The 144,179-nt window shown below is 38.9% G+C and overlaps 1 long non-coding RNA gene across 2 annotated transcripts; it reads left to right on the top strand.

The window, feature by feature from the left end:
- Positions 1 to 28,260: 28,260 nt before the first annotated feature.
- LOC143651222 (uncharacterized) lies at positions 28,261 to 102,586 on the top strand. Of its 2 annotated transcripts, none has more exons than XR_013159919.1 (3): positions 28,261 to 28,438; positions 96,216 to 96,455; positions 102,434 to 102,586. It is a non-coding gene; the product is annotated as an uncharacterized LOC143651222 (long non-coding RNA). The 2 variants fall into 2 exon arrangements; XR_013159920.1 differs by lacking the exon at positions 28,261 to 28,438 and adding an exon at positions 87,035 to 87,169.
- The last annotated feature ends 41,593 nt before the right edge of the window (positions 102,587 to 144,179 follow it).

The raw sequence follows: 144,179 nt of genomic DNA, 5'->3' as shown, positions 1-144,179 counted from the left end.
CTGGTCTTTTCACTTGGGCAATCAATAAATCCTTTTCATTGTTTGTCAGTTTGACTTGATTTATCTGATACTTCCACCTAAGCTGATACTTGAATGAATGGAGATAATGAACAAGTGATTACACAGAAGCTTGAGGTCACATTGAAATCAGGGGACCCAAACCTGACATGAGGTCCAGTGTATGGAAGTGATCAGAGTGCACCTCGAATAAGAAGTCCTACTTCAAACAGGAGTCTCTTATGTAACAGAATAAAAATTAGTTAATCGAAACATAGTCTTTCCAGGACAGAGTCAACAGAGGTGGCTGTAAGGCTAAAAGTGTGGCTGTGTTATAAATGAGGAGGCGTGCAATGAGCAGCAGAGGTATCCAATGGGAGAACTCGGCAACTCGGTTTATTCCTGTTCTAGGGATTCCTGGCTATTCTTCTAAAACCTTCATGGAAGGTGCTAAAAGAGTAAAGAGATGTTAAAAAAAGGAGGGGTGTTCTAGTTTGCTAGCTGCCAGAATGCAATATGCCAGAAATGGAATGGCTTTTAAAAGGGAGAATTTAATGAGTTGCTAGATTATAGTTCTAAGGCTGAGAAAATGTCACAGTTTAAACAAGTCTATAGAAATGTCCAATCTAAGGTATCCAGGGAAAGATACCTTGGTTCAAGAAAGCCAATGAGGTTCAGGGTTTCTCTCTCAAGTGAGAAGCCACATGGGGAACAGGGTCAGGGTTTCTCTCTCATCTGGAACGTGGCATCATCTGCTAGCTTCTTCTCTTGGCTTCCTTTTTTGTGAAGCTCCCTGGGAGGCATTTTTCTTCTTCATCTCCAAAGGTCACTGGCTGGTGGATTGTGCTTCTCATGGCTATGTCATTCTGCTCTGCTCTCTATGAATCTCCTCTTCTCCAAAATGTTTCCTCTTTTACAGGACTCCAGTAAACTAATCAAGACCCACCCGAATGGGTGGAGACACTTCTCCACATAATCCATTTTAACAACCACTCTTGAGCACTCAAGATCACATCAAGATCACATCAAGATGTGACTCCCTAAGTCACATCTCCAGGGAGATGATCTAATTACAGTTTCAAGCATACAGTACTGAATAGGGATTAGAAGAAATGGCTGCCTTTACAAAATGGGATTAGGATTAGAACATGGGTTTTCTAGGGGACATACATCCTTTCAAACCAGTACAAGGGAGTAACCAAGACCTGTCCCCCAATTCTCCTCAGAAAAACTGTGGTAAAATATTATGGTTAAGAGTATGGATTTTGTAGTTAAACTTTCAGACCTGATTTCAAATGTTGGCTCTACCACTTACTAGCAATTTATGTAATACCCTGAACCTTATTTCCTCATTTGTAAGATGGGGAGAATACCAATGACTTCTCTGAGAGCTGCTGTAGATATTAAATGTGATAATTTGTGTAAAGCCTGGAAGATAGAAAAAAATCATTTAATGAAGAATAATAATTATTGCCATTATTTATTATTGTTAATAGAACTAGGATTGTGCCTACTGGTAGAAGTATTGAGAGGCTATTTAAAAGTTGGGTGAACTGTAAGATTTCATGCTTTACTAGGTAGACCTTCTTGGTGTATAATGAGAGTGTAATTGTTCACTTTTGGGATTCTCTTGGTTATTTTTATACTCCTCTTGCCAATCTTTGGGCAGGAATTAAGAGTAGTTTCTAGCTTTCACTTGACTCAAGAGTGGAGACACACTGGAGGTTTCTGGAAAGGTGATGGGAGCCAGCACTGAAATCCAATTGTCTGGCACATAGTAGGCATTCAGTTAATGCTATCTGATGTCTGGGTGCAACGAGTTGATTCTTTCCCAACAGAGATGATGAATCAAGGTTACTATGTAAAAGACCTTGAAAGATATAACTACTCAGGATTCTCTTATTGCTTCCACATTAAGACCTTGGGATTCGCAGTTCACTTGTGTTCTGGAATCATATCCCCCAAACTCATAGTGAAAAAGATAAATAAATTGATTATAACCTACCTATCCCATTGCTGAAACGGTCCACAAAATTTCTCAGCGCTCAAGAGAAAGCTCTCTACAGAGAGCTGAAGGTTGGTGGCAGGTTTTGCTGTTCTTAGCTCATCCTGTGGCCTAAGGCAAACCTTTTAATCTCTTGGTGTCTGGATCTCCTCATCTGTGAGCCAGGGATAATAATACTTCCCTTCCTCACAGGTGTGTTGGGAGCATTAATTAATGTTTGTCTTGTGCTTGGGGATCTGTGATGAAAGACAAGTATCATCATTGTCGGTTTGCTGCGGGCAAGACTAGATTATAGCCTTCCAGAGGGGCTGCATATGGTAAGTGGGTTTAGCAAAAGATTTTCCCAAATGAAATGCTAGCTTAAGGTTTGGGGCCTCTTCCAAAGAAAAGGTGCCAGTACAATGTCATTTTCTCCCTCTTGCATTGGGTGGCTTAGGCTGTGGCTATCTTACGAAGTGAGAAATCCCCATCTCAGTACTTTCTATTAGTTTATGTATCAAGCAACATTTAGCTAGGTTGTTTTGGTGGTCTCTGCTTTTTTAAGTGGACTCTGCATTTTCAAAAATCCGGATTATCTAGGTGAGGTTATTGCTGCAGAAAACCCTTAATTCCTTGCAAAGAGTATTTCCAGTATAGGGACCGTTTACTGGGTCTATCCCATGATACATGGGTTGGACAAAACCATTGTGCTTTTTTTCCAATAAGTGAATGTTATTTCCGATTTTTAATTTTCAAAATGCACCCCGGTCTCAGTAATCTCATCAACCACCACTTTAAAAACAGTCTTCTTCATGAAAAAGCACGAGTATGTTCTCGAAGCTTTTAAAGAAGAACAAAAATTGGAAAAATTAAGACAACTAAGTACAGTTAAAGGGCAATGATAACATTTCTTTCCCCAGGAGCAGAAGTATATTTTTCTCTTAATCATGAGGAAAGAACCAAAATAAAATATTTTCTTAATATTATCAACCCTGATTATATGATAAGAAATCAAGAATCTTGTTGCCAACTAAACCCATGCTGCTGAAAATGTGCTGGAACAAAAATTCCGAGGCAGAAATACAAGTGATGATAACACTGCTACTGCTTTCAATCCAGTTACAAAGCAAGCAGTACATACATTAATTTATTCATTCAGTTAGCAAATATTTATCTAAGTGTAGTGCACTGTTCTGGGCACTGGGGAATGAGTGAAAAACAACACAGAGAGAGTCCCGACATTCCTGTAGCTGACGTGTTGGTGAAGGAAGGCAGAAAACACCCAAAGAAACACTTGCAAACACAGAGAACTAAAATGAGGTGCCATCACAAAGAGTTTTATGGTGATTTAGTTTAAATGACCAACAAAGAACTCTCCAGGGGGTGACTTTAAGCTCTCCAAGGTGGGAATAAGGTTTAAGACAATGTTCTTATAAAATTGTTTTCAGTAAGTATGGGAAAGCTTGGAACCCCAGCATATCCCTCCAAGATGGTGTCCAATTGTTTTTCCCCTTAATTTAGATTCCTTGATTATCTACTAAATATAAAGGAAAGCAGGTTGTGTTTGGAACCATCAGGTTAGGGTAGCTGACCAGTCCTCTGAAGAGAACCAAGAACCGGGTGTCTCGAGACTGGCTTGTCCTGCCTCTTCCAATACCTTCCTGGCTAAATCATCTGGCCTCTTTATGCCTCAGTTTTCTTACCTGAAGATAAAAAGAGGGGATGTTGGGAGATCTTTTTCATCTCTCCATCTAGGAAGACTATACAAAAATTATTCAATCATCCTAAACCTTTAGTTTTCAGAAATCTGCGACAATAACCAAAGGGAGCAGCAAAAATGTGAAAAGTGGTTCTATAAATAGCTAAAAAATTTAGGACAATTAGGCACAGGTTTGGGTGCAAAAGTCAGATATCCTGAGTATTTTCATAACGAGTCTGTTTCATTCATTTGGTTTTTTTTTGAGAATAGGAGTTTTTATTTTAACTGGCAGTAGAATTGTTAAAACATTAGAAAAATAAATGATCAGTACTACCATACTGTTTATAGTTTCTCTACTTTCAGGTTTTTCCTGCTTTCACAGATTGCTCAAAACGAATAGATATGAAATGTCTTAAAGTTTTGCAGCTAAGAATTCCATTTGCAACAAAATAAGACTATTAAAAGTCAATTCGATTAGTAAATTTATAAGAATAATTTGTATCCTAAAGTCCAAAACATGACAATTTTATAAGCAAATTAACTTATGCATCATATTTTTATCTGTAAACTAATAAAATGAAAAAATATAACTTTCCATACTACTCAACAGTTTTCAAAACACTTTTTTATTTCTTGTCTCTTTAGATTCTCGCAATCTGCTTCTGATGTAAATTGGACAGAATTTATTACTCCCACTTCATATATGAGCAAAAAGAGGCTTCGGAGTTGGGATTTTCATGGAGGTCCAGAGCTGGTAACTGATGCCGGAACCCAGGATCCTGACATCTGTCCAGTATTCCTACTTCAAGAAACAAGTGCACACATAGAATGCATTTCCCCAGGCCATATCAGCCTGTGACTCCAGATGGGTCTCATTCATTTCACGCTCCTGTGTTTCACCAGTTTTTGCTAATTCAAGACCCTAAGGTTAACACCAAGAATTTCTAGAAGGCTTTGAGACTGTTCTGTGGCACATAAACTCATGAACAAATTTGGCCAGCTACCGTGCATCTTCCAGTCTCACCCCTTTTCCTCTGCTGTGACTCTCCCCTATTGTTTCCCACATGACTACTAGGCACAGCTGTCACGTATGCTGGGTTATTGTCTTCTATTCCTACTCTGAGACCTTGGATGATGATGAGACATTTTCCTTATTTGAGACAAAGTCTGGGCAGGAATGGTGCATCTCTGAATTCATTTTAGATAGTCTGGTGATGCAAAACAGAGACAGAGAACATTTTAAACACTATTTCATGCAGGATAAAATTTTAAAATCTGATTTTATGTGTCTGATTATCTTTCTGCCTAACATCAGTCAGTAAACACGATGTTCAATGATAAGGAACACAAAGAATATAAGGCTTTTTCAATTAGAGTATGGCCAAATGAATATAGGAGATATTTTTTTCTGTGTGAGTTTGAGCTGTGCTATAAAATCTGCTAAATACATCTACAGGTCAAAGGATTGAAGGAGGAGGGAGTAATGGACCTGAAGGCTGTTGAAAAAAGATGGAAGAAACATGAGGGAATAAAATAGTTGGGTTTAGAGAGAAGAATCAGGCATAATTTTGCTCAAAACTTCACTCTTTATTAGCAATAAATTAAAGTAAGGGTATTTGTTGGGGGATGACTCATAAGATAGATGTTGCATGAAAGGGCACTGGAATCAAGAGGCACAATATGAGGCAGCCAAACATGGAAAAATGATCATAGGTGGAGCATTTGTTCCACTTGCCTTTTATCTTTTACACCTGTGTTTGAATTCATCCAAACTTGCATAAATCCTTTACACAGCTGTCCAAATTGCACCTGAAAAAAGGCTGGAGTAGTCTCAGATGGGCTAACATTTCATCATTCTGAATACTTAAACCCAAACAGGTTTAAACACTTTGCCAAACCCAAGGATAACGGGCTTCGCATTGATCTCTGCTCCGTTTAAATGCTCAACTTTGTGTGCCAAAATGTACACTTCAGTCCACACTGTATAGACTCCAGCCAGTCTTAGCTATTTCAAACTACAGAGAAGCTCAAAGATAAAGTTTTAAGGATGACAGTTCTTTAAAATTCACATAGAAACACAGACTTTGATATATGTAATTAGGTAAAGAATGGATAGTGGCTCCTCTCAACAGATCTACTGAATTTCATTTTTCCTTTCTTGTAAGCAAGTAGTTAAATATAGCATATTTTTGAAAATAACTAAACAAATTTCTGATATTTTAACTAGATTACTCTGAAGTCTGTTCTGACCTCCACAGTTTTATTGCTTTTAAGTTGGGGTCTATAATTTTTTTTTCTTCTAAAAAGTTAATAAAATATATATCATCATTATAAAAAAACATATAGTAATAAAAATATATAGAATGAAAAATGCAAGTCCACCTACACTCTGCACCATAAAACTCCTCTTTCCAGAAGTAAACCCTTTCTAATAGCTTGGTGTGTATCCTTCTAGTTCTTCCATATCTTTTATACGATGCATTAATTTGTGTGTGTATGTGTGTTATTTATTAAATAAGCACTATGGTGACACAAGCATCGTTCTGCCACTATCTTTTCTTAAAAGATCATGATGTATTATCAATCTTTAAAAATGCTGCCAGTCTATTGAGTGAAAGTTAGTATTTCTGCGTATGAGATTTACCCAGAAACCCCATACCAAAGGGACAGGTGAGGTATACCTTGGGTAGGGGTGATAACTAGAAGCACAGCTATTATTCAGACTTAATTCTATACTTTCTGTCTCCTTGTTCACACTACCAAAAGTTGGGAGGCTTGTTTTCTTGGTAAACATGGTAGCATGAAGAAGTCATTCCGAAAGGACCCTGCAACAAATGGAAGATTGTTCTCCTGGATACAAGTGTTAGGTCGGGGGAACGGGGAAGGGCACTGCAACTTGAGCTGCAGAGGCTGTGTTGACCCTCCCAACATGTTTTCCGGAACTAATGAACCGCCCCTTCCGGACATCACCTGACCTCCATCGTTAAAAGCTTCCGAGCCAAAGCCAGCTCCTGGACTCACCTCCCTCCACCTTGGGTTCAGCGAACTCTCCCCAGGAGCGCAGAAATAAACCCGCCCACTTTAAATTTCCTGGTCTACCTTCCTTCTTTCTCACCCTTTCGCCTCCTAAACCTGTCAACAAGGAAAGAAGGAATTCTGGGTTTTGGAACTTCTGTGAGCAAAGAAAGCCACAGAAAACACAAAAAGGGGTTTTGTCTGAATGGTTTGCTTGTTTTCTTAGTCCAGCCTATCTTGACTATGATAGGGAAAGCTTGGGCTGTCTTTAAGATTAGCTTGATGTATCTCTGCCGGGCACTCACTCAGAGCCCTATTCGGTTCTCCCGTTTAGAGTCCTTTCCCACCCTTGCTTGCGTATGTGTCGCTCTTCCTCAAAAACAGCTCCTTTCCAAGGGAAAAGATGGATTTCCCTGAGTTTGGCAGAGGAACTCCTAGAGTGGGCCTTCGTCTGAACTTTGTGAATTGGTTTGAAAACAGCAACAGAGAAAGAATTTTGGCTGGATGAACTTGACAGGAATGTAGTTGGCGAGATCACACGGAGGCAGTTGAGAGTGGCATTGGCAGACAGTCGAGGGTTAGTGGGTATGATCGATTTGAGAGACAAATTGACTCAAGCAGAATATCTGTCGTGTTGAGTAATGAGGTTGGAAACATGAGGAAGGAACAGAAGACATAGTTAGTTCAAGGGTTTGGCATTTGGACCAGAGTCAGAAGAACTTAAGAAAATAGTAGTCGTGATGAAATGAAGTGGCCATCACTCATCACGCACCATTTCATAGACTACTGTCTTTCTACTTCAGACCTACGCGTTTGTATTCATTTAGTGATCCTGGGACTGGGAGTCTGCAAATGATTCAGCTTTGCCAGCTGGCTCCCTGTGAGGCTCTGCCATTAGGGAATGCTAGATAGAGAATGGAAGACTTGCTCTGCACTGCCGGTTTTCGGTAGGCTTCCTGCTCCTGTGCACATCTCCCGCTGAGTCCAGGAACAGCAGTCAAATCCATTCAGCAGTTTTCACAGAACCCACTCCCATGCACATCTTACCTCCATCAGAGAGAAGCACCCACTGCTCAGAGGTCTGAAGTCTTTCACCCCCAAAGTTCCCTCCTGTAGCTCAGAGAAATAAACTCCAGCTGGGCAATGCCCCCTCCTCAGAGGTCCAAGTGTCTCAGCTCTGTGCAGCCCCTCCTCCAAACTTCTAGGTTTTCATAATTCCAGCCTCTTCACAGTGTTCCCGAAGCCTTCGGAGGCAGTAGCTGCTTCCTGTTAATTTTACCTCTGTGAAACCTTAGTGTTTCCTTCTGAATTTTCTGCTCTTCAATATCTAGTTAACAGTTCTTTTGCATTACACTCTCTCTGGTAAAATAAGTGGCGTGATTTCTGTCTCTTTTCTGGCCCCAGCTGACCCAGGCTCTCCCAGTGTGGAGTATAAACAGGGGAACCCCTGGGTCCCAGCATCATTCAGGACAGGTTCTGAGGCTCGCATTCCTGCGGCGAAGGTGAGAACAGCAAAGGAGAGGTACACTCGACGAGCTATGGGTGAGAGGAAACCAACCGGGCTTGATGATTAGAAACAGGTTTTTGTCCTTGCAGTTGGGGGTGGCTTGATGCTCTAGAAAACTGGGAAAGTTGGGAAGAGAAATGCATCCAGGGAAGGGGATATTCAAGTGGAAGTTTTGTAAAGGCATCTGGAAAAGTAGAACTGAAATTCATGAAAGGTCTCTGGTGTAGAGCAGTGACCTCAGCAGAGAGGAAGGAGGCTTGAACCTGGGTTCCCTGAGGATACCAGGTACTTTGTAAAAAAGAGCTTTAAGGCAATGTCCAGTGTGGGGACTCCTGCCCATAATGAACGGGGTGGGGGGGGCTGCTTTTTAATACCTTGTACCAGTTAAGTTGAATAAGAACTATAGATCCCTTTGTTCTAACTAGAAGAAGGTATTAGCGATCGCTGCGATTCTGGTACTGTTGACATGAGCAAATTTGCCTCAGGAGCTCCTGGTTGAGTCAATCAAATGGTGCTTCAGTGACCAATATTATCTCTATGTTTTGAAGATTAAAGTAGAAGAGCAAGCTGCATAAACAGCCACTTTACATGAGCATCAGACTATAAAGCCTGCTGTCATCAAATAAAACACAGCAAAGTCCATCTAGCACACATGCAATACCATTCACAGTCATTATAGGGCTACAGGCGCAGGTGGTAAGCAATTCTTGTAAAAGATCGTCATGCAGACTGGCAAAAGCCCAACAAACTTTTTTTATTTTCTCAGTTTTTGCTTTCTGAGTTCTTTATCTAACATGGCTGTCAGTGCTTTTCACTGATATCATGCCCCATCAGTTAAAACCCATTTGTCAAATACTGAAGGAGCTTTTCTTATTTTCCAAGTATTGTGATGGGCTCCGGGTATATGAATAAGAGCACAACTTCGCCCTGAAGTTGAGAAGCCTACGTGTCCACTGTAGCCTGAATCGCAGATATGGGGTGACTCAGACATGCCATGTGCGATAGGCCTGGATCCTGGACTCTGCTCTCCTTCACGGAAAACATGGCCTTCTCCTCCTTTCTGTCTTCAACCTGCAGTGTCTCTCCTCCTACATCTGCTTTCTTCCTGCCCTCGGCTGAGCACTGAGGGCTTCTCCATCGGCATCTCCCACTCTGCATTGCCTACACAGTAAAGGTCTCGATACTAGGGCAACTCTGGCTCATGTTCCTGGATATCTTGCTCCAGGAGGCTCCAGACATATAATGGATGGCATCAAGAGTAGAGAAAAACAGGGGAAGTGACTTCCCTCTTCAGAACTGGCACCCTTAGGGAAGGGGGAAGGAAAGGTTAGGGTGAAGGACTGTTGCTCAAGGCAGGAAAAGAGTTGGAGGGGCCTGGCTTGGGAAGGGGACTCAGGCTTGACCAGGATGGTCTCCAGCTAAAGGAAAATCCTCATCCAGCAGCTCTGGGGACGGTGGCTCTGGGGCAGAATTCTCGCCTGCCATGCCGGAGACCCGGGTTCAATTCCCAGTGCCTGCCCAGGCAAAAATAAACGGTAATAATAATAAGTGCATGGGGGGGGGGGCGTGCAAGGGTAGTTCAGTCGTAGAATTCTCACCTGGCCATGTGGGAAACCTGGTTCGATTCCAGGTCCATGCACTCTCCCCCAAAATAAACAGACAAGTAAAACAAACAAAGAAACAAAAATTCAATAAATGGTGCTGCAAGAAGGGAATACTCACATGGAAAAATAATGAAGTGTGACCCCGCCATACAGCACACACACACACAAAAATGAATGGGAGCAAATGGTGATATTCCCATGACAGGTTGTACAGAGACCAGAATGCATATCCTGATTTCTTGCCTTCTTATTTTGAAGTGCCCAGCTGTTTATAAGGAGGAAATATTGCCTATTGGTTAAAAGCAAACTCTGATGTCAGGAAGATCCACATTAGAGTCAAAGTTTTGGTACTTACTGCCGAGGTGATGGTCTGTTTTCTCAAGTAATTATGGCACTATAGTTGCCTTCCAGGAGCCACCCACCCTCATCTGCCCATGCTTTGGATGAACATGACCCTGCTCCCAGCTTCAGAAGTGAGCCCTGACAGTCTCAGCCAATCACTGTACCCTTCCTCCCCTGTCCCCATCCCATTGACAGCGTCAGGGATGTCTCCTGAAGTTCAGTGTAAAGGTCCACTTTAACTCAGTGGTTCTGGGATAATGTCAGAACCTGATGACAGAGTCATCACACCAAGGGTGACAGCACCGAGGGAACTGCATAGAAGTGGATCCAGAGCAGTGATCGAGCCGTGCCTGAATGCCACACTGCCAGTGGACCTTTCAGTTATATGCACAATGAATCTCCATTATTGTTAAGCTAGTTTTAGTTGTTTGTCACGTAACACATACTGATTTGTAGTATTATTTCCAGAGTGGCTGCAAGGATTAAACTAGATTGAATGGGTCAATTTCTTAGCAGAGTGCCTAACGAGTTCTCAGATGGTTATTGCTGCATGGTGGGGGTGAGTTGGGAGAGGTAATGGCACATAACCAAGTCTCAGGGACAGGCTGGTGGTGATTTTTGATACAGAGAATGAGAATTAAGAATAGAAACAATCACTTAAAATTTCCATTCCATCAAGCTCTCAGGCCAATTATTAATTAATTTACTTTCTTTAATTGGCAACTACACCTGTTAATTATGGGAAGGAATAAAAAGTTTTACAGATCTGCAATCTCATATATTCTATCATTCAAAGCCATGAATCAGAAGGAGGTATGAGATTTGCTTGTCAACTCAGGCGACTCCAAGACCACAAGTTATCTTGAGGAATTGAATCCAACAGAGATCTTAATCTTAAATAAGTCAATAGTTGGATGAATAAGAAAGTTGAGTTAAAAAAAGAAGAAGAAAAGAAACAAGTAAAATCTATGGACAGCACAATGTTTGCCTTTCAATACCTCTTTCTGAATTGCTCCAAGAAATTGGCAAGCACAGACTTCAGCTATGCTGGAATGTGGGGGCAGAAACCTGCCTTTCTGAAGCCTGGGGGTGACAAACTACTTTGGTCCCATCTGGGAGCTCCAGGGATCAGAGCCTCAGAAGAGGGTGCTATTGACAGCCCCAGAGAAACGGGAAGAATGGAGGGGGGTGTGGCGAGATAATGAGCTCCGTTTCTGACATGTTTAGTTTTAGGAGGTGGTGGGACACCCAAGTAGAGATATTTTGCAGACAGAAAGAAATATGGGATTGGTGAGAGGGTGAGAGGTCAAGGCTGGGACTGGAGATTTGGGAGTCATCTGCATTCAGGTGGTGATTAAAGCCATCTGACCCGGAGCTTCCAAGAAAATTGTGCCGTGAGGGAGAAAAAGCCCAGGGCTTTCTCAAACTGAGTCTTGCTGCAGGAAAGAGCAAGCGGGAAAAAGGCCTTGAAAGAGGTTCAGGAAAGAAAATGATGAGGGAGGAAAGAAGAAATCAAGAGAATATTGTCCTTAAGCCAAGGTAGATGGAGATCAATAAAAAGGCTCATAGAAGTAGAGGACGCTCTAAAGAATGTTTAGGCAATTGAATGCGTCTATCATTTTACAAATCTCATTCAGAAGGAAGCAAAAGTCATTTATCTTTCAAGAATCTTAGTATAAGAGGAGCGACTTGGGGAAGCTGGATTCTCTCTCTGTGTCTTCCTAGTTCTAGAAAGGAAATAATGCATATTAATTTTGGAGGGTTTATGAGCTTAATCAGTACCCCCAGTGGAAAACATAATGCAGAATTTCTCACTTAAGTGTAATGCCATGGAGATAATCATCATAATATTATGAAGATGAGCTTTTTTTTCCTTTTAATAAAGATAAAGGAAAGAGGATATAAAGAGGGATAAACAATGCCCTAGCAACCCTGGCATTAAGAAAAATAAAAACTGAGAAATACTCTCATATAAATGTAAATGCACAGGGACGTCATCACGGCAATGGTGTTGCTGAACAAACTGAAATACGGGAAAGGCTGTGGGGTTATAGCTGGAAAACAGATACTTTCTTTCTTTTTTTTTTTCTTTAGTTCTTTCCCTAACAGAAGTCAGTTGGGATTCACATTTTTATATGCCAGCGTATTTTAACTCTATAATACCAGGTGTGATAATCTGCTGATTCACTCTGTTCATAGTCCTGGAGGAATTTCACAATGACAAAGGGTTGAAAATTATGTCCCTCTAATGGCTTGGCAAGTTCCTTTAAGCAAGATGTGCATTAAAATGGAGTGATGATAAGATTAATTCCTTCAGAGCTAGTGTCTTGACCAGAGAGGTGCAGGTGGCTAAGATGCTGCAATTACACCTTCTGTCTAGCCATGAAAGCAGAATAGAACATGCTGGAGCTCAGAACTCTGCTCAGTCAGGTTTAGCAATGGCTGCTCTTGGAAGGAAGGTGACCATATTACCATAAGTTGTCTGCATGTTTGATTAAGGCTGCATATGGCTGCTTTGAGGGAGGTCTGAGTTAAAGCCAAGGACAAATGCCTTCCTTGCACATTGAAAGTGTAAACTTTGCTCTGAGGCATGAGGTTGGTTTTATTCTAGTTTGTGCATTTATAATTGAATATAGCATTGATTTCCAGGGCGCTTTAAAATGTCATCAATTTGAATTTGATGCAATTGTTATAAAATTTAGACTGTCACAGAGGCAGGAGGAACAACCCAGCACAATGAGACTAGTGGGGCAGAGAAGGGGTGAGGTAGGGGAGTGGAGTGGAATGGGGTGGGCTGGTTGGAAAGAAATGCTCTCTGTCTATGCTGGAAGGTCACAGTCATCTTTGTTATATATTCTAGGAAGAAAAGGGAAAGGAAGCAGAGAGAGATAGCGCTAATACTGGGCACTTTTGATGACCCACATATATGCTAATTCATGGAATTTTCACAATAACTCTTAATGGTATGCATTATTGTTCTATTTGTGGATGAATGAAGGCTCAGATTAGTTTAGTTGGTTGTCCAAGGTAATTGAAGAGTGAGGATATAAAACAAATTTCCCTCCCTCCCTCCCACCATCAGTTCCTTCCTTCCTTCCCCCTCCCTCCCGTCCTTCCTTCTTTCCAAAGAATACCTCAATACTTTGTTCTCTTTTCTTACTTATTTATTTTTGATCCTTTTATATTTGACTCATGGGAAACAGCTTGTATTTCCCTGTCTGCCTTATCTGTAGCAGACACTCACATGCTACAGGCATGCTGACTCTTAAAGCTACACCTTGCTGAAACAGAGATAGAGCAGAACACGGTGGCAGGACATACAAGCAGTAGTGAAGTTCCCTGGAGGTGCAGAGACGTCTTTCATGATTTCTAGTGATTTGCATGTACCAGGCTGCTCCTGTGTCAGTAGGCACAGGGAAATCCCATGCTCCTGTACCTGACAATCACCAGGACTCTCAGTTTGGAAGTTGTGGCCCAGCTTCAGGCCTAGGGAGAGGACTAGAATACCAGACAGAAAATGGTCAGATTCAAGATTCCAGTTTCACAGCCAGGCCCCCATAGAAGTGGGTTGGAGAAGGAGACCTGAGCCCAGGGCTGACCCCTGGCCTATTGAATCCCAGTCTTGGTTAGAACAAAGGGGATCAGGGAAATGGACCTAACACAAGGACCCAGGGACCAAGCTGTTCTAACTGATCCCAGGAAGTGACGAAGACACTGGAGAACACAAAGACATGGAAGTCAAGGGAAGCATGAGTCTAAAACGTTCCAGTAAATAAATTTTAAAATCTGAAAAGTAAGGCACTGTGGAAGGTTGGAATGTCAGGAACCAGGAAGCCCACACTTACTAGTGCCAAGAAGAAGGGCCAAGGGGTCTTCAAGTCCCTGAAAGAAGGTTTTCAGAAGCTTGGGGCAGAAGCTGAGAAATATCTGAACTTGCCTGAATAGGAATGTGTGTGGTGGCAGAGGGGAGGCCAGAGGGGTTGATTCTGATACTTCACCAATTGGCTGCCAGATGAGTTCTTTCCTTCCCTCTCTGGCTTCCTGGATGGAGCAGTGTGTAGGGAATTCAACACAGAGAAGGATGAGAAACTTTGACTTCACTGGGGCCCCACTGGTGGTTTTCAACCAGGGGCTGATTTTATCCTCTGGTTATGCTTGCCAGGTAAAATGCCTGGTGCCCCACAACATAGCATTTCAGATAAACAACAAATAACGTTTGGTATCAGTATGTCCTAAACATTGCTTATGACACGCTTGTACTACAAAATTATTCATTACTTATCTGAAATTCAAATTCAACTGGGTGCCCTATATTTTTATTTACTGAATCTGACAACCTTATCTGCAGCGGGCATTTGGCAATGTCTGGGGACATTTTTGATTGTCATGACTGGAGGAGGTGCTACAAATATTTTTTTTGGTAGAGGTCAAGGATGTTGCTAAACATCTTAAAATGCATAGGACATTTCCCACAACAAGAAGTATCCAGCCCCAAAGGTCAACAGTGCCAAGATTAAGAAACCTTGAGCTAAGACAAGCTGATAGACCAGAATCTTTGTGTTCTATAAGCAGAAAGTCTTGATTTTATAAACAGAAAAGCAAACAGCCACTGGGGACCTCTTGCTGACCATAGCAATATGGTCTGAGGCGGCCCAAATAATGCTGGCATATCCTTAGCTGTATTTTGGCTTTCCTTGCTTGAGTCCAGAATCACATTGCAGATCTGATCTTTATGGAGAGATGGTTAATTTCATGTGTCCACTTGACGAGGTTATGGTATCTAGTTGTTTGGTTAAGCAGTCACTGGCCTGGTTATTACTGTGAGGGTATTTTGTAGAGGGATGAGCATCTATAGTCAGTTCATTGCATCTACAGCTGATTGCATCTACAATCAACAAGGGAGATGGCCCTCAATAATGCCCTCCTCATTCAATCAGTTAGAGGTCTTAAAGCAGCACTGAAGATTTCAGCAGTCAGGAAAAAGAATTTCTGCCTCTTCTTCAGCCAGCTTACTTCTCCTGGGAAATACAACTTCACCTTCATCAGAGTTCCAGCTTGTGTCCTTGATGCACCAAGTTTACCTTTTTCAGAGTTTCCAGCTTGTGGTCTGCCCTATAGAATTCGATCTGGTTAATCCTCAGGTTGTGTGAGCCAAATCCTAAAATAAGTCTCTCAATCGATAGAGAGGTAGATAGATTCATGGAATTTTAAAGTCGATGTGTTCTTGGAGTTTTTTTTAGCCTAATTTCTCTTCAAGTGAAGCAAAGGACTTCAATATCTATGTTTCGACTGAAGAAATATTCAAGTATTTCATAGATCATTGAGTGATCTAGTTGCACAATACTTTTATATAATGATGTCACAATCTCCTGGAGGTACTGGAGGCCATTAGTGTGTCTTTAGGGTGATTCTTCTCCCTGGGCCTGTCCTCTAAGTAAAGCCTTCTTCATTTATCCTGTTTTTTCTTTAATGGAGAGGTTTTTAACCTTCAACCTCTGAATGCTTTGAGTAAGGGTGTGTGTGCATGTGCAGACGTATCTGGTACATGTGTGTGTGTGGTGAGGTGGGGGGTTGTTGGCAGGGCGAGAGCATAAAATAACCCCATGGATCTTTGTGCACTTTCATTTGTTACTGGAAACAAATTCTAAAGGAAACATTAGTGTCAGTAGATGTTCCACTTGGTAAGCAAAGTTTCATGGAATTGGGAGACTTAGCTTAAAAAGTTTTAATATAATGCGATTAAGAACTTTAGACCAGGACATAAAAGCAGTATGATTCTGGAATGGTTTATTTATATATAAGAGAACTCAAACTTTTTTGGTTGTTGTTAACTTATTAATCTTTTTTTTTTCTTTCCTTATTTTGTCTTCCTCATCCACATTCCTGGCTGCTTATGAGAAATAAGATAGCTTGTAAGTGACAATTTATATACTCCACAAGATAGAAAGAAGGTTCTGGAGAACTTAGCGTATTTTAATGTATCCACTTTGGTTTCAGGTAAGTAGATCTGCAGATATGCAGTGTAATAATTTTCTTCAAGTCCATCACAAACTCTGAAGGAAAAGTGAAAGTTTAAATGAAATTACTTTGTGTTTAATAAGCTCACCCCCACTAGTGTCATGCAAGTAGTAGTTAAAATAAATATATGCTGATTTGATTTTCAAGGAAGAGGTCAGGCAATATAGATGCAGAGTGGCTACTTGTCACCTCAGCCTAGAGTGTTTGTTCAGATAAGATTGAACTATGGGGTTAGGACAGCAGGAAGTGATTAATTTTCTTAGGCATTTAACCTAAGGGGATGAGCTTTTGAATCTTGAAAGTTATATATATTGCAATGGTGCTTCCCTTCTATGTTTAGACATGAAAGTGAATGTCATTGTTGAACAGTAAACACAGGGGAAAGACTTTGTGACAGAAGTATGTAAAGTATCTTGTAATTCAGTAGGAGAATCAAAGTCTGCTTCAGTTCTTGCATTCTCAGGGGTTCAGAAAGGATTACCGTAACAATAGCTAGAACCGATGCAAGAGAGTAACTGAAGGATAGCATTCCTTGAACCTCAGAATCCTAGGTGAAAGGAATTGGGCAATTAAGGTCTTTAGGAAATCTAATGGGGTCATTTGTGAATACCTGCTTCATGGAACTTGGCAAACTGTCATCTCAGAGATCAAGGAAGGTCACTGGCTTGGGAGGCCTGGGGGAATGAAAGTGGAGTGACTGTTTCCTGCAAAGGATGTTTAAAGACTCTTAAATCTTGTCTGAAAGTAGCTACAGGTTGTTTTTCTTCTTTTTCTTTTTTTTTTTGGTGTGGTTTTTTCTCTTTGGACAATATCAAGGAGCTAAAGATACAATGCCTCTGTAAAGCGATCTCTTTTTGTTTTCTGCCTGAGTTATGTTATATCCAAAAAGCCTGGATCTTTTTTTTTCTCCCCATACAGCTAACAATCGAAATTATTCATAACTAATGAAATTGACCAAACATTTATTAAATGAAAGTGCTTTTCCAGGCTGAACACCTAAAGTGTAATGTAAAAAAGAAAATTTCTGCCATTAGCTTAAAGTTTCAAATATATTAATATGATTAGCAATTTATTAAAAATATGTATGGGTGGATTTCCCCATAGTTCTGGGTAGGGATGGAGGAATTAAAAAAAGAAGGAAACGTATAATTATAATATTCGATTCAAGAATGTTGTACATTTTAAGTGGTACTATGACTGGGTAGGTCTAGAGGAGGATGATGGGATCTGAAAAAAAATAAAAGAAATCATCCAAAGAGAATGGCAGGAATTAGGGTGAAAGAAAGAATGTTAGGCAGATTCATGATAGCTGCTTTCAAATATCTGAAAGCTGGCTTGCAGAAGAAAGACTTGCGTTTTCCTCTTTGAGGTGGAACAAATGGTTAGGAGTTATAGGGAGGCAATTAACTTTAATTAAGAAACAGTTTGATTTGACCTGGAAGGGTCTTCACACTTCTGGGGAGGGTGAAAGGACACTAGACCTGATGAGGTATGTGACCCGCAGGCACTGAAGGCTTATGCTCAAGTAGCAATGTGTTGATACTATATTTTCTTAGAATGTGTTTTGCCAAATTGTAGGAAAATTTGGAGCAAGGGAGAGCTTGCGGAAGGCAGCTGGCACCTACTGCTGTAACTCGATGTGGAGAGATGGATGCTCTCCTAGATGGCGGTGGTGGGAATGAAGAGGAAGCCTGGATTTGAAAGGGGCTTTCATGACACATTAACAGCACTTGGGAAAATGACAGATGCAGAGAAAGAAGAAGGAGGCAAACTCTGAGAGCCCAAGACCATAATCTGGGGAATTGGGACACTGTCAATATCACCGAAAGAATCAGGAAGGCCAGAAGAGGATAACACATGATGGGTATTGTTGAGGGAGCTGTAACCATGGAATAAGTTTGCTTCCACATATGCGAATTTGATTTTCAGCAATTACCCAAATGGAAAGATAGGATAGTCAGTTGGAGATTTGGAATTGGCTGAGGTCAGAAGGTAAGGAGCAGATGCTGTGTGGAAGACATTAGCAGAGCCTTTCCTGGTGGAAGGAGCATAGGGCTGAGAGGTGAGCCTGTATAAACCTCATAGATATAATGAGTACGTAGGGCCTGTTGGTAGTTTGGGGAAATCTCCAAATCTGGGGGTGGGGTGGGGGGGAGGTGAGAGTTGGGGTACAGTTTCTGATAGAGTCCTCTTTTCTTCAGCAGATATTAAAATAACAACACCACCAAAGCCCCAATAACCTCCCAAATAATAATATTCCAATGAGCTGTTTTATTTCAGCTTAGGCATATCTAAAAACATCATCACCATTATGAATACTTTTCCAGTAATTCTTGATTTTCCCTTTCAAAAGTGCTTAAGGAGAAAGCATAAATTCAAGAAGACCTTACCCTAAAAGGCATATAGGCAACATGTACTTCTGCCAGTCACTAGCTTCATGCAAGATGGTCACCTGCATCTATGTGCTAGCCTGGAGTGACGGGTAAGCAAGGGATGGGCTTTATCATCGCTGTTTCCATCCATGGAAATTCATGGACATTATTTTTCAAGTGACTGACAAAATGGTGTAAATGGAAACACAGTAAGTATAGGGAGATTAGAATATCAGATATTTGTTTATCCCTGTTCTTAATGCGTGGGAATGTAGCTCTATTTGAAGGTTGCAACAACTTTATCTGTCAAATAACAGCTGCTCTTTTATTATGACTACTTTGGGGTATGTCCACACTGGTTCCTTCCATCGTCATGGAAGTCACACAATACAGAAAGCCTTGACTGTGTGTTGAGCAATTGAATGCCATTGTTTATAGCATAGTTTTACCTTGGGGACCGAATAGTTCTCTTTTTGTGATTCTGAATAATCATCAGGTGATTAGTAAAATTAAACACATTGGCATGAGTTGATTTACATATCAGCTGAGCAGATAGAGGCTATGCTCTTGAGTGATGTTGGAAAAGTCACATCCTGCCATTTTAGTACAAGTTCTGATTTTAAAGAACTTGTGTTCTGTCTTCAGAAAATCTAAACATTGAATTCTGTGATGGGAAGATTTCTCAAAAGTCTACTTCAGTTACTTAAAATATTTATGAATGTGTACAGCCAGCCTTAAGCTTGTTTTGAAATATAATTCTTACAAATTATTGTAAACAGAAAGTTTTGGTTCAAGCAGCATGCACTTTCAGATTATCGTAAACCAAGCTGGAGCTATTTAAAAATAAGAATTTTATGTTTGCAGCACAGGTATTTTTGTTTTCAGCACAAAACCGTTCCCGGTTCTTCAGGAAGATGAGAAGTAAGAACTATAAACCTCTGGAGCCCAGGTGGTTGAACTATATAGAGGATAATGATGCTTTTTTTTTTGTCCTGGCCAGTGCCAAAAATAGTTGCACATGGACATTTTAGAGGTCAAAGAAAAACCCTTTGGATGGTAACTTCATCTACATAACTGGAAATTTTATGTTTCATATCCATTAACATATGTAAGTATGAATTCAGAGGTGTCCCCAAATGGTGTTTGTGATCTAAGTGTGAACCAGCTGCACCATGCTCTAATATTAGCAAAGAGGAGGATGATTTAAGGCTCTATTTTTTGTTATTTAGCAAATGCTGTTCAGAGCAGCAGAAGGTTACCCTTTTCCCATCACCTTAATTCCAGAGATACTCACAGACCCGACATGAGGCTGTTGGCTACTCATCATAAGACTTCTCTGTCAAAATGAATTCAGCTGATGAGCTATAAACATGCTTACAGCCAGATAATAGATGAAAGAGTCTCAAGATAAACGAGGTGCCTATAGAAAACCTGGCCAAAGTTGTTTAAAAGAGGATGGCAAAGGCCGTTAATTCTCATCAGGCAGTTTCAAAATGCAGTGGGCACTTGACTTCTTACTAAAAGAGCACATTATCTTACCTTTTTGCAAGAGTGAGATCTCAGATGAATGTTGAAAAGGGGAGCGTGTCCTTTTAAATCAACACTAAACACCATGTTCTCCTGAAAGGACCATGGCAAAGTTTTTTCCCCACGTGTGATAAAGGGCTTTGTAGTCACCCTTCCAGCCTAACATTTTGACCAGTTTACAAAATGCCCTTGTTTTTCCACACTCTGTTCCTCTTCCTTTCCCACTTAGAAAGCTCAAATTCTATCTGTGGAAGATAGCAGCGTGAACACTGATAATCTTTTCAGGTGTTGAACCCATCTGGGCTCAAACTAAGCAATGCTCTCGGTGATTTCTTATTTCTATCTTCACACTTTAGAATATGATTTCAAAATGTGGGTTAACATACAGATGGCCATGCTTTTCCCCCCACCAAAATAGCTAGGATTTACAGGTAATTTTGCAATGTAGGGTATCATCTATTAGTACGATAAGTATGTTAATATGATTTATTACTAGCACCAGAGATTTTTAAATATTTAAAAATTGAAAAAAATTGACCATTGGATTAAGATAACTCCCTAAATCTGACAAGCATAAAAGCCTAAGTTTGCCAAAGGAAAAGCTTCATGGCTTTTCTTTTTCATTTTGATGAACTTAAAAACTCAGAAGAATGTAGTCAGGAGTCAAATTGGGAAGATAATAAAGGAAATATGTTAAAACACAATCCTCCAAAAGGAGACCCAAAACCCATATATAGGCAGCCTAAGTAATTCAAAATGCCTCATACAAGAGATATTCTCCTGCACACCCATCTACTACATCTTGCCTTACCATGATTCGTCCCTTTGTTCAGCAAAATTTACCAAGTGTTTTTTGCATGTAGGTGTGCTATGTACATGCTGAAAAATATGACTTGGGCACTACAGTCAAAGGCCGAAAAATATGACTTAGGCACTACAGTCAAAGAAAACACAGTGTAGAGATGGGAATAGATGATTATCACAGTTCAATGGTGTGGAAGAGACACTCAGCATAGTAACAAAGTCTAGCCAAACCAGCCTGGGGGAGTTAGGGAAGGCATCCTTGAGCAGGGCACCACTGCACCCCAGTAGTCTTAGCAAGCAAGTATGAGTAGCTGTAGAGGAGCTGAGTCAGAGGGGACCCCAGAAGAGGCTCCAAAGCAGTTCAGCAGGGCAGTCAAGGTGTGAGAAAGAGCAATCATGGAAAGACAGCCCCAGTGTAAGGCAACGGGTGGCAATGAAAGGTTGGACCACAGGACAGGGCCAACCTTGGGTACCCTTCTGAGGTGTGTATTCAGACCATCATATACTTCTGTATAAACCCCCCTCAGTAGCTTCTCAGGTCCCTCAGACAAAGAGGAGAGACTTAAAAGATCTTATTCAGCTGGTTAAATAAAGTCTCTCATTCCACTCTAGTTATTAGGCTCCTTGCCATTCATTCCTTATCCTCTCCAGGGTTTAAGCACTCATCGTTCCTTCTTGCTGGGACTCACCTCCTGTACAGTCTACACAACTCACTCCTTTTCCTCCTTCAAGGCTTTGCTCAAATGCCACCTTCTCTTCATCGGTTAGGCTTTCTCTTACGTACCTCGGTTATACAGTCTATCTATACACCACCAAACTAGGAAAGCAGTCCTGAAACATCCTTTGCAAAATTTAACTTATCTATAAATAATTTATGCTTAACATAAGATTAAAACTAAAGAGTTCTGGATAGGGAGCAAGTTGGAGAGAGCAAGATGGAGTGCAAGATAGATGGAGGGCAAGAAAATGGAGTTAGGATTAAGATAATGTCATGACTCTAATCAGAACACAAATGTTAAGGAAAATAAAGGAGTTTCAATCAACATAAGCCTATTGTAAATCATTGATTCAAAATAAGGTTGTGCTTCCAAGTTTCATTTTGGGTTTGTTGTTTGGAATTTGGAAATATATTTCCTAAAGATAAGAAACTCTAAGGTGTCATTGTGTTTATATTAATGTATTTATGTCAAAATGTAGCTCACAAGTTGTGCATTGGCATAAACAAACAGCTGAAAGTCTACTGTTGTAAAAACACTAATTAAACAACACAGAAAATATGAAATGCCAATAATATATTTAATGATAAGATATCTAATGATATTAATTTTTTAATGCTAGTGTTGGAAGACTAGTTGATTGATTTGATGAAGACAAGAACACAAACAGAAACTTGGAGATTATGAAGTAAATTTGTTGGTTCTTTCAAAGGCTATAGCACCAGCTCTTTAGCAGATATCATTTAGAAGAGGATTAGGAGTTTTAGTAATACAATGCACGTCAATTGAGCAGCATGGCTGCCAACAAAGTTAATATCTTAGACTGCATTAGTAGATGTACCTGTCTGGGGAAAGTGATAATCTTACTATGGTTTGCTCTGGTCAAAATATACATAGAATATTATATTTGATATTAGAAACCACATTTTCAGAGAGACATGGACAAACTAAAGTGTGTTCAAAGTTGATAAATCAAGATGCTGAGATTACTGGATAGCCAAGAAATGTATAGTTTGGAAAAGAAAGCTTTTCTTTTAGCTTTGGAAAAGCTAAAAGAGCTGAAAGCCAGTCTGTGCAAGAGGAAATAAAAAGGTTTCACAAGTCCCCAAGAGAAAGTCCTCAAGGAAAGAATACTGGATGGACAGCAAGGAAACAGAGTTAAGGCTGAGATAATATCATGACTTTAATCAGAATCATTATGTATTATGTATGACTTGAATATATGTATGATGCTAATATACGTAATAAAATTGATATGAATGTAAATTATAGGGAAAATGGGGTGGGGAAAGGGACAATAGTTATGCAACATCCCAAGAAGAAATAAAGCAAGTGATGGAGAAACCATGTTGAATTGTATGGATTTTCCTGCTAGCCACTTGTTCAGACTATTAGCCAGGGTAGTGTGGTTCTCTTCAGGGTAAGGTAATTGGCCTCAGGGTGGGAAGTGAGCTGCAACTTTACATTAATAATATGGGATACTAATTGTTTCAGTTTGCCAAAGATGCTGGGAAGGCACTATATCAGAAATGGATTGGTTTTTTTACAAGGGCAGATACCAACAATTAAACCCAGGTCTCTGACATGGCAGGCAAGAACTCTGCCACTGATCCACCATCATGCCACCCATAGATTGGCTTTTATAAAGGGGATTTATTAAGTTATAACTTAACATTTCTTAGGCCACAAATATGTCCAAATTAAGACATCAAGAAGAGAGTATCTTCACTCAAGAAAGGCTGATTATGTCCAGGATTTCTCTGTCACATGGGAAGACACATGACAATGTCTGCTGTCCTTTTCTCCTCGCCTTTGGGTTCACACAACTCTCTCAGCATCTCCAAGCATCTGTGTCTGAGCTTTCTCCAAAGAAAGCTCCTTTTAAAGAACTCCAGTAAGCTAACTAAGACCCACCTTGAATGGATGGGGTCACATCTCCATGGAAACAACCTAATCAAAACGTTACACTCAACAATAAATCTCCACCCACAAGATTGTATTAGAAGAACATGGCTTTTCTAGGATACAGAACAGTTTCAAACCAGAATACTCCACTCCTTGGGCTCCCAAAAGACATGTTCTTCCCATATACAAAATACATTCATTCCATCACAGTGTCACAAAAGCCTTAAACCATTTCAGTAACAATCAAATACAATAAAAAGTAAAAAATATTACAAAATCTCATCAAAATCAGTCACAGGCAAAATTTTTCTCTGGCTGTGGACTGTGAAACTCAGAAAAAATTATCTACTGTCAATATACAAAGGAGGCACTGTCATAGGGTAAATATTTCCATTTACATAGGGAAAACTGAAAGGAAAACAGGGATCACCAGCCCCAAACTGTTCTGAAAACCATCAGGGCAAACTCCATTAGAGTTCAAGGTCTGAGAATCATTTATCCTTGGGGCTTGAAACAATGGCAGCCCCACCCTTTCCAAGGGCTTATGCAGCAGCCCCCCTCTCTTCGAACACTGGAATGAGCATTCCAACATATCCAAGCATTGAGACCACCTTGTTCTTTGCTCCACCCTCTCCAAACCTATGGGTGGCACCTGGACTCTTTGCCTTCTCTGGGGCACACGCTCAACATCTTCAGAACAGTGTGGTGGTGACCAGGTTTTCCGCAATCCCTGGGGAATGTGCTCCACCCCCTCAAGCCTATGGTAAAACTCTTCCTGAACATTGAGGAAGAGGGCCTGCCCTCTGCCTTCAGGCAAACTCAACCTTTTCACATGCATGGATCTGCTTTCCTGGCCTGAAATTTCTAGGCTCCAAACCTTAACTTCTATAATTTTGCCTTTGAAGTAATTTTTCCTTTAATCTGTCCCTTTTCTGTCCATTTTAGTTCAGATTGGCAGTGAGTGGTTCTGATCATACAGATCTCACAAAAAATTGTTTGTTGACTTGGCATGCAGCATACAAGGGTCAAAACCATCAGCCAATAAGACTTTCCATAAATCCTTTCTGGATGATTCCATCTCCAATCCTGGCTTTTCCTGAAATGGGTGGCTGGTTCCATGTTTTGTTAAATCCTCATGTGCAGCAATAGTCTCTGAATTCTCATTTTCCAAAAGCTCAGAATTTTCCAAACTATCAGTTTCTGATTTTTTGTACCCAGGAGTTCAGTTCTCAGCTTATCACTTGTGGCATTTAACTATAAGCTGCAAGAAGAAGTCAAGCTGCATTTTCCACATTTAGTTTGGAAATTTCTTACCCAAGCTTGTTGCCTTCAAATACTACCTTCCATTCAACACCAGCACTCAATTTTGCCAAGTTCTCTGCCACTTTAAAACAAGGGTCACCTTTCTTCCAATTTGCAATGACAATTTCACCACTTCTGTATAAGGTCTTGTTGGAAGAACCTTTAGTGTCCATATTTCTACCAACAGTCTCTTTAAAGCAATCCAGGTCTTTCTTATTCACCTTCTCACAGTTCTTTCAGACTATTCCCCTTATGCATGTAAAAAAGCTGTTCCAACACGTTTGGTGTTTGCAGAATGCAGCACCCCACTTCTCTAGTCCCCAAATCTACTGCAGTTTGCCACTGCTGCCAGAATGTTATGCACCAGAAATGGATTGGCTTTTACAAAGGGGATTTATTAAGTTACAACTTCACAGTTCTTAGGCCACAGATCTGTCCAAATTATGGTATCAGCAAGAGGATACCTTTACTCAAGAAAGGCTGATTGTATCTGGAGTTTCTCTGTCACATAGGAAGGTGCATGGTGACCTCTGCCACCCTTCTTTTCTGGCTTCTGGGTTCAAGCAGCTCTCTCAGGATCTCCAAGCACCTCCGTGGCTAAGCTTTCTGCAAAATGTTCTCCTTTAAAAGAATTCCAGTAGGCTAATTAAGACCCACCTTGAATGGGTGAGGTCGCTTCTCCATGGAAACAACTTAAGCAAAAGGTCCCAGCCAACAATACACCTTCCCACAAGATTGGATTAAAAGAATATGGCTTTTCTGGGGGTACATGACAGTTTCAAACTAGCACACTAATGAACTACCTGCTTACCAGTCAAACCATGCATTCTTCATCCCATGACAGGGTTGCAGCTCAACCATTTTAAAAGTTAGGCATGTCACATCTTGAGTTACCTTTTGGGAACAAATCTCATGTTTTAAGCACCTACACTAGCATCAGACAACTATTATAGTTGGGAATTTTCCCTTATACCCAGCTTGATTATTTCTTTTTACCCCCTTTAAGATATTTAGGATATCCAATACAACCATCCTTGAATATAACTTTCTCACAGCTTGGTGTTCAATGTGGAAGAAAAATAATTGATCAATCTCAATCAAATGGGATGAAGGTCTTTGGGAAGTATTAAGTGCTATAAAAGTACAACTTAAATTTGGGGTTGAATCAGATGATTAAAATTATAAATTTGTTCTTTAGAATATTCTCTTTTGTCCTTTAGTCCTTTTTATCTTTTTGTATAGAATCTGTATATTTTTTGCATCAGAATTCATTCCAATCTCTCAGGCCAAAGATAATAATTTGAACTAAGTGTTTGTGAAACACTATATGACCTCCTCACCATCTAGCCCTGGTCTTTTGGGGGCTATTTCGTAGAAGGTAAATCTAACAACTCTAACTTGACATTTTAGTAACTGTTGATTATGTTCTCAGGTATGTGGTGGTGGCACGTGATATGAAAATACCCTCATAGCTTATTGAGTTTTAAATACACAAGGGAACAAGACACACATTGTGAAATTTAGGGTGGTGGTTTGAAACTGTATGTACCTCAGGAAGAAAAAAACATATTCTTAAACTTACTCTATTCCAGTGGGTGTGAACCCATTGTAAGTAGGACCTTTTGATGAGGTTACTCCAATTAAGGTGTGGCCTACCTCAGTCAGGATGGGTCTTAATACTATTACTGCCATACTTTATAAGTGGAATGAAATTCAGACCAAGAAAGCCACAGGAAGCAAGAAGTTGACCACCAAGGGAACCCGGAGAAGGGAGAGACCAGGATACCACACCATGTGCCTTGCATGTCACAGAGGAAGCAAGGATCAGTGCAGTCAGCTCCAGAATGCCAACGTCTTCAGGAAGAGACCATTGCCTTGGTGATGCCTTGATGAGGTGTCTATCCAGCTTCAAACTATGAGCAAATAAATTCCCATTGTTTAACCCAACCCATTTCATGATTTTTGCATGAGCTGTCCTAGAAACAAAAACATGCAGTAAATTTTTAAAAATATAAACATTTGTTAAATCTTATTTTGTTTTTTATTAGGCTAATTATGTGTTGGGTGAAGAGATGAGAGTCAGAGTTGAGGGACATTATTAGGAGTGCCTGTGAATTGGGACATGAAGTTCACTAAGAGAGGTTAATAGGGTTAGAGAGATGTGAGCGAATGCATAAGTAATACTAGAATTTTTCCAGGCCTAATCACCTTAAAGAGCAACACTGTTCTCTGTGTTCCTTTTTCATTTCTTATTACTGAGCCTTTTAAATATTCAGTTTCCAGTGATCAAAGATATAAAGTAAATAAAAACGTTTTCAATTACGTGGTATAATATATGGGTCTTCAGTAAAAAAAAAACCCAGCAGAATATTCTGCTGTTTGGTTTCTTTTCTATATTAGTTGTATTTTAAAAATAGTTTAAGAACAAATTCATTTTTTTAAAAGAGATAGCACCCAATCTTCATTATTAATTTTCTTAATCTTGATTCATCTGATGCATGGTTTACTCTCCCACCACACAATAAAATTTTATTTGCCCAGACAGTGTATGTCTAGGCCCTAGGAAAAGGACTTCACTTTGACTCCTAGTCTTGGAAAGGATTTCTTATTCTCTGAAATGTCTTAGCATTTGGGCTGATTCAGCAGTCTTAGATGCCAGAATGGAAGAAAAACAATCCATTGCCTTCCTTAAGTCAAGAAATACATTGTTCTGGTTGATCTCAGGTGTTTTGGATTTGAAAAAGAATTCCTGATGTTCTAAGTTGGGTCTAGCTGCTATCTACCACAACTTCTTTAGATACAGTTCTTAGAAACATCTCTCTTATCTCACTCAAGAGACTTGGTTTTTTTTTTTTTTTCTTTGCACGGAATAGCAAGGTAAGTAAAAAAGCAAAAGCTTCAGGGAAATCCTAGCCATACAAAATTCACCTTCATTTGCTTCAGCTTCCTTGACAGAAGTGTTTTGAGACTGTATTAAGTAAGGCCTTTCTTTCATTCCATTGAGTCCTGCCACCACTTTGAAGCAGGTCATCACCTCTGAATATGTCACTGGAGAGTCCGGAAAGACAACGCTTGCATGCCAAACTTTGTTTTTTTTAATCTGTATTATGTGCTACTGGGCCTTAGGAGCATGAAAGAAAGAAAAGGAAAATACTGTACATGCAAAATTCTGCAAAGAAGACTGGATTTCAGGTTAGAGTGTGTCTGTTCACGGTTGCTGAGGATTAAATCATGTTTCCTACAAGGCATGCTCAAGTCTTAACCCCTGGTCCTGTGATTGTGAACCCATTTGTAAAAAGGATATTTAAATATGTTATTAGTTAAGGTGTTTTGGTTTGCTAAAGCTGCTGGAATGCATTATACAAGAAATGGGTTGGCCTTTTCAAAGGGGATTTATTAGGTCACAATGTATAGCTTTAAGGCCATAATGATGTTCAAGCTAGAGCCTCAATAAGAGGATACCTTTGAAAAAAATTGGAGGGAGCCAAGATGATGGCTTATTGAGGTATGGGATTTAGTTTGTCCTCCATAGCAGTTCGTAAATATCCAGGAACAGTACAGAACAACTGCTGGGGCCACGTCAGTGACCAGACACAGAGTACCCCAGTCTGGACCAGCTGGAGCAGCTGTGACCCCACCCAGAACCGTGAGTTCCCCAAGCTCAGGTGGCCAGCGCCCTCTCCCCCACAGGCTGCTTCCCAGAGAGGAAAGGAAAGGGACTTTACTAGCAGCAGGGGCTGAGCACAACCAAGTACCAATTGTGGAATTAATTAACAAATTCTGATTACTAAAAATAGGCCCCCAGCTCAGCTGAATCTCGAGTAAAAGTGGAGGCTGCTGATTTTTGCCCCAGAGCTGAGGGGGCAGGGTGGATGGAAAAAGAAAAGAAAAAAAAAAAACAGAGGTTTTTTTGATTGGACAGCACAAAATACTTGCAAGGGTCTGGGCCCTGAAGGAAAGAAGGGGGTACATAGGACCTATAGATACACAGAGCAACATACTAACTTGAGCTCTTGATTGGCAAACCTGAGGAATGGGGCTCCTGCTCTGAAAAGGATTTTTTTCCTTTCTTTTTTGTGGCTGTGTTTTTACAGCTTGACTACTCTTTGGATACAACAGCAAGGCTTCTCAAGCTCCATCTACCCCAGGCAGGGGCAGAATTAAGCTTGTCTGGAGCCTGTGCCTTCCCTGGGGTTGGGGGTGGCAGCTCAAGTGGAATCCCTCCCTCAAGGAATTCAGACCCCAGGATCTGGAAAAGGAAAGTGATTAGAGCAAACCTATAACCTCTCCTCTGTCTCAACCACGCTCTGGTAGGGAGAGTCTGCTGAAGTTAAAGGTACCACATCACCTTATGGTGATGGGACCCACAGGCAGGTGACCACCACATGCTGGGCAGGATAGGAAAAATGCAGAGATAGAGGCTTCACAGGAAAGTCTTTCAACCTACTGGGTCTCACCCTCAGAGAAAACTGATGCAAGTGACTCTTTCTTCCTGAGAGGAAGCCAGTTTGGTCTGGCAAAATCTGACTGGGGTCTATAATACCTAAATAGACTCTCTAAAGGGGGAAAAAAGACACCATACAGACAGAGAAGAAACAAAAAAACAAGAACTGAAAAATTCTGATCTGTTAAACAAACCTAAGCTGGAGGTCTCGAATAAATTGAACTGAATGTCAAAGAACAGATAGACAACAAATTCATCCAGCAAGAAAGTCCTAGGTAAAAAAGTGAAAACAATCTTCTGAATAAACTAATTAAGGAAATTAAATGCCTAGATGCCAGCGAAAAATAACAAATCATACTAGGAAAATTGAAGATATGGCCCAGTCAAAGAAACAAACCAACAATTCAAATGAGATTCAGGAGTTGAAACAATTAATTCAGAATATTCAAAAAGACATGAAAAACCTCATCAAAAATAAAATCAATGAATTGAGGGAGGATATAAAGAAGGTAAAGGACAAGCAAAAAAGAAAAAATCTAAAGTCTGAAAAAACAAGTCACAGAATTTATGGAAATGAAAGGCACAATAGAAGAGATGAGAAAAACAATGGAAACCTACAATATTAGATTTGAGGCAGAAGGTAGTATTAGTGAACTGGAGGACAGGACATCTGAAATCTGACAAGCAAAAGAAAATACAGGGAAAAGAATGGAAAAATATGAGCAGGGACTCAGGGAATTGAATGACAACATGAAGCATGCAAATATGCGTGTTGTGGGTGCCCCTGAAGGAGGCGAGAAGGTAAAAGGAGGAGAAAAACTAATGGAGGAAATTATCACTGAAAATTTCCCAAATCTTATGAAAGACTTAAAATTACAGATCCAAGAAGTTCAGTTTATCCCAAACTGAATAGATCCAAATAGATGTACTCCAAGAAACTTACTAAACAGAATGTCAAATGTCAAAGAGAAAGAGAGAATTTTGAAAGCAGCAAGAGAAAACATTCCATCACATACAAGGGAAGCCCAATAAGACTATGCATAGATTTCTCAGCAGAAATCATGGAGGCGAGAAGACAGGGCTATGTTATATTTAAGATACTGAAAGAGAAGAACTGCCAACCAAGAATTCTATATCTGGCAAAACTGTCCTTCAAAAATGAAGGGGAAATTAAGACATTTTCAGACAAAAAAATCACTGGGAGAATTTGTGACCAAGAGACTGGCTCTGCAAGAAATATTAAAAGGAGCACTAGAGACAGATATGAAAAGACAGGAGAGAGAGGTGTGGAGAAGAGTGTAGAAATGAAGACTATCAGTAAAGGTAAAAAGAAGGAAAATTAGATATGACATAAAAAATCCAAAAAGCAAAATGGTAGAAGAAAGTACTGCCCTTAGAGTAATACCACTAAATGTTAATGGATTAAACTCTCCAATCAAAAAACATAGACTAGCAGAATGGATTAAAAACAGGACCCATCTATATGCTGTCTACAGGAGGTGCATCTTAGACCCAAGAATAAACATAGGTTGGGTGAAAGGTTGGGAAAAGATATTTCATGCAAACAACAATCAGAAAAGAGCAGGAGTAGCTATATTAATATCCAACAAATTAGACATCAAATGTAAAACAATTAAAAGAGTCAAAAAGGATACTTTGTATTAATAAAAGGAACAATTCAACAAGAAGACATAACAGTCATAAATATTTATGCACTGAGCCAGAGTGCTCCAAAATACATGAAGTAAATACTGAAAAGAGAAATAAACACATCTACCATAATAGTTGTAGACTTCAATTCCCCGCTCTCATCAATGGACAGAACATCTAGACAAAGGGTTTATAAATAAACAGACAATTTGAATAACAGAATAAATGAGTTAGACTTAAGAGACATTTATAGAGCATTACATTACACCCTACAATAGCAGAATACACCTTTTTCTCAAGTGCTCACAGATCATTCTCAAGGATTGACCATATACTGGGTCACAAACCAAGTCTCAGAAAATTTAAAAAGATTGAAATCATGCAAAACACTTTCTCAAATCATAAAGGAATGAAGTTGGAAATCAATAATAGGCAGAGGGCCAGAAAATTCACAAATATATGGAGGCTCAACAACACACTTAACCCCAATAAATCCCAGAGTGATTTGAACAGTGAATAAAAATTATTTGCAAAGTCCCCTTGGGGAAATGGTGAGAAAGAGGGAAATTCAACTCTCCCATTTGGAGAAGGCCTGATATTTGCATGCAATGAGGACAACAAAATCAATAGACTGAACCTTCCAACTTTGGGTTTTTTCATATGAAAGTTATCTGCACAAAGGATAGACTAAGCCTACTTAAAATTAGGACTAAGAGTCACCCCTAGAGAACCTATTTTGTTGCTCAGATGTGGCCTATCTCTCAGCCAACATGACAAGCAAACTCACTACCCTCCCTGTCTTTTCGTGGGACATGAATCCCAGGGGTGTGAACCTCCCTGGTAACGTGGGACAGGAATCCTAGAATGAGTAATCAAGGAATTGAGAAAACTTTCTCGACTGGAAGGGGGAAGAGGGCAATGAGACAAAATAAAGTGTCAGTGGCTGAGAGATTTCAAATAGAGTCGAGAGGTTATCCTGGAGATTATTCTTATGTATTATATAGATAACCCCTTTTTAGTTTAAGGTGTATTAGAAAGGCTAGAGGGAAGTGCCTGAAACTGGAGAGCTGTGTTTCAGTAGCCATGTTTTTTTAAAGCATAATGATGTAGCTTTTGAAAATGACTGTGTGATTGTGAAAACCTTGTTCTGATGGTCCTTTTATCTATGGTATGTACAGATGAGTAAAAAATACAGATTAAAAATAAATAAATAATGGGGGAACAAATGTTAAAATAAATTGAGTAGAGGGACATACTAGTGGTCAATGAGAGGGAGGGGAAAGGGTATGGTATATATGAGTTTTCTCTTTTTTCTTTTTATTTCTTTTTCTGGAGTGATGTAAATGTTCTGAGAAATGATCGTGGTGATGAATATACAATTCTGTGATGATATATTGGGCCATCGATTGCATGCCAAGTATGGGATGTCCATACATTAAGAATGTTCGTGTTGTATGTTGATCGAGTTTATTAATAAAAATTAAAAAAAAAAAAGGATACCTTCTCTGAAGAAAGGCCAATGGCATCCTGGGTTTGTCTGCCACATGGGAAGCTCATGGTGACATCTGCTGGCCTTTACACCTGGGTCTGTTTCAAAATGGCTTGTTCAGGGGGTACAAGGATAGTTCAGTGGCAGAATTCTCACCTGCCAAGTGAGAGATGAGGTTGGATCCCTGACCCTGTACTTCCCCTCCTCCATCAAAAAATCGACAAATGGTGCTGCGATAATGGATAGTGACATGGAAAAAGAATGAAATGTGACCCTCAGCATACAGCATACAAAATAAAACGCTCTTTCAGCTCCTGTAGGCCCTTCTGTCTTCTCCTGGGACATTTTCCTTCTGAGCTCTCTCTCTCTCTGTGAGCTCTCTTAAAGGACTCCATTAGAGGATTAAGATCCACTGTGCTGGTCTGAATATCTTAGAAAAGCCATGTCCTTTTTCCTAGTCCAATCTTGTTGGGGCAGACTTATTGTTGGGTGGGATTTTTTGATTAAGTTGTTTCCATGGAGATGTGGCCCACTCAATTGTGGGTGGGACTTTTTGATTAGGTGGTTTCCATGGAGATATTTCTCCATCCATTCGTGGTGGGTCTTAATCCATTTACTGAACTCCTTTAAGAGGGAATCATTTTGGAAAAAGTTTTAGATCCAATACAGACAGAAACATTTGGAGATGTAGAAGGAAAATCCCCCTGGGGAAGCTGTTTGAAAGCATAAGCCAAAGGACAAGCAGAAGCCAGCCACATGCCTTTCCAGCTGACAGAGGTGTTCTGGGTGCCATCGGCCTTTCTTGAATCAAGGTATCTTTCCCTAGATGCCTTAGTTTGGACATTTTTATGGCCTTAGAACTATAAATTTGTAACTTAATATATTCCCTTTATAAAAGCCAGCCCATTTCTAGCAGCATTAACAAACTAAAACACCTGCCTTGAATTTGGTGGGTCATCTCCCCATGGAAATAACCTAATCAAAAGGTCTCGTCCACAATGGATCTGGACCCACAAGAATGGAATAGAAGAGCATGGCTTTCCCGGGGTCTATAACACTTTAAAATCAGCCAATAAGATGAGGCCAAACTGAATGAGGGTGGGTCTTAATCTATTATGACTGGAGTCCTTATAAGGAGATGACTGTGCAAGAGGAATGAGAAACCAGAGGAGGAGAAAGAAAGAGACAGATGCCACGTGGCAGAAGCAGAGAATGAGCCACCACCAGAAGGTTATAAACTTTGGAGAAAACATAGTTTGCCTATACCTTAATGTTGGACTTTCAGCCTCCAAAACTGGGAGCCAACAAATTCTTGTTGTTTAAGCCAACCCATAAGCTTCTGTCACAGCAGCCCAGGCAGAGTAAGACAATAGGGGAAGGGAAAAGAAAAGAGCTGCTTCCTCCCTTGATCATCATATTGTATCCACTGCAAAAACATCAAGGAAAAAAGCTGTTTTTGTTAGGGAGGTAGTGACTTTTTGGAGAGGGCTCATGGTTTCCTCTATTTGGGAGATAAGAGGTAGACAGAGTGTTCCTGTTTTGATCTTGGTTTGGGGTTTGCTTTTGATTTACCTTATGTGCAAAGTGCCTGACTATGGAACATGATGTGATATGCATGCTTACTCAAAATGGCAGCAAATTTTCTTTCTTAATGCAAAACTAAGCTTTTGCCCAGAAAAGAGGCATCAGCAAATCTCAATTCCTTCCAGAGCCTGCCATTGGATAGAGGTGGGGCGTGGCTGGGAGCAGGGGTGTATGTTTCTTTACCTAGTTCCCTTAGCTTCTCCATTTGCCTTAAAAATGGTTGCTTACCGAGCTAACCCTTACTCTTCTGTGGTAACTAACCACTTCTGTCCACTGGCATAAATTTTCTTTTCTCTTTTCCACGATTTTTCAGATACACAGCAGCATCAATAGCTAAGGTTATGTCCACCACACCAAAGACTTGGCTCTTTCAGTTTACACTTGATTATAGACTATCTAGTTTTAACATTGATTTGTGAGGGGAGCTCATTTCCTCAGCAAGATGGTTGGATATCTCCCATAAGTAGGTAAATAGTAGCGTTGCTCCTTTGCTACTAAGTGAAATTGATCAAATGAAGAGGCAAAATGTCTGTGGCCAACTGGCATTGGACTGGTTACTGTTAATTTTGCCACTGGTCAACGTGGAAAACCAATAATTAGAAAATAGTTTATAGTCAACCTCCGAGAATTGGCTAGTGTTGTCTCAAACACAAACAAGGTTCTACTGATGCTAGTGTAGCTTCATCACTATTGGTGAATTGCTCCAGGAGGTCTCTCTAATGCCTGTAGTTTAAAAACTAAGAAAGACTATAAATTCTGGCCCAGGGTAGACCAGCTATAGATCAGCTATTGCTGATATGGATGACAGTATGAATGTGTTTGCTCAGTAAGAAGAATTTGGAAAATACTTATTTTCTATCTGTCAATTGAGTGGTTAACTTCTGAGTAAAAAGATTTTAAAAAATAGTCCCATGACATGAGAAAAGAGAATCTGAATCACATTATTTTTCTGAACCTATGACATAATCTCAATCAAAATTTTTAATTGAGCTTCTAAGTTGTGATGCCCAAGCATCTGAGATACCTAGCTCACTGGCAGCCCTCATGTCAGAAATACACTGAACTCCTTGGCATCTTATCCAGTAGTATGGTTAGGTATCACTTATACAATGCAATTGATCATTTGTTCCTATAAAATCTCTTTCACATATATTTGCCTCTGTAAAAATGTATTTAGCATTAAGAGCCTGACTTTAATCTCATTTTGGGTCTTATTTCAATTTGTGAAAGAAAAAAGGTGGGAGGAGAGAGAGAAAGATTTACCCTTGGTTACGTGTATGCCACTGCAACTTCATTTAAAAAGAAATGGATCTCCTTTCTCTCGTTTACAATAAAATGTCAAAGAGCAATAGAAAGGATAATTAATAGATTCCTCTGCTCATAAAAACCAGGCACCATCAACATAATTTAGAAGGGACTTAACCAGCACAAGCTGCCAATATTGAAGACTGGCAGAATGAGTACTCTGTTGAGAATTTGCATATAGGGGATATATGCATTTCAGTCCCCATAAAATCTGCATTCAAGGAATCTTGCAGCTTTCCCCACGACTAGAATGGAAGAAAGCCAGAAAAAAAGGATAATTGATATTCCTAATGCAAGCTCTCATAATTAAAATCAGCCTTTGCCTTATGATTCAAAAGTTCTGCGGTAATCAGCAAGCAGCCATCAGTAAAATAAGACCTTATGCGTACCTTACCTAATCAGCTTATCCATTTAATGTACTCACTTAATATTCATTAGTCATGTGCTATGTTCAACACTACGGCTGATTACTGGAGTTTCAAAGACGACTAAGTTATGTTTTCTAATTACAAGAAATTCTTGTGTAAAGTGATATGATAAAAATTTGTGGTTTTATATTCAATTAGAAAAATACTTTACCACTTGCCACCATCAAACACATTTTCTAACTTAAAAAAATTGCAAAGGCTTAGCTTGGCTTGGCTTGCTCCAGCATATATTGGTGCACTTGCTAAGAGGTCTTGCACTTTTTCATTGTGGCACCCACTCAGACCCATTCCGCTTCTTGGATGAGATCTAATTGAAGATAGTAATGTATCTGTGGCAAGCATGTACTAGCTGGAATTATGGCTGCACACCCATAGAATCATAAAAAATGGAGATGCAAAGAGGCAAACTCTGAGAGCCCCCAGCACTGTGCAGAGACCCGGCCCATGAACACTAGTGCTTCCTCCATGCAGATTGGGATCCAATAGTGAAGTAGAATGCTACAACCTGGCGCACTTGAATGTGGTGAATTAAGGGCACTGCCTGTGTGATTAGCCTTTTTCATATGGTCACATCTTAGGACTCGTAGGCATTTGCTCTTTTCTTCACAACTCAGTGGTTTCCTAATGGTCAGTGCTCTGTGGTCGTTGGACATTTCCCAGAGCCTTGTTTGTTTGCAAGGACTGCGTTTTCTACTGTTCCTACTTTTCACCAGGAGCCTTAGTCTCCTCCCACTTTTCTATTCTACTTTCTTGCTGCTAGTTTTTCTTCTAAGCTTGCTTCTCAGACTCTCTACTGCCATGCCAACTGGATACGCGGATACCTAGCTGCTTCAAATCATTTTATAATTCAGACGGGACATAAATAATAGGCTACATATTGATTTCTATCATGCTATCACTCACATCCCTGTCAAGTTACCATCAGTTTCCTATGGTTGAAACATGGCTTCCTTCCCTTCCATTTCCTACTGGTTTTGGCTGAAAGACATATGCATATGTCATACCATTGACCATGAAAACTGTATAGACATGGTGCTTCTTATACATGTATTTTTTCCTTTATTTTAAAAAATGACAATATAGAAATATACAAAGTTCTATAGTATGTAAAGCATATTAAATACAAAATGAAGCTCTTCTCTTTATATCATCTCCTATACTCCCCAGAGGTATTACAGTTAACTGTTTGATGTATATATATATATTTTTTTTTGGGGGGGGGGAGTGCAGGGTCCAGGAAATGAATAATGTGTATACTTTTGACCTCTTTCTGACCCCACAGATAACATGTATTTATGTACATATAGAATTGACCAGGTTTTCCCAATAAGTTCTCACCTGCTAACAATGAGTAGAAATGACATTCTGGTTTAATAATTGTGCATAAAATTTTTTGTAAATAGTATTTCTCATTTTTAAAAATTGTGACCCACAGTAAGAAATACATCTTATATCTCAAGCCAGTACATAACTTGAGTGTACGCTTATGTGTATGCATGTGTATATAAAAACAAGCAAAATGTTTATGAAATACAATATTTACCTTTACTATGTTCAATTTATTCCAATGCTTTCTGCTCTATTTTATTCTATTTTCTAAAATTAAAAAAAAATGCCAGTGGCAACCTGTTATACCGACTTTATGACCCACTAATGAATTGTGGCCCACAATTTGAAAAATGCTGATTTAAACAGTACATTTTCATATAGTTCCTAAGTTTCCCATTTCTAAGGATGCCTTGAAATGTGGGTGGCTCCCAGGGCTTCACAGTGGTGGGAGGAACGGTCTGTGACTTGTCGCTGAGCATCCTTGCACATACAACTTTTGTGAACTTGTGTGAGTATTTTTATAGGCTGAAGGTATGAAGGGTCTAAAGTTGTAAAAGTTCATTAGGAATTCTGATTGCCTCCCTAGAAACCATCTGAACATGTCTTAGAATATCTAGAGACATGCAGGGACTAGAGATGCCCAGTAACAATAGTAACATTAAAGCAATATTCAGAGTCTCTCTTGGTATCTAGCCAGCCCACAATTATTTTGAGTGTCTCTAAAGTACAAAACCCTATGAGATAAATAAAAAGGAAGCTACATCCCTGCTGCCTAGGGAAGTTGCACTCGAAGGATATTCTCGGTGTCTCCCCATGACTTTTGGGAAAGCCCTTGATCCTTGATCTGGCATTAAAGTCTCTTCCACCTAGCACAGTTCTACCTTTTTGGGTTTATTCTTCCACCACATTCCTCTGGGTTCCCAACCAACCTCCCCCCCACCCCCACTAGATGCCTGTATTCTTTGTTTTACGGGTCCCCCAGCCTAGAACATCTTTTTCATTGTGCTCTGCCTATTTACATTTTAAATCCTGCTTGTCCTCTAAGGCCCCATTTAAATCTGCTGCTCCAGAAGCCTTCCTACCCCCCTTCTTGGCATGCAGAATTAACAGACCTTTGTCTGGGTTCCCACAGCACTTGGCTTTTATAGCACACATTTAATATTCCTTACTATTATAGTTGGGTGTTTATTTTTCCCCTATGACAAAATCGGCATTGCTTACTCTGGCCATTAAGTCCCTACTTGGCATGGTCCCTGCTTATTCTCCTCCTTCACCTTACACCACTCTCCTCTTTGCCTATTCTGCTTTGTAATGGTACCAGGACATGCCAACCTTGGATTCATCACAAGAAATACTCTTCCTTAGCTCCCTTTGGTCATTTATAGATCATCTCACTTGATGAAAGTACCCTTTCCTACCTGACCATCAAATCTAAGGTAGCCATCCAATCACTCTCTAGTATATCAACCCATTTTATATTTTATACCCTCATTACTAACCCACTTTTTTGTTTATTGTCTAATAACTCCACTATAATCTAAGCTCTATGAGAGCTAGAGATACACCTATCTGTCTTGAACTTTAGAGATGCATCCTCACTGTCCAGACCAGTGGTAGGTATCTGGAAATAACAATGTTTATTGAATAAGTAAAATAAATAAGTATATCCTCCTCATTGGCAGTAGCCACACTGGATCTTTGGATCACTACAGTTCTGAACACAATATGTTGGACATGAGGGGAGCTCAGTAAATATTACAGATTGAATTAATATATTATATAAGATAGTAAAGAAGGGAAAAATGAACAGGCATAATCTCAGAATCCCTCGTAAAATGTGTGGTTAATTTATATAATGTAAATATGCATATATGAATATTATTTTCACAAATGAGAAGCCAAACATTAATTTACTGTCTATTACCAGCAAGGGACTTTAAATTGTATTGTTTAATTTAATTTTCTCAGCAATCCTACATAGTTTTGTAAGTTCTCATTTTCTTTTTTATGGTGTTGTGAGGTAATAGGTTTACTTTTGTTGCGTGGCACATATTCAGCATCTAATTGGCTCATTGTTTGTCCTTTGTAAAGGACTGCTGTTCAGGCAGGATACTCAAGATCTTACAGCCTTCATAGGGCATGCCACTTGATCTGGTAGCTGGAGTGCTTGGAATTTGCCTTGGGTTGTGCACAGCAATCTGTAGACATTATTTTTGGCTCCAGAGCTCTATAAAAATTTTTGAGCTATGTCAAAACTTAGAAGATTTCAATTTCGCACACCTGCACACTCACACACTCGCGCACATCCTTGGTATCCCTTGGAAAACTGAGATATGTGCCAACACTGATCCTATGTGACAATAATTGATTAGAGATGACTCACAGCTGTCCCCAGAACATGGGGCTTGCATTCTTTCCCATTTGCCAAAGTGGGAAATCCTTAATGTCTTTTTTCATAACCAGTCACTCTAGATTTGAGTTTGAGACTCCTGACATGGGATTTATGGACGAGGCTTCTTGGTTACCCTTTCTAAATTGACTGCATTATAAATAATAAAACAAAATGAGTTGATTATTTTTACCACTTGCTTTACCATCTGTGCATTAATAATGTAGACTCATTCATTTTCCTACTGCCTGATTTGCAATCCTGACTCACATTCTAATCATCTGTCAACTTTTTAGGAGGCTGGGAACCCATTATTAGAGATTCTGATGGGTCCAGGTATCCTTATTTATAAAGATCTTTCCTGCTGTTTGGAAGGTGCAAGCAAGGCTGAGAACCATTTGTCTCATTGGTGCATCATATAAATCTTAGTTTATTGAGTAATTCACTGAACCAAAATAATGAAAAAATCTAATATGTAAGCAAATGTAACAAAAATGATGTAATGATTGCCAAAAATAGCTAGATCAAAGAAGGGGCTGATGAGCAGATTCACACTAAGAGATAAAATGGCACCCTGCATCCCGTGCCTCAAAATCTGCATCAAACTTCTCCAGCTTTCCCACAACCTCTTGGCTTTGTTTTTTATCAATTGTAGAATGAAAAGCATCTGATAGTCCCGATGAAATTTAGCCACCCTTCTTTGAGCTACTGTCTATACTCAAGATTCTTTGAAATCCTGTGCTTATGAACAGATGTTAATTTTCATAGTTGATATATATATTATAATGGAGAAAAATCCAACTTCAGAATAGTTATCTTTCTTCTTAGGTTACTCTAGGAATCCATTAACATATTAAATCAATTTGTGTAGCTAATAAATGGACAACGTTAAATCCTATATTCTTGAAATCACACATAAAATGTTTTACATTTTAAATCTACCTAGCAAATGCAACTGAATCATCAAGAAATGAAATAACCTCCTACCAATTGAAATCCAAAATTCATTTTAATACTAATAATATTTCAGTCACAGAATTTCATTTTATTAAATAAAGCATTCAAAATTATTTCAACCCAAACTTCTCCCTTTATCAAAGTAAATAGCTCAATAAAACTTCTGGGTTTATTGCTAATTTTTTATGTTAGAGAAGTTTTCTTAATATATTATTATCATATACTAATGATATATGGTGATAATACTATCATAAATTTTAACTTTATTTTAAATGATACTTAGTAATTTGTGTTGAAGAGTATTTGAAAGCCATACATTTTAAGAATTCTATAATTTAGATATTTTGCTTAGTCTGCTCCAGCTATTTCAATTTGGTGAGGTTATTAGTATATATTTTAAAGTAATCAATTGATCAGTATTTGAAGAGGATTGTATGCAGGTACCTTCAAGCATTTTGGAGAAGCAAATAGCATATATTTCTCCTCAAAGAAGTTGCAACCAAAAATGCAGCAAAAAATATATATCATACAGGTGTGTTAAGCAGTGGATCATCAAAAACATGCTTTCCTGGATTGTGTGATGCTTGTGGTAGGACAGCTTTTCAAAATGTGTAATTATTAGTGATCTCTTCTTTCATTTTAAGTATTCACACTTAATTTAATTTAATTTAATTTTTTTGCATGGGCAGGCACTGGAAATTGAACCCGGGTGGGTCTCCGGCATGGCAGGCGAGAACTCTGCCTGCTGAGCCACTGGGGCCCGCCCTTTCCACTTAATTTTGCATCTTTAATTTTGTACTCTTTTTCTCATGAGATTAGCACTCCTCCACTCTCAATTGTATAAGCATCAGACCCCCAAAACCCAGATCTACTGGTCTGGGTTGAAATAATGAGTATCTGTCTTTTCAATACTCACTATGCATGACTGAGAGAGCTGTAGGGGCAAACCTGGGGAATCCCACTGCACTAGCACCAAGGGGAGATGTGCAATCAGCTAAAAGGTAACCATGTTACACTACCCCAATCCTTCATATACTGCATGGGTATCATTTACCCACACGTACATTACGGGAGATCTGGTCAGATGCTTTGTTAACATGATGACACTTTATGCTGTTTCCTGAAACTACAATGCTGGCCCTGTGATGGAAAATAGATAGGAGGTCATTTTAGTATGATTTATCATGATTTTCCCACTCTTAAGCTATTTGCAAAACATGGAATTACTCACCTGTTACAGAATTTTGCCAAATTCTGTAACAGTTATTGGAGTTATCGATGTCTGGAGCAGTTATTGATTTGTAGGGTCTGGAATCTATTTCAAACAAGAAAAGAAATACAAGAGATCACAAATTTAAAAAGCTGACACAAACAGCACACTATCCGGGAAAATAACGTAGCAATTTTATTTATAACTTTGGACATATCTTCAGAATATCCATTTTCCCTTCATTCTTTTGGCTGCTCGCCCTTTATAATATCTTTTTAGAGAGAGACTATAGACATAGTCTTGCCTCTGGCATGGTTAATTGAAATTTATTTTGGTAATGTAGTGCAAACTTTTAGAATTGTTGTCAAAACTGGAAAGACTTCTGTAAGTTTTTTCCCTACATGAGTTGTGAGAGTCAGAAGAATTTCCCACAGATTTACTTTGACTCAGTACTTTTCACGTCTTGTTTTTTCCTCTATTCCCACGCATTTTTCTGTTCAGTGCCATAGAACACAACACATGTGACAGAAAGGAAGATGGATGGAAAGATCAAGAACTGATCACGGCTAAAATGTCTACTAATGCTAATTCTACAAAAACCTAGGACCACCTGGACATATTGCGAAGGACCCTCCCAGGGTCTTAGAAGGGGTGTGAGTGAGTGAGGGCCCCCAAAAGCTGAAGCTTTACTTTCTCTATGGTAAATTACAAATCTAACAACAGAATTAGGATACAAGATTATCTCAAAATTATAGACCAAAGCGAAATTAAATTGAAACCAAGTTAAATTAAAAAGTAAAATGAGCTAGTTGGAGTCAGAGTATTAATTTCACAAGCACAGGTTAAAGAGCATATAGAAAAGGATGAGGGATTTTAGTTGACCTCCATTTTAATAGGAACTAATAATATGATGCAGACATTGAGATGATAGCATAATAATAGGCCACAGTAATAGAAATAGTTTCCAGATCATGGGACCCAATAATTTTAGTGAGCTATCTTGGCCAGAACACAGTGGGTGCCATAATTTAGGCGAATTAGTGACTGATTAGTTCAGGATTTATATCCAGAATGAGCCGTTTAAATTGGGTAGACAACTGAGTCATGACACCAAATGAGTGGTTAAAGAACCTAAGGATGTAGATGAGGACTTAAGCCCATGGTAGCTGCCTGCAAACATCTGAGTAGCTGTCCTGCAGAAGAGAGCTCTACAGAAAAGTTGCTCCAAATTGCCATAGTGGGCAGGGATAGTGCCATTTCATATTTGATGTCCCCATAAGAAATAGATTTCTCATACAATAGTCGCTTACCATGGACTTGGCCATCCCTTGCAAGTCTGAGGGAGCTGAAATAGTAAAACATTTTAAAGAAGGGACTTGTGTAACAACAACCCAATTATGTATAGAGTACTCACTCCTTGCCAGATATTGTTCTAAACACTTGCAAGTGGTAAAGAGTGAGAATGCATGGCCCACTTGGCTTTTCTTTCTCTTATTTTGTGGTTCTGAGGAAGTGATTTTTAAAAACCATTGTTTTCCAGTCTTTGGTTGACCCACTAAGATGTAATTATATATTTTTTCCCTAGTAATTACGTTTTCAAGTTTGTATGCTGCCATTAAAGGATCTCTCTGATTGAAATGACCTACCTTCATATTTACAAAATGTCATAAAATCAAGATCTATTTTTAGAGAAGGAAGGGTCAGGCTTCCTGTTCCTTTTTATATAATAGATTCCAGTTTAAGATTTTAGTGTAAATGGTAAGAGTATAGCTTCTGTAGACTCTGAAACCAAACTGCCTGAATCTCAACTCCACCACTTAAGCTGTATGTCTTTTTGTGCCTCAGTTTCCTCACCTGTAAAATGGGAATAATTATAGGACCACCTCAGAGAATTGTTTTGAGGATTAAATGACGTATTCCATGTAAAGCACTTAGAACAGTGTTGGGCACATATTAGCAGGATTTCATACTTTCTTTTAAATCTTCACATTCTGTTTCCTTTCAAAAACTGTCAACAATGTCACCCGTTTTCATTCTTCCATTCATTCATTCAACATATATGTGTTGGGTTCCAACATGAACCAGCGCGCTGTCCTAGGAACTGGAAATTCAGCTGTGGACATGACAGACGTGCTCTCTGACTTCAGAAGGTTTATGATTTAGGGGATTTTTATGCAGTAAATGTCAAAACCAGGGAAATATCAGCTAACAACTTAACTGCCAATAATACTTATTAGGAATAATGAAGAGCCGTCTCACATCTTTAATTCTACTAAAAGCTTCATCCCCTGCGTCCCTAATTTTACCAAGGTTGTGTATATGTATGTGCTTTGTTTCTTTAAGAAAGGTTTCAACCATGAGACTGATTTAAAAGACAACAGAAAATCAAGTGTGACTATCTGATTTCTCCGGTTATTATTATTTTTATATATTTTTATTGGTAGTGAAAATTGGCTGAGAAAGGGGAAATAGAGAGGATCCAGATTGGGAAGTTTCTCCCTACTGGTGAACTTCTAAAGAGGATACCGCTAATTAGGAACAATCAAACAAACCACTGTGAGCTATCAACAGTGAAAGATATGTGAGTAATAGTGAGAACACTGGAGTTTATAGCTTCTTGGTTAACCAAAACCTTTAGCAGCCTTCCCAAGGGTAATCTTCTTTTTGGTAGACACAGAATCCTTTCCCAAACTTAAACACCATTGAATCTTTAAACTATTATTGGCGAGTAAAGGGGTTTTGAGGTCTTCTAAAAAAATGTTACATGCTGTTAATTGAATTGTCCTCTGTTAACACTTTAGGTAGAATAAATAGTTTTATGTTCCTGGGATTTGGGCTTGGAATTTCTTGGACTGGTGTAAATGTTAAAGCAGCTACTCAGATCTTAGAGCCATTTCCTTTGTACTCTGAGTTCAAATTGGAAGCTCAGCTTCTAACATGCATTGGCAAGTCTTTCTTCAATTAACACATTCAGTTTCACACCAGTTAATCAAATGTCATATTCCTTTAAGCTATGAACTTTGCTTTGCTGCATGCCATGAACATGTGTGCTTAACATTAAATTTGCATTAGAGCGTTATTTCTGAAAGAATTTTTCCCCTTTCCTCAGTTCATAAGTGAAACCATGATTTTGTGGCAAAACTGCTGGGACAAAACCTGTGATTTTCATTACAACTTTCAGTGATGAACATTCTTTCCTCATTATAAGTATAGAGTGGATGGATCCAAGAATTTGTGTACCCATTTTTAAATGTTAGCTATATCCTTGTTTTTATCTGTTTGCTTAAGCTGGATTCTTTGAGATCTTGAATGAAACCCATTTTCTTTTGATTAGTAACAGTCCATCAGACGTGCTATGTACAGTCAATCAAATTAAAACACCCCTGCCAGACCCTGATTCCAGAGCATCAGTGTACATATAATGGTCTTAAAAAATTATTGGTATGTTATTGTAACTTTTAATATAGAGACACGAAAGGAATAGGACTAAATATTTTGTTCTTTGGATATACAGCAAAAGATAGAATTTCCTAATTGCGCATTCCTCTTTTAAAATTAGTTTCACATAGAGTATTTTAATGACTCCATCTTAAGTTTAACAGAATAGTAGGTACTTGAAATAAAAATGTCTAACAAGTGAAGGAGAGAAAAAGTAAAGATGAACGGCAACAGATCTGCAAATTGAACTGGAATACTCTTCCCAAGTGGTACTTGAAACGTACCAGTTAATGGTTGGATGTTTGGGTGCTTTTTAAAACATATAAAACTTATTATGATGAGAAAACTTTGCAACTTGTATTAACTAGAAAGGAGACATAATGCTTAATAATTAACTCTGTTTAAAAAATCAGAATCTATATAGCAGTGTTTGTTTTCTGTGTACAATAGTTAAAACACCATAGCTTGGGTTTTCCAAATATCTTCGTTATATGACGACACATTCCTATGTTTCTACTCTTTTTTTTTCCCCCTTGGGCTTTTCACCGTTTCCAAGGTTCATTACCCTGGCTTGAACTCCCCAGTTTTGCCCTGGTAGAAAGTGGATTACTTCATTAGTAATCCAGAAGTGCCAGGTGAAAATCTATACAACATCTAACTCTCTGGAGCAAATATGCCCAGGTTACTGGTAATATACACATGTGGTATCGTTTTCCCATTATTTGGAACATACAGAACTAAATTAATAACAGTTCTTACTAGACCCTGGGGGTTTGTGTAAAAGAATTTTGATCTCCTTAGGAAGGGTTCTCTGGTACTCTCAGGAGAGATGCACTTGACTTTTGACCTCTTTTCAAAGGCACCTGTGTGAGCTTTTAAAAGCCACTACCACCAATTACCCACTTTCAACCTGAAGTGTTTAAACCTAGGACCACATTAACTGAGCTTAGCACGTAGCCATGTTATTGTAGACTTCCTGATGTGAGATGGCTTGACGGAGTTAAAAGGGAGTTTAGGGATGGGGTATGAGATTAATCAGGTTCTCCTACTGACAGCTTCAAACAAAGAAGCCTTTTAGCCACCTGGTTTGTGTCTCTCACACCTGCATTTGGATTGCGAGGACAAAGCTTTTGTACCATTGCCTTGATCCTATTCTTTTCAGGTAGTTGTTTGTAGCTCTATTGCAGGGCTTAATGACTCTTTAGAAAAGACAGCACAGAAGATGCAAATAAATAGCTTCTTCTTCCAAGAAAAGCAGTGCTGGTAGAATTGTAATCATTTGGAAAATTGGTCCATCAAAGACTTATGAAATCTGATGTGTGCATCTTGAAGACTTTTGGAAAAGAGGTCACAGCTCATGGTAGATTTGAATTATATACATGTTTCTTTCTTCTGCTATCATTTTCTTGGAAATTTAAACCAGGGCGAATGCAGATTTCTTTCTCCTTGCTTCACATCATTGTGAGCTGGTTTCTTTGGCAGTAAACGTGGCTTTGATTTTAGTCTCTGAACTTATTAAATTTAATATTTTATTTTTTACTTATGGCGTAGGAGACTTGAGCATTGTGATACTAAGTTAGTCCAGCATACCAGGAGGCTAGGGTAACTCTGTGAAAGTGAGATGCCAATTGCCTAGCACCGCCTTTGCCCACTGCAGAACTTCAGCAACAGCCAGACTGCATTGTTCGTGTAACCAGGCAATGCAGAAATATTAGCGGCCTAGTTGAGTTCATATTCTATGCCTGGTTTAAATCACTGATGTTGTAAGATCTGGCCGTGGACGAAGAAAAAAATTCCAAATGTTTTCTGGTTCGAGTGTTTGATACTTTTTTTTTTTTCATATGAAAAGTAAAACCATACAGAATCTCTTGATTGCACAATGAAGCCCAGTTCCAGGGCCATGCTAATAATTTATCCCAGTTTAGCCTGAGCAGAGTTATGCAATGGCTATTTCAGATACACGCATCTAAGCTATTTGATCTTAAGATTCAAGAGTCATTTGCTGAATAATGAGTGACATATCATCTCTAGTATGAGTTTGGCAGGTAAAGCAAAGCACTGCTCTCCTTGCGGAGACCTAGGTTCCTATCAGCTCTCAGTTGTGTTAACTGTTAGTTTCCCTATTGGCTGTTTGCTGTTCCATCAGTGATAGAAGTGGTATTATTATAACAAAGACAAGAGCGACAAGACGAAGGGAGCACTGTGTGCTAGGCCCTATGCTGAGAGTTTTATGTATTTTAGCTTGGACACTTATCTAAGTAACACTGCAAGAAAGATACAATACCCAATTTAATGATAAGGAAACTGAGGCTCAGAGAAGAAAGTCTTCTACAGCTTAAATGCTTGCAGTCTGATCCTAGAGACATGATCTTAATTAGGGCACTACATCTGTGCTAGTTTTTCAGAAAGAAAATAAGCCTACTCACATTTTACATTTAAGAAATTACCGGAACCAAGAGGAAATGGCTAGAGATGTATGAGCAAAAATTTCAGGGTTTTCTGTTCAAGAAGACTGCGTGAAATGAGGAGGGCTAAAGATGTGATATCCCCTTCCTACCCTACATATACTCGTATGCTCCTTTCTACTACAGTGTACTTGATTGAACACATAATTTGGGAAACACATTGCTTTTTGGTAACTTGTCATTGGAGCATAAGTGATGTTATCAGAAAGCTGGTTCAACGTGATGCTTGCAGCGTGATGCTCACTATTTACAACAAACGCTTTAGTTCGTGAACTACCTTGCCTTTGTAGATGTCGCACATTTCAGTAATTGGGGGAAGGCTCTCTGTACTGAACGTGGACGGCTGCTGTGAAACAGATTGTGTGAATGTCAATCTGTTTTCAATTTTCAGTGCAGGTCTCTGCTCTTTCTACTTGGGTTTCACAAAGGAAACTTGGTGGGAAAGAAACCCTCCGTAACAAACAGGTGAACCATGTCTGTGGCTTCCCTTAACACGCCAAATCATTTAGCAGATTTGCCTGGCATGCACTCTTTGCATCTTTTTGTGCAGACGCCCATGGCTGTCAGATGGACACCATAGAGTTTCCTGAGAGGGGACACACATCAGAATCAAAAAGGACCAAACTGATGCTATGGAAGCCAGAGTTGTAGAGAGACCACGGGCAGTTCAGTACTGTCCCAGATCTAAAATCACCATCCAATTTGTTGTCCCAGCTCCTTTTTTTTTTTGCCTGCCTCTGCCCATGCCCATCAGCAAATTAACAGGCCATCAAGAAAGGATTTTAGAAACCAGAGCTGGAAAGACCTCTATGTCAAATCCTCCATTCCTTTCTCAAGCCTGGATCAACTGTCCACACCCTGTGCGCCTTCTAGTTTCTCCTCAACTTACTTTGAAATGTCTCAAGCCTACATTTTCCTTTCTTATCTTTATCCCATTACCTCTAGTTACAACCCCTTTTGTCAGGTCATCTAACTCCTGTCTGTGCTTTGCAGACAATTGTATCACTATTTTGGTTCTTGCTTGGATTTCATTCTTTTAATCTTCCCCTGTATAAGTCAACCCCTCTGGCCATTCAGCAATTCTTTTTTACTTTCTCTGAACTCTACACATTGTGCATTTTTCGACCTATGATATCCCCAAAGCTGGAATGCACTTTCCTGATTTTGGTTTCGTTCTGGACTGGGTAGGAAGCCAGTGTTACCTCACTATTTTATAATGGGCTGCTTTGCCTGAACCTTCAGAAAGCACTGTGAGTTCACTTTTGGCTATGAGATCGCCTTTATTCAGAGAGAATTCTCATTCAGTTGTTTTTAGAACTGCACCTGTGCCTGGGAATATACTGTTCTCTAAATCAACACTGGCCAACAGAAATTAAATGTGAGCCTCACATATAATTGTAAAATCTGTGGTAGCAACATTTAAAAAAGTAAAATTACACGGGTGAAATTAATTCTAGCATGATCAATATAAAAATTATTCATGGGTTATTGAAATTCTTTTTAAAAAATTAAATCTTAGAAATCCTGTGTGTTTTGTACTTAAAAGCACACCTCAATTCAGATACTAAATTTTCATCAGAAGTACAGTAAATTTCATAAAATGAATACTTGAAGTAGATTCACCAACCAACTTGTTTCAAACATACTTAAAAATTTTCTAATAACTAAATCAAGAATTGGTTCTTAGATTTCAATTTTAAATTAAATAAGATGAAATGAAATGAAAAATTCAGTTCCTTAGCTGTACTAGCCACATTTCAAATGCTCAGTGGCTCATGTGGCTAGTGGTCACCTTTTTGGACAGTACAGCTTCAAATCTAATGGCTTCTGTCTCTTCAGCTTCTATTTCCCAAGGTGAGTCTTACTTTTTGGATTCTTGATCACATAAACTTTTGGGGGGTGGTTTATTACTTTTGTTTCCTCTTTTGAGTTCGAACGAGGCATCCATTTTGTTGAAGATTTTTGTAACGTAAGTTCTCCTATGTTAAGAACTAGTGGTATGATTTTTAAATGCATTTACATTAAGCGCTACGAAATGAGTACCCCGACACGAAAAGATGTTGGAAATCAGAAATGTAAAGACCTATAAGACTGGCAGGCTTGAAAACAGTTGCCAGGTCATGACTTTCTTTCTTTCTTTAGTCATAGAAATGACAATGAAGCATATGGTCTAAATTCATTACTGCACAATATTTGTGCAGCCGAGTATTAAGGATGCTAAATCTGGTTGCTTTGCTAATCCTCACATTGCACACTCAGTAAACTAATGATTCAGACTGTGCTGTAGGAGTTCTAATCATGCAGGGCATCCCAAGAAACATTATTTCATGTTTCGCAATAGAAAAAAACTAGAAATGGTGAATTCTCAGTGACCCCAAGGTGCACCCTGGAGTTTGCAATATAAGGAAAAGAGGCTATATTAACAGGGCTGGGCCCCACTCCAGAGGGGCTTAAACAGTGGTGTGGGTTGAAGCTGATTAATGCAAGTATTCCAGAAGGTTTTGTGCCCCAGTCCTTTCCCTGAGCCTGCGTCTGGCTGTTTTGAAAGACATTTCACTTGAATCAAAGTGAGGGAAGTTTTTCAGCTTACCTACTTTCTTAAGTACTATTTCTCAACTCCTTTTGATTCGTTTTCTCTGCTCTTGCATGCAAATCTCCTTTCTTCCTATTTCACAAGTGCACATTGCAAGCTTTTTTCCTGAATTGATATTTTGTTTTCTTTGTAATTCTATGGCTCCCATGTTTTGTTTTTTTTATCCACCTGTTTCACTTTTTTTTTTTTGCTGTAACTTTGCTTTCAAAATATTTCACAGGGTTATTTTAGATTAAAGCTTAATATAGTAAAATAAGAGGAAAATAATGAAAGAATGTGGTCCAAGGTTCCACAGCTTCATTTTGCTCGTAAGTCTATATGAATGCATGTTGGAGTTGTTTGTGCTGTCATAAAGCACCTTGTAAGATTCAAAGGGTCTGAGTTGGCTGAGGAGGATGTTTATTTTACACGGAATTCTTAATTCTCTCTGAGTTTTTAGGTTTGGAACCCTTTGATTTCCTCAAGGAGAACCACTTTTACTGCACATCTCTCACCTTCCACCTCCTCCCACTTGGGCTCTCCCTTCCAGTTTCCTGCTGTGGTCTTTATGAGATGAGCAGTGTGTCAGCCAATGACAATGCCACTTCATAGCTCTTTGGCATTTTATAGTCACGAAATTATCTTGCAGATATTATATCATTTCAAACTCACAGTAACCCTGTGAGTAGAGGCAGGAATGGTTCTTCCTGCTTGTCAGGTAAGGGAAATGAAAGCTTATAGGAGGCCTAATTAGCCCAAAGACGCTCATCTTAGAGTAATTTCCAAGTCCTATAGTAATGAGTCTTTTCACTTTTTCATCTACCACTTGCCCATAATCTTTCCCCAGAGGTCCTGAGGTGATGTTTCCCAACTCAAACTCTTATTTCCTCACTGTGTCTACTACTAAGGAGACTCCATTCTTGTCCTATATAATATCCTTTATAGTATCACCACCTCCAATCCAGCCTAGGGGTGAAGCCCAGAAAATCTCCATTTTGCAGGGCTAATATTAATTGCAGGGTTCTATTAGAAGTTCACTTTTTGGAATATATGGATGCATTTTATTCTTTATGCAATTGATTTATCTAAACCTTTTTCAAGAGGTTGAAGAATGTAGCTTGTGCTAGCTACTGTCCTAAACTACTCAGTTTTCTCTCTGTGTTTTAGTTCATAATGAATATCTGGGTAGATTTACATTATATTTAGCAAAAGATTAAAAGCACTGACTTCTATTCATTTTACACTTCCATTCACAAGCAACCCAGGTTTAGGTTGATCAACGTGTAAGGAGTCACCCCCTCTGTATTCTACATGATTGTAACAATAGATGCAGAAAGAGCACTTGACAAAATCCCACACCCGTTCACAATAAAGCACACAACAAATCAGAAATAGAAGGGAACTTCTTCAAGCTAATAAACAACATCTACAAAGGGTCCATAGATAATTAATAATTTAATGGTGAATGACAGGATTTTTACCCTAAGATCTTAAACAAGACAAGGGTGTGCATTCTTGCCACTTCTACTCAATATTTCACTGGAGGACTACCAAGGGCAATTTAAAAAGAAGGAAAAAAAATAGCATTCAAATTGGAAAAGAAGTAGCAAAACTATCTCTATTTGCAGAAGACATGATCTTGTATATAGAAAGTCAAAAGAGTGAAACAAAAACAAAAGCCAGGGTATTAGATCCAATACATGAGTTCAGTAAGATTGCAGGATAGAAAATCATTATTCAAAAATGAATTGGATTTCAATACAGTAGCCATGAACATTCCAAATAGCATATCAAAAACATCCACTTATAATAGTATCAAAAAATATTTAGTTTGAAATTTAACAAAAGCAGTGCAAAGCATGCATTCTAAAAACAAAATATTACTGAAAGAAGTCGAAGAACATCCAAATAAATAGAAAGACATCCCAAGCTCATGGATTGGAAGAAAATACTAAAAAGAAAACAATACTGCCCTAATTGATCTACAAATCAATACAAATCCTATCAAAATCAATAGCTCTTCTTATAGAAATTGACAAGCTATCCCAAAATTCATATGGAAATTCAAGGGACTAAGAACAGCCAAACAAATTTGGAGGACAAACAAACTGATTTATTTTGTGCAAAGCTACGTTATCACAGCAGGATTGTACTGGTGTAAGACTAGACATATAGATCAGTGGAGCAGAATTAAGCATCCTGAACTGAACTTTTGCATTCATGTTTTTTGAAAAGGGTGCCAAGACCATTCATTTAGTGGGGAAAAAAAATAGTCTTTTCAATAATTGATGCTGATATCTGCATGCAAAAAAATGAAGCTGGATCCCTTCCTTATACAGAATATTAAAAATTAACTCAAAATGCATCCTAGGCCTAAATGTAAGAGCTAAAACTATTAGGCTTTAAGAAGAAAACAGAGGAGTAAGGCTTGATGTCCTTGGGTTGGACAAAGTCTTCTAAGAAATGACAGCAAAAGCATAAATTGAACTTCCTGAAACTTTTGTGCTGCAAATGATATCATCAATAAAGTGAAAAGACAATTCATAGTCTGGAAGAAGATATTTGCAAATTACAGATCTGATAAAGGACTTGTATCCAGAATATGTCAGGAGCTCTTACAACTCCATAATAAAGAGGTAATTTTAAAATGGGCAAAAGATCTGAATGGATGCTTCCCAAAGATGATATACAAATGGTGGTAAACACAAAAGATGCTCAAAATCATAAGCCATTAGGGTAATTCAAATCAAAACCATGAGCTACCTCTTCACACCCACAGGATGGCTATTATAAAAAGACAAATAATAATAAGTTTTGGTGAGGATGAGAAATGGGAAACTTCATACATTGCTGGTGGAAATTTAAAGTGGTGTAGCAACTTTGGAAAACAGTTTGGCAGTTCCTAAAAAGATCAATCATAGAATGACTATGTGACTCAGCAATTCCACTCCTAGCTACACACCCAAGAGCATTAAAAATATATGTCCACACAAAAATTTGTACACAAATGTATATAGCCGCATTAATCGTAATAACCCAAAGTAGAAAGAATACAACTGTCCATCAACCGATGAATGGGTGAATAAAATGTAGCATGTGCATACAATGAAATATTACTCAGTCATAAAAAGGAATGAAGTACTGATACACATTGCAACATGGATGAACCTTGAAAACACTTTGCTATGTTGAAGAAGCTATTTACAGAAGATCACATATTATACAATTTGATTTATTTGAAATGTTCAGGATAGGGAAATATTTAGAGACAGAAAGTAGATTAGTTTTTGCCTAGCCCTGGGGTTGTAGGAGCAGAGGAACAGGGAATGACTGCTAATGGGTATGAGGTTTCTTTTGGGGTAATAAAAATTTTGGAAAGTTGACTGTGCACAGTTGTGAATAGTTGCACAATTCAGGGAAAATACTAAAGACCATTGAATTATATACTTTAAGTGGGTGAATTGCATGGTGTGTGAATTATATCTCAATTAATATGTAAAAGTAATAAAAGCTTTTGCATATAAGGTGTTTCAGTTTGCTAAAGTTAGCAGAATGCAAAGTACCAGAAATGAGTTGGCTTTTACAATAGGTATCTATTAAAAATTTACAGTTCTAAGACCATGAAAATGTCCTAACAGGGTGATACCTGGACTCTGAAGACAGGCAAGTAGCATCCAGGACACCTCTGTCCCTTGGGAAGGTACATGGCTATGTCTGCTGGTCTTTCTCTCCTGGGTTTCATTGCTTTCAACTTCTGGCTTCAGAGGCTTTCTGCCTCAGCTCCTCCAGGGACTTTTCCTCCATGTGATTCTCTTGATTTCAGCTCTTTAAATTCTCTGGGCTTTTTCTGTCCTTCATCCTCTCATAAAGGATTCCAGTATGAGGATTAAGACCCACCTTGAATAAGCTGGGTCACATCTCAATTGAAATCACCTAATCAAAAGGTCCCACCTACAATAGTTCTACACTGATGGGAATGGATTTAAAGAACGTGGCCTTTTCTGGGGTACATATAACTTCAAACTAACACACAAGGCAAATAGATCAGGGTAGACTGCCTTAATTCTACTAATTTGAGAGGGAATAGGCATGGTTTGTGAAATCCAGTATTTCCTACAGAAAAGTTTATCTTTGAGGGAGGAGGGAACATTTAAAAAAATGAAAATGAGATTCCAAATAATTCAAATAGACCAGGGAGAGGATCATCTTAGGTGAAGTATGAAGAGTTAAGAGCTAAGGTGCATAAATAGCTGAAGGGAACGAGGAAGAGAAAGCTATAATGAATATGGATGCCTGCAAAATAAATTCAAGACTTGAATGTGGGTTGCTGGAAAGAAGAGAAATTAATCCTTTGCCTTGAAGGAAGTGTACAATGTTTTGAGGGAATATATGCATGAAGAGGGCAGGAGAACGCCTTCTGCTTTCACATTGTTGGATTTCCTCTGTATCTACTCTACTTACCAACTTGCTTCTAGATAGGTGTATCATCTCTGGGGCCTCTTCACAAAGATATGGGCCACTTTGCAAGGGGGTGTTCTGAGAAGATTCCTGGGGAGTCATGCGGACACAAAGGTCACAAATACACTTCAGAAACTGTGTTTCATCAGCAACACTTTGGGTACCCTGGGTACAAACTATGAGTAGATGTTGTGCAAATGTTTGGCAGAATAATAGACTTTCTTTATTTTCAGGCATATCTGTGGCTTTTTGATACTGTAAACAACTGACACAGCCACGGAGGAATAGTGTATCTGAAATTGTTTATATGAAAGAATTCCATCTGTCAGTCTGTTTACTGTTCACATGTGAATGGGCAAAACCTTCATAATGAGCGACCCAGCAAAAAATATGGGATATGCTGCAAATAATTGTTCAAACAGGGTGTATTGAGAGTTTTCCTCTTCCATTAAAGAGCAGTTTGCTTAGAAATTATGCTCCTTGGTGAGTTTGTGGCAATTTGAGTCCCTTCAAGTCCAAGGATATTATGATTAGAAAGCTTTGGCTTGTATTTGGTGCTTCTATATGCCAGGTTGTGCAAAGCTGTCCAAAAAACTGGGCAGGGGATTTGGAACAGCAAAGTGTTTTTCCTGAGGCAGGGTCAGATGCTAGAAATCACAGAGAAACTGGCTGACCTGGGTACAAAATGAAGTGTCTTTCTCAAGAGCATTGAAAATCCTTCACCATAAAGCATGTTATGAGTTTCTGGCATAAGAGTTCTGCTTAGTTTGTCCTTTAGTAGTGCTGTATCTATAGCTCATCCTTATTTTTCGTCTTTAAGACATTTTTTACTGAGGATTTGCGGTCCTTCCCCTCTATAGCCTGAGTCTTTCATTTAAGTGTATTTCTACACAGCCTCATCCAAGAGACTTGGCTGGAGATATAAGCACAAAGAGAAGTTTAAATTAGCAACAGGAGTGTCTGTGTTGTAATTTGCTAATGTTGTCCAAGATTTTATTTTGAAAAACATATTCTTTAAAACTATGCTAAAGTTACTGAATGTAGATTATTATGATTTTGAACTTCATCTCATACTGACTTTAAAAAATTAGGGCACAAAATGTTCTAAGAAATGATCATGATGATGAATATGCAACTATGTGACAATATTGTGAATTACTGATTATATATGTAGAATGGAGTGATCATCTGTTAAGAATGTGTTTGTTCGCTGTCATACTTTAAAAAAAATAAAAATTAATTAAAAACAGTTAATTAGATTATCTCCACAGAGATATGACTCACCCAATTGTGGATATTAATCTTGAATTAGAGGGATGTGTGACTCCACCCATTACCGGTGAGTCTTGATTAGTTTATTGAAATCCTTTAAAAGAGGAACCATCTTCGAGAAAGGGACAGAACCACAAAAATCACAGAGCCCACCCAGTCAGAGACCTTTGGAGATAAAGAAGGAAAATGCCCCAGGGGGTCCTTCATGAAACAAGAAGCCAGGAGAGAAAGCAGACACTGCCATGTTCACCATGTGCCTTCTCAGTTGAGAGAGAAACCCTGAACTTCATCAGCCTTCTTGAACCAAGGTGTCTTTCCCTGGATGCCTTAGATTGGGCATTTCTATAACCTTGCTTTAATTTGGACATTCTCACAGTTTTAGAACTGTAAACTTGTAACTTAATAAATTCCCTTTTTTAAAAGTCAAAAAAAAATTAGGGCACTTAGTTAATGATATATAAAGATAAACCTCATTCAGGCATTTTAATGTCTTTTAAATTGATGTTTCTTTTGTATTGACTGGATTTTTTAGGTGTTGAAATGTTTTTATTTTCCTCCCATCTCTGTTTCCCTCTCCTCTCTTCCGCCCTACTACTTCTTTTTCTCTTCTACTCTCCTTCTTTCTACCTCTTTTTTTCCCATCTTCTTATGCTTCTTGCCTTTTAATTGTTTTGATCCCTTCCATGCCCCTGGCTCTAAGAATTCAGAGATGAATCTACCAAATGTACAGTCCTGAAGTTTTTGGTCTTATGGGTTATATAATAATGCATTATAGGTTTAGGGTTTCTGTTTGGGTGATGGAGAAGTTTGATATTGGATGATGGTGAGGGTGACACAGCACTGTGAGTGTGATTAATCTCACTGAATGGTGTGCTTGGGAATGGTTGAGGTGAGAAAGTTTATGTTGTATGTATGTTTCTACAAATAAAGAGAAAGAAAGAGTGAGAGAGTGAGAGTGAGAGATTAAAGAGGCAATGACAAATGTAATACATGATCCTGGACTGGATCTAACAATGGAGGAGAAAATACCCCAAAAGAATACTATCAGAACATTTGGCAAAACTGGAATATAGACTGTGCTTTATATCAATGCGAAATTTGTTGAACTTGGTGATGGTACTTAATGTTGTTACATAAGTGAATATCCTTGTTCTTAGGAACCATGCATGGAAGTATTAAGTGTTCAAAGAGCATGATGTGTGACCTACTCTCAAATGTTTAGAAAAGATAGATAGATAGATAGATAGATAGATAGATAGATGGGTAGATAGGTAGAACGATATAACAGATGTGATTATATGTTGAGTTGGTAAATCTGGGTATCTGGTAGGGGTTTGCATTTGGATTCTCCAGAGAAATCTAACCAATAGAGTAGCCAGATAGCTAGATGTAAATATAAAGAGATTTATTATGGGAATTGGCTTGCATGATGGTGGAGATTGGCAAATGTGAATTCTGTAGGGCAGACCGCAAATTGGGGACTTTGATGAAAGTAACATAGAATTCTCCAGAAGAAGTAAGCTGGCTGAAGCAGAAAGAGAAATTATTCTTTCTAACTGCTGAAATCCTCAGGTTTCCCTTTAAGGCATCAAACTGATTGAATAGGAGTCTCCCCTCAGTGCTGAAGGCAATCTCCTTTGTTGATTGTAGATGCAATCAGCCATAGATGTAATCAACTGACTAATACTGTAACTTCACCTACAAAATACTATCACAGTAACAGTAAGGCCAGTGCTTGCTTGACCAAAGAACTTGACACCAGAACCTAGCTACATCGACGCATGTAATTACGCATTGCAGGGGTATATTGGAGTTTGTATTGGTTTTGTATTATTTTTGCAACTGTTCTGCAAGTTTGAAATTACTTTCAAATACAAAGTGTTGTTGTTGTTGTTGTTTTTTAATACAACATGATAAGTGTATACATGAGACAGATAGAAGGGGCACCTAATTCAACCAAAGGGTCGGGGTCTTCTAAGAGATGGTGTCATGTGAAGTGAGTCTTTTGGTGAATTGGAATTGGTCAGGCAGATAAGGTTGGGAAGAGAGTTCCTTGCCAAAAAAATAGCACTATCCAAAGCCCTGAAGCAAGTAACATTGTCGTGATGGTCTGGAGGTTTTTTGGGGCCCCAGAAAAGATGGTATTCTCAAAGCTAATCCTTTCCTATGTGGGTGGAACCTTTTGATTAGATTATTTCAGTTAATGTGTGCCCCAGGTGAGTCTTAATCTTCTTTCTGGAGCCCTGTATAAGAGCATGAAATAGAGAGAAAGCACAAAAGCTGAGAGAGTAGGACACACACAGAAAGCCACAGATGGAGCAGCCAGAAGCTGAAAGCAACAAAACCCAGGAGAGAAGGAACAGTAGATGCTGCCATCCATATGCCTTGCCATATGACAGAACAGTCTGGGATTACAAAATCGTCTTGATGATGCCTTCATTTGGACATTTTCATGGTCTCAGAACTGTAAGTTTGTAAACTAACAAATCGCCGTGGTTAAAAGCCAGCCCACTCCTGATACATTGCAATTCTGCAACGTGAGGATATTAAAACAGTGGTTTTCTCAGGAAAGCATAGGTATGCCAGGAGAAAAGGGTATGATGTCAAGTGTGATGGGAGAAAGGAAGGGCATTGACAATTCACATTTCATCTCTCAGGTGATAGGAAACCATGGATGAATTTTGAGTAGGGGAGTGATATAATCAGGCTGTGTGATGGATGAAAGGACAGGAGAAGGGACAGAAGAATAAGTGTTTGTTGAACACAGGCAATGTGTCAAGTCTGCTGCAAAAGACTTTAAATATGTAGATCACATTTAACCTTCACGACAATTCTGTGAAGTAGTCACTATGACTGCTGCATTGCACATGAGGAAACTGATGTTCAGAAGGTTTCTGTCATGGGTTTTTGTCTCTCGTTTGCCAAGTGTCAGATTTTAGAATCAGAGGCTAGATCTCGTGGCTTTTGATAGATCTTGACACTTTGTCATGCCTGAGGGAAGACGGCAAATATTTTTAAAATTCCATCATCGTTATGAAATTCCTTTATCTTTTCTAAGCACTTTCATTTCTGTTCTGTTATTTGGAAGGAACAAGATGAAGTAAACAGCTGGCATAGAATTAACCAAGGGTTCTCAGTATCTTCAATAGAAAGTAAGATAATTAAATCTTATTATTTGGCGCATCTTTCTCCAAGAACAAATTAGACCTCATTTACAGTGTTGTTCTTAATCCTCTGAACCTTTAGCTTTCTTAATCATCTTCTCTCTGTCCTCCTGGGGTGTGGGTAGAGGATTTTTTTTTTTTTTAATTTTCTATTTGAGGACTTGAAGTAAAGAAGAAAGTGACTTGCTGGTATGCAACAGAGCACAGAGCTTGAAGAGCTTGAATCTTTTTTCCCCCCAATGAAATTACTTTTATTTCTTTCTCTTTTTTTCTCTCTTGAACTCCAAAGCCACATGATGCAACCTGCTCATTGGCATCAAACGATAGATAATTTTAGTCAAAGTAAAATTAACCATCACAATGTTGTGTGGATTATTCAAAGCCCATGAAGTTCTGGGCATTGCAAAGAGCATTGATTCCATGGAATCAAAATCTCTGCATGGGAGGAAGCATTAAGGCTCATGGAGTTCATCTCTCTCTTTCTCTCTCTCTCTCTCTCTCTCTCTCTCTCTTATTCACATGGGCAAGCACTGGGAATTGAACCCAGGTCTGTGGCATGGCAGGCGAGAACTCTGCCACTCTGCCACCATGGCCCACCCATCACTCTCATTTTGCAGAGTTAAAAACTGAGATAAAGAGGGTTTAAGTGACTTTTCCAAGATCATACAGTTGATTCATGGAAGAACTAGAACCAGAACTTGGGCCGACTAATCACAGCTAAGACCAGACTTACAGGTTGAGAGCAACCTTCAGTTTTGTAAAACACACCTTAACTCTGTCCACAATTCAGAGACCTTCACGATGTGTTCTGAATTCTTATAAGTCACTGGCATCAGAATAAAGGGAATGGGGCTAAGTGAAGTAGAAGAACAGAATAAAGGAAGATGTTAGGGGAATACATGCTCAACTAGGAAGAAAAAAAATCCAGCTTCCTTGATTGGCTAAAACCAAGCTCATTACGCTCTCTGTTAAGGATTCCTTCTCCAGCACTCTTTACCCAAGTCGCCCAAGTAGTAACTGGGAACCATCCCTGATTCCTCTCTTACTGAGAAACTCAACTCCCTCACACTATCACCAAACAATGACAGTTTCCTCTCCTAAATTGTTCCAAAATCTCTTCCCTCCAGGCCAATCCTATTATCACTTCTAAATTCAGGTCTTCACCCTTCACACAGAATCTTCTAATAGCCCCCCACCTGTTCTCTCCATGTCAGTCTTGTTCTTCTTAAGTCTATCCTCCATTCCTTTGCCTGCACAGGATTTCCCAATTTTATTCTGATGTATATATATCCCTCTAAAATTATATTATCTCCTGACCCTCCTTGGAATTTTATTTTTATGATTTTATTATTCGCGTGTGGCTTTAATAAGCTATTTTAGGTAAAGTAAATATTATTTTAGTTATTTTATTAATTTTATTATGAGTCCAGTGTCAGTAATAGTCACAATATATAGTCCCATTTTGTCTGCTCCCCATTTAACAAGTGATGCCTATGGCTAAATTTTCCTTCATTATGTAGTAAAAAGTACGACATAAGGATAAATTCATTGAAAATACCATTGTCCTTGGGTATAAGGGTAAATTACACATTAAAATGTGTTTGCCCAACCAAACTCCAAGGCGCCCCTTCAAGCTGGAAAGGCCAGGTGTCCCCAAAAGGATGAGAGGGGGTAGAGGTTGAAGACAGTTTCATTGAGGAGAGGTTACATTTCTAAATTATCTTTGATCTCAGGTCCATAAATTCTAATAGGTTTATTTTTTTCTTCACCTGTTTGGTAATAAGGGCCATTTTTAATCTGGGGGCCAAGAGGCTTTAGAATGTTTTCAACCAAAAATACTAGATGAATTTTCAAAGTGCAGTTTGTTAAGCTCGTACTTATCTGATTTGACATTTTTGTGACAGTTTTTGCCACTGATTAACATGGTTTTAGATTAAATGTTTTTTTAATCATTTGTGCAGACTTCCAGGTGCTTTGCTAACATGCTTTCAGCTCACAGTGAAAGAGAACCAGAATTTTTTTTTGTTTGTTTCTGCACATTGCACAAAGCTTCTATCCTCCTTCAAAGGAAGAAACTGCTTTTTTCCCTCATCTTTTGCTCCCCTTTCCAAAGGAAATACAAAGAAATCAGCAACCAAGCAGAAAGTTAGTTGAAATCTTTGAATAGATCAGAATATATTTAAATTCCATATAGGGAAAAATAAATGATTTGCAGCAATTAGATTTATTTAACAGTTTTCTTTAAATTCAAGGTTTATATGTACTTTTCATCACTTCATTGGAAATAGTTACCTTTAATAAAGGTTTTTCACCAAAGTTAGTTGTTGTCATGTGAAAGACGATGAAATGGCTTTAAAATACTAAATTTGCTTATAATTTTTATAAAGTGTCCTGGATAGTTAAAAAAAATGACATGCAAAAAATGTACGTATCTCTCATTTTGCTATTTTTTTTTTCAAATAACCCTATACCTTTAAAAAATAAAAGCATTAAGAGATGAATCAGGAGTGAGTTGGAACTGGGAGGGGCATGGAATAAATGCAATGCTTATGTTTTTTATTTTATTTAAGACTTTATTTCTGCCCTGGTTTTTCTGACACATTCACAAATATAAATTTGACATTAAATGTAAGCTGAGCAGTTAGAAAAATAAACCTCTTCAAGAAGAGCTACCCATTAAGGAAAGCCAGAATAGAACCTTGGGTTATCTGCTTCGGGCCAGGGAACTGTTTCTGACACATTGGGTCGGTCTTAGGAGCTGAACCAGGGTGCTGTGAGTCCGCAGGAGTACTTAGGCTGGTAGACTTCTTCTAATGCTGCAAAGGAAGGGAAGTGTGGCCGCAGGGACCAGTTTAAAGAAAGCAGAGCTCTCCGGTGATGAGTGATGAACTATCGGGAATGGATGGTCTTGGAGGGGTTGGGGTGGGGGTAGGGGGTGGTCCTGGGGAGTTGAAGAGAAGGAGGGAAGAGGTGAACTTTCCAATACTCAGCGTGAGCTGTCAGTCCTTTCCACAGCAGACTCCAGTGGCCTCGGCTCTCCTCTCTCCCCCAGCTATTCCAGGAGCGCTGGGCAAGCAGCTTCCCTCCTCCTGGCGAGGACTCAGCCTAGGGCGCTCATCAGGAAAACACAGCCGTGGAGTATTACATCAGCACAGGGTGGGGCCTTGAGAACAAAACAGTCCCTCACTGCTTTGAGTGGGAATGATTCAACTCCATTCAGGAATGGGTCAAGGGGGAAAACCCACAGATCAAACCTAATAATTTTCACCTCTTGTTTACAAAGAGTTTGAAATGTGAGTGAGGTGGAGAGCCAGAGCTGTTCGAATTTTGTGCTTTAAAGGTGCCTCTTGTGAGGATGCCTTTGATATTACTTTGGATTGCTCTTTTGCTTTTCTACACTCATCTTAGAAAGAAAAAACAAAACCGCTTTAGTTTTTAATAGTCCTTGTCATGGTGCAAAGGGCCAGACTCCAGCTGTTCCCAAACCTCTGGGAGAGGCCTGGTTACATCTCGTTCTCGTAAATCTTGAATCCAGTTCTAGCAAGTCTTTAAGCCTGACCCTGACATGACTAGGCAATGCATGATTAGAAACAGGAGAGGTAGGAAAGGCCAGTGCCAAGTTGCGTCCACTTAAAAAAATACATCATCTGGCAATGGCCAGTTCAACATGTGGAGCAAAGTGGCATGCATCTGTCTCTAGGAAACAAGGCAAGGTTAGAGACATACAACTTTTCTTTTATGTTTTTATTCGACTTTAGCAAGAAGACTCAAATCAGGGCAAGTCTGCCGATTTGCTGATTTGCTGGCAATATCTGGGTTTGTTGAGACAGGCCTCTGTCACCCATAAAAGTATATTCATCTTTGTGTAAGCTGATAGAGGTATAATTTTATAAACATTAAATTAAATTAATGAGCTGTCAATAGTTTATAAAGTGTCTATTCATGTCAATAATGACATATGTATTAATGTCAAATGTTTATTATGTGAGTTGTTAAATCTTTAATAACATTAAATATTTAATTAATATTTGAATGTTCACCAAAATCCTTAGGTGGGATTACATGACTAGTTCTGATCAATGCATATTCAGTGAAATGATATATGTCACTTCCTGGCTGAAGTCATTAAAAGCTACTACCTAATACTTCAGCTGTCTCTTTCCCTACTTCAACCAAGATCGTATGTTGAGGTGGTGGAACCAACTGATAGAAGCAGGTGGGAGGAAAATTTGCTCTGGAGAGCCCTTCAAAACCTAAAAAAGAATTTGTGTGAACAAGAAATAAATTTTCATTTGTAAGCCATAGAGATTTATGGGTCTTTTTGTTATCACAGCATAACCTCACCTGCACCAGCTAATACATCCTCAGTATCTCTCTAATGAAGAAGAAAAGCTGTGTCAGAAGGAGGAGTTAGGTAAAATCTGCAGTTATGGAGGTCATATCTAGAGGAGTAATGAAAGCAAAATTGGGGAAGAAATCATAAGAAGAAGGTGGGACTACTGTGATATTTCTTACACAGTGGGAAAGTAAAATATTTTTAATATTTAATATTTAAAGTATTAATTAGAAATTGTTGAAGAGTAGATTAGTACAACATTTTTGGAAACAATTGAATATATATATGAATAATTAAATTGGGCAGGTCCTTTAGCCGAGTAACTTTTAACTCTAGAAATTGACCCTCCAGAAATGCTTGAATAGTGTGAAAATGGATGCGTTCAATGATATTTATTACAGAATTCAGTGGGAAATTGTAAACATCCTAAAATCCAACAACAAGGGTCTGGTTGAATATCTGATTCTTTAATGTCTACCTTTGAATTCTCTATTTGACAATGAAGAGACAGATTTACATATATTGACATGGAGTGAGAAGCCTCTCTGGTAAACAGCTTCTAAAATGGCCCCTGTTATGGGTTGAATCCTGCCCCTCCAAAGATAAGTTCGAGTCTTAACCCTCAGTCATGTGAATGTGACCATATCTGGAAACAGGGTCTTTGAAGATGTGATTAGCTAAAATGAGATCAAACTGGATTAGGGTGGACACTAATCCATTACAACTGGTATCCTTATAAGAAGAGGGAAATTTGGACACAGCAAGGGGAGGGCATGGGCGGACAACATGTGAAGACTAAGGTAGAGATTGAAGGACTGCAGCTACAAGCCAAGGAAAGCCAAGGATTGCTGACAAACTACCAGACACTAGGAAGAGGCAAGGAAGGATTCTCATCTTCAGATTTCAGAGGGAGCACAGCCCTGCTGACAACTTGATTTTGAACTTCTAGTCTCCAGAACTGTAAGACAATAAATTTCTGTTTTAAGGCACCTTGTTTGCGGCTAGCAGTCTAGAAAACTAAAGCAGTGTCCAATGATCCTGGCCTCCTAGTATTCATGCCTTTTGTGTAATTCTTTTCTCTTAAGTGTGGCCTGGACCTAGTGATTTGCTTCTAATAAATATATTGTAGCAATAGGATGCCACTTTTGGGTTGAGGTTCCGAAAGGACTGACTTATCTCTTGCTTACCCTTTCTTGTTTGCTCTTGGGGATGCCAGCTGCTATATTATGAGCTGTTCTATGAAGGGGCCTATGTGTTCATCATTCTACCTGGTACTTAATAGATCTTTAATAGATATTAACTGGATATTTTTACTTATGTATTCAGAAAATATTTACAGATTACCTCCATTCTGGGCACTGTGCTCAATGACACAGCATTGAGCCAGTAGATGTGTTCTTTGTTCTCATAAAGGGTGTAGTCTAGTGAAGGGGCCAACATTAAGAGAGCAGAGAGAGTAGCTCATGGAAAGATTCTGAGGTAGGGACAACCTTCGAGTAGCTGGAGAACAGAATGATGATGACAGTGGCTGAAGCCAAGTGAGAGAGAGAAGATGGTGGGAGGTGAGCCTGGAGATGTGGGCAGAGATCACTTGCAGATTCTTGACTTTGTTATAAATTCCATGGGAAGCCATAGGAGAGGTATTGAATAGGTAAGAGACCATTTTATTTTAAAAAGACTATTCTGAGTGCTTGGTGGAGACTAGATTGGCGTTGGGCAAGAACAAAAGTAGGAAGACCAGTTATAAGGTGCTGGCCCTGCTTTAGAGGAGAGAGACAGCTGTGGGAAGGGAGGTGTATTAGCTGGAGTTCTCTAGAGAAACAAATCAGCAAGAGATGTTCCAGCAAGAGATATCGTAGATATAAAATTTATAAAATTGTCTCACGTAACTGTGGGGATATAGAGTCCAAGGTCTGGAGGGCAGGCCACAAGCTGGTAACTCTGAGGAAGGGCCTCAGCAAACCCTCAGGAGAGGCTGCTGGACAAGCATGGGAATGGAAGTGTCCAAAATCCACAGGGCAGGCTATGAAGCTGGAGACTCCAGTGAAGGGTCTGGACAAACTCCACAAGAGAGGCTCACCAGCTGAAGCAGGAAGAGTGACTGTCTCTTCTGAATCCTCCTTAAAAGCCTTCCAGTGATTAGATTAATTATCACTCATTGCAGAAGACACTGTCCTCAGCTGATTACAAATGCAATCAGCTGTGAATGCAGCCAGCGTAATCATGATTTAAGTCCATGAAATGTTCCTCATAGTAACACAGACCAGCACTTGCCTGACCAGACAACCTGGCACCAACACCTGGCCAAACTGACACATGAAGGGAGGAAGAGGTGGGTTTGGTACACATTATGGAGAAAATAATGATAGGTTGATGATGGATTGCTTATAGAAGCTAAAGGAAGAGAAGTGTCAAGAATGACTCCCATATTCCTGCTTAATGGTGTCATTTACTGAGCTGGGGAACACTGGAGAAGTGGCTAATATATGAGGAATTATTGAGAGTTCACTTGGAGATGCCTGAGAAATATTCAAGAGCAGTTGCCAGGTAAATAGTATATGGGTCTGGAATGTAAATAGATCTGGGCTAGAGACAATGGTTTGGGAGTGATTATCTAATAGATGGCTGCTAAATCCCTGGGAGAGAGTGAGGACAGAGAGTAAAGTGAGAAGCCAGGCTTACAAGTTGAGATAACACATGAAGATATATATAATATTATGTCTGGTGCAGAGGAAGCACTCAACAAACATAAACTCTCATTACTGTTGTTGTTGCTACTGTTACTGTTATTGGCAGAAGCAAGGGTAAATAACTAGGAGGGCATAGTGTGAAAGAAGCCAAGAGAAGGTGGTTTTTCAAGGAGGAGGTGGTCAACCGGAGCAAATACCATAGAGAATTAAGAGTCAAAAATATTACATTCAATACATTTAACTGTTCAATAGTGATATGTCTATGGACTTAGATTTCCCTTAGTTTCTAAGAATAAAATGCTATTTTGATTCACATGCTGCCAACAGACCTCTGTCTTTTATTCTAGTCCAGACTCAGGAGACCACCAGGGTTCTTTCAATCTCAGCTATAACTAAGCTAACATAGTAAACAATTTTTACTGCTATGCTGTGATGAGTTTGTTCCTACTTCTTTCAGGGTAGGGCAGTACCTAGACACAGGTATACAAGGGTTACTTACATGGTATAATCTGAGGGCTCCAGGAAACCTCCTTGTCTTGCCCCTGATTCTCCTCTGACTGAGGGAGGAAAGGTGGGGAGGTGAGGTCAGTGAGGGCCTAGAGAATGGACTGGTGGTATTTAACTCATTCCAATGAAACCTCACTGTAGAAGGCCTGAGACAGCCAAGAAGTAGCTCAAATCACTAGAAACTCTGCCAGTGAGTGTGAGTGTGTCTGGATGCCTGTGTATTTGAGATAAGTGAACAAAGACGTAATGGGAAGGTGATAGAAGAAAGAGGAGGAGTGACTGATCAACTTTGCATAGAGGTTGCTCAACCCTGTTGCAAATCGTGTCTGCAAGTAGGACAGCTCACGACACCTAGGAATTTCATGACTACTCTGCTATGAGGATGGGATATTATCTGACTACACAATATTATATGGCAGGGCCTTATCGTATGCTACTTCCCTCGCACAAGACATGATTCGGAATTCTTGGATGCTGTGTATTACACAGGTGGCCTTATTTTAAGAAAATTAATTAGATGGAAATCTAAATTCTTGTAACAATTTCCTGAATGGGAATCTGCTGGAGGGCAAAGACCATGTGTTGTACTTCTTTCAAACCTCAGCCCCTCTTTAAATACACACTGTTTCTCTACTTTACTGAATAATTCATTTCAGTGTTCTTGGATATAATGAGCTCCCCCAGCACTTTAAATATATATTTCCATTTTCAAAGATTTCTTGGCAGCTTTTTAGGGGTGTATCTATTCTATAGTCAGAAATACATCAGTGGTGGCCTCTCTCTCTCAGACAACTCTGCAGGTAAACTCACTACCATCCCCCTACCTGGCATGTGACTGCCAAGGACAAAAGTCTCTCTGGCAATATGGGGCACGACTCCCAGGGATAAGCCTGGCCCTACCATGATACCATTAAGAAAGACTTCTTGGCCAAAAGGGGGAAAAGAAATGAAACAAAGCAAAGTGTCAGTGGCTGAGAGATTTCAAATAGAGTCAGAAAGGTCATTCTGGAGGTTATTCTTATGCATTACATGGATATCCCTTTTTTAGCTTCTAGTGTATTAGGAGAGGTAGAGGGAAATACTTGAAACTATTGAACTGTAATCCAGGAGCCTGGATGCGTCATAATGATTGCATAAGTACATAGCTTTTATCATGTGATTGTGAAAACCTTGTGACTGACACCCCCTTTATTTAGTGTATGAGCAGATAAATAGGAAAATAAAGACAAAAGATAAATAAATAATGGGGGGTGGATAAGAGGTATGGGATGTTTGGGGTTTTATTCTTTATTTACTCATTTATTTATTTTCTTGGTAATGAAAATGTTCTAAAATTGATTGTGGTGATGAATGCACAAATACTTGATGATATTGTGAGCCATTGATTGCATACGTTGGATGGATTATTTGGTGTGTGAATATACAGCAGTAAAATTGAATTTTAAAAAGAGGAATGTATCTGTGGACAATTTTAGCTCAAGTGAACATACATACAAACAGAATTAACTTTATACATTTATAGTGGCTTATCATGAAGTTGCTCAGTTTGACAATTTTATTTATTTATTTATTTTAACATGGGCAGGCTCTGGGAAATGAACCTGGGTCTCTGGCATGGCAGGCAAGAATTCTGCCACTGAGCCACCATTGCAGCACCCTAGGCGATTTTATTTTATTTTATTTTATTATTAATTTTTGTTTTGCATGGGCAGGCACCAGGAACCGAACCCGGTCTCCAGCATAACAAGTGAGAACTCTGCCTGCTGAGCCACTTGGCCCGCCCCCTGGGCAATTTTATTTTAATAGGCAAATATGTAGTTCATAATCAAGAAAGTTCTATTCCTTAGTTCATAGGAGGAAAAAGGATCATCAGACATACTTCTTGTAGGGAACTGGGTACTTCCAATTTGAGTCAGCATTTCCAGGCAAACAATCATAGCCTTTTCAGAGTTATCTTGGCTTATAGAAGAACAAATTCTGAAGTTTCCTTGACTTCTGGGGCCCCCAGAACCTGCTCAGAGGAGAAGATGGGTCTCCTGCATTTGGAGAACTTGCATTAGTTCCACGAGACACCCTATCCCTCTGTCCTCTTCCCCTGGACTGGTAGAACTGTTAGTACATCTGGTGCCCGGAGACCTCGATGCCTGGGGCCCTGATTCACACCCATCACTCAAGCAGCCACATATGGCCAGTGGCAGCCTCCTTCTCCAAATCTGAAATGGATGAGGACTTCCTCCTCTAGAGCCATCTTTATTTTGTACAATTAAGCAAAAGTTAAGGGGTTCTTTCTCAAAAACTTTCAACTTTATTTTTTATTCTTTAGAAAGTGTATATTTTAACTTCTACCATCAGTTGATGATTCGGTTCACAGGCACAACCTTACTTTTGGCATTTCTGTTGAATTCCAGGGAGCTAAGATGTTTCCGCAGAGGGTGTGGGAGAGGAATGCTAAAGGCTCTCATCCTATGAGGAGCTGGATTTTATTTTGTTCTTCGGTTTTCCAACATTTTTTGGGGTGTGTCTTCTTACCATTGCTGTAGTATGTTATGACCACAAATATGCCTCTCCCTCATGGAGTGCTGTGCAACCTGTTCCCAGAAAGACAAGTTGTTTGAAGTGGATATGTTCACTCCTCGAGCCATGCTAAGAGCAGACGTTTATGCACTTTTACCTGCGTGACCACCCAGACTGAAAGCGTCTTGGAACTTTGGGGCTCATAACTCAAGGAAATCACTTTCATGCACAAATGAGAAATACATCCCTGGTTTGTGCACCACTAAGGGCTCTGCCATGAGGAAAAGGCAGCCACAGATCACAGAAGGAAAAAGAAAACCACAGCTTTGCATGCAAAATTGGCTGCTTGAAACAAAGTATGTTAGCACTTTGGACAGGGTATATGCTCAAATTTGCTAAATCATTTATAGGAATTTCTTTTAAAAACAGAAATCTTTCCTTCAGCTTCTGTGTTCTGACTTAGACACTTTTCATGAAACTCCTCTAAGCTATATTATCACTGTGAAGTGCAGGTGCAAGTGTGGAAAAACAAACATTTGATAAAAGGCATGACCTCTCTTATAGAACCGCAGGGCTCAGTTTTCAATTTGTCTGATGCTTTCCAATGATGAGCAAAGAGCTTTAAGAATTGCTTCCTCTTTAGGATAACAAGACTGTGAAATACTCCATTTTTCTACTTGTTAAAATAAGTAATGGAAAACTACTTCAATAACTTTTTTTAGGCATAAGGGGTCACAGAAGTCCTTTCGGATGGACCCTTACTCTGGGGCATGAATGACTGCTGGCCACAGCTGGTCAGGAAGAAGACCCTAAAATCCAGCGAAGTGTGAATTGCTGATTGATTGCCCAGGTCTGGGCAGGTGAGGAGTCATGTCCAGAGCAGCCTGCCAAGACAAAAAGAAGCAGGTAGGTTAGAAACATGCATTCGAGAGTTGAACGCTAGTTCTGGGTTGAGGTCAGTTTTTCTTTGGTTGCTTTTATGGTTCCTGCTCGTGTGGGATGAGCTGAGTTTGTAGGTGCTGATTACTAGCTGAAAGAAGAAGAGAGATCAGTGAGTGATGACAACGAATATGACGATGGTGACAACAGTGCCATAGTAGCAAATAACTTATGTGATGATTACGGTGCCTACCACTCTGAACACTTTATTTCTAACTCTTTAACCCTCACAGTGACTCTATGACAAAATGTCAATACAATTTCCATTTAGCAGATGTAGAAAATGAGGTAACTGACCCAAGCACAATAAGTGGTGGAGTCAGGATTTGAACTCAGGCAGTCTTTCTCCTTATGACTCTGTTTCCTGGCACATATTGTCTAACATAATTTTCGTTTTGTCTCTTAATGCTTTTTTTTGTTTTCTGATGAACTCACTATGCAATTCAACTTGGAAGCATGATGTTTCAAAGTACCAATATTCTTTCAGCAAATATCTTCAGCAGCTGGCGAAATATGAAAGTTGTCAGTTCCTATGGTTTGATGTTTGAATTGGTTCCATTCTTATTTGCCTCAAGAATGTCCTTTGAAGACTTCTTTTGCACTACCCTTAAGCATACAACGTAGCTGGGCAGGGAAAAGACATCTCTGGGAATTCTCTTCAGATACCGATTCTAATGTAGCTAGCGCTTAAGAGATGCTGGCAAGTGACCATCAGGATAATAATAGTTATCGCTTACTGAGCACTTACTACATAATAGGCACTGTACTAGCATTTTACCTGTATCATCTCCCTTAACCTTTATTCCATCTGAGGCAGGTATTATAATACCAATTTTACAGATGAGGAAATTGAGGCACAGAGAGTTAAATAATTTGCTTTCTCAAGGTCACAAAACAAGAAAGTTGGTAAACCTTGGATTCAAACTTGGATCAGAAAGTCTTCAAAAGTCTTGCTTTTAACCATTTCGGTATAAATGTGCCAGTGCATTAGCATGCAGTGACGTTTGTTTGGGTCAGAATGTGAAAATTGCTATGTCAATTTCCCAACTGTAATAAAGGGGTCTTTGATGGCTTTGTAGTTTGTTGACTGACTAGGCTGAGCTATATTTCCCGGCATTCACATTCTTCTATGTTTCTGGAGGTTGGGGTCCACAAGGAAAATTGTTGGGCATTTGGGCAGACAGAGGGGATGCATCGCCATTTGGTAGCTTACATGCCTTGGCACTGATCTGCTGAGGCACCTCATTGTTGGCATGAAGCACCGCTTGGCCTTGCAACTGCTCTAGTTTTTACCTGGATCCTTCTTTGACTCCTGGGCCAGGTGTGTGTGTTTAGCTCTGTGACCAAGAGCCCTGGCTTCTGTCAGCTTCCAGTGTCAGACACAAGTGGGATTCCACCATGTGACTGTGGGCTCCAGCCTGCCTTTGACACCTCTTGGTTCATGTCCAAATTCTCTTTTCTACTGCCTGCCCTGTGGAAGTCCAGCTCCAGCATCAGACACACAGGCGGAGTCTTATAGAGACTACTTATCAACTTCCACAATCGGGTAAGGTAAGGCTAAATTCCTAGAACAAATTCCTACTGGTTCTGCTTCTCTGGTGGAACCCTGACTGATACAGGGTCCTCTGCAGATCCTCTCTAATACATGGTCCATACTCCAGCATTCTACTGAAAGACCACACTACTTACATCCTCTAGATTCTATGATGTCATCCCAATTGATTCTTACCTATACTATGAACTAAGCTTGGGGATTGATGACTTGCCCATAGATTGTGCAGGAATAGAACCCAGATCTTTTGACTTTAGATCAATGTCCTGAAATTTTTGAGACTCAATATCATTTTTCAAACCCAAAAAACTCATGCAATGGGTTAGTGTTGTAGGATCTCTTTCCCAAGGGGAAGCTTCTCTTTGTGTAGTTTGAGGTGAAATTGCTCAAAGTTCATTTATAGTGGAGCTTGAGTTGTCAATTCCACGTCCTTGTGTTTGAAAATGACTTGCCCATGAATTTTAGTTAACATTTGCTTCAGGGCACCTGCGTATTGTTCATATTCTCTTGTCTTTCTTGGTTGACAGTGTTACTGTCTGGGCTGAGGGCATCTCATAGAGCTTTCCCCTCCTGTCCAGGCACTTTGTAAAGGAGGCTGACCAATTTGAGGGAAATCAATAGAAAGTCTGGTGATATAGTTACATAGGAATGTTGTGATTTGGGTAAAGATATAATAAGTATTCATTCAAACATTAACCTCCTGTCTGTTGACAGAGAAATAAATATGTATGTTTTTCTTCTTAAAAACTGCATCTTTGAAATTTCTGTGAATTGGTTCATGGCACAAAAACCATATGTAGCACCCAACCTACAGAACACCAGAGACCTTGTCTGCCTTGCTTTGACTGTCCCTAACTCCTAGCACATAAACGTGCTTAGCACTTAGTAAGCACTCAAAAGAAAATTTTGTGGTTTTGCATTGGCCTAAATAAAAAGAAATCTTTGAAAAAATGAATATTATTTCTAATAGCTAAAACTACAATAACATTTATAGCTTGTTTCCTGATTTTGAAGAGTTATTATTGGTTGATGATGATGATGATGATGGTAATGATCAAGACAGCAAACACTTACATAGCAATTACTATGTGTCACGGACTGCTGTAAGCATCTTCCATACGTTAGCTCGTTTGGTCCTTGCAAGAAAATTTATGAGTATGTAATGTTGTCGTTCCTGTTTTACAGATGAGAAAACTGAGGCACAGAGACTTGAACCAGCTTATCCAAAGTATACAACAAATTAATAGTGAAGTCTGAATCCAGGCAAGCTGGGTAAAGGTTGTGCTCTCTACACTACACTGTACTGTATAGCTTTCCTGTGACTCTTGTTTGTAATTGAATTAGATTATAAAACAGATTTGAGAGGTCACTGTATAGATAGCTATCCCAGTTTGTGGCTATTTTGTTTCAACTCAAAGAAGGTTGTGTATTAAATGTATCTGAACATGCATACACTTAGGCGTGTATGTCTACATGCAGATGTTTATTCTTATACAAATCTCTTTTCCAAATACTGGATAATAATCACGTTGATCTTCGTCTTACCACAGGTGAACACCGTCAGGTGCCAGAGCTTCCCCCTCACGTAGCCGCACTGCCGTCCTTACTGTTCATCGGCATTCTCAACTGTTTTTTGGAAGTTGAGAAATGTGAACTGGAAGAGAGTGGGTGAGGCCACACAGGGACTTTGGGTGCCATCAGAGGAGGAAAAAAGAGAAGGAAGGGAGTGGCATTTTTAATAGCTCCCAAGCTGAAACCATTCAGTTGACATTAAATAGTAACAGTCTTCCCTGAAGTTTTAACAAAGGAATGGGAATGTTGGCATTTTCCCACACTCTGGTGTAACTTGTGTGAGCACAGAACCTTTAAGGAAGACTTAACCCTCAGAGTTAACTGCCACGTTAAAATTCATTGAAAAATATAGTAAAGGAGTAATTCTGGGAAAATGAGAGCGGTTGAGTCTTTTTATCTCATTGGTTCCAATTGTTTTCCTTTATTCCTATTTGTTTCAGCCATCCTGCTTTCTTGCTCAGTACTCTCTAAGTGATGAAGGTTCTGCCATATTGCCTTGGTCATCACATGTACTGACCAGGGGCTGGAATCCAGCCCCTCGAACCATTAGCTTCTCATTTGTTAGAAATGACAAAAGTTTTCTAGTGCTGTTAGAAAGCTTATCTGCTCATGTTATTTCTCAGTATCAAATCACAGTAGCAAAATCGAATTCCCCTTGCTTAACACAGGTAGGATTACTCTTGGGACTGCTGATGACTTAAGCAAAAATTTTCCACCTCCAGCCAAGTGATTGATGGCTTATCCATCTGCCCGTAAAACCGTGTTTAAATCCCGGTTTGAATGGGCTCTATCACCTGCAGTTTCTAAACAAACTGCATCCTTTTCCCCAAAGTAAAATACAAACCAATGAGAATGAGTACTTGAAAGTTGGCTTTTTATTTCTCCCCTGTTCAACAAATCACAAGGAGCCTATCACTTATTATACTAGTTGTTCGAGTGGCTGTTTCTCAGTTGTGAAACCCACCAGGTTTAGTCTGTGGCTTGTTTCTGTGTTGTCTTCTCGCAGCTGGAGAAGGAACTCCATCCTGCCAGGTGTCATAAACACCAATTTCTCTAAATTTTATTATCATTTAGATCTAATTATATAACACTGGGTTTCTGGCTTTCCTTTGGAAAAGTATTTTTGAAGCAAATAAAATGAAAGACTATATGTTTTTTGGTTCTTTGTTCCGTTCTCCTTTGATTTGACCTATATTTTGTAACTGTTTGCTTCCTATTAAACTCCTGCTCTCAGTTTTAAAAATACTCTGTGGATACTTCTCAAGGTATATACAGATATGCATATACATGCAATTATGCATATGTGAGCACATGCATAAATACATGCACAATTAAATCATTCATATTTTTCATATCATTTTGACTAGTGGCACTTAATAAACAATAAATAAAAACACTCATACATGAAGCTATAGAAAATGGAGAATGTCTAAAGAATAGTTAACATAACATTTGAATTAAGCTACTGCCCAAGCCCTCATTGGCTTTTGCCTGGACAACTGTGATAAAACCTTAATTAGACTGGATGCTTCCATCCTTTACTCTTGGCAGCTCATTTTCTACACAACAGCCAGAGTAAGTTTAAAAACAGTATCAGATCGCTCCCCTGCTAGAAGCGTTCTTGTGGCTTTCCACTGTAGTAGGAATAGACTCCAAACACCTTACCTTGGTCTTCTCAGTCCTACATGCCCTGAATCCTGCCTTCCTCCCTTTCCCACTTCACAATGACTCTTGACCACCATGTTAATCCTGAATTAACATCATTTCTGCCTCAGGAGCCTTTCCACTTGCTGTTTCCAATGCCTGGACCTCTCTTCCTCTGATCTCAGCATAGCAAGCTGTGAATCTCTTCATTCAGATCTTAAGCTCAAATGATATTTATCAAGAGATGGTCTTCCTGCTTGCCTTAGCTATGAGCCACTCCCCTCCATTCTCTACCTTTCTTTATAAGATTTATCATTGTCTGCATTTCTGTTATGTATTGTTAGTAAGAGGTTTTACTGTGTGGTACCCCACAAGAATGCAAAGGCATGTATTTATCTGTTCCTTCCATCAGTGTATCACCTAATGTACCTACAATCATACAGGCATATTCTAGATATTCAGAAAATTATTTGATGAATGAATGAATAGATGAATAAGTTTACTTTAAGGCCATTCAGTGCAAATTTGTTGATTTGGTGCCAGCTTTTTCATTTTGGAAAAGCTTAATCATAATTGCCAGTTCTCATTGTTACTTAGAAAGTCAAAGTAACTTTTAGTTGGAAATATTGTTAAATCATCAATCCAAGCCAAGACATTCCCTCAGAAATATCCCGAGCAAGGGATCATCCAGTGTCTATCCAAATATTTCCACTATTGAAAAAGTTCACTCCTTATTTAAGGAGTGTGTTCAAATGTTGGACAACTCTATTTTTTATCTCCTTAAAATAAACTAAATTCTTCTTTCCCATTATGCTAAGTCTTAGTGTTCACATTGTCTTAACACAAGATAAGCCTTCTTTCTCTTCCACATACAGGTACTATCATGACCTCCTATGATCTACAAACAGCAAAGGTGGCCGTATGGATAATCTTTCCTTCTTGGATTTCTCTGAAAGTGCTGTGCACTTTGGATGGCACATGAATCATTTGGCCATGTTGAAATGACTTGAATAGTCTCCAAGAGGCCATTGAAGTAAAAACAAAAACAAAAACAAAAACAAAAAATTCCACTTAAAATTAAACACACACATACAAACAAAGTAGCCCAAGAAAGTTGTATTGTTTTCTGTCCAAATGACTAAGTTTGTTAAAATCTATTTCTGCATAGTCAAATTCCCTTTGTGACATCCATTTGGTTCTATTATCTTGAGCAATAGTGATTATTGCATTAGAAGATGGAGTTCTTCAATGGACGTGTCATCTTCTGTAAACAAAGTTGTCCCTCCCATATAGAAATTAATCTTATTACGGCCTCTGTTTTGGGAACTGCTCTCCTATTGCTAGTTGGGCAAGGAGAGAGAAAGAGGTTTCACAAGTCTAGAAAAGACAAAATGCTTACAGAAATGTTTTTTGAAGTGCACACTGACAACCTCACAATCAGGGTAGAATTGGACAACCCTCTACTTCTGAACACTCCTCTTGCCCAACCGCTTGGACATGGACAAGTGACTCCTTTTCTCATCTGAAGCTGCCTTTAATATCTATTTCAACCATAGCAAACATTTTGGTAAAAGTGATGGCAGATAGAAGCTCTGAAATGTACCCAAGGAATGGCTGAGAGTACCTCATTACCTGGTACTTTTTTAAAGAGCCAAAGTCAGCCAGTATGGAACCCAAACTTTGCTAGCCTGGAAATTCTAAATAGATTCAGTTCAAGGGTTTTTGTGGTTGTTGTTGTTTTGTCTTTACTACTGAGATTATTCATTTGGGCCCATTTTCAGGAAAGGAAAGATTTTAACACCAGCTTTAACATTGATTTCTGGACACTTTTGACTGAGGAGTCACAATGAAATCATCCTTTCAAAGAGAAAGGATGGTTTAAATGTTTTTAGTTTTCTCTGATTGTCATGATGTTTTTATGTGGGTGAGCAGGCTCCTCTCAGATCTTTGCTAATGAATTGCCCATGACTGAAAAAGGAAACGGGGGTAGCTTTGAAAGAGAATAAATGAGACAGCAGTGATGCAGCCTGAATCCAGACATGTTGTAGAGGCTAGAATGATGGTTCAAGGCAATGAGCTAGGAAGATTGTTAGAGTCCAAGGAAATATTTTATCATCTATTTAATAGTACTCCAGGGAGAAGATGCATAATTTGTTAGAAGAGAAGCCAGTGCAGGTTTATTTGGTAATGTGTGGCCCAGCTTCTTCACAAATGGAGAATGTTTTTTATAGATGCATGAGGTAGACCTAGCAAATGTATGTTGGAGGCCTTCTTTTTTCATTAGTAGAATGTCAGTGCTCAAAGTAAAAATCTGTAATTTCTAAAGATGGCCCAAGAGACCAAAGTAGACACATGCATCTTAAAAAATACACCCTTTTGTAAAGGTGATGTGCACTTTTCAAAGGAACTGTTCTACTATTCTTCAAGTTGTGAATATTATTTAAATATTCCTGAAGACAATATAGTGGAAGAAAATGACAGTGATGCAGAATTGATGTCATTGGTGCTCTGTGGGCAAGGTCCTTAAACTACTACAGCCTTTATCTTAAAGTCGAAGAGAGATTGTAAATAGTTTTTTGGGAAATAGCTAAGAATGTTTTATACCCATTTTAGAGAGAATATCCTCACAGGCACTTAAAGCTGGACTAATTGATCAAGGCAAGTGAGCTGGTCAGTGATAGAGTTGGTATTATTCCTAGAAACAAACTTCATTTATCTTCAATAGGTACTTTCTCCTCCTTGGATAATTGACACCCCTGATAATTTCAAGAGAGCCTGTTGTGATGGAAAGATAGGAGGCAGAAGACTTGCTGGCTCTAATTTTCCTCTGGATACAAACAACCAAAATTACAGAATGTGGTGCCTGTTCCCCTCATGTCTTTTGCTCTCCTCATTTTTTCTTTAGGAGTTCAGACAGGCCAATCATTGTTTTTTCATTAGCATCTCACTCTTCCCTTAATCTATATGGCTACTGGGGTCTCTGCTCATCTGTGTATGATAGTTTAGGTAGGGTTTAAGTTCCAGGACTGTCACAAGTTGCATGACATTGGGGATGTCACTTATCTGAGACTAGGGTTCCCTTGGAAACAAAGCCTGAGACAAATTGTATGTGTCATCCTAGAGAGGCAGAAGTGAGGACAAAAGAGAATGAGGCAGCCTAGGTGGAAGAACAAATAAGGAGTGTATTCCTAAGATGACCAAAGCTTTGTGACAAGTATCACTGATGGCTTAATCTTTCAGAACATTTTCAGCGGGGTCATAAAAATCACTGTGGCTCAGAACAGTCTATCTGCAGATGAAAGAAAGAAGGATTTTTCATCATCTCCCATCTCCCTTTGGCCAAAGGTTGCCCCAAAACTCCTCTGGCTTTCTGGATGGCACAACCTGGCACTCTTACAGTCACTGTGGGAACTAGAACCCAAGACAGAGGCAGCAGCCTCTCAGAGGGAGCCACAGAATATATACCACACAGGTATGAAGGGGCAAGCCAGGGACACTGCTGGCCAGCCTTCCTTAAACCTTGCAGCATTTACATAAGCACCAAGAAGGTCTGATGGCACTTCACACCACATTGGCTAAAACAAAGCCTTTGGTGAGAGGCAGGAGGTTCCTGGAATGAGGTGTGAGGACAGGTGCTGTTGGTCATGCCCATAAATTACATCAGATTCCAGGTGCAGCTGCTTGCAGCAAGCCCAGCAGGCAGACTATACCACTGTGAAGACAGAGATGAGCTTTCCTTCAACAAAATTCAAACCTCTTCCTATGGCCTATAAGACTGCTTGGTCCTGGATGATTTTCCAGAAGTGTCATTAGCAGGAAACTGTAACTGAATGAATCCAGAAGCGGGTGATAAGCTGGGCCCAGCACATTACCCATCTTTTCTATGTCTTAGTTTCTTTATTGATAATGAACAGTAGCTATTATTATTTTCCGTTCTTCCCCATTATATGCTTCTTTTCACATCATTCTCTTTCTCCAGCCATGTGTCCTGCCCAACTCTACACTTATGCCTTTGGGGCCTCTTACCCTTGGAATACTCTCCTTTGCCAGGCTTTCTAAATGACTTCACTGCTAGCTTTCAAGGATCCTAAAAATCCATCTTCTTGTATGATGCTTTCTCTGATTGAAAGGGAGAGATCCTTACATATTACATATTCCTTACCTTCTAAATAAAATGAGTCAATCTTTATACTCATTGCCTTGGCAATGATTGTATTTTGAATATTGTGGTATTGCTATTGCCAGTTTTAGCTCAAAGGCAGAGAATGGTTAAAGTATCTCTGGAAAGTGACAGCAGAGTTTTCTGCGTGGGAGCAAACTTATTATAGCTTTTGGCTATTGACAATGAAGAGGTGGAATCTTCTTCACATCCACTGTTTTTCTTCCTGCTTATTGCTAAAATTCAGTAATGCCTCTTTATTTCCTCTGTCTCCTATGAGGGCACTTTTTCTGTTTGACCACATAGCTTGAAGTTCCTTACTAAGGCAATAGGTTGCCCTGTAACAAGAAAAATGAACAATATGTACCGCCTTCCCCTGACTCTCTGGAAACTGGGGTTTGGCGGATCAGGGTTGGGTCCCGAGCTGGGACCAGAGCTGGGTAGGGGGAGGAGGAAATTACTGAGTGTTCAGCAGTGGAATAAGTTAGAGGATGATTCTGAGCCACTGTTCCTAGGGAGCACAAAGGCTGGAAACCAACAAACACAAATGCTGCCATTAAGTACAAGGGGTAGGCAGGTTTTGAACTGTTTGATGGGAGGCAAAGTCAGGAGTTAGGAACTGGGTGGAACTGGAATGATGCAAGATCAGGAGCAGTAGAAGAAAGTTTTGGGCAATTGCAAGAATGAAGCTGGAGCATGGCAAACTGCCTTTAAAGGCCATCAGCTGAATGGAAGTCAACATGTGGGTGTGGTAAAATAGATTAAAAGTCCAGCATCAAGGTAGACCAGCTGTCTAACTGGGACTGCCCACGTGGAATGGACCTTTAACAGGAGATACTACACTTGCCCTCAAATCTCTATCTGTGCACAAGAAGGTATACATCAATGGGAAATAAACATATACATAAATAACCAATTTGGTCAAGGAAACTACATAGCAACAGGTGGAATTTGCTGTCTTGCTTTGGCCTTCTCTCTGCTGGGTGATACATATATTTCATAATAGGTAAATGCCAAGTGACATTTATTACTCTATCTTCATGTACACCTTGGTCTGTTTTTGCTGTAAGCCTAAAGCGAAATATCCCTTGTTTCATATTCTCGGGTCAGGGACCGCTTTTTCTTGTTTTCAGTGTGGTGACTTTTCTGCTCACAGCCTGGGTAAGGAAGCAATATTTGGTTAATGTCAAATTTGCTCTGGACTTTGCTGGCCTCAAAGTTTGTGTTGTGGAAACTGTAGCTCTTCCCAGGTTTGGATATTTTACAGTTACACATTACATTCAGGAAGCCAGGGTTCAGGCCCATGGAAAAAAATAGCTAAATTGATGACTCATTTTACATCAGAAGCTTTTCAACTAGAGAAATCGTGTGCTACAAAGTTTGCAGGGCTACCCCACCCCTGGCCCTCTGCCCTTTGCTTGTAGCTCGGAGATTTTCAAGTGTCTCTTTGAGAGAGGGTGGAGGAGCCACAGGGAGCAGAGGCCCAGCTGCATGAGCCCCCACAGCAGATGGTCAAGTAGAAACAGAGGTGGCCTGAAGTTACTCTCCACTAGGTACTACTGACTGAGACTATTGAGTAACGCAACCACTTGTTATGCTGAAGAGGATCATTTAGGAGGAAAATGGCATGGTTTTTCTTGCTTAATATAGTCTTACTAGAAGGTTGTGACCCATCTTATTGCCCAAGCTCTTATTTATACACCATAAGGAATAATTTCCAACTCACTCTTTCCACTCCACTCCTTCACCAGAATATATAGCAATGTCTATGTTCAAAATGAAAGGCTCTTGTTTTCTTGGCTGAATATCAAGATTTTTCCAGATTGTCAACTCCTTAAGAGGGGAGAAGCATAAAATCCAGCTGTAGAAACCCAGAAGTGATCTAACATTATCCAGGTGTTTCAAGTTTTCTTAGGAAAGAAGGCATGTGTATACGCAATGCCTGAGCAACCGGATCTGTAGGATGTTACCCGATAACAGAAGGTTGTTGATCACGTTTTTGATAGTGAGTTATGAGTGAGTCCACAATGTGGAAGAGTGATATCTGATTTATAAAATTGGTTTCTTAGTGGCATTCTGAAAGTTTGTGACCTCGCATTTATCTTCTTCCTACACTTGTTCGGCGCTCATAAAAACAGATTTTAAAGCAGTCAACTTGTAAAGACAACATGGTGATGTGGAAAAAGCAGGGAATGAGGAGAAACAGCCCCATTTCTGCTACTTTCCAACCATGTGTCTGCGGGTAAGTCTCCAATCTCTCTGATTCTCAATTTTTTATCCACTCATTGGATAAAATAATACATGTCCTTAATACTATCCAATACAACTAAAGTACTTTGTTGGGGACAGATTTATTTAAAAGAATAACTTGAACAAATCTATGGATAAATGTGCATTTAGTGATCTGCAAGCATACCTGTGAATTTATAGTAACCTTCCAACCCACAATCCATTGACTGGATATACCCTACTCAACTTTTAAATGATATTTCTTAATGGGTTAAAATTGAACTAGCTCAGCAGAATAAACTAATTTCACAGAATGAATACCTAGCTATCTGCCAAGACCTCCCTCGTTCATGTTCAAATGCCATCAATTTCTCAAAGCATTCTGTATTTTTGGGCTTTTTTTTTTTTAACTGAAATGACTCTTTTTAACTCCCATGCCTTCCAAGCACAGGCTATTTCTGTGGCAGCTGTTATGGGAGGTGACCGTGGATGGTGACCATCTGGGAAAATGTCTGTTTTCCCCTTGAGGGCTGGGACCTAGCCTTACTCAGCTTTGAATTTGCCCATCTCACCTTGTAGAGTGTTCTACACACTGCGAGTGTACACATGTGGGCTTGCACAAGTCACTGAATTCTCAGAACTTTTGTTCCTTTGTATTTATAATGGGAGAGTGGAATGAGTTGACCTCTGCCTTTTATAGCACTAAGGTTCTAACGTTTTCTGCTGTATGCCATCTTCATCTACAATAAGCTACTGAAAAGAACTTCAGGCAAATCCAGAGGTGTCTTAAAATGGGAGTCATCAAGGGAGGAATTCCAGGGCAGAGGGGATCTATTCTACGTGGTGAAGATTATTTTACGTAAAGATGGGGTTCATGATAAGGAATTTACCAAGGGTCTCTGTGGCTGGGATCTCAGAGGATGATTTAAAATTAAAAACCCGGAATGAGAGAAATAATCCAAGATTATCTTCACTTGGTTTGGGCTATTGTAGAAATGACAAAATGCATTATATTAAAATGAATACAGATTAGAATGTTAATTAAGTATTTGAGTTTTAATGGTTGTCGTCATTTTTTAAACCTACCACACATTTTTCCCTTCATATTTTTATATTAGAACAGGTTGAAATTGTTCCTGAAGCTTGAAGTATTCTTTAAAATAAGATTGTATGAAATGTACTAGTGGAAATTCCTGGAAAAAGTTAGAACTCTTTTCATGTGTAGGGTTAGTTTCAGTTCCAAACTACAAAGCCTCCTACGGTGGTGTCAAAGCAAAGTTGGTAGGTACCAAATTATAGTTTTTAGGTAATGCCTACTGCGCCAGATTACTTTATTGCTGGGTGCTTTGTAACTTATTGAGACCACTATAATATTCTGTTGAATCATGCTTATGTAAACATTTCACTTCTTTCCATATCCATTATGTTGAATCTGCTATATTAATCTGGCAACCTATTCAACTTTACAACCCCATCTTATCAAGATTGATTTTCCATCTATCTTCTCAGGAACCAAGAAAGAAACTGTTAATTGCAAGGTTCTTTCTTTCTTTTTCTTCTTTGAAATGTAGTGGAATCTTTACCAGATGAAGTCAACCCTTGAATGAGTAAACTATTTCCATTGTCCAGTTGTCCAAGTAAATTTAAAGCAGAGGGTGTTTCTGACAGCTTTGTTAACATAGCTCTTTTTTTTTTTATTGCTGGTAATTCAAGCATAATTGAGGCCTAGTTTTGAGCCTTAAATATGTTCTTGAGACATGAAAAAGAAGCTTGATGAGGCTTGTACTGCCACATAACCTCTCAATTATTTATGCATTTACATGAGTGCAATTACCAAGGGCTCTCGTTGTGAACATTATGGACACTTTTATAACCAGATATTGATATAGGCTAATAGGCAGTGAATTACATCTCAAATGAATGAAACTACAAACAGTCGTCAGAATTTGGTCAGGGTCATCAATCATAATTATCGCCATTGTTGTTCATTTTAAAAGTCTCTGATGCTGTATCAAGTCCCATTGTAACCACGTAATTTCTAAACTTCAACTCATAAAGGCAGATGGTTTGAGAATGACTCTAGAGCCCTCAAACTACTCCCTGGCTTAGTCGAGGGCAAAGGAAGACTGCCATTTCTTGGATAGCTCTTTTAGACTCAAGTAATTTAGAAGGTCTCTAGCTTTCAGCACGATGTGACAGCTGTGCTAGCAAAAGCATCCAAGTTTGGATTTTGTTAGTAAAATAACATGTTACAAAATGGGAGGAAAATCCCGCAAAAACGTGATTAATGACCCTTCCCTCTTGCCCCTCCCTCCTTTTGTCTTTCCCTCCCTTCCTGCCTACTATCAATTAATTAATTGAGTTATTCAACAAATATTGAGTCACTATCTTGTGCCAAACACCAACACAGGGGGAAAATCCAGGCAAACTTTCTCTGCTCTAGTAGAGCTGCGCCTTCAGTACCATAAAGGAATATTTCTGCGTGCCAAATGTCAGATATTCTTGAATTCGTTTATTCTGGACACGACCTCTAAGTTAATTTTAAAAAAGAAAGAAAGAGCAATGGGTTGAAGTGTATTCTGTTAGACTAAGTCTGGGAAACCCCTCTCCTCCTCCCAGGATGTTTTGAGAATAGAGCTGTAAACTAGAATATTGGTTCTTTATTTGTGACACGTGGGAAGATGGAGGAGAAGATAATAAGAGATGAAGCAACTGCCTAAAACACATTTTGAAAGAGAAAGCTACAGACAGACTTGCTGTGCCGTTTTAAAGTTTTCCGAAAAGTTTTTGTGATGAGTAGCAGCAGAACTATGTACTTCCAGATGAAATGAAGTACAGGCCTATGTATATAAACCCTACCATGGATTAAAAATTATCTGGTTTATTGGGCACCCAGTTAATGTAAGCAGAATTATGGCCCACAAAAATTCAGTAAGAACACAATAGGACTCTGACTTTCTTTTCTAAGCCCTCTTCACTAAGAAGTTGTTGAAAACTCTAGACCAAGGGTGGCTAATAAAAAAACACAATGATACAAGAAATAGCAACTAATAGTAGTATCAGCAGCATCTTCTCAATGTTGTGTGTCTCCTCTTGGGTCTGCTTCTGGGTTCCTCTGGCTGTTGCTTCTCTTCTGGACGTTATCCTTATTCTTTTATGAACCCTTCTGACATGGCCATTTCCATGCATCAGGCCCCTGGAGCATTTGCTTCAAGTTTATTTGACATACAGTTCTGTTGTTGCCACTGTTAAGTTTTAACCAATTTTATATTTCCAAAGATACTTTGCTCCTCTCATTTCAGTGTGAAAATGCCTGCTTCTAGTTAGTTTTTATCAGGCAATGCTTTCTTTTTTTCCTCTGTTCACTTTTCAGGTCTATGATTTTTTCTTTTAACAACAATACAAGGAGAGAATATTTTTGTCTCGGGATCAATTCCAGATTGAAATGAAAATGGAGTCTTACATTGGGGTGGGAACATGACTGCCATTATATGTTCTTTTTCCTGTTCTTACTCTCCTCCCCCGTAGCAGCAGCTCACTAGTTTATTGTTTGGTTGTTTTAACATTCCCTGTTTTGTGACCTGTACTTGGATGTTAGTCAGGCATCATCTACCCTCATAGCCCCTGCTGAATCAGTGCCTCCCTGGCCTAATAAGAACTGATTAAATCAGAGGACACATATGATTCAAGGATGGCTCGTTCCTGCACTTGCTGGTGACCTCCAGCAGGGGTGGTTGGGTGGAAAAGCTGAGATCTCCTCTCTCTGCTGTCTGCTTGGAATTTAGAATTGGGGACATTCAGAGACTGGACAGGCTGGCTGTGGAAACTGAACTGAAAGTCCACGAGGTAGACCTGGGGCCAGGGAAGTAATAACAGGCTGACATTATGAAGAAGAAGATCGAGAAAATGGGAAGGACAAGGTAGAGGTGCTCTAAGAAGGTGTGCATGTGGGGCCATGCTGTCCTGGAGGGAAAGGGACAAAGACAGACAGACAGACACATGCCCAATCACACATAGACACACAACAACAGGCACTTCAGATCCTGACTGTTTCCTCCTCCTCGTTTCACTTCACCCATAATTTTTTTTTCATCTTGGGGCACTTTAAATGGGCCATCTCCGCCTCTTTTGACCGCAAGAATCTTGGCAGTTCCAATGAAGTTGGATAAACTTTTATTGATGATTGTAATGCTGTAATTAATAGTAGTGTAGCAATCAAAGTGAATTAACTAAAAGATATTGGAAGTCGTTGTTGTTTTCCTGCCTTTACTTTCCAATCATGAAAATTTCTTCTAACTGCCATAACATTAGACAGTAGATTTAAAACCACCAGAAATTGCTTTCTCCCTGTTATCAATATCCATTTGAACATCATGTGTCACCAAGACCAGAACTCAGAAATCCATATTTTGCAGTCATTTATTATTTCATCTTAATGAATGCTTTACGGAAGTAGTAAGTTATTATATATGACATAAAAATAGGGTCCAGTGAAGTTTTGTGTTGCATATATAATCTGGAAAGCATAAGACATTTGTGTTTCATTTTCATAGTATGCTACTTGCCATTAAATTACTCTCAGTGGGAAATGCCATGTTCTGATGGTAACTGAATGTAGAACTCTACTCTCTTTAGGGCGAGTAAAGGGGAAGGAGTATGTTTTGATATTTATGTACATAAATATCTTACTGGTCATTTGTGTGGTTGCTTCCCTCTGTAGAATATGATTTGGCAATGGGGATAATAAAGATTTTATTTTGCCAAGTGCAGGATATCACTCATAAGGAAGGCAAGTTTTCCCAAACAAGTTGCTATATAAAATTTATAGCATTAGTGGTTCAGTGGTAGAAAGCTCACCTTCCATGTGGGAGACTTGGGTTCGATTCCCGGACCGTGCACTTCCCCCTTCCAAAAAAAAATTTACAGGATCTGTGTTCACTCACACATATTTCTCTTATGTGGTGTGTTTATTCTCTTTATATTAGCTTTCTATGCTTCTTCTCTCATCCATTCATTTGCTGTGGAAATAGTGGGTAACCTTCTTCTGTAACATAAGAAGGTAAATATCTTCCAGGGAAATAGTACATATGGCCCAGTGGGTAGCAGGCATTCATGTGTGTTATTAATATGCGTATATTTAATCTTTGGTCTACATTCCCCACCCAGCTTCACCAACTACACAGACACACAAACACACACACACACATTAATCGAGTTAGAAGTGGTTTTTTTTTTTTTTTCAGACAATGAAAAGGAAAAAGTTTGGGGGTAAGATAATTCTAGATAATTTTTTTTTGCTTTTGAGTTTTTAACTACAGTAGGCAAACCGAATTCAGTGCTGGAGGCAACCATTGTACTGTGAAGAGATATTATTTGTCTCATTAGCACTGTGGGAGTGCCATGAAAAGGTCCTTGACCTAGAGCCCAGCTTGCTTTAATAAGGGCTTAACTCTCGTAAAAGATTTTTAATGGCTACATGAGACATATTTAAGTACGAAACGCCATTCCTCTTTGTTGATTCACAAACCCCTATGAATAGGACTTCTTAGTCGCTTCCAAGATTGAAGAAATTGGGCCTGGCTTTTCACGCCAAAGAGTGAAACAAACAAATCCACAAACGGAAACACCTCAACACTGTCCTGTCCTGCTAACCCATTTCCAAACCTGAGTGCTACACATCTCCAGCTTTTATTGGCTACCTTGAGCTTTCTGATTCAGAAACGAAAGATTAATCTGTTTGATAATTGTGCTTATTTGAAGTTGTTATGTACCCCTGCGAAGGCCATGTGGGTGCAGAGCTGCTGTGGGTGGGACCTTTTGATTAGGTTGCTTCAGTTGAGATGTGACCTACCCCATTCAAGGTTAGTCTTAATCCTTTTACTGGAGCCCTTTATGAGAGAATAAAGGACAGAAAAAGCAGAGAAACAACTACCTGGAGAGAGAGCTTAGTGAGAACAGCACTGGGAAGCTAAGAGAGGACCCAGAGGAAGCCACTGAAACCAGAGCTGAAGACCACAAAACCCAGGAGCAAAGAACTAGCAGATGCCAGCTATATGCCTGCAGCCCTCCTTCAGAGGCCAGGTATCATCCTGTTGACGTATTAACTGGGACATTCTCATGACCTTAGAGCTGTAAATTATAAGTAAGTCTCCATTGTAAAAGCCAACCCGTTGTTGGTATGTTGCATTCTGGCAGCTTTAGCAAACTGAAAGAGTAACTGTTTCTAGTCCTGCTCCAGGAGAATTAGGAAGATGGCCAAATATATATATATAATGAGACTTTTTTTCCCAAAACACAATTTTTGGGCTTTTATAATAATTCATTTCATTTACTTTAGTCCACCTCTCCCCCACTCCAACCCCAGCATTGCATCTGCCGAGCTGACCAGACATCTAGCATGGAAGAGCATCTGATGCTTACATGTCAATTTCAACAGACCAATGTTTACTGGTTGAGCTGTGTATTTAGATTTCAGTAAAGACTCATGAGCCTGGTGACCATGGTGCTGTTTCCTGATGGCCGTGTGACCGAGTGTAACATTACAGGAGAATCCACGCTATTTTTTTAAACAGAGAGGATCTTAGCAAGGCCAGTCCTTGCATCTCACTGCTTAATTGTGTGACGATCCCATGTGGCAAACAAGACCCCAAATAGTTGTATTTGCCTTTCTTCCTTGCCATCTGGTGTGAATGCCAGGCCTCTACCATTTACAGATGCTTTTATTTACCAAGGAGAAAATTGGGTTACAGAATTTCTGTAGAGTAGAGTAGAGGATGCTGTCATGAGTAGAGGTGCCAGGGGAAAAAAGATGGTAGAAAAGATATTCTCAAGTAGATAGCTAGGATATGAAAACCCAGAACCTGGTGCTTGCAAGCTCTGTGGCATTTTTTAAATATTTGGAGTTCCACAGAGCACCAAATGTACCTTGCACAAGCACCATTTCCCAAAACCCATGTATATTCTAGGGAAATCGAATCTGTATATTTCGGAATTATTTAACTTTCATTCATCACCACACTGCATGGCAATACTAGAAATCTCTTGAGCTCTTGGATAGGTGTGTGGTTCTTTTGTTTGTTTGTTTTGAAACTAAAAGTAGAATTTTTCCAGCTTTGAATGAAGCCTGAACCCAGGGCAGTATGATGCTTTTTTTTCTCAAATGATCTCCCACCAGTGCTTTAGATTGTCTAGGACAAGGCAATGATGGATATAAAACCTTTGGGGATAAGACCCTCAGAAATGGCCTTAGGTGTTTAAGAGTTTTCCCACTGAGGTCTCCTAGCACCTCATTTGGCTCTGCCAGTGTTAGATTCCCTCTGACACAGCCACCGTCCCAAGTAAGTCTCCGTCCAGGACTGGCGCTTCTGAACTTTGCAATCCCGTCTTCATTTAAAAGTATGACACTTTGTTCATCATGGCTTTTATGCATTAATTTTTATTATTTAAATATTGCACTGAAATATCATTTACCAATACTGAGTTTGTTTGTTTGTTTGTTTGGTACTCTCTTAAGTTTAATGCCTGAAGCGAATGCCTCACTTGCCTTACCCTAGTCCCAACTTTGCCTTACATTCAGGGCCCCCTATTCTTCATTCTGTGGCTCCATTAAACAATTATATGGCATCTGACCAAACAGATGAGGCATTATTTTTACCTAGGGGTGGTTGGTGATGAGAGGGAGGGCTTGAAAGAGGCCAGTTACTTTTCAAATTCTAATCCATCTGAGGCATTCAAGTGTACAGTGTGGGTGGGGCAAGGTGGTTGAAAAAGTCTTCTCTAGCCAGAGTTTTGGTCCCACTGGGCTTTCTCCTTCTGGGGATGAGAGGGCCTGTATTTCTGTGCCCAGATATATTGTCCTTCCATCTCTTTCAGAGTTAGTACCGAGGCCATGGACTTTGTAATTTCCCTCTTGCCAGCAACTTACCCATGTGGCGCAGAATAAGAATAGAATAAACACACCTGGTTTCTGGGACATAGTCTTTTTTCCACTGAAGTGGTTATTTCATTTTAATTCCATACAGATTGGAAACAAGAAACAATGCAGCCATTCTGTTATTCACCCTGGTGATACACCTAAGAGTAGATTCTGAGCCAAAGGAAAAAGAAGAAATGTTTCTGAGGTCACACAGACTATTGATGTCAAGTTTGGGTTTAAATCCAAAGCCTTTATATTCATAGTTGATGGCTTAATTATTAAAGCTATTGCCAGTAAAGGTTAAGTAGTGCCAGATCCTATGTTGAATATCTTCTTAGGTTCATTGTGTCGTTTAATCTGAGGGAGGTACTATTAGTATCCCCATTTTACAGATTAGAAAAGTGATATTTAGAGAAGTGAAGTGACCTTTCCTAATACTATCCAGCTAGGAAATAACAGAATCCAGATCTTTATAATTCAAAACTCTGGTTCTTGCCCATTATACCACCTCCTCTCTTGTCATCTACACTTGGAAAAAAGTCAGTTTCCGCTCTTTTACGGGGCATGCTGGTAGCCGTGACATTCACATTAAGACACTGAGTGAATAAAATGTTATAATTCTTCCATCAAAGTTTTGGTTTCCTTGTTTTTCTCTGATTATAATGAGAAAAATCTTTGGTGTCTAAATTAAAGCAAAGCCGAATCCTTTTCCTTTCCCATGTTACAGTCTTCACAATGCTTTCCTTCTAGAGTTCAGAAGCCAAGGTTCATGCCAGCAGCTGCCCTGATTAGATGGTTTGTGCAAGTCTAGATCGAATAAAACAAATTAGCAATTTACTGTAAAACAAGTCTTTGGGAAGGGTTAAGGGATAGGAAAGGCTAAAGAATTCGTTTTCATCTGGCAACAACAGGAGATCCTCTCCGCTATTTTTTAAGCCCTGGGTCTGGGCCTACAAAGCATTCTTTGCAAGCTCCTGCTCTTAACTCATTGTGGATCACGAGGAATTCTCTGCAGATCTTCTCCAGTAACTCTCTTCTGGGAAGACTTTTCGCCTGGTCTCCTAAGCGCCTCTGAGAGCTCTCAGTAGACTGCTTCTCCAACACCCAAGCCTACAGACTTGGCCAGTCTCTTGGACATCTGATTTAGAGAACATGGTGTCTCGAGAACTGCTAAGTCTTGCCTTTGTGTGGACCCCACTGACCTCATGCAGTTCAGATGAAGGGGCTTTTACAGAGAAACTCAACAGCTCCTTCCTAATGGGCCCAAGACTGAGAGCTCAGCGGCAGGGGTCCAGGACTAGTTATGTAAGAGAGGCTCCAGGAGAGGACAGAACATGGTTTTCTACAAATAAATGAGGCAAACAGTCTCTACTCACTAGTGCCGCAGCTGGGAAGCAACTATGAGCAATGAATTTCTCATGCTAACAAATCTAAGCTCTTTGGAAAACAGATGCTGAGCCTTGGGACTGGCACTGAATCTCCTCTGGCGGAGCTGCAAGGCTTGGAGATGGAAGGATATCTAGAGACCATTTGTTCATAAACACAGCTGAGGGCCAGCAACCTGCTTTTATGCCCTGCCTGGCCTGCACTGATGGATTCCTTCCATGCAGTGTTTCCACAAGGAAGAAGGCAGACATGCAAGGCTTCTGCAGCCCACGCTCTAGAGAAATAATTAAACAGTTTTTCTCAACCTCTTGAACTTTTCATTTATTATTGCCATCCATTACGACTACCTTCTCAAATACCAGAATCCTGAAACTGAGCTCTGGGGTCAAGGGTTTATTGTTTAATGGAGATAGAACATTTTGTAAATTGCACAAAGTCACAATGTTTATAATAGAAGCTTCTGGTGTACTGAATCTTTTCCATTTAACAAACAGTGAGCTTCGACATGTGTTCTTCCTACATAGCAAGAAATTTGGGGTAAGTGCAGTACTGGCATGAACACATTACCAAATCCTTCCTGTAAACCAAGTGACATCTGCATTCAAATAAAAACATTCCTTCCACCAAATACCAGGAAATGCTAAAAGTATCACTATTCTTCTAAGGTCATGCTAAAATGAAGTTTTGGCTTTTCGAACACAGAACAAGGGTGAAGAAGGACAACATTTTTGTCCAATATGCATTTGCTGCTACAAGTCCTCAGAGATGGTCTCCTGGTTTAAATGTGAACATGTGTATGGAGAATTTTTCCTAGTAGTTAACCCTCAAAGGAACAGTATAGATATTCTAAGAGAATGTACCAATGTTAACAGATGTTCCTCTTGTATTTGTTCTTACTAGAATTGGTACTTTCAAGTCAGAAGTGATTTGCTTGAAACAAAGCAAACATCCTCAAAAATGCACCCTGCCAAAATAACCAATGTATAGCTACCTATGATCAACAAAATGTGAATATTCTTCAGGAAAGAAATTAACCAAGAGCTTGAATTGGAAGTTTTTGGAAAGGATAGGAAATAACCTAAAATTTTAACCCTTTGTGTTGGAGGGCTAAGCAGTATCTTTAAAGGAAACAAACACGTATGCAACAAACTCCCCTGTGTTACTTTTGCAATTTTAAGTTAATGCTACATAAAATCTTTTGGGCTATAAGTGTAGCAGATGAAAACATACGTAAAAAGTGATTTTCCATGAATAATTAGCATGAGTATTTTCTTAAGGCTTAATAATTGGTTTGAAGTACAAGATGTACTTTTGGCTCCTTTTTTCTTTTTCAGGAAGTAAAAACACACAGTCCTTAACTCTTCTATCTGTAGTGGTTATGGCAGTTTCCTCTACCAAATGCCCACCTCCCAAGCTGCCCTGTGCTATGCTCACTCAATTTTTTCTCACTAAGTGTCTAAAATAAATTTATAGTGCTTAATGTTTCTATCAATGGACTCATTTACTTACTATGGGCCAGGCCAGGCCACTGCAGGGACTCAGTCCAGCCATTCATGACTGACCAGCAGGTGTCACTGTGGGTTTGGGTGGTAACCCAACTGACCACAGAAGAGGATGACTGATGAAGGGGAATAACAAGTGAAGGACAGAAAGGGAAATAAATACAAAAGCAATTTATTAGAGGAAGAGAAAATGAATGAAAAAATACCATAGGTTTACATAGACTTTTTAGGGGAGGGTCGCAGAATTTTTGGTACCACTTTCCAGGCAATTCCTATAGGCAGAGGAATTAATTCACTTACACGCGGTCTGAGGGCTGAGTTAGCCACGGAAACTGTCTTCACTGTATACAATGGTGATTGAGTTGAGCAAAGTTGAGAAGAGGGAATGAGTTCTTTAGCCTAATTCTCATCACTTGAACCTTACTCTGGCGCTTTGTAGCTACACATCTATTTAAACCAAAGTCTTTCTGATCTTTGGTAGGTTGTAGACCCATGGCCAACAATAAGATTTGGGCTATATCCCTATGACCAACAATAAGATTTGGGCTATATGTAACTTCCACGGTAAGATAAATTCTACCCCTTAGTTATTTGAAGGGCATCTGGGTTTGAAAAATTGATCCTTATAACTCCCAAAGGCCTAGATTGCTCATTTTCAACAAAGCTAGCCTATGCCAGTCACAGTCCTTCTGAGTGTATGGAATTTCTAAATATATAAAATTTCACTCGGTAAAATCAACACATATTTCTCTGAACAAAACTGTCACCTTTAAGAGTGGATGTTCACAAACACTCCCTGCAAGAGAGGAATTCACAGCTGGCCTAATTTGAATAACAGGCTGTAAATTGATTTCTTTTTTTGGCTTGATATGTGAAAACAACAGCCATGTTGTTGGTGCAGAGAGCAGGCAATTTGTTAAGAAAAGATACATGGCTTGACTTCTCCAAATAGAGCTTAACATGTGTAAAACACCCTAATTTTTTGTCAAGTTCTGAAGAAAACAAAGAAGAAAAAGGAAAATAAATATATTAATTGCATTTGATTAAAGGCTTGAATATTTTATGAGGAATAAAAAGTAGTTTTGTGAAAATCATTGGAAACATCTCTTTAAAATCAGATATAATTTTGAACCATAAGCAAAAATAGTTGCACTTGTACTACTGCACCTTCTAGAGAAAAAAGATGTGAAAATAAAGTAGCGTACATGTAGGCCCAGCCACTATTAGAAGCAAGAGCCAGAGACTGATTTGCTGGAATATAATGATCAAAGGTGGATTCTGGCTCCAAATTGCTTGACTTTAAATGGAAGCTGAAGGACCTTGGGCAAGTTATTTAACTTCTCTGTGGTTCAGTTTTGCATCTGTAATATAGGGCTAAGAATAGTACCAGCCTCATTAGGCTGTTTGAGGATTAAATGCAATAATGCATGTAGAATCTTTAGAGAGTGCCTGGCACAGAGTCACGTGCTCACTGGCTGTTAGTTATTATCACATTGCACTCTATTCAGGACAGATTTTAAAATCATCCCTGAATGTATTGCCCTTTAAAAAGCAGGGAAATTTCAAGATATGATACAGGAATAAAGGGCTTCTTTCTTTGCCTGCATTTGCCTTTTAAAGCATCAAAGCTCTTTTTGCATTATGGAGTGTATTTGTGCCATGGTAACAGTCTCTAACGTCTACTCTGTCCACCCCATCTCAGATCAGAGACCAGTGCCTGATAATGAAGTCATGGGACCTCATTGTGGGAGTCTGAGTCAGAAGCGTCACAAACAAAAACAACTTCAGCTCCATTTTGGGCATCCTGGGGTTTCTATCTGGTTTTAATTTTCTCACCTTTGTGTATATAAAAGGTTCTTGATACAACACCCTTCTTTTCGTAGTGGTTCTAATTAATAATTAAAATAATAAAGCTCAGAAAAAAAGAAAGGGGCAATTTGCAGTTTCAAAAATATTTACCAACTCTAAGTGCAAAGTATGAATGATTAGTTACCACCTAACAGAGTCATCCATTCATGGAGATAAATCATTCTGGACCGGCTGACTTGGTTCCATGGAAGAGAATACAAAAGGCAGCGTATCACCCTAACTACAAATTTTTCAGAAGAATCCATGCATTTGTACCTATGTGGTGGCTTGAATTGTGTGCCCCAGTTTGGTCATGTTCTTGATGTCGTCCACATTTTGTTGGCTGTGGACCCATTGGAAAGAAGATCTCCTTGAATGCTTCTTCAGATGAGGGGTAGCCCAGCTGAATCAGGTTGGGCTTCGATCTGAATTACAGGTGACCTTCCTAAGCTGAATGAAATTCAGACAGAGAGAGGGGGCAGCCATGGGGAGGAGCCAGAATCTAGAAGTCAACCAAACCCAGACACCGCCATGTGTGTTGTCATGTGACGGGAAAAGTAAGGACTACAGATCACTGGCAGCCAGTCCCAGAATGTCACAGTCTTCTGATGGCCGTAACTTTGGACCTTTCCTAGCTTCAAAACTGTGAGCCAATAAATTCCCATAGTTTACGCCACCTATTGTATGGCATTTGTTTCAGCAGCTAAGAAGTCAAAGCAACCTATCTATACGTATTTTTTTTTTGCATGGGCAGGCGCCGGGAATCGAACCTGGGTCTCTAGCACAGCAGGCGAGAAGTCTGCCTGCTGAGCCACCGTGGCCCGCCCTTTATGGATTTATATACACACGCACGCATGCCCCTCTCCCAACTCTGAAGGGGCCCATGCTATTTGTACATAAGACTATGTCATTAACATCACATCATTTTCTCTGGTGCTCAGCGAGATGAAGACTGATTTTGCCTAGGATTTCTGGCAGAATATGTAGGAATCATAGTGGCAGACATGACAAACACAACCAACTGATAGATGTAGGGTGGGGAGAAAAGAAAGACAGAAGAGGGCTGGCAAGGTATAAAAATATTTATGACAGAGCATCAACAGAATTTTCTTTTCAATTAGCAGTGTAGATCTGTGTGGAATGGAATCCTTGGCCGATGCTTATCCTTTGGAATAATGTCTACCATTTTCATGACAACTTCTTCGACAGTTAAGAATAACAGTGACCACTCTCTTCTCTGAGCCACCATGTCCTTTGTCTACGGTACACAACTCCGAAGCCCTAAATCACATATGACTGGGTATTTTGTATGTGTACACATGTGTGTGTAATACTTGTGTGGCTTCCCAACTGGAGTCTAGTTTCTCTAGGACAGTAAATTGCACGTTATATATCTCATATTCCCTAAAACTTCTGCCTTGGTGCAAAGTATTTGGTAGGACTTCAAGGAGTCGTTTTTGAATGAATGAACATTACAAAGGATACTTTTGTTTGGCAAGCATGGGTATTGCTAGAGTACTTTTATGTAGTTCATATAAATAATTCCCTTCTTGTGGCCCCATATCCTGATGTGAAAATTATGCATTTACTGTGTTTTCATAGATATTAATGGGAACCATTAGAAACTAGAAATTGTTTTTAAGTTGGTGGTCTGGAACTCATAATGAATGAAAAAGACTTGAAGTAAATTTTAATTGTGAAAAGAATAAAACTCTAGGTATTGCTTTGTTAAAGTTTAACAGTTTGCCCACATGATTTTTCCTATTTCCTTCACAAAGAACAGTAAGATATTAATTTTCTTTAATTTCAGTTTTTACTGTAAAAAAGAAAAGAGAGTGCCATGTAAAGGGAAGAAGCAACCAATCTTGCCATTGTTTTATTTAACATCAAATGTTGTATTTAAAAAGTGAGGTTTAAAAAATGAGACTATAAATATGATGGCCCAATTTAAAAATTTAAAAAACTACTGTATTTATGTTTTGGTATTTCAGGTTTAGTTATTATGAACCAGGTGGTTTTATGCTTCTTTTGGAGAAATAGTTTTAGAGGTTATTTAAAGAATTAAGGAATGAAGCAAATCAAATCATTTCTTACACTCTCTTTTTTATGGGAGGGAGGGAGATAGTGTAAGGAAAAGGTGCAGAAAGGGCTAATGTTTATGTATAATGATTTCATTATCATATTTTTACTTTCTTTGTCATTCAGGGTAAACTCTAAGGATATGTCGCAAATTCCTGAGCCCCAATAAATCTGTGACTGTCAGACTCTGTGTGTGGGTAAAATGGATAATTTTCTGACCTTTAGTAAGCTTTCACTAGAGCAAAGGAAGTCCCTCAACGTAATGTTTCCCCACTACAAAATACTGGCAGGAAGCCAAAGTATGCCCTTTGGCAAACCTCCAGTTCTGCATGACTTTCCTGTAGTTTGAAGACATTCATGAATCTGCCTGGTCTTGTGATTTTTTTCTTTTTTTCAGAGCTCCTTTTGGAAATACCTTTCGATGAGCAACCTGCTGAGGGAGACGTGAGAATACATTAATCATGGATCTCTTCAAAAGAAGAGATCTTCCTGCTCAATGTGACCTGCAAGTCTGTCACAAAAAAGATGAACAAATAACCTAGACATGGATTTCACTGAAAACGAAGGTCATGGTAAAAATAAAATTAGAACTTTCTAACCCTCGGAGATCTATTACTTCTGAAGGACAAAATTAATGGTAAGTAAAATATGTTAGTAAATATAATTTATTGTCTATTCTAGTTTTCCTGAGTTTTAGCACAAATCTCAAAATTACTCATCACTGTGTATAATTAAACCCATTTTCCTTTTAAATTGCCTCAAGATAGAATTATGTTAGAGAAGTAACCTATGGTTAATCTAGTACTGATCAACCTTAGAAATGAACTTAATTTCCCTTTCACCATTATTTCATCACTTCCTACTGTCAATACATTCAGTATTTTTTAAGAGTAGTAGAAGTTCAATTATTAGCTGCCAAACAGACCTTTCTGAAAGTATTCCCTTGCTTAGGCTATTCAGAGCATGATTCCTTCTCTTCCCACACCAAAAGAAAAAAGAAAATCAAGGACGTTTCCGAGTGCTTAGGTAATATTTAAGTCTCTTGGTAGTTTAGGACAGTTCAGAATCGCCTTGCTGAGGTAATTACTGTACTTGCTTGAAAAGAATCCCCTATCTACTAAAAATGGCAGAACAAAATAAAGAACCCTGAAGCCCAGAAGTGAGTTGTTGGCCTAGAATAGAATCACCTCCGCAGAGAATGAACTAAAATAAAAAATTGCACTAAACAGTACTAGAGTGTTTTGCTCTTAAGAGTCAGGCATTGGGGCAGGCCACGGTGGCTCAGCAGGTCAAGTTCTCACCTGCCATGCCAGAGACCTGGGTTCGATTTCCAGTGCCTGTCCGTGCAAAGGAAAAAAAAAGAGTCAGGCGTTGGATGTGGAACAGAAATCCTAGAATGAGCTGGGTCTCAGCATCAAAGGATTGAGAAAACCTCCTAGACCAAAAGGGAGAAGAGAGAAATGAGATAAAACAAAGTGTCAATGGCTGAGAGATTTCAAACAGTCAAGAGGTTAGCCTGGAGGTTATTCTTAGGCATTATATAGATATCACCTTTTAGTTAAGGTATATTGGAGTGGCTGGAGGGAAGTGCCTGAAAATGTAGAGCTGTATTTCAGTAGCCATGTTTCTTGAAGATGATTGTACAAGATATAGCTTTCACAATGTGGCTGTGTGATTGTGAAAACCTTGTGTCTGATGCTCCCTTTAGCTACAGTATGGACAGAGGAGTAAAACATATGGATTAAAAATAAATAAATAATAGGGGGAACAAATGTTAAAATAAATATAGTAGATTGAAATGTGAGTGATCTATGAAAGGAAGTGATAAGGGGTATAGGAAAAAATAGGGGAAGCAAAAGCTAAAATATATTGGGTAGATGGAAATACTAGCAATCGATGAGAGGGAGGGGTAAGGGGTACGGTATGCATGAGTTTTTTTCTTTTTTCTTTTTACTTCTTTTTCTAAATTGATGCAAATGTTCTAAGAAACGATCATGTTGATGAATAAACAACTATGTGATGATATTGTGAATTATTGATTATATACCAAGAATGGAATGATCATATGGTAAGAATGTTCATGTTTGTATGTTGCTATGTTAAAAAAAAATTAAAAAGAGTCAGGTGTTGGAGTTGTTGAGACTTGTGAAGACATTTCCACTGTTATCTCCTGCCATCCCACATATTTACTTCAAGGTCCAGCTAATTCATGTGACTTGCCCTTTCTCTGCTCATTGAACAGACTCATTAACTTTTTCCAAGCCCAATTCCTCCTTTACAGCCTAGTGAAAATGCCATCTTCTCCACAAAATCTTCTAGCAAAATCATCCTAGGTATGAGGGAGGCTTAGGTCTCCAAAACTCTTGGGGCACTTTGATGATTCCAATAGTAGTGACACATACTAGAATTGTTGTTTGCTTGACTTACAACCAGAAGACAAGTTCCTCAATGCCAAAGACCATTTCTTACTACAATATTTAGTAAAGATGCTTAGTTTACATTCGTTGAGAAATTAAATTAGAACTTGTCTTAATTGTTGGCAATGAAATGAACAGATTCCTTCTTTACACCTCAGCAGTCTTGGAGGGAATGTGAATTATAGTCTTGTTTCATTACTGCTATTCACTAAATATTCATTTGTTCATTCATGCATACAATAAGCATTTGCATGACTTTAAAGGAGAGCATCTAGTCAAGGACCGTATTACTTTCCTAGGTCTGGGTGGGTTAAAACAACAAAAAATTATTCTCTCACAGTTCTGGAGTCCAGAAGTGTAAAATCAAGGTGTTAGCATGGCCACAACCGCTCCAAAGGGACTAAGGAAGAATCCTTCCTTGCCTTTTCCAGCTTCCGGTGGTTGCCAGCTTGTAGACACATCATCCCAATTTCTCTTTCCACCTTTACATCACCTTCTTCTCTGGGTCGTCCATGTCCTCTTCTTATAAGGACGCAAGTCATTTGATAACAGATCCCATCCTAAATCCAAAATGATTTCATCTCAAGGCCCTTAACTAGTTACATCTGCAAGGACCCTACTTCCAAACAAATCCATGTTCTGAAGTTCTAGGTGGATGTGGATTTTTGGGAAACACTGTTCAACGCACCACATGGCCTAAAAGGGCTTGAGCATAAGTAGGAAAAGTCCCCAATTATAATTAAGATGATGATTAACTCTGAAGAATATGAATATTGCTGATAAAATATTAGCAAAGAGGTGAATTTGGTGTCCAGGTACAACGCTCTGCTTTTCTCTGATAACTTTTGGTCTTTTCCTTGGATTAGTAACTCTTGGGATTTATCTCAGATGCTAAGAGTCCCTCAAGCAGACAACCTTCAGCTGTGTGCCCTCCTTAAGGATAACCCCTTTCAAGGATGGCCCACACCCAGTGATTCATGCTGGGGTAGAAAGGGATGGCCCAATTCCAGACAACACTGAAAGGTCATCTCCTTTTCACAGTTCCCTGGAGGGTCAGTGGATGCTTCCATTGGAACTGCATTGGAGCTCTACTTCTCCCTCTGCCTCTGCCCAATCCTGTTTCTCTCCCTTATTGTTTCTTCACAGGTGGTGCCCTCAGTAGCATTCCTTCACAGGACGCCTGCGTGTTCATCTCCAGCCCACAATCTGTTACCCTGGCCTAACTGCATTGACTCCCTGCTCCACTCCATGCCTGCTTCTCTGATCTTACTGTCACTCCCAATATGAATAGTTCTTCTACCAGATTTAGCCTTGTTAAACTCCTAATACAAACACGCCTTCTACCAGATCCAGCTCTGCTGAGCCTCCTACCAGCCAGCCAAGATGTAACCTTCCCCATAACTACAGATGGGGTCTGCCAGGTGCTCTAAATCAGGCAGGCAGGCAATGAGCAACCAAGCAGGAACCAGAAAGTCAGACCCAGAACAGGCAAAGAAAGTACCCTGTGATATTACTTATAAAGAGGCAGCATTGGGATCAAGTAGGAAGAAGGATGTGGGGTCACATATTACTGACATGTGAAAGAAAATATGCGAAAGGATTGGTAAGCAATTAGGTTTTCTAGGTGTGAGGGGACTGAATAGGAAAGGGATTTCTAAGGTGATTGTATCTCCCATGCTGGTACAGAGTTAATGATATTAACCAGGGTTAATTCATGGTAGAGGAAATGGGGGGCAAGGAGTGGTGACCAGTGGAATAGAAATGTAAAGCCAGATGCCCCTTGTGGTGATTTTTCTCAGAAACCAGCAGGTGGGTCACTGTTGCAACAGCTAACCTTTTAAGGTAAAGAGTACCTGTAATATGACCTATAGGTACTAGGTTGAACCATGTGGAATTGCTGATGTTTCACCACATTTGACCTAAAAGAAGGTCAGTTTTATGTAGTTCATTCTAATAGTTTTAATTTATTTGGTGTTCGACACTGTATCACAGCACCATCACAGTGTCTGGCAACAGAGAACTCAGTAGAAGTTTTGGATGAATTAATGAAGAAATACTTAGCTCCAGAATAAATTTTTGGCCATAATTGGCTGTATTGCTTAGCACTGTTTCTATTAGAAATAACAGAATCCAAATTTATGATAATGGAGTAAAGAATGCACAGCTAGATCCAGGAGCTTGAATAACGTTAGAAAGTCTTGGTCTCTTGTCATTGTTCAGTTCTGATATTTTTTCTGTGTTGGTTTTATCCTCAGGTTCTCAATTTGATGATTCCTAGAAGCTCCAGGCTTAAGGTTCCCAAACCCCAGAGAAAATAAAACCACTTCTTTCCCAGTAGGTCAATCCAAACTCTGAACCGGCAATGCCAGAGAAACCAAGGCAGGGTGTCAGCTTCAGCAAGATAAGTTGGGCTGAGAGTGGAAGAGATGGTGATTCCCCAAAGGAAAATCATGGTGCCATTACTAAAATAATAATAATGATAATAGCTGGCATTTATAGAGTACTTACTGTCTGTCTTAGTTTGCCAGGCTGCTATGACAAATTTCACACAAGGGGTTGGCTTAACAACAGGAAATTACTGGGTCGAGGGTTGGACAGCCAGGAGTCAGCAAGGAAGGCATCAGCAAGGCTATGCTTTCTCCCCAAAGTCTGTAGCATTCTGGTGCTAGCTTGCTGCAGTCTTTGGGGGTTCCCTGGCTTAAATCACTGCCTTCTATCACCTGGCAATCTCTCTGTGTGTATGCTCCTCTAGTTGACTTCTGCTTCTTCCTGGGTGACTTTCTTTGACTTCTGTCTTCTGGTTTCTTCTCTTTTCGAAAGCTTTCAGTAATATGAATTAAGACCCACCCTGATTTAGTTGGCCACACCTTATAATATTATCTAATTACTATAAATACCTAATGTACCTCATAATATACCTAACAGCATCTTCAAGAAGTAATACTTATAAATACATTTATAGGGTAAGATTAGGAACATAATTCCTACTCAGTTGGGGACCATAATTCCATGTACCACAGGATCTCCCAGGCACTATTCGAAAATTAATCCCCTGAACAACTCTATAAGGGAAATACTATTATTATCTCTATTTTATACATGAGTAAATTGAAGTATAGAGAGGCCAAGTACCTTGCTCAAAGTCACATAGCTGGGAAATGATGTGCCAAGATTGAAACATAAACAGTCCAGTTTATATCCCATTCCCTTAACCACTACAGTCTGCTACCTAAAGGGAGTTTAGAAGCAAGGGAAAACATAGCTGTTCACTCTACTTAGCCTACCGATTTATAGAACGTATGATTGGTAGCATCTAATTCCTGACGGCGAATGGAGAGTTACTGGTTCACCTGTATCAGAAGGCTGCCTGAGAGGTACTTTTCTCTAAGACTCTGTCTCAAAAGTTCTGTGGTTCCTAAGAAAGTAATTCTCCATTACCATAGGTATCCCATTTAAAATTTTCTTCCACATACTTCTCACCAGCTTTCTGACTTTCAACAGGTCACTTTGATTCAGTTCAACAACTATTTGGGTAAAATTTCCTCCCCAGGAAGGTTCCTGCGTGGTTTTAACCTCTGCTTCTCTCTGCAACTATGCTCCTGTCTCCTCTGTGCAGACCAGGATCCTTGGCAACGTCTTAGTTTCTGTTTTCTCATGACTTTAGCTCTGCTTGCCTCTGACCCAGGTTCTCCAACATCTGACGCTTCTGGCACTCACCAGGTCTAACTGACTCCATCTCAGTATCTCTCAGTTCAAAGTCACAAGACTCTGATTAGTTCATCTCAGATTATATGTGAGCTTACTGTTAGATCAATGACCTTCTCTTATCGTACAGACTGTGACCAAGGGGCTGGATTGCGTGGCACTAACGTGACCACCTAGAACTGCTCCTTCAGTAGGTGCTGAGAGTGGTGAGTAATTTCAAAGAAGAGTGTATGTGTGCAAGAGTGGGGTTGGGTAATGGAGGTGGGATGGAGAAGTGTGGAAATAAGTACACCCGCTACATTATCTAACATTGTTCCTTGTTAAAAAACGAAGTCATTTTTAACTGGCATATCCACAAGGGAAATCCAATGACAGCAGTTTTCATGATGGTGATCTATAGGTCATACTTATGCTGAAGTGACTGCTGAATTCTCCTAGACTCAATTATGCTACAGGGTTTTGTTTCATTTTTTTGTTTTTCTTACAATACCAGATGCTTTGCTTTCTGCTACTTTGAAAATGACAACCTGGGTATGCAAGATGAGGAACTTTCCACTAATCAGAACATTGGGTTATTCCCAATACCTAATCAAGCTGCACAAGAGATTTCCCTGTATTTGACTATAAAATATAACTACATGAAATAAAAAAATATGACAATAAAAATATGTTTAATTGCCAAGTAAAAAAATCCTGTTATTAATGAAGAAGGGAATCCGACTGGCAACAAATGAAAAGTTAGGCAATATCAAGTGCTAATGAAGATATCAGAATTCTATTATATTGCAGGTGGACAAATAAGCTAATACACACATTCTGGAGAGCAATGTGTGAGTATGTAGTGAAAATATGTATGTGTCTTTCCTATGACCTAGTAGTCTAGCTCTCAGATATAGTAGCCAAGAGAAATCCTTCCATTGACTGAAGGAGGTATTTATAAGCATGTTCAGTGTGGCATTGCTTTGGTGGCTGGGAACCAGTGACAACCTGGATGGTCATCGCCGAAGGTAAGGGACAAGCAAAAGTTTTATGATGCATTCTACACAATAATATGCAGCAGTTTGAAGCAGTAAACTAGATTTAAATACAGTGCATGAACAGATTTTAATGAAATGTTAAGTAAAAAATGCAACAAAGACAGCTTTGCACAATATTACTTGCATAAATTAAAAACAGGTATATGCTAATTTCTTCAAGGGCACATGCCTATCCAAGAACATATAGCAAATACATTAGAGGGACTGCCTGTGTCTGGGAAGAGAATGGGAGTGGAGATGGAATATAAAGAAGGAAAATAATCAAATAAAAAAAGAGAGAGGGGAAAATGAGCCAGAAACTGATGATAATTCTCAACATTCCACACCTGAAGTCCACAGGAGAAAATCTGAAACCTGAAAGGGGAACACATCTATCTAGTTTAACGGGGAAACCCACTTCTAAGTATGAAAGGGGGAAAACTAGAGCCCTCTGGCTCTAAATTCCCTCATCCTGGCCAACAGCCCTAATCTGGACTGCTAACTCACGGGAGCAGAGGTATCTGGTTCTTGTAACCCACCTTCCAGCTCTCTGAGACAGTGCATAGAAAAGTGGAAGTCATCCATGAGACCGAGTGTCCACTGGACGGGACAGTGATTAGGATACGTAGAAATGTAGGTAAGTCCTAAGCTGCAACCAGGGCTCGAGAAGAAAACAGCAGGAAGTGGCTTCTGTTCTGCCACCTGTAGACAGGTGTTCTGTAACCCTTTAGGTCCTTGTTTTCCTCATTCAAGAAGTGAGATGGTATCCGGGCTTGATTCCAGCCCTGACAGTCTTAAGAATTTCCCCCTCACGAGGTCATCGCTGTTAAGAATGTCTTGTGGAAAGATGCTGCTCAGAAAGCGTGAGCCACTGTTCACTTGTGGCCTGATGACCCCGTGTGCCCACTTTGACCCAGCAGCCCAGTGCACACGATTTCTCATCCTAGTCGCCTTCCTGTTAGATAGGGGAGTCAACAAACATGCTTGTTCTGATTTTTAAAAAAATCCTCCTTGGAATTCTTCTAAGGAAATATGATGTGCAGAGATAACAGAGAAAATTGGCACATTGAAAGATGCTGTTTTGCCGTTTCTTCTGGTGACTAATTTTCCAGAAAAATCTGAAGAGTAGGAAATAGGGAGAATTGGACTTCGTGTAGGAACCATGTGAAAGTAAGCTTCTCTTTTAAAAGGCTGAAATTGCAAAAGACATGAGCAAAATTCTAAAATAAAATGCTTTCTATCAAAGACTTATCCTTATTAAGAAAATATTGGCACTAACCTATTCCCCTAATTTTTCTTGAATACTTCAGACTTTTTTCCCCCCTAGGACTCTATGATCTCTTGCCTAAAAAGATATGGGCATTTATTATATAAGCCAAAGTTATAAGGCAGGGGTTGGAAATGGGTTATCCATGCTGCTGCTACTGGCATTCTTGTGACCATTTATTATCCTTGGCGCTACAGTTACCAGGAACCCTCGGTTCAGTGGCCCGCTAGTGCTGAGGTCCTACTGCCTCAGGGTCATGGGCAACTTGCTCGAGATCTTGGTGGTTTGAGTCTGTCCTTTTGCACCGTTATGAACATAACAATTCTTGTGATCTCCTTGAAGTCCTCTTCTGCTCCCCTCATCGACAATATAGTGGCTTATATTGTTAGGGGAAAAAGAATGGACTCTGTAAACCTACGTGGACATTTCTGCTCCTCCCAGCCACATTCACCATTGAGTATCCCCTGTCTTTAAAATGGATGTTAACATGCATCGCCTCCTCAATGGCCTTAGATCACAGCTGCTCCTGGAAGTGTTTCACGCCCACGGTCCACTGTGATGGGTTCACTAGAGGAAGTCTGCCAAGGGCTTATACTCAATGCATAGAGCGACGAGGTTGACCTATCGTAAAAAAAAAAAAAAAAAAAAATGCCTTTTGAACCCCAATGGTGAATTGTACATTTACATTCTGTTTGATGAAGTAAGACCCCTATTAATGCTTTAAAAGGTTTGAGTGCATTTTCTGCCGAATGACAGAGCTGTCCTCCCCCATGGAATCGCCACTCTATGGCACACTTTAAGGTCTCCGGTTAGATGGGCTGCCCTTTCCCCAAGGAAGATCCACCTCTCTGTGGGTGATTACTGCAAGGGACCAGATGTTTTCCTTTAACCTCCCATTGGTTCTAATCTACCTCAATCTTTGATCCCAGCCCCACTTGAAAGAAACCCCTCATTTAGCTCCTCTTGGGTGGTCTTCAGTGGAGAGTTAGTTAATTCTAACTTCTTGTACAGTCTTCCTCCATGTGCTTCCATGGTAAAATTCTACCTTTCTAATTGCTAAGAGGCAAACTGTTGATCCTTTTAATTCGGGGGAGCAATGTAATAGCCTTAAAATTGGCAATTTGATTGAAAAATGCTGAAATTGCTGACTCCTTGTTGTAGTTCTTTCACAGCATTTCCCTCCCCGTTCTTTTTTCCTTTGTGTTTTTTCAAAATAAAAAAGAAAAGAAAATGCAATTTGTTTAAAATGTCCTGTGAAAAGGTGATCTTGTTATCTCTCAATTCCAAGATTCTGTTTGGATTTCATACATGCTCTTATGAATTTTATTGATTGTTACAGATCAGCTTAGTGGGTTATTATAGAAAATACAGAAGGGACATGTGACACTGACTAATGCAAAATAGAAATTCTTCTCCTCCCTTCTTTACTATTATGTAAGAATAAACAACTTAAATTGCTACTCTTAGAGTCCAAGACTTGTCTAGGATGCGTATGTCAAATACCAGTGTGAGTTTTGGAGGTTAGGTTATTCTGCATAGGGACTGGTATGTATTAGAATTCCCTTGACTTCATTGTCAAAAGCTAACCAAGAAAAAATATCTAACCAAGTAAGCCAATGTTTGTTTGTTTTTTTTAAGAAACCTCCCAATTTTGCTTTGAGTTCATAAAAGTAAATTCCTTTAAAAATGTGAGAATAGAAATGTTTCTGGGTTCTTAGCATATTCCATTGATCTTACTTATTAACAGAGGAAAGGTCAAGGATTTTCCTTATTTGTTTTCCATAGACACTAAATTTTAAAAGAGTTGGAGTCCTTTAAAGGACTTTAAAAGACACTTAATTTGTTACAGATGCATTAACATATTGAATTTATGTGAATGAGTGAAGGCCAGGCAAAGGATATTGGGTTCATTATTTATTAGTGGAGCTAGTCAAAACTTCCCTGTTTTAACCAAGTAGTGGTTTGGCACCTATTCAAGAAGCCATCTCTTAATATTGCTGTCCCCAGCAATTAACGTACACTGAAAGGATGGGTGGTGTTCATTTACTGTACTCAGCCATATGGGTTTCTAGACTATGCGGATGTATCTTGCTTCTATCCAGACTAGACGTGACACTTCCGGGTAATTATCTCAAAATATGTGCCGCTCCTGCTTTCTACCCAAAATGAAAGTCATAAGTGAGACCCACAAAGTCTGCAAGGTCTGAGCCATTCTCACCATTGAGCCTTATCTCACATCACATCCCCAGGCTTTCTCCTCTCCTGGTGCACAGTCTTTTCCCAGTGCTTTTTCTATGGTGCATGGAAAACTCTTGTCTCATGCTCACACATGGAGAAGACTCAGAAAGGACTTCCCTCCCTGATTAGATCACATCCAGCTATGATAAGCTCTCATATCACCATGTATCTCTTCTTTACTTATCACAGTTCAATTTTACACTGTTGTTTCTTTGATAGGGTTATTGACTTTCTACTCCATTATTTTGTGAGTTCCATGAAGGCAGAGAAGGGGTTGAATTTTGTTCACCCCTTTGACCTCAGCTCTTAGGAGCCTGCCTGGTAATAACTGTTCAAAAAATATCTGTGAAATGAATGATGGGTCGACTGAGTGAAATATTATGTTCTGTTTGACCTATATACAACACTTTCATGTATCTGATCAGTGCTTTAATTCTGAAGCCCTTACTAAGGGTGTGTCTGCATCTCATTCCTGGGACCATTATATTTCTAGAGGATAAGGACTGGCTACCATGTTCCTCTTGCCCCGTACTCAGCACAGTCTCAACAGTGGTGGGGATGTAGGACCATCCCTGTGGGGTTTGTAGAAGAAGGAAAACAATAATCTTCTAAAGATAGATTTGATTTAAGTTAAACAAGAAGTGGAAAGGAGCAGAGATGGCGTAAAAAGATCTGAGAGGTATGTGGGTACATGGACCTTAGTTTTAATGGCTCATCTGAATCTCACAATCGAATCAATGCATAAGAAGTTTTCAGTTTTCTCGAAGCACCAGCCTGCACCTTCCACCTTCCAGCGTTGTCACCTTGGGGGACAGCATACACCACCACCACCCCCAGCACACTCCGGAATAGATTATCAAAATCACATGGCATTAGCTATGCAAACTGCTAATTATAAACCGTTCTGTTGTACAATATGTACATCAGGATGGAAAATTAAAATTTACTATGTTAAATTACAATTACCTATGCTTCTCTTTACTTCCGAATCTGGTCTTAGGGTGCTTCTGCCCAATTACAAGTGTTTTTGGAGTCACACCAGACCTCTCTTTGAGTCATGGCAACACTGGGTGAGCTTTAAGGACAGCTACTGATGGTGTTCATAGTGACTTCCATTGATTATTGCCCATGCCCCTGGAGATTCCTCTAGAATGACCTCTAGCTATATCCAAAGCTTCTCTTTCAAATCAGCTTAAGTCTAGAAATAGAAGCTAGAATCCAGTATTAAAACCAGTTTTGTGAAATTTACCCACTTATTTTTTGTTATTGTTTGACACTTTTTAAATTAATGTTTTTCTTTAAAACTGTGTTCTTGGATGATTTAAAGCAAGAATCCAGTTTTACTATGCTCTCTACCCATATTTGCCTGCATAGATTTTTTTCCTGCTGCTTTGAATGAGATAAATGTAACCTTTATAAATAAGAAAGGACCATCTTTCTGTTAGCGGTCACCAAAGGGAAACACATAATTTTATCAAGAGACTTTTTCTCTACTCTATTCATTGCTTCTCAAACTTAGAAACAAAAATTGGAAAAATCTCACACTTTCCAAATGGAGTCCCTGTGGTAAATAGAACTTTAGTCCTATTTTACTGCACTGCATCAGACAGTGCTTTTAGAAAGCATTTAAACATAGGTAATAATGTGTCTCAAAGTCTGGAACTATTGATTTATAAAGTTAGGTGTGAATAAAATCTGAAGATAAATAGTGTATCATTAAAAAGTGAAATAATATTATTTTGATTCATACTTGACAATTTTTTGAAAGAATGTTAAGCTCTTACATAAATATATGGCCTCCCCAGCTGTTCAAATAGTATGATTAATTAAATGGATTCTGTCTGAAAACCAACACTGGCTCTTGTTCTCAAATTGCAAATAGGTCCAATATAAAGGAAAATGGAAAAGTATTTCTCTGGTCTATACTGTATTTGAGGTAAAGAATTAATGTCTTCGAAATTTCAAAGCATTCCTTAGCATGTACGTATGTATGTGTTTGTGGTATGTGTGCGTATGTATATATATATATATATATATAATTTTTTGTAGCAAGTAAGCTCATCTATAAGGAACTAATCTCATTTACCCAGAATAAAACTAAGAGCCTCTAAAGAGTTAACAAAAAGATAACTTAGAAGCTCAGATAGATGGGCAAAGACAGCTCACACGTTTAAATTTAAAAAGAGAATATCACAGACCCTCATTTTGAATGTTACTGTTTTTTTTTTTTAGTATAAGTTCAAAAACTTGCCTGGAAGGTTCAAAGCATCAGGGGGTTACCAAGGCAGATTGCAGCAATTGACTGGGACTGCAGAATGGAAGGCTTTAACTCAGTATATATCGGAGAGTCAAAAAAAGGTTACTGAGTAGGAAGGAGATATTATCAGACAGGTTCTTTAGGAAAATTAAACTGAAAGGCTTAGAATATATTATAGAGGCTGGAAATTGAAGACAGTTATTAGATTATTACAGTAGTCCAGGTGAGTAGTAATTAAAATTGTGTACACAGATGTGGAAAGGAAAATAAGGGCTTAAGGGATATTGCAAAACTAGAATTAAAAAGACCTTGGGAATTGTTTGGGTTGGGAGACAAAGAAGGGAGAGAAATGAAAAGTATCTCAAAAGATTTGAGTCTATGATAGTAAAATCATGGTGCTACTGGCAGAATTAAGAAACCAGGGAGTTGAAACAGGTTTGGGTGGGGGTGAAGGAATATGATGAATTCAAGTCTGGAATGTGAGATTTGATAGAAGTTGGAAATGCAAAGCTGGACTATCTCAGGCACCTGGCAAAAACCAAATAGCTAATGTTTACTGAGCACTTACTAGGGTTGAAGCAGTATCCTACACATTTTTCAAGGATTTAATCTTAGGAACTCTCCTCTGAGAAATAATTCATTTTAAAAGTTTACTTTAAATTAATTTTTTTAAATGTAAAATTAATGTATACTAATTTAGAAAGTCAAATAGTAGATAGGTATGAAAATCTGAAAAAAAGAAGAATGGGTGGTGATTTAAGCAGATATAATTTTTAAAAATAATATATAGCAAACTAGAAAAAAATTAAAAGACGGACTTCAAGAGGAAGTTAATAGTTGCATAGAAATGGAGAAAACATCAAAACTACAAGAAGTAGGAAAAAGAACTAAAACATGCCACCAGCAACAGTAAAACTTATAGCCATCTTGGCCCATTTGGGAGAGAAACTATCTTTTCCACTTTACTAAGATCTGGGGTTCTCACTCTGTCATAGCACAGTAGGTAATTGATGTTTAAATGATATCAAGAGAAAAGTTAAATGATATTTCATGCAATTTTTTTAGGAAGGCAGAACAAGTTAAATCCCAAAGTAGTTAAAATAAAAGATCTTTTGCACAATGAATTAAATGGTGATATAATTAATAAAGTCAACAAGACCACATGAATTATTTCCTAATAATTCCAGGCTGTTGGATTTCATACTATGCTTTTAACAAGCTAGGTGGCAGATCTTCCTTCCCAGGCAAGCAGAGACTGGGACTAGGTTGAAATTTTACTAGCAAGGACTGGTATGGGAGTGGGTGTGGGTTTTTCTGAACTTTGAGGACTCTAATTAAAGGGAAATTAGAATCAAAGCCTGAGATGATGGCTAGGGTGGGCCCAGGAAGTAAGCAAATTCTAAAACATTTAGTCTAAGGGTAATGGACGAAAAAACAAAAGCCAGATTTAAAGCAATGGATCACATCATATCCAATTTTGCAGGCAAAACTGGAGTAATGGGGTTTGAGAGCAGGACCTGTAAAGATTCCAGAAGCAATGGGATGTGGCAGGTACAAGACTTTTCTGGGATAACCTGGGTCAAGAATAAGTGTAAGGAGAGAACAATGGAGGGTTCGGTTCTCTAAGAGAAGAAATGAAAGTTAGTTTTATAGGCACAAATGCAGGAAACCAAAGAGTTTACATGGAGTGTGGAGAATTCCTTCTATCCACTCAAAGAAACTTCCGGAAGGCAAGAAGCAGGAATTAAATAAATATATACTATATATAGCTATATTGCTCTTGGTTATGAAATAGAAGGTGAAGACTCACTACTCTTCCCTTCTACTAGTGGTCAAACAGAAAGAAAGGAGAGAAAAGGAATTTCGTTTTCACTGAGAGGGGTTTTGTTCATTTTGAACAAATGAATTGCTTGATGAGTATTCTTTCCATTGTATATGAAGACACCTCAGTCGAATTGTAAGCTATAAATTCATACATTCGTTCTTTTTTTTTAAACATTTTTATTGTGAAATTTAATATATATACAAAAAAAACAACACATTTCAGAGCACATTTTAACAAGTAGTTATAGAACAGATTTCAGAGTTTAGCATGGGTTACAGTTCCACAATTTCAGGTTTTTCCTTCTAGTTGTTCTAAGACACTGGGGACTAAAAAGAACTATCAGTATGATTTACAGGTCATACTTATTTGTTAAAGCCTAACTTCTAGCTTATAACTCCTCCTTCTCCTTTGATCCTTTTACCAATCTTTAAGGATATTTGGGCTATGCTTATCCTAACTTTTTCATGTTGAATAAGGGTGTTGACAATATAGAATAGGGGTATGAAATAAGTTGATGTCTTGGAGAGGCCAACCCCTCTGGGTTTCCAGGCTTATCTGGCCTAGAAAACATCTGGAGGTTATAGGTTTCTAGAAAGTAAATTTAGTTCATGAAACTTTTATAGAATCTCAGATAGAGCCCTTGGTGTTCTTTAGGGTTAACAGAAATGATGTTAGTTGGGGGTTGGCAAACCATGGCAATTAGTGATATCTGACTGAAGCTTACATAACAGTAGCCTCCAGAATGGTCTCTTGACTCTACTTGAACTCTCTTAGCACACATACCTTATTTTGTTACATATCTTTTCCCCCTTTTGGTCCAGAAGGTGTAGTCAATCCCACAGTGCCAGGACCAGGTTCATCTCTGGGAGTCATGTCCTACACTGCCATGCAGACCTTGACCCTGAATGTCACACACACTCATTCTTTATTCTCTTGCTCATTCCTCCATTCATTCAAAAATCATTTACTGAATGCCTATTATGTGCTAAGCATCATTCCAAATACTGGGTTAACATTGGATAATAATTTATGAACACAAATAAATAATATAAATTGACAAAAGTCTATGTGGGAAAACAAGTGGGTAAATCAACTTAATAGATGGGACTTAGTTTAAGCTTAATGATTAGAGAAAACCTACTTGAGGAACTAACGTTTAAGGTGGAAACTGAAGGGCAAACAGAATCAAGAGGAGTAGAATTGTATCTTGTTGTCTATTGCTGCATAACCATGAATCCCCAAATTTCATGGCTTTAGACAGCAACCAGGTTCGTTTTCTGGTCAAGATAAAAGCACATTGTGCTCTATTATTACCACAGTCTGCAAAGAAATACCCTGGACAGAATGCATAACCCAATTATAACAGGAATCTGAAAGGTGAATGGAAACAGACAGGTTAGATGAGGAATCCAGGACTCAAGAGACAACCCAGCTGTGAGTCTCCTATTGCTTTGTTTTGCCTCATATAGGCAGTATGAATGCATCCAAAGGAAAAAAAAATTCCAGTCAACAAAGTAGGAAGGGAACACTCTGAAGTCACTTTATGAGGGCAGCATTATCCTGATGCCAAAACTAGACAAAATCAATTTAAGAAAAGAAAACTAAAGATCAACATTTCTCATGAGCATACTGAAATCCTCAACAACACATTAGCAGATTCCAGCAATATATAAAAAGAATTATGTACCATGATCAAGTTGGGTTTATCCTGGAAAGACAAGTTTGGTTCAACATTCAAAAATTAATCATTGTGATTCATCAGATTAATAGGTGAACAAGAAAATAAATACGGTCCTATGGTAGATGAAGAAAAACCACTTGGCAAAATTCAACATCCATTCATGGTAAAAACTCTCATCAAACTGGAAATAGAAGAAAACTTCCTCAATCTGATAAAAAAAAAAGCCATTAACAAAAAGCCTGCAGCTAGTTTTACATCTGAAGAAGAGATAATGAATTCTTTTCCACTAAGTTCATGAACTAGGCAAGATGTTTGTTGTCATCATTTCTATGCAATATTTTATTGGAAAACTTGCAAGTGCAATAGGGCAAGAAAAAGATATAAAAGGCATTCAAATAGGAAAGGAAAGATAAACTGTCCTATTTATAGACGATATCATTGTCTACAAAAATATTATTTTAAGATAAAAAACCTTAAAATAATCTACAAAAACACCTCCTAGAACTCATAAGTGAGTTTATAAAGACAGCAGCCTACAAAGGTAAACATATAAAAATCAACTGCAATACACTAACAATGAAAATTGGAAAGTGAAACTATAAAATTAAATTATCATTAACACTTCAAAAATTTGGAATATTTAGGGATACGTCTAGTAAAATATATGCAGGACTTCAACTTATATCTCACACCTTGTATGAAAAATGGATTATATATCTAAATACTTGTATAGTAGAACTTTACAAATCTTTTAGAATAATATAAAAGAGAAAGTCTTCATAACCTTCGGCTAGGCAACATAATCCAAAACGGAAAATTGATGATAAATTGGACTTCATCGAAGCCCAAAACACATTTTGTTCTACAAAGGACGCTGCTAAGAAAATGCCACAGATTTGGAGAGAATATTTGTGCAAAACACGTATTGGACAAAGGACTCGTATTAAAAATACATAAAGAACTTACAGAATGCAGAAAAAAAAAAAAGAACAAATAATTCAACATTTGTAAATGATTTAAGCTGATAATCAACCAAAGAAGATATACAGTTGGGAAAAAAAGCACATGAAAAGATACTCAACATCATCAACCATTAAGAAAATGCAAATGAAAGCCATAATGAATTATCATTACATGCTTATTATAATGAATAAAATAAAAATGCTGATAAGGTGGAACAACTAGAATTCTCATGTATTGCTGGTGGAAGTGCCAAACGGTACAACCACTTTGAAAAATTTTTATAAAGTTAAACAGATATTTAGCTGATGACCCAACAATCCCCCTTCTAGGTATTTATTCCAAAGAAGTGAAAAAATCTATGTTCAAACAGAAACCTCTACTTGAATGTTGAACCACCAAAAATTAGAAACAATCCCAAAACACTTCAGTGGGTGAATGGAGAAACAAACTGTGGTACATTCATACAATGGAATACTACTTAGCAATAATATGTCACAAACTATTAATACATACAGCAACTTGAATGTATTTCAAATGTATTAGGCCAATTGAAAGGAATGGTGCCAAGAATCCATGCATGAGCTAAAACCAATAGAACTGTAAACCAAAAAAAAAAACACACACGCACAAATTTTACTGTAAATACATTTTTAAAAACAAGTTTAACACAAACAGTACTCTTTCACTGCTTATAATTTTGTGAGTCACGAATTTGCACAGCATTAACCAGGTTGGCTCTTCTACTTACTTGATGTCAGCTTAACTACGGCTGGAGGATCCAAGATAAGTCTCACTTATATGACTGGGTTTTAGTGCTGGCTATTGACCATGATACCCAGTTCTTCTCTAAGGCCTTTCTTTCTACAAGACCTCTTACCTTCCAGGGCCTCTCTTTGCATGTATTCCTTCTTTTCAGCAGTAAAGCTTAAACTTATTTATATAACAGCTGGGTTCTGAGAACGAAAGTGAGAACTATGACGACATTGGAGACCTGCCTCGAAAATTCCAGAATGTTATTTCCATTGCATTATACAAGGTAAAGCAAGTTACAAGTCTAACCCAGAATAAGAAGAGAGGAAATGGATTTCCCCTTTTGATAAGAGGAACAGCAAAGTTTCATTGCAAAGTGACCTGTTCACAAGGTAGTATGATTCATGGTGAAAAAGGGGAGAAGCACAAATTGTAAATTCCGAACAGGTGGAATAGCATAGGCAAGACTCAAAAAAAACTAAGATTGGAGGAGAATAAAAGAAGGCCAATCTGGCAGATAATGAATGGAAAGAAACTTCAGGAGGGTGGCAAGGAAAGTAGAACAAGATCACGTGACACCTGTAGGCTATGAGTTTGATTTTATACTAGGTGCAGAGAGAAGCCAGTGAAGGATTTTTAACAGAAAAGATCTGGTCTGATTTATCTTGTCAAAGGGTTTTGCTGGCATCCGTTGTGAATTCCAGTGTTGATTAATTAGCAACCTGAAGAGAAACACTCTATTTCAAAGGTTCCTTAAAAATGGATTGGAAAAAAAAAATAAGTGGACTAGAGGGTGGTGCAATGGTGGCTCAGTGGCAGCATTCTCGCCTTCCATGTCGGAGACCTGGGTTCAATTCCCAGAGCCTGCCCATGAAAAAAAAATGGTGACGGAAAATATGATAATGGATGGTGGTAGTGGTAGCACAACATTGTGAATGTAATTAACAGCACTGAATTATGTATCTGAACATGGTTAAAGGGGTAAGTTTCAGGTTGTGTAAATGTTACTAGAATAATAATTTTAAAAAGCAACAACACAACAACAAAATCATGGGACGATCCCCCAAAATTGAATTCTACCCACTTGTCTTATGCATAATCATTCAACACATCTTTCAGCCACTTTAGTTTAAAAGGCAAATGTACCTAATAAATGCTAAGTATAGTCTTTTTTGAACCAGTGAAACCAAGAACAAAGTTTGAATGTCTTTGAGAGATATGACACATTTTTCTCCACAGGCCAAAATTTCAAACCATTTATAACACTACTGATTGCTTTAAAACTGAAAAGTAAGGCTACCTCCTGAGATGGAGCAATGGTAAGCCATAAGGAGTGTGCTGGGTGGGTCCATAGCTTTAACTTTTAAGTGCATATTGGGGAGAGAAGGAAAATGGATGACAATAAATGCATACACATAGAGTCTCAGCAGGGTGGTTCTTTGTGAATGGCCATTCGTAATCAATCTACTTGGGTGCAGAAGCAGGACGAAATATTTGAGAAGAAAGTAGGGAATTAGTCAGAATCATGCTTGGGAGTGTGTTGGAGAAGTCTTCTTTAAGAAATAAAAATCAAGGTGGGCCACAGTGGCTCAGTGGTAGAGCTCTACCTGCCATGCCAAAGATCCAGGTTGGATTCCCAGTGCCTGCCCATGCAAAAAAAAAAAAAGAAGGAAAAAAATCGAAATCAGTACAATTCACTGAGCATTTTTTATTTTATTATGATAAACCCTGGTGTGCCAGTTTGAGTATGTGGTGGACCCCAGAAAAACCATGTCCTTTAATCTCCATTCAGTATTGCTGGGTGGAAACACTTTGATTGTTTCCATGGAGATGTGACCCACTCAATTGTGGGTGGTAACTTCTGATTAGATGATTTGCATGGAGGTGTGTCTCCACCATTGAAAGTAGAGTTGCTTACTAGAATCCTTTCAAAGAGGAAACATTTTGGAGATAGTTCCTTTTGGTAGAACCAGGAGAAAGCCAGCAGATACCACCATGTTCACCAGGTGCTCTTCCAGCTGAGAGAAATGTTGAATGGCATCGGCCTTCTTGAACCACAGTATCTTTCCCTGGATGCCTTAAATGGGACATCTCTATAGACTTGTTTTAATTGGGACATTTCCTCAGCCTTAAAACTGTAAACTTGTAACTTATTAAACTCCCCCTTTTAAAACCATTCTGTTTTCTGGTATATTGCATTCTGGCAGCTAGCAAACTAGAACACCTGGGAACAGAAAATAAATATTAGTGTAACATGATATAGAAGAAACACCATTGGATTAGAGACAGAAGATGCCTATTTTCATCACATCTTGATCATTGCCTTGAAATTTGAAGAAGTTATTTACTCTCTATGGATCTCAGTTTTCTGATCATGCCAATTATTTCCTGCTATGACATTCCACAAGTCTTTCATTATGTAATGCAGACTTTCTACCACTGAGTTTAGCAACCTACATTTGTTGGGTAGCAAGACTTGGACCAATGAAACTGAGGGAACAGAATTCAGTTCAATTCAATTCTACTGATATTTATTAAAAAATATTTTCACCATAAAGTCAAAGGTATGTTGAACTTCGTACAAAGAAGGTAGATTAAAATACTCAGAAGCTCGCTTTCTACCTTAGCTTGATTGATTGAACTAGAGTGGTTGTGCTTTTCAATGCAAAATATTTGCAGATTTCACTAAATACAATCATATTATATACTTTTCTTTTGACTTCAGTAAAGAATGTCTTATGTAGTGAATGAGAGAGAACTCCACCAGCAAACACTGTTACCCCATAGTTCAATGGAGAATAAACATGAACACTTGACTTATTTAGAACATGAGTGATTTTGCTAAAAGTGAATGAAACTAGTGGAGTAGAGCAGAAAATCAATATCTCCTTTTGTCCTATTCACTCCTTCAAGGTAGAAAATATAGAAATTCTTTTCATTTTGTGACTCTTGGCTCAACTTTTCTAGGCTCCTCTTGTGGTTAAAACAGGATTTGAAGTGAAGCATGTTTCACATCTCCTGTAAAGTACCTTCAGTGGTGAGGGGATTCTCCTGGCTATACTGTTGTGTATGCTACCTACTCCCAATGCAGTTACTATAGCTCTGTTGCTAGTTATAGGTTTGAAAATGTCCTTTTCACCCAGATGAATGCAGGCATGGGCATGGAATTCAACTGCCAACAAATGTTTATTGATATCACCTGTGTTCCTGGACCAGTGTGAGACATTGGTGATATGTTGTCCCTGCCCGTGAGGACCTTACATCCCAGTGGGGGATACAAAGAATGAGTATGATGAATGTGACAAAAGGAAAAAGTAGGCAGCTAGGACATATTCAACAGAGGGAGATAATCTAGAACTGATCATGGCTGAGGACAATGAGAAGACCAGTCCTATCGCGATGGAGGCCAGCAATGGGAATTCCAGTTGGATTGACAAAATCGGGACAGATCATGGAAGACAAGGAAGTCAGGCCTTAAACTTGGAAAGGAAATATTAATTGATTTCATAAACTGATAAGAGATTAAATTTATTAAGTACATACAACATGTCAGGAATACCTCTCAGCATTTTGTAGGTATCATCCCCCTTACATTTTGTTCTCTTATAATCCTGAGATAAGAATATATTAATTCTTTTGCAGATGAATATTTAAAAAAACCCACAAAAATAAGAACGAACACTGGACTCTTTAGTCTGAGATTTGCCATCAGTGTACTGTTGACCTTGGAAAAGTCATGACCTCAGTTTTCTCATTGATAAAATTAGGGCAACCCTACTGTTTTAGTGTGCTAGATAACATGAAATGTGTTAGCCGTAACTATGGGAATTTATTAGCTTACAAGCTGTGTTAGTTAGATTCAGTTTTCATCTTGGCCAGGTGAGCATATCTAATCTTGTTGCTGCGGACATAAGCCAACGGTATGTGAACCTCATCTGTTGCCAATTACATCTGCAGTCAGCTAGGAGGCGTGTCTGCTGCAATGAGTGACGTTTGACTTAATTGGCTGGTGCTTAAATGAGAGAGCGCAATGTAGCACAGCCTAAGCAGCTAGGCATTCCTCATCTCAGCACTTGCAGCTCAGCCCAGGCCTTTGGAGCTACAGAAAGAAGTCACCCTGGGGAAAGTTGTTGGAACCCAGGGGCCTGGAGAGAAGACCAGCAGAGACCATCCTGTGCCTTCCATGTAAGAAAGAACCTCAGTGGAAAGTTAGCTGCCTTTCCTCTGAAGAACCAACAAAATAAATCCCCTTTTATTAAAAGCCAATCCATCTCTGGTGTGTTGCATTCCGGCAGTCAGCAAACTAGAACACAAGCCTACAGTTTGTGAAGCTGTGAAAATGTCCAAATTTAGGCATCATCAAGACAATGCTTTCTTCCTGAAGACTGGCTGCTGGTGATCCTGAACTCTTCTGTCACATGGCAAGGCACCTGGCAGTGTCTGCTGGTCTTTCCCTTCTCTTCTGGGTTTCATTGCTTTCGGCTTCTTGCATCCATGGCTTTCTCTCTCTTTGTCTGAATTTCATTCTCTTATAAAGGAGACAGAAATTCACTTATAAAGAGGCTGTCCAGTAAGACAGTTAAGACCCACGCAGGGCCATGCCTTAACCTAATCAAAAAGTACTACTTACAATAGGTTTACAACCACAGGAATGGATTAGCTTTAAAAACATGATTTTCTTGGGTGCATGCAATAACAAACCATCCCACCTTTCAACTCTAAGATTTTATGATTTCACGTTGTTTGGGTGCATTCTGAAAAGAATGTAACTGGTTATCCATTTGTCTTCTCAGCAATTGTTTATTGAACATCTGCCAAGTGTCATACACTGATCTGTGCTTTGGAGAGTCAGGGCTAAGAAAGATGTGCATGGTTCCTTCCCTCAATAGCCATTTCTTCAAGAACCTTTTTATTCAAGTGAGATTATGTTTCGACAAGCAACCTGAAGGGACCATATTTCCTGGGGTGGAGACCTGGGAATGAGCTTTGCCTTGCTGTTTGGAGATTGAGAGATAGAATGGAGATGGAATGTTAGGGTCAGATTGTGGGCATGTGAGAGTCAAATTTTTTAGAATTAGGTAACGATCTTGTAGAATAACCTGCAACAGTAATACATGTGTGGATTTTGTACCTGAGTAACAAAAGAGTCAGAAGACTTTCCCCCTCCTATATACCTGTCTGTACCTGGCTATACAGAGAACACACCCTTTTCACAGCCAAGAAGTCTTCAGATTTGGAATGGAGAATTCAAGTGGAGGAAGAAATGAGACTAATTTGGCAGGGCAACATTAAACGTGGATAAAGACTAAACCAATGATTTAATAGCTTGAGAGACTTTCAGAACCTTTTGGGGGTACTTTGTGAAAATACAGATTCCATCCTAGACTTTGAAAATCAGAATTTCTAGAGGAGAGTACCTAGGAATAAGGCTTCTAAGTTGATTCTGATCACCTGCCAGATTTGAAAGCCACTGGTCTATCCAGCTGGCAAACAAGGATGGCTCCTATATGCTCAAAGAGAACTACTGTCACTTTGCTTTGCTGTCATGATTTTATTTTTCCAAGTGGGTCAGTTGAGTTTCCGAAGCTATGGATTTATGAGATCTTGCTTTCTCTTTCTCCCATCTGTAGATTTTTAGACTCAGCTAATCTTCTTGGCATCTGAAATCTTGGGAGTTAGAGAGATGTATTTTGGATACAAACATATATATGTATATATATTTTGGTCACTTATCTGTATAATGGAAAAAGATTGAGTGCTTTTGGTGAAAATCTCAAGAATGGGGTAGAAGATAGGTTTTAGCAGTTAAAATCATTTGAGTTAACCAAATCAACAATAAATCACAAACTCCAGATTTTTGTTTAAAGGGGAGGAGACCAAGGCAGTAGATGTGCAAATTAGCCAGGCTATGACTTGCTGGCTCTCATTCATTTTGTAAACAAAAGCAGGCCTGAATTCAATCAAACATTACTTGTTAAAGTAAACTAGCAAAAAGCTGGTGAAAATTAAAGTAGAGCAAAAGATGGTTTCAATAATTTCATTCTCCAGCTCTTAGCTTAAAAAAAATAAAATAAGCTGCCCACCATTCCATTCTATGGGGCATGTCCTTCCTTTCAAGACACTTTCATTAAACTTAAAGAGCATTTTAGTGGGGATTATGAACATACTGAAAAATGCTACCTGTAGTGTTGGATAAATTGCCTTGAGAACAAAATTCTGAATACTATCATATGTAGTTCTGACAATATTTTGTAGGCTATTAAAGACTTTTTAAATGAGAGCAATGGGGTCCAATGGGTTGGCTAGATGAGGGTCTAAATTGTTTGATAAATACCATGTGTCTGGTATGCTATACTTGTTTGAAGTGACACTGAGAGATTAGTTGTTTCTGGACATTCTTGGTCAGTTCTTTAATCTGTGCAGAGCTGTTTAGTTTCCTCTCAACAGTGAACAAAGTCTGAGGGGTTTGTCGATAGGGCTAGAAATAAGTGGACCATTGCTTCTGCCTGAGGTGATGTGTTCCACTGAGGTGACAGGTTGGAGCTTTCATTTCTCAAAGGTGGACTGTAGAAATAGCATCACAATCCCTGGAACCAAACAGGTTCTCTTGAGCCTGAAGTCACAAGTTTCAGTGAGAATGCATGTGGATCAGTCATTTTGGGGGCCCATGGAGGCAGGGATCTAGAAGACGATCTCCAACAGCTTTGGGACTGCTCATATCTGTCCAACTGTTCACTTCAGCCAAAAATAATCCTGAAGTGCTGCCTGAACCTCCCTCCACTTGTGAGCTTGTGCTGTGTTCCAGCAACTGAAAGAGGTGTTGATTCACTTTAGGCATACTTTGTCTATGATGATGTTAAACCCACAACAAAGAAACTCAAGGAGACTATCCTGTGGGCTTTAGGTCTGTGATTTATATTTTCCTTGCACTGCTCTCTGTTTTCTCTGCATCATTGACAATGAGGTAGATATCAGATATGTTTAGCCCAGAAGATAATTCACAGTGCCTCATAACAGTATAGAGCAAAGGTGGTTAAGAAGATCCTGTAGATATAAACCAACTGCTGATGATAAGACTGTCATTGAAGTAAAAGCAAAATAAAACAAATGGAACCAAAAGAAATACCTTTCTCTGCTTGTTGGAATCAGCCTCCCTGAAAGCTTCTTATCATCATCGAAGCACGATTAAAAAGAATTTGGGCTTCATACTCAGGTACATCATCTGGCTGTAGACTACTCAACTTGGGGTGGATATAGAAAAGCATTCTCTCTGCCCTGTCCACTCAGAGCTCTTGTCCCAGAAAAGGATTCATTAAATGGTTAGTGATGATTTGGATATGAAATAATTAACAATGTATCTTCTTTAAATGGTTTCCTTGTGGGTTTTCTTCAACACAGTGAGCTGGATGAAATGGCCTCTTGCAATCCCTTCTTGTCCTATGATCTCATGATCTCAATGACATCACAGGGGTGGAAACCATTTTCTTCTGACTCTTTAAATATCAGCTATGGGAAGAGTTTCTCCTACTTTAGGGTTGTGGCTTTGCTCTGGGAGTTGTCAATTCTATTTTGAGAAATACTAAGTTGTCATCTTCCATTCTGGTACCCATCTATGGCCTTGACCCAACAACCAGTTAAGAAAGTAATGGGCTTTGCAAAAGCCCTTGGGGAAAATGTCCTGACTTGTATTCTAATAGTTCAAGGGAACAAGATCAGTTTCCTGATCCTTCTACCTTGGTCCCTATTCTCCTGAGATAATCGGGAATGATGTTTTCACCTTCTTATACCTCAGCTCTTACTCCTTTGTGTTTATTCCATTGCTGCAAGACTCAGAACGTCACTTTTTCTAGCACATATTGTTTGTCTGAAAATATACCTGGAGAGCTGCCCAATTTGGAAATGACTTAAATTACAAAAAAAGCACAGCTGTCTTTAACAGCTCTAGGAGTTCATGCAACAAGCCTACAATTTATTGAGTAGGATTAGATGCTTATTGCCTATGACACTTTAAATACCATTACATTGAAGTTTATACAAGAAAGTCCAAGTTTAAAACTGGAATCTTAGCAATAACAGCTGGGCCATTTGTTTATGTGATAGGCAGGAAAGAATGACTTCTGTAATCTTCGAATTTGGCTTCAGGATTTTGCTTAGGAAAAAAAGAGATGGGGAACGGGGAAGAAAGAAGCTAATTTCAGATCGTCAAGCTGAGCTGAACACCACTGGCTAATTTGTCCCTCATGTTCAGACCTCTGCCAAGGTTCCTCTTGAATCCTCTTGCTCCCTCACACCTGACAAATCAGTACTTTAAATGCTGTAGCCCACCTCTCTGACAGCAAGGGGTATGTCGCTAGCTCGCTTGCAGCTCTCTCCCCCAGGCGGCTCGCATTCCGCATTTTGTTTCTAGCATGAAAGACTTTGTTTTAAATCATAATAGCAACCAGGCTGTAATCACATTAGAGCGCACATGGAGAACTTGCAAAAAGTCATGTGTTTTGGATTTGACATTCTGATTTATGGTTGTGTGCTCCAGTTACACAGCTGCAATCTCATTTTCCGACAAAGATGTTTTCTATTTTTCTATTACTCTGCTTCACCCTGTCTTTATGTTGGGGAAAATGAAAGCCACCAGGTGAAGTCATAACATAAGTACAAATGTTTTCGTGTTTTGGTTGGAGAGAGTAATAAATGGTGTATACCGGCATTTCAAACACAGCTTGTGATTTTTGAATAAAAGTGTAATGGGCATGGCTTACTTAAGGCAATCACAAAGTAAAGAGGTATAGGAAAATTTGTTTGTAAAACCCAGAATTGTCCTACAAACTTTCTGTCTCCATGACCTGACATCAATTTCCCAAAAGGTAAAAAGGATGATAATGTTCTGTTTTGGAGATTAGAGCTCCCTATTTTGCATGCCCATTTCACAAAATTGTAGGAAGTTGAGGGCTGGGGGATTGTAAAGATAATCTCTGCCAACACTGTTTATTGAGAAAATGAGGAAAGTGAAACCCAGAGATGTTAAGTGACTTGCCCAAGGTCACACAGCTTGTTAGCCAGGAACAGATTTCTTTTCCCCAAATCTGAAATGTTTCCCACCACTTCACTTAGCTACAACGTTGAACAGCACTTTTTGTGGTCAACTGTACACCACCACAAAGAGTATTTCAAGTAGGTCTTCTGTTAAAGTATTGAAAAGAAGATTCACTTTGCTTTACTGTTTTCTCTTCCAGTCTAAACCTGGTTGTTGTTAAGTGTGGTGAAAATTCAAATCCATTTCTGGCTCACCAGCATTTATGGCATAACGTTCTATCTTGGTCTCATACCTGAGATTCATTATTAGCAATAAATGCAGCAATCTTGAACCCAGATATATTGAGATTTGGCAAATTTCTCTTGTTTACATTGCTTGAAAGTTTTCAAATATGGTTATGTATTTGTAATTCAACAAAGTCTTGATGAAGCGATAAAAAGTGAATGTTTAAGAAAATTTTTAAAATATAACATGAAGACATGCATAGGTATAAACAGCCTGGTTGACTTGGAAATTTCTATAAGGGACAGAAAGAACATTAAAGCTCCATTATTTTGATGCCCATTTTTCTCTCATATAGATTCGATCTTTGTTTTATGGGAGGGTTTTTGGCTGCTGTTGGTCACCATATGGTCTATGGATCCCACAGTTCTTCCATAGTGAAAGAAACCTGTATATGCAGGAATTAAGTAGAGCATTTCTAAATTATAAATAATGATCAAATTGTTCCCTCTTATTCAGGGAGTGGAAAGAGAATGGGGAACCAACAGTTTTGTTTATTATTTCTAGTTGAGTCTACATGAATAGATACCACATCAGAGTTTTAGATTCTCTTACCTATGTGGGAATAATACTTAGCAGATGTAGTAGATATATTTTTGGTGTTGATAATCTGCCCTCTCCCTGAAGCATTTATTCCTCCTTTTTCCTGCCGATAGCACCGTGAGTTTCCTTTTCTTATGAAGTTACTTCTATCCTATGTTCATCATGAGCTGGATGAGCAGGAGAGCTGATCCCTGAGTTCAGTAACCTCACCTCCCCTGCTCCCCTGGGCCAGTCATGGTGTCTGGCTGCACAGATGATAGTGTGGCCAATGAGACTGAATCCAAGGGTGGAATGTTGCAAAAAAATCCTTGAGGGTAGAACCTGCAGCTTCCAGGAAAGCTAACTTGGTAGAAGGCAGCAAGGAGGAACAGACAAAAAGAAGTATCCCTTAGAATAATCTAAGGCAGAATGTGTATCCATTTAACCAGAGTCCATTCTTATCACCACCATGATGGGTGCTTCACGTTTGCTGACGGACCCTGAGTCTCGCCACAGTGGCTGTTGTGTTGTCCAGCAAGACCATCCCTGTTCTCTCTGACAAGGCTCTCGTTCACTGCATTATACAACCAGCAGAGGGGACCTACCAACAAGCTAATGATGCTTAAAATTCAGGGTCCTGCACTTGCAAGTCTCTTCCTAGGACCTGGGATGGGCTCTAAATGTTTTTATCTATAATTTTGTATTTGTCTTCTGAAGAGGGCTTCCCAAACTTCCATAAGCTTCAAACGCCATAAAACCTGGATACGCCCTGACAGAGACCATCTTGGCCTCCATGCTTCTTTTAAGAGGTATGAACAGAGGGAGAATAGAACTTATTTTGGGGTGAAGCCCCAATCATGCTGATCTTTCCAGCTGCAGGGAGTTTGATATATTCCTGTCTTTCTCACTGTGTGCAGAGGATACTGCTTTCAGAATCGGCACCTTCAACTCCTCCTGGTGAGACACAGAGAACTGTAGCTCTCTGTAGCCATTCCTGGTTAATAAGCAAAGCAGTTGGTGGTATTACATAAATGCAGAGTGAGGGCTTCTGTAATTTATCATTAGTCCTGGGATAGGAGAATGACAGCGCAGGACAAGTGTAGCACGTGTCCATGCTGACATAGAGAAGAGGGGCTGTGGAAATGGGCGGTATAGAAAGATAACCATGTAATATAGTATCCTACTACATTTTTTATGTAGTATTTATCATTTCATAGCATGTCATTTATATAAAATATTTCCACTATGTAAGTAATACATGCATGCAAACTCATTTAGAATACAGTCAGGCAATACCACCCTGTCCTGTCCCCACTCCCCTCCTCTGTGTCTCAGGTACCCCCATGTCATCATCAGTTTGTGTTTTATTTGTCCAGATCTTTCTATACATATTTTTAAGTTAGCAAGTGCAGTTAAGTAGGCACATATGCTACAGTATAGACTTTGCAACTTTTTAATAGATTTGATGATACATGTTCCATATTTTTTCCATATCAATAGACAGAGACGTAACTTACTGTTTATTGTTGCATAGTCTTCTATAGCAGAAACATGCAAATATTTAATTCCCTTATTGATGAACATTTTTCTACTGTATTCAACTCTGCAGAGGCTTTTTTTTTTTTGCATGGGCAGGCACCAGGAATTGAACCTGGGTCTCTGGCATGGCAGGCAAGAACTCTGCCACTGAGCCACCCTCGCACCACCCTGCAGGGACTATTGTTGTGAATGAATTTCCTTAGTGTGTGTGTACAGCCAAAAAGTTTAATACATAGTGAAGGTACAAGCTGGAAGGGGTTAGGGCGGGAATTCTCCAAAGGAGGAGAAGCACTCTGAGGCTGGGATTCCTGCATTATAAGGATTTGGCAGGGTCCTTTGCCCTCTCATTATGCTAATAAAGCATTGATGAGCTGCACTTTTCATTGTTTCTTCTCGGGGCAGATGGCACACGAGGTCTACCTGTGTGAGGGCTAGGTGCGTGCGTGCCAAAAGGAACTTCTTCTTATGGGTCACTGCACGCTCTGTCCTTCCCCATGTAAAATGCCTCACCTCTTTAAAGAAAACTCCTAACTTTTAAAAAGTTTAGATACTTGTAATTATAGTTTGCCTATTATGGGCAAGACTGTGGATCCCGAGGCAGGCAAAACAAGGTAAGCAGCTATCTCAAAAGAAGGTACTTACAGCAATATTTATTTCTGCCCAAGTGGGCTGCATAGCCCATCTGGATTAGAGGTATCTCTGCCTTCACGTTCTGAGGGAGCATGGGACAGACGGGCCACTAACCAGCCTTAAATACATCTAATAGGCATAATTCAAGCAAGTTTAATTTTACAGGCATTGATTCAGCCACCACTTTGTTCACGGCCCTCTGCTAGGCACAAAGATAAACCATAGACAATACCCCCAAATATCATGGTTTGGTCATAAACACAAAAAGGCTCAAAGGCAGATGTAATGCTAGGAGTGTTTCGACAAGAGTCCAATGACATATGCTCTGGAGCTCCAGAAACTTCAAGGAGGGGAATCTACATAGGAGATCAGGGCAGGTTTCAGAACTGGTGTCTGAGCAAGGCCTTGAAAACAGGCAGGTTTCACAGGGCTGGGGAAATGGGGTAGGGCATTTGAGGCTGAGGTATTAAAGAAAAGAGCACAAAGGTCAGTCTGAGGCTGGGGTGGAGGGGGAGGGAAGGAGGGAGGAAAGAGAGAGAGTCAGAGAGAGAGAGAGGAGGGGGCTGGAAGGAAGGCGGGATTCGAGTTGGGAGTTGATGTGGAGATAAGCCTGGAAGGTTATTCAGGGGCTTGGACTGTTAGACAGTGTTTCTCAAAATGCAGACCACCCTACGTCTGAATCAATTAGGTTGTTCGCTTAAAAAACACATTCCAGCCTCACCCCAACCAACCGGGTCAAAATATCTGGGATGTGAGGCTCTTTCCTGTTAACAGTCTGCCCCAAGAATTTTAATTAATTTTTTTTTTAGTGTATATTTAATTTGAAAATCACTTCTTTAGGCAAGGGTGTATCTTTGAAAAACTTTTGATTCTTCTGGAAGGGGGCAAAGGAAATCAATCATTCAGAAAACAGCCTGCAGGTGGTTGGGGGAAGGGGAAAAGGGGAAAAGAAAGAGAAGTGACCCTGAAAAAAGTCTACTGGCTGGATGCCCTTGGGACATACTGTCCCTGGGATTGCTCAAAGATCGGGAGGCATGCTGATCGTAGCTGCCCAGGTCAAAAGCAGAGACACATTTAGGCCCATTTAAAACCAATATTAGCTGAATGCTCTTTGAAAGAGGCATAATTAGGAATGTAAAAGTCAGGTTACCTCTGATTACTGAGGAAGAAAGTGAAGGGTGAATCCATTAGAAGCTACTTGTAAGACATTCACACTTTAAGAACATTGCTTTGATGGCTTTGAAGGGGCTGGAGTTGAGGAGAAAGGCAGCAAAACCAGTTCCTACTTCAAAGACCTCTTATGGTGTTTATCTTTTTTTTCAGGGCAATTCCTTTAAATGTTTTGAATGGCACTAAAAGACTCTTTCAATTAGAATATTACCGATTTGGCCATTTTACAGGTAGATTTGGAAACTGTCCAGAAGATTGACTCCATAGGATGAGTCAACTGACATATATGAAATTATTTGAATATGGTGTGTAAATTTATATTTTCATTTGTATTAATTCCCCATGCAATAATGCACTTTCACATACATTAATGACTGTGATCCTTGCTTCTATGAGATATTTGGGGTATGGGTCTTTATTCCCTCTTTAGAAATGAGACAAGGGTTAAATGTTTTTCTTCTGTCAATACTGAAAACATTTGTCATCATTGATGAAAGCACATCTTTCTAATAGTCGTACTAGCCATAGTCCATACTTTAATGTAGGGTTCACTGTTTGTGTTTTGCAGTTTCGTGACTTTTTTTAAAAAAATTGTATTCCAATACCATATATACAGCCTAACCCAAGTTGAATTTTGACTGGTTGCTCACAGTAACAATAGGGAGGACTGAATAGAATGGAGAATGGGTTTATGCAGAACTGAAAGGAGAGGAGACTTACACTAGGCCTGGCCCAAGGTTCAGTGAAAGGAATCAAGTTTCACAAGCATGGAATAAACTACCAAGTGCCAAGCACTGTGCTATTCACATACACAGGAATTGGCAAGGTAGAGAGGATCCAATAGAGGTAAACTTATACAAGTTATCTCACTGGAGGGTACTGCCAGAGTCTCCATTAGCAAATAACTTAAAACAAGCTCCCCAAAGCATAAAGGGATATGGGATGTGAGAGGCTTCATGACAGTCATTCGAAATGGCATATATGGCTGGAGAAACATACAAGGATCATGCTGGTTTTATTTTTCAACACTCCAGCCCTAGCAGCCTAATATTTTCCTTTATTATCATCAGCAACTTGATATTTGAGAAGTATTCTTGACTCTTCTTTTAAACCCTTCTTTGAATGTCCCTATATACATCGCTTTGGGCTATGCACTCATAAATGAAGTTGGATCCACATCCTGGTAAAACTGGAGGAGCGACATCCAAGAAAAATCTGCTTCCGGAAGTAATTTGGTGTCTTGACACGTGGCACTCTTGCTCCTCAATCAGTCCTGTACCAGGTCCCAGCCTTGATGTCAGGGACCTTTGATAGAAGGGCAAGCTTTCAACTGAGCCTTTCAATTACGTGGAGGTCCTAATCTGCACTGGTCAATAAAGGTCCAGCATCTCTGGACCTCAATCACTTGCCTAAAATCCCATCTGAGTATTCTATCGCTCCCAAATGCCCCGGTGACTTCCCTTGGACAAGTCATATTTGTTTTGTTCTCTTTGTCCCCAAAGCTTGTGTCACTTTAGATGCTATTAAACAGGGACAGTGTTTCATCACCTAGCTGGCTGAGGCAGCAGGCAGCATGATAAATGTGCTTTGCACTTACTAACTCTCTACAGAAGCCAAGTTTATATCACATTGGCATATTTGGCAAGAATGCAAAATGAGGGTCTTTCATTCCATCCTTTCTCATTTCCTTCCACTGAATTGCATTTGCCCTAAAGAAATCCACAGGTAATACACGGGTTTAGATGAAACATGGGTCATAGTAGCATCTTGTTTTCCCCCCCATTCTTCCTATTGGTCTCTACGTTGCTGGGTCAGGGAAAGGAAGACGGTGGCATATGGCTGTGTAGACCAGCAACAATTTGCTTTGGGGAGGTACTTATCAAGGAAACAGGCTCTGGATACCAATAATATCACTTTCTAAAGTACTCCTGAAGCTGTCAGTGAAAATGTAAACACATTCAACTTGTTTACTTTCTTTTCTTCTTCTTTTTTTAATTTCAGGCAAATTTGGTTTTACTTTATCTTTTAAAAATTTATTATTTTTATTGTGATAACGTATATATGTAAACATATGTATAACATATTTGCCATTTTCACCATTTTTAAATGTACAATTTAACGGCATTAATTACACTGGGAAAGTTGTGCTACTATCACCATCATCCATGACCAATACTTTCTCATTACCTGAAACAGAAACTCTGTGCTCATCAAGCAGTAACTCCCTGTTCCATTCTCCAAAGCCCTGGCAATTGGTAATGTACTTTCTGTCTTGATTAATTTCCTTATTCTAGATACTTCATATAAGTGGATTCATCCAATATTTGTCCTCTTTTGTCTGTTTTATTTCATCTAGCATGTTTTCACAGTTAACCCAGGTCACAGTCGGTATTCTTTTTATGACTGAGTACTATTCCATTGCATGTATATACTACATTTTGTTTATCCATTCATCTGTGGATAGACACTTGAATTCTTTCCAACTTTTGGCTATTGTGAATAATACCACTATGAAGAAGATGTGTAAATATCTATTGAATTCCTGCTTTCAATTCTTTTGCAGATATACCTTTAGAGTGGGATTGGTAGGTCATATGGAATTCTATGTGTAACTTTTTGAGGAAATACCAACCTTTTTATACAGTGGCTGCACAATTTTACCTTCCCACTAACAGTGTATGAGTTAGTTTCTTTGCGTCTTTGCTGACATTGGCTATTTTAAATTTTTTTAAAAATATTAGTCATCCAGTGGGTATAAAGTAATATCTCATTATGGTTTTGATTTGTATTTCTCTAATGGCTAATGATTTTGAATATCTTTTTCATGTGCTTGTTTACCCATATCTCCTTTGGAGAAATGTCTATTCAAGCTCTTTGCCCATTGAAAAGATTTTGAATATCTTTTTCATGTGCTTGTTTACCCATATCTCCTTTGGAGAAATGTCTATTCAAGCTCTTTGCCCATTGAAAAGAATTGGGTTGTTTGTCAGTTTTTGTTGAGATGCAGGAGTTCTTTACATATTCTGGACATTGGTGCTTATCAGATGTATGATTTCTAAATATTTTCTCCCATTCCATAGGTTGTTTTTTCACTTTCTTGATAATATTCTATGGTGCACAAAAATTTTTAATTTTGATGAAATCTAATTTATCTGTTTTCTTTTACTGCTCATGTTTTTGGTCTCATATCTAAAATTCCATGTCATAATACAGAGTCCTGAAGATTTCCTTTATATTTTCTTACAAGTTTTATGATTTTAGCTTTTATATTTAGGCTGTTGATCCATTTCTCATTAATGTTTGTATAAGGTTTGAGGTAGGCGTCCAATTTCATTCTTCTGCCTGTGGACATACAGTTTGCCCAACAGCATTTGTTGAAAAGATGCTTTTTCCCCCAATACAGTTATGTCCATATTTATGGTCAGCATCTTCATTGCCTAGCACCATCATGGGTTTCGCTGAGGACAGGTAGAAGAAGCTCAAGATCTTATCCTTGCAATTTAAGCAATTCCACTTTCATTGGAGAGACTAAACACTCATAAAATGGTGACACACACACAATATATGCTAAAATACAGGAGAGAGATGGTATTGAAACACCCTAACTGGACTGGAATCCTCACTCTACCACTTCTTAGTTGTGTGACTCTGGGCAAATTACTTAATTGTTTTGAACCTCATTTCCCCCAAAGGTGCAATGGGAATACTGATCTTATTATTAAATGGAAACATAAGAGTGAATTAATACTTCTAATGTTCTTAGGACATGATGCAGCAAAAGATCAATAATTGTTACTTCTTAAATAAAAATATGCATACAAGCAAAATGCTACTTTTTGAAGGAGGAGATTTCTTTGAGTTAAAATTCTTAAAGGAATTTCCATGGATCACTTAGTATATCAGTAGAATATGAACTCTGAATTTCAGAAATAGTAGAAATACTCTTTTTTTTATACTTCCTTCTGAAGCCGAGTTTATATCCCAATGGCCTGTCTGGTAAGAACGTATCAATAGTGGGTCTTTCATTCCATAACCAGATGTTTTTCAATATAAAAAACTAGATAATTGTAAAACATTAAAAAATATGCAAATATAAAGAAGAAAATATAGTTCTACTTTATTCCTTATTGACATTTAATTACACTTCCTTCCTGTCCTTTTTTCTATGCATGTATTTTAATCAAAATGCAGTTACAGTGCATAGGTAAGTTCATGTCCTACTTTTTTCACTTAACCCAAGATGCAGCATTTTCCATTGACATCAGTTACTTTTTAAAGACATTCTTTTAATGATTATGTACTTACCTCATCACGTAAAAATTTTGATTATTGTTATAATTTACATTTTTAGAGTTTTTTACTATCATAAGAAAACAACCATGAATATTTTTCTGCTTGAGTCTGATTTCTTTGAATTTCTTAGGATAAAACTCTAGAAGTGAAAGACTGGGTTAAAGATGTGTTTTAAAAAGTCTTAATACTTATAGTTAAAATAATTTCAGCAGTATTGCTAGCAATGTTTAAAAGTTTCCATATCACTCTATATTCACTAAAAAAAAAGTCACAAAAATCTTTTCCAATTTAGTGGAGTGAACATGGCATTTCATTTTAGTTTGTAATTATTTGCTTGTTAGTGAGGTTGATCTTTTGCATGTATTTTTTAGATCTGGATTTTCCATCTGATAGTATATTTGTGCCTCTCGTTCATTTTCTTTGAATGTCGTTATTCCCAGCTACTCACATGAGCTGTTTATACAGTAATGATAGTAACTCCTTGTCTGTCACATTTGTGGCAAATTATTTCTATCTGTTTTTGATGTACATAAATTTTCCATTTTTATGTAGTTAGTTCTTTAATTTTTTTCCACTTGGAATTTATTCCACTGCTTTAAAGTTTAGAAAGCCTGAACTTTGTTTGTCCTTAGAAAAATACTCTGCATAATAGATTAAATTTCCACCAAGAAGAGATAAAGGAAATGTTTTTCATCATCAGGATTTCTTTTCTCTTGCTCCTTCTCCTCCTCCTTTTTGAAAAGAATTTTTTTGTTAATCAAAGATTAATCATTGACAATTTTGGGGAAATAGATTTTTTTGGTCAATTCCAAGGTTTCTGCTCTTGATTCACTCCAGTTTCTTGTATAGTTTGTAGTAAATGCAGTAGCTGTAAATAGTGGATTTTCCCCCCCATTAGTGCAATGGAAGAAGCATCCATTCTTCACCTTTTTGGAAATAAATGATTCAAACTTTGGAATAGCAGTTAAAAAAAGAAAGTCACATTTTGCTTTGACTCGGCAAAACACTTTTGAGTGAGTTTGCTATTGTGGCTATAGGTTAAACCCACTTCAGCAGGGAAATTTAAAATGCACATTGACTCATCACTTGTCTCCTGGGTGGACTGTTTCTACACTCTAAATTGATTTTCAGTAGGTCTAATTTAGGAGAGGAAGAATTGGGGGATTTACATCATCATATCTCACCAAAGATCTGATGTGAAAGAGATTAAATCTTAGCATTGTTCCTCGAATTATTTTAAATGTCAGCTTAAAAGGCTTTTAAGGATTTTTATTTTGAACGGAAGTATTAACTCGAACTGCCAGGGGCAGTTAGTTTGAGAAAAGCAATACTGTGCATCTTAAATTGGGTAGAAATTTTTATGACTCAAATTCTTCATTTATTATACCCAGATGGTGGGAGCAGACTGCTGTTTCTGATGCCCTGGTAGAAGTAAGCTATCAAGGGATCCTTTTCTAAGTTGGTAGCCTCACTAAGAAGTTTGTACACGGTGCCAGGGTAGCCTTTTCTTTAACATCTTGACTGGTGCTTCTTTAAGCATCTTTAATGTAAATACAATTCACTGAATTCCTCAGGTTTAAAGCTCTCCCTGAAAATTGCTGTTGTCCATATGGATGGATTAAGAAATTTCCTGAAGGTGTTACTTTGTCGATTTAACTACACACCTGAAAAGATGAAGTAATTGTTTGTTCATTCAATAAATTATTTTTTCATTTCCCATTACTTAAATGCTATCTGAATGGAGTTAAGAAAAGAGTTTGCTTTGAAAAGTTAAGTATGAAAATGGAGGAAAAGTTTTAAAAGGACAACTTTTTTATCATCGTAGTTGACTTTTTTCCTTCTTTCTTTGTGAACAATGACATATACACACAAAAAAAATAAATTTCAAAGCACAGCACCACAATTAGTTTTAGAACATATTTCAGAGTTTGACATGGGTTACAATTCCACAATGTTAGGTTTTTACTTCTAGCTGCTCTAAGATACTGGAGACTAAAAAAGAAATCAATTTAATGATTCAGCATTCATATTCATCTATTAAATCCTATCTTCTCTGTATAACTCCACCATCACCTTTGATCTTTCCATCCCTCTCTTTGGGGTGTTTGGGCTATGGCAGTTCATATTGGAAGGGTCTGTCATTAATATAGGGTAGGGAGATGGAACTATCTGATGTTCTGGAGAGGCTGGGCTAAATGTCAGGACTTATCTGGACCGGGGACCCATCTGGAAGTTATAGGTTTCTGGCAAGTTACTCTAGTGCATGGAACCCTTGTGGAATCTTATATATTGCCCTAGCTGTTCTTTAGGATTGGCTGGAATGGTCCTGGTTGGGGGTTGGCAGGTTATGACAAGTAGCAAGGTCTACCTGAAGCTTGAGTAAGAACAACCTCCAGAGCAGCCTCTGGACTCTGAACTCTCTCTGCCACTGATACTTTACTAATTACACTTCTTTCCCCCCTCTTGGTCAGAATGGAATTGTTGGCCCCATGGTTCCAGGTCTGGATTCATCCTTGGGAGTTCTCTACCACGTCGCCAGGGAGAAACTTCCACCCCTGGATGTCATGTCCTACGTAAGAGGGAGGGCAATGATTACACTGTCAGAGTTGGGCTTAGAGAGAGTGAAGCCACTAAAAGGACAATTTTTATATCATCTTATTAATGGATAACATTCATTTTGAGAAAAATTTTATTTAAAACAACACAAATGTACTTGTATAAAGTGACATTGATATTAGCTTAACTTGTAAAGTACTTTACAATTTATAATGTGTTCACATTTGCTATCTCATTTAATTGACACAACTTTTTGTAATAGGGTAGGAAGACACTATAATCTTCATTTTACAAATTAATGAGCAGCTAGCTAGCTACATGGCTAATAAGAAATGCAGCCAGGAATCATAAGCATGTCTTTTGAGTCCTCATCTGGCCTCATTCCCTCTAGATAATAATATTGAAGAAGAAGATAATAATAAATAGCTAATTTCTAGTTTACTAGCTGCCAGAATGCAGTATACCAGGAACAGAATGGCTTTTAAAAAGGGGAATTTAATAACTTGCTAGTTTATAGTTCTAAGGCCAAGAAAATGTCCCAATTAAAACAAGTCTATAGAAATGTCCAGTCTAAGACAGCCAGGGAAAGATACCTTCGTTCAAGAAGGCCAATGAAGTTCAGGGTTTCTCTCTCAAGTGAGAAGGCACATGGCAAACACGGTCAGGGTTCCTCTCTCATCTGGAAGGACACATGGTAAACATGGCATCATCCGCTAGCTTCCTCTCCTGGCTTCCATTCATGAAGCTCCCTGGGAGGTGCTTTCCTTCTTCATTTCCAAAGGTTGCTGGTTGGTGGACTCTCTGCTTCTCATGGCTATGTCATTTTGCTCTTTCAGAATCTCCCCCATTCTCCAAAATGTTTCCTCTTTTATAGGATTCCAGTAAATTAATCAAGACCCACCTGAATGGGTGGGGCGTCTCCATCTAATCCAGTTTAACAACCACTCTTGATTGAGTCACATCTCTAGCGAGATGATTTAACTACAGTTTCAAACATACAATACTGCATAGGGATTAGAAGAAACAGCTGCCTTTACAAAATGGGATTAGGATTAAAACATGGCTTTTCAAGGGTATATACATCCTTTCAAACCAGCACACTATGCTAGCAAGTGATATTTCAAAGGTTATAGTAGAATTTTAGCAATAGTTGCTCTGATAGTTTTTCTCATTAAAAATGAATGTAACTGAAGGTATAGGTAAGCTTTTATCTAGTAGCAAAAATGGAAGAACAACTATGGTTTAAATATGACAATACAAAGAAATTTCATGATATTTCAAATTTAAACATAGGACACTTATTATTGCATTTTTTTTGATGGTAGCAACCTGATGTTACATTTAATCTGAATATTACATGAGGATATCCTTGTTTTTGTTTTTCTTCTATTCATCTGAAGTAGAGTTTATCTGAAGACGCAAAGCTGAACAAAAAGTGATCATAGGCACAAATCACCTAATTGTGCTGCTCCTTAGAAAGGAAGGGTTTCCTCTCTGAGGAGGTGTGGACAGCTAGTGACAGGCTGAGTTGTGTGTTGCTTAAACCACAGTTGTGTGTTGGAAGAATGAGCAACAGATTCAGAATTTTGTTTGGGTGACTCCGTATGGATTTCTGTTAAACCCAAAGCTTGAGAAAAATGTTAATCATTGTATCCTGATCAGTAGGAAACAGATGGGGAGAAGACTGTCATCATGCCTATTTGGGATACAGTGCAGCATGGACACAAACCTGGAAAACAATTGCTTAAAGAAACCAGGGAACTGGACCATAGTCCATTCAATTCCACAAAGGCTTCCCAAGTGCCTGTGCTGGGCCAGGCCTAGTTCTGTGACCTAACGCTGGTTGAGAACATGTGAACTACAGCTCCTGCAGCCATAGAGCTGTGGGCTAAGGGGAATGATACTCAATATGCAATTAATTATAAGAATGGTGAATGTTATGAATAAGAAAGTGCAGAATATTATGGGTAGGATGGATAAGGGGATGTGACCTAGTCTAAGGATTGAGGGATGACTATAGAATCTTTTAAAATTATGGAAACAAAAGCAGGAGGATTTAGAAGGATGGAGACATTATCTCCTCCAGGGAACTTTCTGTGACCCACCTGGCCTGGGTTGGGTGCTTCTCCTCTGGACTCCAGTAGTAACTTGTGGGCTTAGCCCTTTGCAAATTTGCTGTTGTTCAAAATTTAAGCTGGAATTAAATTCCAAAGATCTTTGATTGTATCTGAGTGTCAGAGAATATTTCTTCCTATTAAAAAAAAGGATTCAAAACATGGTTTCTATGGGTAAAAATTTTTATTTTTCCCCAAGTTTATAGAGTCAGGCATGCCAAAGAAAACCCTAGATATTTGGATTGGAACTAGAGGCATTGCTATGAGCTCATGTTTTTGACATTTATGGAGATATACTTATTGACATAAGTAGAGATGCATGTGTGAATATATATGTGCAACCACTGAGAGAGAGAGTAAAAGCAATGACACTACATTATGAATGAGCACATCTAACACTCTTATCTTGATTTCTAAATACCATTCTCCACTAAAAGGAATCAAAGTTCCTAATAAAAATGACTGATTCCAGAACTGGCACAAGAAAACTGTAAGATGAGTTTGGAATATTTGGGGGGCCAAAGAATAAGAAAGTATACAAAGAATGATGGGCAAGTATAGTTTGATGATGGGCAAGTGCTAGTTTGAAGGAGCTCCCACTGGCCATACCTAGAACAATTTGGGTATCAAAAAATGTAATGATAAGGAAAGATTTTAACCCATTAAAAATAAGAATCAGTGAATCCATACTGGTCTCAATAAGTAAATGAATGAGTGAGTAAATGAATACAAAGGTACTGTTTACCTTTTAGTAGAATGACAACTAATACATATAAAAGGAATGATGGAATTAGAAAATCACCATTTTGAAACCATCACAGTAATAAAATGATTCAGGCAAGAATCATCAATGGATGCTAAACTAGCAGGTAAAATTTGATGAGGAATAAGCTATTTACATAATCTCAAAGTGTTTCCCCACCAAAATACTTATTAATTTGCTATTACTGAGTATATAATATTTATTTATTAACTTTACAGTGGAAAAACCTGCTGGCAGACATCATCCTAAGTGAAAAAAGTTAACATCATCTTGGCAAATCATTATCGTCTGCCTTCTGTGTTATGCACTGAGAAGAACACAGTACCACTTTTATGGTATTCACGCTAACAACGAATGACCTGAATCCAACCATGAAGTAACATCAGGCAAATTCAGATGGAGGGACATTCTACAAGTCAATTGACTTGGACTCACTCTTCAAAAATATTAAGGTCAAGGAAAAACAGGGAAAGACCGCCACACTCTTCCAGGTAAAAGGAAAAGCAGTGTGTCTGTAAAATATAGTACTCATTCTAGATTTGATCTTGGACCTATAAAGGACATTAGAGGGACAAATGGCACATTTGTTTGGGGTCTGTGCTGGTTTGAAAGTATTATGTACTGCAGAAAAGGCATGTTTTAATCCTGATCCAATCTTGTGGGAGCAGCCACTTCTTTTAATCCTGCTTCAATATTGCAGGGTGGAAAGTTTTGATTAGATTATTTCCATGGTGAGGTGATGCGCCCAATTGTGGGTGTGACCTTTTGATTAGATGGAGATGTGACTCCACCCATTCTCGGTGAGTCTTGATTAGATTACCAGAATCTTTAAAAGGGGAAACATTTTGGAGAAACCTCAAAAATGACAGAAGCTTCAGAGCCTACACAAACAGCAGAAGCCTCAGAGCTGACAGAGACAGAGAGCCAACAGAAACTTCAAAGCAGAGCTGACAGAGATGCTGACATTTGAGAAACAGAGACAGATGTTTGGAGATTCATGGAGACCAGCAGACCTCGCCATGAGATGTTAAGCAAGTCAGAACCTGGAGAGAGCCAAAGGAAGCCAGGAGACAAAAGCCAGTCCCAGAGAAGCAAAGCGAGGGACCCCCACAGGAAAAGAGGTTGAAAACCACGGAGCCCAGGAGCAAGGGACCAGCAGATGCCAGCCACATGACCTCCCAGCTAACAGAGGGGTTCCTGATCCATCGACTGTCCTTGAATTAAGGTATCTTTCCCTGGATACCTTACTTTGGACCTTTTCATAGGCTTAGAACTGTAAACTTGTAACTTATTAAATTCCTCTTTTTCAAAAAGGCATTCCTGTTCTAGTAGATTGCATTCTGGCAGCTGGCAAACTAACACAGGGTCTATGGATTAGATGCTAGCGCGGCTTCAGGGTGAATTTCTTAACTGATTGTTTTGCTGTAGATATATAGGAACATAGCTTTATTTTTAGGAAATGGTCACAGAGGTATGAAGGAGTATCCTATCTGCACCTTACTCTCAAATGATTCAGAAAAGTATATCAAGAAAGAGAAAGAGAAAGAATGATAAGGTAAATATAGTAAAATATTATAATTGGAGAATCTGGGTGAAAGGTATGCTGGATTTATTTGTACTGTCCTTGCACTACATTGTAATTTTGAAAAACATTTCAAACTAAAAAGCTTTTTAAAAGATCAACTTTACAATATCATTTCTGGTGTATGTGTTAAATTTAAAGAGTGGTTTTTAAAGCTTTTGCTTTCTTGAGATTCATTTACTCCCATGTAACTGGATCGTAGAATCAACAAGATTTATCAAAGGCATGAAGTTACTTAAAATTAAGTTAACAATTTATTAAAAACTTAAAAGAGTTACTAAACTTTAGAAACATTTCACTTTGCCACTCAGTTGATAGAACAATTTAGACAACAGTTGTATCAGGGACTAGATACTATAGAAAGAATGAACATTGAAAATAAGCAAACAGTTGCCCAGGAAAAGTGTGCACTATCAGTCAGCCAGAACACACCAATAAATAGTATTTCATTGGATTAGGAGTAAAGAGACTGTGGTGAAAACAAAAGGCATAGAAAATGTGGCATTTTTCCACATAGAGCTTACAATCTAATCCTGAACCAGATCAAGTGCCTTCACTACAACCATTAATGGACTTTTTAATCTAATACAAATTTCAGCTGTGCAAATTGAAACCTCAGTGGGAGGAGATGTGGAGCAAGAGTGCACAGAATTAGGTGGGGCTAATTCATCCAAAACATTTTTATTAAGAACAAACTAGGCTTCGGCATTCCTTCAAGCAGTGGGGATACAGCAGTGAACCAGAGAAGCATAGTACCTCTTGGAGCTCAAGCTTATAATATAATTAGGAGCTATTCAACAAATAATCATCCCCCAAATTATTTAGTGATGCCTGTAACAAGTGTTACAGAAAGACGTCTGAATGCTGTGAGACTGTGTAGGAAGGGCCAGGAAAGGCTTCTCAGAGGAGGTGATGTCTCAGTTTTGATGAGAAGGAAGAATAGGAGTTGACCTGGTTAATGGAGAGGGAGAGGACCCAGTTGCGGCCAGAGAAAAGAACCCTATGTGGAAAGGAGATCGATACCTTTCAGGATGAAAGGTTAGTGTCCTGTGCATGGTAACACAGAGGGAGAATTAGATGAGATGTGGCTCGATTATGTGAACCATGTAGTGTCCTAAAATCATTGGAAGGTCACAGCAAGTCTTCAGTAGAGAGGATGCAATGTTCAGATGTTCATTATAAGAAGATTGTTCTAACTACTGTGCGCACAGTGGACTGTAGGAAAGGAAGAATGAAAAAAGACCAGTAGTTAGAAAAGTGTTATAGTCGTGCAGCATCAGGCAGTGGTGAGTTAGACTGGAGTTTTAGTAGTGAATATGGAGAGAAAAGGATGGATAAAAACCTCTGTTGTAGGAAGAATCAACAGAGTGATTAGATGTGGGGGTGATGGGAGGTGAAAAAACAAAATGACTCAAGAGGGTGATGGGGCCATTGATTAGTCTATGGATGAAGGTAGAGGGATTGGGTTTGAGAACAAAATCATGAGTTAGCAAAGGAGATGAGAAGGGCAAAAACATGCCATGAATGGCAGAAGGAAATTGTTTGAAAAGACATGAAGATAGTCAATAAATGGGTCTGCCTGCAGGGAGTGAACATAGAGAAAAACTCTACTGAAATGGAGAAAAGTGGATGATGCTGTTATAGGAAAGCAAATATATATGAATTTAACCTGCTGTGTCTCTGGAGAGATGGTATTGAAGACCCCGCTATTGATAAATTAGATTAAAGGTTATTGTAGTAGCTTTGCTCAGGATGGATCATTTGGACAAAGGCAGGAAGAAGACATCTCCTATCAAATTAGACACTCTCAAGTGAGCCAATAGTGATAAAAATAATAATAAATAGAGCAAAACCTTACCCTTGAATATGCAGTCCTACCCAAATATAGGTATGGGGAAGGGAGTTGTAAGCAACAGGAGAAAAGGCTGCACGTATCAGAAATCCTATAGGAGCTGGTCTGACAGCATAGCACTAATTATAACAACAGATACAATTCCCATTATTGTGCCCTTAATATGTACTCATTAAAGACTTACCGTGTATGATCTCATTCAATTTGTGCAATCAACCTATGAAATAGGAATTATTATTTTTTAAATCTCCATTTGTGGTTGGGGAAACAGAGCTCAGAGATATCAGTTAAGTTTCAGAAGCATCCAGTAACTAAGAAGTGGCAGAGGCTAGATAGCTAGAGGTTTAGATTTAACTCTAAAATCTTTTTTTTTTTTAACCATTAATCACAGTAAATAATTCCTGGCTTAGAGAAACCTAAGGAGGCCCAAGGTTTATATCTTTTCCAAGAAGAATCCAGAAATGGCTCTGGAAGCCCCATCTGTTCCAAACATTGAGACTCATCTGGTTTCCATTGTGGTGGAAGAAGCTGTTTAAGACAAAGGATGGGTTAGAGGACTAGACATAGAACAGGTAGGAAATTGAAGCTTCCCATTTCCCCCACGCCCATCTACTGTTAAAATCTCTGGATTAAGACTCTATGCATTGCTTAGCGTTTTGCTCTCTTTTTCTGAATCTCTAAGGTAGGAAAGATTTCTTTGTCCAACCAAATGTCCCCACTTGCCTGTCAGGAAGTATTGGTGCTGGGCTGGGAATGCAGGACTGGTAGAAGGCCAATGGCCATGCATTTCCCCACCCACCACATAGCCTTTTGTGAGACTGTGAGGCTGGGGGATGTTGAAGAAGATGAGGTTGAGGACTTGAGGATTAGTTGGAACAGCCAAGAGACAATGGCATCCATGGAGTGTTGTGACTATAAATGAGAGACTAGAACTTAAATTGTATCCCACTAGCCACAGATAGCAATGACCACAATTACTTCCTCCTCTGTGGAAATCCAGCCTATGGTATATATCACAGGAATGTCAAGAATTACTGTTTCGGTCTCAACTATTTCATTGTTAAAGGGTATGGACCAAAGTATAGAAAAATTATGGGCAGAGAATGGGTTTTCTCAAGCTTAATTCAATTTAACATTGTGTCTTAACAAGTCTTTAGTTTCAAACCACTTCCATTCATTGTGGATTCAAGTTCACATGTCTTTGCAGCACACAGCTTCCTGTCACTATGGAAAAAGGGCTTTAGAAGACTTACAAGCCTTCATAGACTTCAAATAACTCTTATGAAACAACATGTTCACGTGTTAAGTGTAAATGAGTCAGAAACATAAGGATTACATTTCCCTTAAAAATACACAGGGGTTTGAAAATGAAGGGAAAAATGCTGAGGGCAAAACGTGTTTTGGATTTTGGCAAACCCCAAACATTTGAAAAAAAATGGTTTGATGTTGGATGAACCCTAAACACAGCAGAGTTTGCTCATCTCTCATTGTAATGAAGGCCAATAGACCATTTTTGCGTGAAAACACAGAATCCCACTGGAACTGCCTGTGGACTCCTCACTACTGTAGAGCTTGACTGATTCTCATTCCACTAATCCACAAGCGTCCTTACTCACATGGTGGTTGGTGGTCTCCCCACATGAGTTCTCAGCAAAGACATAATAAGAGAATACAGGAGAAGACGTCTGGGATTACTAAGACTTCATTAGTCTTATAAAATGCACTTCAGGGCATAACCACTGTACAATAAAACATTAACATAAATCATTAAAATGGAACCATGCCTTGTCAAGATAAATAAGAGGAGTGTGTTTTATGTGGCATTGTCCTTATTTTTTTTAAATTGGTTTGTTCAATTGCTGGATTGCAAAACTGAACAATCAGACTTTCAGTGGTATGAATTAAAGCAGTGAGATCCCTCCATTCATGGATTTCCCATTGAAGTTTCTAAAGTCATTAAAGATGGGAACAGGGTCTGGCTGATGCTTTAGAGGCAATAGCAGTAGGAGGAGATGAAAAAAAGAGAAATTCTTCCTCCTCCTCCTCCTCTTTCTCCTCTTCCTTCTTCTCCTTTTCCTCTTCTCCTTTGCCTTCTCCTTTTCCTTTCCCTTCCTCTTCTTTCCCCCCTTCTCTTTTGTCACAGTGATTTCCATGGACCTATGTGGGATCAGAATTGGAGGTGTCATTTTTGCCTTTTTAGTCTTAGATCTCTTGTTGTGTACAAACAGTGGCTCTCTACTTAGGACTGTTCTCTCTGACTTAACTGGGGTTGGCATTTGATAGGAATTGAAATTACTTTATCTTTCTAAGGCTCTAGTTGTTGACTTGTAATGAATGACATGTTACCCATTTTTTAAAAAACTCTTTCATAAATGTGCACCAAGAAATATTTCAAAGATAGGTTGTTATAAAAATAACAACAGACACCAAGGATTGAATGAGCACTCTGAACCATATTAATTTAAACCTAACAGCATATAAACATAACATTCTTACCATATGATCATTCCATTCTTGGTATATAATCAATAACTCACAATATCATCATATAGGTGTTTATTCATCAACACGATCATTTCTTAGAACATTTGCATCAATTTAGAAAAAGAAATAAAAAGGAAAAAGAAAAAAACTCATGCATACCATACCCCTTACCCCTCCCTCTCATCAATTGCTAGTATTTCCATCCACCCAATATATTTTAGCCTTTGTTTCCTCTATTTTTTCCTATACTCCTTATCACATCCTTTCATTGATCACTCACATTTCAATCTACTAAATTTATTTTAACATTTGTTCCCCCTATTATTTATTTATTTTTAATCCATATGTTTTACTCATCTGTCCATACTGTAGCTAAAGGGAGCATCAGACACGAGGTTTTCACAATCACACAACCACATTGTGAAAGCTATATCATTATACAATCATCTTCAAGAAACATGGCTACTGGAACACAGCTCTATATTTTCAGGCACTTCCCTCCAGCCATTCCAATATACCTTAACTAAAAAGGTGATATCTATATAGTGCCTAAGAATAACCTCCAGGATAACCTCTTGACTTTTTGAAATCTCTCAGCCATTGACACTTTATTTTATCTCATTTCTCTCTTCTCCCTTTTGGTCTAGAAGGTTTTCTCAATCCCTTGATGCTGAGTCCCAGCTCATTCTAGGATTTCTGTCCCATGTTGCCAGGGAGGTTTATACCCTTGGGAGTTGTGCTGGTTTGAAGGGAGGTATGTCCCCCAGAAAAGCCACATTTTAATCAAAACCCCATTTTGTAAAGGCAGAATAATCCCTATTCAATACTGTATGTTTGAAGCTATAGTCGGATCATCTCCCTGGAGATGTGATTTAATCAAGAGTGATTGTTAAGCTGGATTAGGTGATGACATGTCTCCACCCATTTGGGTGGGTCTTGATTAGTTTCTGAAGTCCTATAAAAGAGGAAACATTTTGGAGAACAGGAGATTCAGAGAGAGCCAGAGAAGAATGGCATAGAAGCAGAGAGCCCAACTTTGGAGATGAAGAAGGAAAACGCCTTCCAGGGAGCTTCATGAAACAGGAAGCCAGGAGAGAAAGCTAGCAGATGATGCCATGCTCACCATGTGCCCTTTCAGATGAGAGAGGAACCCTGACTGTGTTCACCATGTGCCTTCTCACTTGAGAGAGAAACCCCGAGCTGCATCGGCCTTCTTTAACCAAGGTATTTTTACCTGGATGCCTTAGATTGGACATTTCTATAGACTTGTTTTAATTGGGACATTTTCTTGGCCTTGGAACTGAAAACTAGCAACTTATTAAATTCCCCCTTTTAAAAGCCATTCCATTTCTGGTATATTGCATTCCGGTGAATTTGCTTGTCATGTTGGCTGAGAGAGAGAGGCCACATCTGAGCAACAAAAG

This window comes from Tamandua tetradactyla, chromosome 12, assembly GCF_023851605.1.
Source record: "Tamandua tetradactyla isolate mTamTet1 chromosome 12, mTamTet1.pri, whole genome shotgun sequence".
In the NCBI taxonomy this organism is placed as follows: Eukaryota; Metazoa; Chordata; class Mammalia; order Pilosa; family Myrmecophagidae; genus Tamandua; species Tamandua tetradactyla.
This window is presented reverse-complemented; position numbering and strand designations above follow the sequence as displayed.